The following is a 144179-nucleotide window of genomic DNA, read 5'->3' as shown; positions in this document are numbered from 1 at the left end:
GTGTGTTGGATGTTTGTGAACTAAACAGTACGGCAATCATGCTAATGAATACAATAACTTTTTCAGCAGATGTCTTACTTACAACACGTTGGAGTTAGCAAAGCAGTTTTGTGTTTATATGTGCGAGCGGGATTTATTCAGTTTGATAAATCCCACGGTAAATTGGCTGGTTTACTAAACAGGGAGGGACTAGAAATCCTGTCTGTTTTTTTTGTATTTCAAGAGCGAATTGCTCCACAATATGAATACAGATTGATCACTTATTTTGTTGGTAACCGTTGTTGTATAATCACAGTATTACACTTGAGGAGGCCTATACTTCAGTGATGCGCCTTTCGGACCTCGAAATTAAACCCTCTCATGTAATATGGCTTAAACAAACGTCAACGTTAAACGCTGATGCAGTTTTAAATGTTTTATTACCACGAGTTTACAGACGTCTCTGCTGATTGAGAATCACCTGTGACCTGAGCCGAGACACAGCCACCAAACGAGAGAAAACATATCTCAAACATAGACTTAATATTTACAGTCTATGCAGTTGCTCTCTCTCTCTCTCTCTCTCTCTCTCTCTCTCTCTCTCTCTCTCTCTCTCTCTCTCTCTCTCCCTCTCTCCCCCGTGGGGTCGAAAATCAAGCTGTTCCACTAGCTGCTCCCTCTAGAGGTCTGGAGAACTTCCGTTGTGTAATCTGGATGCTGCGTTTTTTTTGTTGCATTTGTTTTCTGGGTTTGTGTGCTTTTCTTTTTTGCATCGTTTCATATTTGCAGCGCGTTTATGTATTTGGTTGTGTTGTGTGTATTTGCAGTGCGTTTATGTATTTGGTTGTGTTGTGTGTATTTGCAGTGCGTTTGCTGAATGCTGCACGTGTTGTCAAATTAATGAAGTTGTTTTTTCTTTTTGCATCGCTTCTTTTTTTCGGGGTTTGCGTGCTTTTCTTTTTGCATCGTTTTTTATTTGCAGTGCGTTTATGTATTTGGTTGTGTTGTGTGTATTTGCAGCGCGTTTGCTGAATGCTGCACATGTGTTGTCAAATTAATGAAGTTGTTTTCTTAATTTGCTTGTGTTTTGTCTATTTGCGTGTGTTTTCTTAAGTTGCAGGGCGTTTGCCCCTGTCGGCCACCGTAAGCGAGACTATATTTAGTAATGCAAAGGTTTCTGTTGAGATCATTGACTGTAAATATTAATGGACAATGCATCCGTTTCGGCGAAGTGCTGCAAATGCAGCGCGAGCTGTAGTTCCAATGAGACAACCTGTAGGGGGACCGAAGAGGGAAAAGTTAAATAGTATGCCTTTAAACCTGCATTCTATCTGAATTCCAGCAGAGGGCGACACGTGCGGTTGCAAAAAGAGTTCGGTTTCTGTAGAAGTCTAAGAGAAAGTGACCCACTTCTCACTTGATTTATTCAAGGGGGTAAGCTTCTTCTCGGACCGCGTAGCTTCTATGGCGCCATTTTGATGCTACCAAGCCATCACCTCCCGTTAGCATTCCATTGACTGCCATTCAGTTTGGCGCCATTTTGACAGCGAATAACTTTACATCTGAAGCGTTTAAAGACTCTATTTGTCCATTGTTTATTTCTAAAGAAACACGACAATGTATAAAAGGCTCCATTACCTTGTATCTCACGTTATGGCTCCGTAGCAGGCGGATTGTGAACGATTGTGTCATAACCACGCGACTTACTGTCGCACAGTAGAGAAATTACCGTACAGTACAGGAGAAGCGCGCAGGCAGTTTCGTCTCACATTAGCTGTTTAAGTGTAATTACTAATGTTAACTAGCATTTTAGTTAGCAATAATTAGCCTGTGCCTATGTTATCTCCTTACATATACCTACGCTCTCCGTCTCTGCAAATTGGGAATGATTGAGATTTCTCTTGGCACAGCTACCAGAAGACTTACAACTTTCAGACAGGTTGCTCACGGCACATTTACGTCGTCTCTCTCAGTTGGAGGCTGCGCAGTAACGCTCAGCCATCACCGGAAAAGTGCTTCTAATATCCTTCACTGGTCTCCGTCCAGAGCAACGGGATCTGTTGGTCCATTATATATATTATATAATATATGTATTACCTCAGTAAACATTTTCATAATGAGTTTATGGTCTCAATCACTAGTTTTAAGTTTTCTGAACACAGAATGATGTTCATGTTTTGAATTATTATTGATTTTAAAATCGGCGATAAAGCAGGGGCTGTTTTAGGGCGTGGCTATGACGTGATTGCTAGTGAAAGTGTGTAACGTAACATAGAGTGTAAGGGCTCCTCCCTCACTCCTCGCTCTCGTCTAAAATCGTCACATCCGTAACCAGGATGGCTGCGCCCGTAACGGCAAACTCGACGACTCATAGCAGATCTCCACAAACCAATGGGTGACGTCACACATGCTCTGCCCATTAATAATAACAGTCTATGGTTGAGATACAGCTCATCGCCTTCAGCTACTTTGTAGCAACACCTCTAAAGGGGAGCTGCCTTAAAGCTGCAGTAGGTAGAAAGCAAAAGAAATGCCAGAGATCTTCTTCCTGCTCCATCTCTCCTATCTGCAGGCAAGTGTAGAGCAGCCAATGAGAAGTCTCCCGTCACAGGCTAGATTTTCTGAAGCCTGAAAACAGATCCAAGCTGAGGTGCAGAAGTCTTGTTTTCTCTCAGATCACTTGAATTACAATATCCTGATTAAGATAATTCATGGGGAGTAATAGTTAGTAATATTTTAATTCTTTTGTGAAACACTCACTATTAGTAGGTCAGTACATTTAATCCATCGTGAACTCTAGTACATTTATTTTTGAATTTGAATTTGAATGTAAATCTATTTTTCCCCTCAATTTATGGCTGTAAATTTGAACAGTGGAGCGAACTTGCATTTTTTTTTTGTATCTACCACTTCTTGATTTTGATTTTTACTGATTTTTCAAATACATTTTACCACTAATACCTAACATTTGCTTTTATCCTAACCCCAACAAAGACAATTTCTTTTGTTTACCGTGCTAAATACAAGCGCAGTGCAAACATGTCTCCAGCTACACTTTCCCCAAACAGTGGTTTAGAGTCCAAAATTGGTCCTTAAATATGACACACACACACACACACACACACACACACACACACACACACACACACACACACACACACACACACACACACACACACACACACACACCGTAGCTCTCCTGTCTGTCCTGGTGACACTCCATTTAAACAACTGGAGGGCCTATTTTGTTCAATGTACAGCTTGAAATAAATGTTAATTTGTACATTAAAAGGCAGCTAGTAGTTTTTCAGCGGGGCATCACTGAGGCAAATATTATCCTCAATATCAATCCTAATGATATAAACTATCTGGCTGCTTGAATGTAAGAAAGGATTAATTACAGGATGAACGAGGATCCATAGACATTCCCATTTTTCAATTTAACTGGATTATCATCATTTTCTTCAGCTCCATGAAATTATCTAAGCTGCCCAGACTGATACATATTTGCCCATAGACTCTTATGTGCCCTTCGGTGAGCAATAGAGGAGAGAGCAGAGTGGAGCCATTATCCTACATAAGGAGATCCCACATCCATTTTCCCTTCCTTCCTTCCTTCTGTCTCACTTTTTAATCGTCCTCTGCCGCCTACCTGTTTTCACTCTCTCTTTCTGTTTCTTTCTCCCATGAGCCTGCCCTCCTCTCTTGCTATTTCTCTTCATTGTTCTTTTTCTCTGTTCCTCTCTTCCTCTACGGTCTCTTTACTCTCCCACACAGCTGTCTGTCATTCTCTTTGCCTATGTCATCCTCCCTCTCCCTCTTTGCTGTCATGGATTCAGTCCCCTCTCCCTTCATCCATCCATTTATGTTCATCCAATCTCTCAAATGAATCTGTGTAATGGGCCTAGCCTTTGTGCAACCGAGCAGAGCAAGTGCCACAAATATGTTTATGTTTATGAGCTGCAAACAAAGAGAAGCACAAATGTGCACCTTTGCACTAACACATGCTTGATTGTACACTTTGCAGATATAAACGTTATTGTACTGAAGCACACTCCCAGGAACATTCAAACACATGTAAGTAACCAAGCACTTTACTGAAAAGTGGCTCTGATGATATTGCAGGCATCCCATAGGAAAAAGAAAAGGTCTTTGATTTATGTGTCCAGTGATTTGATTGGGTAACCCTCTCATAGCACTTCATTAATTAGCAGCTGGATACAAGTAAATGGAAGGGTGGAGCTTACCAGAAAGGACTAGTGGGGGGTTGGGGCTTTTTCCTTAATTGCCCCACTAACTCCTGTGTCTGAGGAGACAGGAGGGACATCAAAGAGCATGTGTAATAAAAGTCCTTAACCGACACAACCCAAGCAGCAAACTGAGAATTTCTCCATCATTTGTATCTTTTCTGCAGCTACTGTATCACTCAGTGTTGCAGAGGCTCCTGTAAGTTAACTCAGTTTACATGTGTATCCTAGAACTCAGTAGACAAATCATCAAATGGGAAAATTATAGTGAGTTACTTTTGAACTTATAACAGAAGTAGGGTTGGGTACCGAAACCTGGTTCCAATATGGTGAAAGGATTCCAACAATGGGACATACAACAGTCTGCAGCTAAAGACACAGTGTAGACTAGCTGCACTTTAAGACACCATGGCCACTGCTGCTGTCGTAGGACTTAAGGGTGTGCTCAATTGCAACTCGTAAGCTCATCGTGCATTCAATGTTGTTGTAAAGTACCCTTCTGCCATCTAGTGGTTAGTCTTTTTGTCATTTAACAGCAACTGCCTGGGGAAATAAGTTATAAATAAATTGTTTAAATTTGACCACATGGTCGTAGCAATAAACAAGCTATTCTTTAATGTCACCGACTGTCGTTTTGGGCTCTTCTTTTTTTCAGGGACCATTTAGGCTCTGGCACTGTTTTAAAATGTTTGTTTTAGCACTGGTATCGGAAAAAACCCAAACGATACCCAAAACGACTAGTTAAGATTAGGAAAAAGATCGTGGTTTGGATTAAAACACTCCTAAGGAACACGCATTTCCTGGGTGAAAGGCTTTAGTATTCCACGGGAAGTGAACTCCGCTCTCTGGCTTGAAAGTCATATATGTTAACGCCTAACGCCCACCCATTCACCCCGACATCCTCCCTATGCGGCCAGTGTAGTGTATACAGCAAAAAAAAAAAAACGTGGAATGCTTACAAATTACAGTGCTTAACTTTTCGTAGCTTTTTGAATGAATGGTTCATGAGTCAACAGGCTGACCCAACAGTAACTTTTTTTCAGTAATTTCCCTCTGTAATAAGAAAACATAATTTCAGTTGTGAAAAATAAGTCCAAACCTATTTATTCTAAACATTTTGTTGTTATTTATTAAGAGCATTTTACACTCCACACAAAATAAAACCTCTTTCTTTCCCCTCCCAAACCTATCCCTACAACCTATTAAATCAAATAATTATTCATGTTTTACAATGGAACTTGTATTCTTATCTTATTCTATTTTAGCCTGTGTTTATTATCTATCTCTTTTTAACTGCTCTTTAATGTTTAATGTAAAGCCTTTTGAATTGCCTTTTTGTTCTATGTAAAATAAAGTTGCCTTGCCTTACAACCTCCAGTCTGTCTGTCAGTCAACAGGGCATAAAGAAAACTGTTGTGCCTGCCTGTCAGAGGAAGTGTTACTGCACTGCTACCACTTTCGGCTCTCCATTATATTATATTGCAGTGAACGCTGTCCGTGTAGAGTCTTGAAAACTGTAACCACACTTGTAACCGCTTTACCGGCATTGCCATGACTCAATGTGACTAAAATAAACTGCAGAGGCGTATTAGCTTCGCTCCATCTGAACCTCTGCGTGTGTGTCAGAGCACCGCCCGCTGTCATCATTGGTCAACATGCAGAGAGGTCAGATATGCTGACACTTACACGCTCTCAGGTACCGAAATCTGGCACCGTTTGATTTAACGTGAATTGGTCCTCGGTAGTACCAACGTAATTTGGTTGGTATCCAAAAAAGTACAGAGTTCGGTACCCAACCCAATACAAAATTCAACTTTAATTAATCTTGTTAATTTCGTGGTGTAACAAGCAGAGGTTAAGATTAGGTAAGCAGTATAAAAATGGCAGCCAAAAATTTCCCTCAACATATGTACTGTAAGTTTACATGGCATTAATAAATTATCTGAATATCTTCTTGCATCCCCTTGTAGCATCCGGCATGTGTGTTTCTGTTTGCCTTGGTTTGTTTATTACATGGCAACAAAATCAAACAAAAGGATTATATCACAATTTTTACAATTTACAAATGCTACACATTGATCATTCATCTTAAAACTAAAATGTGTCTCTGCTGGAAAAACAGCATTTTTACAATTTTACAAACAATCCCACACAGATTTGGAGATTTGCGCGACCAGAAGATTATTCTTGGCATGTGACAAATCAAGACACTGTCTCTGCAAACAGCTACATCTGTTTATATCCTTCCCTCTCAGTCTGTGTTATGGTTATGGTTGAGAAGCTGTTTGGCATCCATACTGCCTGACTGAAAGTCAGATCACAACTGAAATTGTATCCCCAGTCTTTGTATGATCTCTGTCTAATGAGCCTAAAAACAGCTGCTCACACATATATTTTTGAATAATAGATGGGATTGGCCGGTGGCTCCACAACTAGTCTAGCATCACTGGTCGTGGGTGGAATGGCTCTGACATACAATACCAACTCTATGATGCAACTGCTGAGAACTAAAGCAGAGAAGAAGAGCCATCGTGTTTCCACAGATGCTCGAAGGATCTATAGATTCAGATCTTAAGGTGAGGCTATGTTGCATGCACACACTTAACAACCTTCGATTCCTTAAGCCCTTAATCCTGAGATGAGTTGTAGTTTGGTTCACTGGACAAGCAACTTGATTTGTTGTTGTTGATTGTTTGATGTGTCCCCTATTACCGTGACTGTATCTGGAAGTAAGCAAGCTCATGATTGCATCCGTGCCTTTCCCTCAGAAGGATCAGTTGCCGCCAGGCTCTAAGAGGAATACATCATCCTTTATCCCGTTGCCTGGTGCTGGCTCTGCTGGCAGCACACAGAGTCACTCCATATTCCACTGATCCTGTGATTAAGTGTCTTTTTGTACACTGCTTACAGGAGTTCTTTTTCCAGCTGAGGGCAACAATGAAAATCCGTCACCAGTGGGGAGTTGTTAAATTAAGCCATGTCAATGATGTACCTCTGGAGAAAAATACATTTCTTTGTAATAATTGTCTCATGTGTGGGGATTTGGTGTTGCTGTGCTGCACACGTTCAATTGGCAGAACAGAGGAGCACTCAAACGCTTCGTTGTCGTGTGAATGTGAATTTTTCAAAGCATATGTCAGAGAGTTGTCAACGTGTTCTCCTGCTTAAATTTATCACACTAATTTGGCTTTTTATTGATTCATTGATTTATTTCCCAGGAAATTGGTGTTATGATGAGCAGTATAATGTTAATATAATCTCACTTAAAATCTCAGAGACTTATGATTCATTCTGTCTTCATGACATTATTTGAGCCAGAATATGTATGTGAGAATGAACATCACACAGAAATAACCCAAGTTCTCATATGTAAACGTCCCATATGACCACAAACTATTCACAAGTGTTTTCTGATCTGCCACATCTATGGTTTAAGGACAACTACTACAGTTAATTACAATTTGTGTTTATATATTTATATATATATATATATATATATATAATATATACTCAACAGAAATACACCTACACACAAATACACATACAGAGCTGGTCTATTTGTTTACTGTAACTGGAGTCATATTGTCATCTCTCACAGGCCATTACCATGGAATAGCAGCTCTCTGTCTGAGCTATGGTATAGGTCCTAAATCTAAACCCACAAGCATCAGTAAATTCCAACCAGCAACAAGCTCCGCACATCCTGCTGCTCTTTTTTACAACCAAATCACCATGAATGTCAACATACAGCATTTCTAAATCAACCAATAGCCACACAAACTCTCACAGCCCCACATAAAGCAGCCGTGCCTTTATACTGCTATTAATGAACCCATCCATCTGTAACTCAATGCCAGCCTCAGTGGGGATCTAGCTAAACAATGTATGAGTTTCACTTCGATGGCAATAAACATGGAACGCTCATTCGCCTATTTCATTTTCTAAAATGCATCGACCCCTTGATTCCCATGAGCCCATGTGAGCAATCCATCAAAGTTGAGGTTATTCAGCCCAAATTACAATTGATCTTTTAAAAGTTGACCGCAGGACACCAGGGAGAAAAGGACATCTTTTTTTCCAGCTCAAGGAGAGATGCTGCTTAAGTGAGTAATATAGGAGGGACTCATGCTCTGTCAAGTGAGCACCTCCTCAATTAGAGTTAAGCTGAGACATCAATGGGATCAGAGGAAAGGATTTGACTGCTCTTGTGCCTTCCCTCCATTCTTACGGGAGGCTCTCGTGGCAGCAGACTTCTGCATGCAGCCCTGTTTCACAGAGCAGATAAGAGCTATTGTAGTAGAGGCTATTCATTGGTCTTATGCATCTGCAAGGACATTCCAAGGGCTATCAGTCTAAAGATGCACATATCTCTCTGCATTAAAACTAAGGTATTACTCTCCGCCCTAGGCTTTGCACTTAAGATTCTACTATTTAAGAGACACCACATGCTTTAATTGAGGCACGGTTCTTAAAGCAAACTCTTTCCTGTTCTCATTAAACCAGCTTTTAACTCAAGTGGAATTACAAAAAGAACATATTCTCAGCGCACTGTTAAGATCAGTGAACACATGATTGAAATGCAGATCGATTCATACGAAGGTTTGTGATTCGTTCATTATCTTTTGATTACATTTCCATTTAGAATTGGAAATGATTATACCCCTTTTGCCTGCCGGCAACCACGACAGACAGATCTGGGGTTGTTCCAGGCACCATAATGAATCCTGTTCTACTGATACTGATGTATGGTTAACACGCACTTTCGATTTTTGTGGTAAAAAAAATGTTTTTTGTGTCGCAACAACTGTTAGATGTATTGCCATGAAATTCTCTTTGAAAAACTCTTAGCTTTGTGAGTCACAAAGACCTCTCTTCACACGCTCAGTCATTTACTGAGATGACCGTGGAGTATGGAAGTCATAGCTGAAACGGTCAAAGAAATCAGGGAGCCCAAGGGGACACCAGCTTTTGAGTGTTAAGGCTCCATCTGGGTCCCTTGAGGTCCCTGTAGACGGAAGGATAGCAAGAGCAAGAGCAAGAGTGGGGACCATGGAGTAAGGATAAAAAGAAAAGATGAGATGGGGAGCATGAGGAGGAGGAATAGAGAATTCATGATGGAGACATAATAAGGAGTAGAGAATGAAGAAAAAAAGCAGGACATTTACATATTTTACTGTGACCTTTTAAATATCAGTTGTAAAATGATTATCTCATCCTCCAATGAATGTATAAGACATCTATGATGTATTATGTATTCATTTTTGCATTTTCAATACATCAACTTCCCTTCCAATCTTACTATTAGTCACACCATATGAAGTAGTAGGCTCACTGTCTCTGGTGCTTAGAGATGATAAAGGATGCTTTCCTTTATCCTTATCACACATGTTCAGTTAGGTAAAGTGAGCAGAAATGAAGTGTTATGGGAAAGATTTTATTTTTTTTCATTTAATCATTGTCCAAAAAGTACTGACCTCAGATGACTTGATGAGGAATATTATTCTTTAACAACACACTCCCTGGCAGTATTTTGATTCTGAAAATAGCTTTAAAAATATGAATCATGACATCTCCAAATTTTCATTCCATGGTCTTATCACAACTTGAACTTTAGAGTTGAATCAAGATCTGTCATTATGTCCCATAACTTAATTTGTCATCACTATTCTCCTTTTCATTTCCGTCCACTGACTCTATATTCTCTAGCTGTGTTACTGTGTGTGTTTCTGTGTTTTAGAAAATGATATTAGCATAATGTTGGTCTTGTTTCTTTGATTGGATTTATTGAAAATAAAAAAAACAGAATATCGCCAAACTTGTCTATTAAAATCTCCAGTTGAATCTCTGTCCACCTAATATACAGTCTCAAATTTCGACAATTAATGCAAGACCCCTAAACATCTTGTCAATATGATTCAGCTACAATCTGATCCATTACTATGCCTTTGCACGCTATGCTACAGATAAAATGAGTTTTTTTCTCACGCTGCCCAGCGATTTCTTTAACTCTAATCATTTGCTTATCTCCCACATGTAGTGGAACTCCCTCCTAGCAGACTTCTTGAACTCCATTCAGCCCCTTCCATTCCTCATGACCACTGCAGCATGTCAGTCTCTTATACCCACTCATGTAACTTACTACTGCATCCTCTCTCCACTGGCTGCTTGTCTCAAGTTTAGACCTCAGGTGCTGGCAAGCATTTCCAAACCTCTTCTGCTACTATCAGCCAGTTGTCTGCCTCTTCTCTGCGACGTTCTTCCTCTTTTCTCACCTATAGAGAGGTGACCTTTTCACTCTATACACAGCAGCACAATCACTCCTCGTTTAATCTTGTGAGCTGAATTTTTAAGTTTTCACATTTGACTCTTTTCTATACTGAATCAAACTCTTTTTTCAATAATGTTATAGCTGTAAAACGTCCATCTGTAGCTTATTTAATTTAACCTGTACGTCTCACATCTTTCAATTCAATTTCAATTCAAAGGGGCTTTAGTGGCATGAAAGTTTCAATAACAATGTTGCCAATGCATCAACATAAAATTTGTCCAAATATTCAGACAGAACACATTCAACAGTTATATGAACACAAACCCAATATTAGGATGGATTTATATTAATTATATAAATCACAGTGCAAATCTTTCTATGATTGTGACGATTTATCTACCATAAGATAATACAATGTTGGTATTCTATCAGTTTAAACGTATTCCTCTCATTTAAAGTTGCTGGACAATAAAGAGAGATATGTATAAAGGTGTAGGTTATGAGTCTGTAGTGTGTAGTCTGCTGCACAGCTGCACAGCAATTACGTTCTGAAATGCTGAAAACCTGTACAACAACAATCCAAAATGAATTATGTAATACAGCTAAGAGCAATCCATCACACTGTTTTGGAGGGTATCTGTTCCAAATCTTATGAGGGATGTCATTCAAGTCATTAGTCAGTAAGGAATTAAATAATTAAGGGTTTCTTTGACAGACCAAATGTCCTCTGTGAGTTTAACACAAATTAGGAACATCAGGTTTGAGAACAGAAAAAGCCCATGGCACTGGCATCAATTATCCTAACAGAGAGAGGGGGGGATAGATAGAGAGAGAGGGGGGGGAGATAGATAGAGAGAGAGAGGGGGGAGATAGAAGGAGAAAGAGAGAGCGAGAGAGAGGGGGGGTAGAGAGCAAGAGAGATAAAGAGAGAGAGAGAGAGAGAGAGAGAGAGAGAGAGAGAGAGAGAGAGAGAGAGAGAGAGAGAGACGTGTTTTCAAAGCCTTTCTTTGTTTAGCAATTAACTATGAATTAAATAACATCCATACCACCTGAAACACATACTATAAAACTGTGGTTTTGGGAGAGGACCAAGATGACAATTCATCCCAGATTAAAGTTTTATGATTCTTTGTCTGGGTCTGTCTGGTGGTCGATCCAAATGGCTGCGCAGGCTCGATCAGGCTGGCAAAATAAAATACCCCGGGGATGGTAGAAAGGGATCAGCCAAGAGTAACAGGACAGCGGGTCATTACACACAACAATTGTCCTGTGGGCTGTGGAACTACAGTGGAGGAGTGGTATCAGAGAGGAAAGTGTGTGTGTGTGTGTGTGTGTGTGTGTGTGTGTGTGTGTGTGTGTGTGTGTGTGTGTGTGTGTGTGTGTGCAGCATGGTCACTTTTTAGCAAAAAGGTGTTGATAGTAGCTGTTAGCATGTGTATCTTTGCGATTTTCCATACTTAATGAACTTTCCATGAACTGTACTCATAAATCAAACTGCTAATAACATAAATTGCATATACACTCAACATTAACAATATGTCTAAAAAAGCAAGTAAAAAAGACTAACTTGGGTATGTAATGTTAAACTCAGACCACACATAAACTTTTATACATAAGCCTCAAGTACATTTATATTTTAACACTTGTGTAAAGGGAGAAAAAAAAATATACCATGTGTGCTTGTTTACCTGTATTTAAATTGTTAAATTAGTAGTTAACCGCTGAGCTGTATCAGCTCTCACGCAGCGAGTAATTAGTCATTAGGTTCAGATGGGGCAGCACACATGGAGCTAGATGAGCATCAAAATAGTGTTAATACTAAGCCATGGGGCTTCTTTGCTGCTTTGCATACAGATAACTCTGGGAGGGACACACAGAGGCAAAAGCCTACAGAAGACGCACTGGGCATGACTCACAACAACAGCATATCACAATGAATCTATCAATCAATATGAATTTGATTAAGAGGCATAAGAAATTGAAAGTTTAATTTATAGATTAGCAAATGTATGACTTTATCGATTGATTTATTATATATGCGATGATTTAAAGGGGCTGTACTCGACATTCCGAACATTAATTTAGCAGCAAAAACATATTTTCTATGTTAAAATATAGTGGAGCAATGGCGTCCTGAGCAGCGGCTCGGAGGCAATTCCAGCAATTCAACATTCCTAGAACAGCCTCTAAAGAACTGCATATACAGTTTTCAGGGTAGATGATATTTGTCTTGTGTAACATTGATGATTCCCCACTCAATTCGATGTAGACATAATCTCAGTCAGTGAATAAAAACACATGCAAGTCATAGACCCTTACCTCATTCGAACTCAGGAAGCACGTACGGGTTAACTTCATCATCCCAGTCTGACCCGCTGACCCTCAGACAGTCTGCGCTGTGAGCTTATGGCCTTCCGCATGTTTAACAAGGAACATGAGCTGTTTCCTTTGGTCTGGCTTTCTAATTAAGCACTGACGCGGCTGTTATAACTCTCAGTGGTTCTGTCTGCTGGGGACCACAGCTGGTCGCAGAAAGCCTTCCCTTGTTGTGGGACGCTGATTTTCAGCTCACCTATCTCAGTCACTGACACCACAGTGCTGACGATTTATCAAAAAGAGCTATCACAACCATAATATTTTAATAGTGAATACCACAGTGTATTTATACAATATCAATATAAAAGGGAGTGCAGCAGGGGAACGGGTCAATGCAGCTGTCATCAGATTGAAAAGGAAAAACGTACTCTGTGTAGAAAACACAGAGGGGCTAAGTGTCACAGCTCTGTTATTGCTTTGCTGCTACGTAGGTGGTAGAGGTTAAGCTGGTATAGACACACACATGGCTGGTTTGCTCAAAAGTCAGATCAAATTCAGGTTATACTATTAAGAGGAAACCCAGCATGTCCATCATGCCTGCCAGTCAGAATGAAGCTCAGACAGGTTGCAACCTCACTCTTTGTTGAGTGTGGAGAGGCTGGCGTGTAATATCACTACAAGCAGGAGACCTCTGCTGCTCTGCTGGGAAAAAAAGAAGCCAATGAAGTAGAGAGGATGAAATTGTGTTGCAAGGAAGAGAAAAGGTTGATGTTTCACTTTAATCGTTTGTCGGTCAAAAAGAAAGTCTATAGGATGATGCAATGTTTAGGGTCAGAGGTCAATAGAAGACATGGTACCCTTAATGTTCCCTGTGGAGTTTTAGCGCCCCTAATTAAAAGGCATTCCCCACCCACCACTCCAACAAGTTTGAGCTGAATAGCACTCCCTGGAGAGGGAAGCAACCTCTCTTCTTTTATTAGGAGATATTAGATGTGACTGGGCTGTTCCACTGACTGGAAGCTCATTATAAAAAAAACTGCATTACCTCAGCAGGCTGTCATTAGCCACGTCTATTCATGGAGAGAGGAGAGAAATAGAAAAGGAATATCAAAAAGTCTTTAATAAATTGTAAAAAAGAAAAAAGATTTTCATGAGCCTTCCAAGAGAGGTAGTTAGGATTAGGGTTGGGTACCGAAACCCGGTTCCACTATGGAACCGGTTCCTACGCAAATGGTAGCATTCGGACAGATCGCGGATCAGTGAATAGGAGTACAGCCTTTATATCGAATGCAAATCAGGCAAGACCAAAGGATAGGATGTGCACTATAGGAATGACCTGCTCTACCAAATGAATATTCTCACAGCAAATCCTCACATGCGAGCAGACATGCACAGACAATGCCAAAATGGTCCCATCCAAAGCCTTCAGAGGAGAAAGACAATACAAACTCCCAGGCTTCAGGCTTGGTGGCCCACGGTCAGGCATTCAGCCTCACTCATTAGAGGACTTTTTCAATTACAGTGAAGCTGTCCGCACATCCAGCGTCACGGTTATTCAGGGGCCATTGTTTAGACAGCCCGGCCCACGTTCCAGAGTTTGGAGCCTAAGAGGATGGATGAGAAGGAGTTTATGTTTTAGGGAAACAATGGCTGCTCTAAACTGAGTGGGGTCCAGAGAAGCAGGGCTGTTTGTTCTGTGAGAGCCAGCCAAGAGACTGCAACACACATCAGGAGAGGATAGAAGTGGGCTAAAAACAGGAACTGTACCGTTGTTGCTGCTGCTGCTGGTGTCCTCAAAGTCAGGCAAAAGCCCAAGTGTACCTCCCCCCTGTGTTCTCCCACAGTTTGACTGGATTTCTTGTATGGGAACAGAAATAGAAGATGGAGAAATACAACAAAAGCCCCCCAAAAATAGGCTACATAGCTAGATCAAATCTAGCTGAAATTGTTAAGGAAAGTGCTCTCAGATAAAAAAATTAAAATAAAAACCACACACACTGTAGCTATCCAGAATCACATTTAGATTGATTGGGCTACATATTCCTTTAGACCACAAAACAGTGAAGACACAAACAGAGAGAATGATGAAACCGGGAAATACAAAGTGGACAAAGTGTCACAGAGAGACAAATAGTCAAAACGACAAGAAAGTTAGAAAAAGAACTTGTTAAGAAAGATAAACATTCATTCATAATGAGCGTTAAAAGAAGTGTGTGATGGACTAAAACGAATAGCTATCCAAGTACTACCCTCTGTGTGTACAGAGTTCACAAGTTTGGTAAGTGGTTTTAACATCACCAGGGAAGACGTCTCCCTGCTGTGTGGCTCCACTAAGAGGAGTGAAACAATTCAAGCATGCACTTTAAGGCACTTAAGCTGGCTGTAAAGTAGAAAGAAGGAAAAGGGAATCAAAAAGATAGAGTTCAGCGCTGTCCATAGCTGCACTTTCATAAATAAGTGTATCAGGTTGTACATGATTTGCAACATGTGTGTCTATGTTTAGTACATTGTATGACTCATTCAGTACATTGCCCCATGAGGATTTAATGCACAATGACCAGTAGTCAACGGCCAAAAGCCCAGCAGTTTAGGTTTACACCATATACAGGTTCCACAGGATCCCAAATGAGGTTAAAATAACAATTAAAAACATGATTATACAGTAGAAAATCATATTTAAACCTTGCCAACATATTATATATCATCACATTATTTCAAACTGACTTAACATTGATTTTAACACTGTCGTATATTTACACAGAACTCTGTTTTTTTCTGCAGGCAGCTGTGTCAACACCTTTTCAACATCAATATGTAAGCTGGGATTTCTTAGTAGTAGTAGTTTGGCAAACATGGAGGAGTGGGAATAGAGCCAAGGTGTTTCAGATACAGGGCAGGTAAAGGTGACAAGCCTTGGCAAGGGTGTAAGGCAAGAGAAGGGCAGGTGAGCCAGATGTCCTGACAGCTTTACACATGCCCTTACTGTATACCTGCGGGGAGACAGTGCAAACCTGGATATAGAACAAGTCCTCGTACCTAAACCTATGACCTAAACAACAGTTGCTTTTTTGTGGCCATCTAAAATACCCTTAATGACTCATTTAAGCATTTTGTGATCTGGTTAAGTTTAGGCAACTAAACGGCTTGAGTAAGGATAGGAAAAGATCACCTCCATGGTAAAAATATACCCATGTGTTTGATAGAAGACAGGACTTCCTGGAGCCGGTTGCCTGGCAACCTCCCTGTGACGACAACACTCTAGGAAGTTGTTCTCTCTCTCTTGTACTGAATTGCATGATATTGTAAGGTATTATTGTGTCCACCACACAAGAAATAGCCCTGCTCCTTTCTCCCTGGAAGCCTATAGTGCAGCACAAGCCTCACAGTCAATGCCACTGGAGCAGTGGCATCAAGACAAATTCCTGTACATTAAGCTGATTCTGACTAATGAGGTACAGTATAAGCCTAATGTAACACTAATGGGCGGTATATTTTCTTAATGTCTGTCTTTCTCCCATATCTAGTACATTGATCTTGTCTTGTGTCTATTATACATCCCCCCCCACACTCTCTCTCTCTCTCTCTCTCTCTCTCTCGCTCTCTCTCTCTCTCGCTCTCTCTCTCTCTCTCTTTTCCCCTTCTCTTTCTGTTTTTTTCTCTCTCCTCATCTTTACTTGTGACTAAAGAAAAGGAAATCAATGCCAAACACGAAATTAGGTGCTACTCTGCATAGCAATCAGCACTCCCTTCTGAAATCAGGGCTGAAATTGGTACGGGAATGCAGCTTGCACACTCTATTATTCTGTTGAAACGATTGTTGTCTGCATGTATAATAATGAATAAAAATGTGTGCATGTGTGATTGGTGGTTCCCACTATAGAAATCATGTTTTCTGTGGAGACTACTGAGGCATTTAACAAGTAACTGTCTGTTTAGTGAAACTGGAGGTCTGTCTGATTCATTATGTGTCTGTTGGAAGAGTGACATCAGCTCCTCCATTTGAAAAAATTGAAACAAATATCTATGCTGTACATGACTGATGCAAACATGTATGTTGCATACAGTATATATATATATATATTAGGGCTGTCAAACGATTACATTTTTCTTAATCGTGATTAATCGTTGAATGTCTATAGTTAATCGCGATTAATCGCATGTTTTATCACATGATTAAAATTCTATTATTTTGCATTTCAGAACAGTTTTTAAGTACATATTAACAATGGAAAGCCATTCTTACCAGTTTATCTTGATTGGGAATCAAATTAATGCAAAGAAAGTTACTTTATGAACATGATTTTAAGATTTGTATTTGTTTATTATATATTTAATCTAGTCACACATTTGAACAAACAATTTTGAATGCACCACAGGGCTGTAAATTACCAGTTTCATTGAATGCACTGTCTGTATTTTTCCGACAACAGCAGCTGCAGATTGTTACATCCAGGTGTCAGAATCCTCTACAGTGAAACACAGTCAAACTTTACACCGTTTAGCATTAGCTGTCAGCATTGTAACCGTGTTTAATCCAGCTACTAGCTAGCGGTAGGCTAACGTTAGCTGCTGTTGAGTATACTGTTAACTAGCGTCACGTGCAGCAATGCCTGTAACGTCTGTTTCAGAGCATCAGAGAGAAGCGCAGACATATCAGTGGCACCGGAATGAGGCACCGAAATCCGCGTTGCTATTCCTGCAGCAGCAGGATGTGTTACGAGGAAGTACGGCAAAATAGTAGCCTGTTAGGCACGACGCAAAGCCGAGTGAAGTGAAAATAAATTAATAAATGGCGGCATGTGATTAATACGATAAAAAAATTAGCGCATTGCTCGGCCCTTAATCGCATCGCGATTAACGCGTTAATGCTGACAGCCCTAATATATATATAAATGCATTGTTCCCAACCTTTTTGCCTGGTTGGAGTTCTTTGTCATTTTTTAGTTGTCTATAAGGTGTTACCAGTTCCAACAAGTTCCCCTCTAAAGACTGAAGAAGAAAAAAATTGTGTAGCAACACTTCTTTCCTCTCCCAACAATCGTCTCACGATCGCTAAGATTCAACATGTGATCTTTTGAGGGGTCCTGACACCCTAGGTCAAGAACCACTGGACTAAACTAGCTAACGGTATATAAAGTTGTTAAAAATTAGCTCGACCAGCTACAACAGTAAAATGCTGCTTACTTACACATGGATGCATCATGTAATCTAATAATATCATAACAAGTAATTAGTCACAGGGGACAATTTACTGCAGACCAAGTACATATAATACTATAGGTACATTTTGATGACGATGCTCCTTCACTTTTACTTAAGTAGGATTTTGAATTCAGAACGTTACCTACAATAAAGTATTTTTACATTGTTGTATTGGTACTTTACTTAAATGAAGGATCTGAACCTGTGTCTTACACAAAACAAACAGTAGGGGTACCAGACATATAAGCATATTGTTGCGATTTGCATGTTGTTCATATTACAGCATACTTTACAGCATTGTTCCTACCGATTTTCGATATATGGAACACCACAAAAAGGAAAACTTAGAAAAGACTAGAACCTTAATAAATTGCTTGTGTGGATATGACAAAATCCATACCGTCCTTTCATTAAATCACAGCAAGAAAATAAGAACCTTAAAGCTCATACTATGCGCTGTATTGTGCTATCCTGAGCTCCCAAACAGTAGTCTGCTATATATTCATTGACAGCTTCCAACAACAGCAACTCTCAGCAGTGAAAAGAAGACTACCCTTCATCTTCTCCCTACAAGCATCATTACCAACGTCAAACCTCCACGGTAAACACTATTATTCTTTCGGACTTCTGTGTCAGTGTCTTTCAGCAGCAAATGGCGCTGAAATTCTTTTTGATATCTCTCTATCAGTTCAATTATTTCTGCGGCAGATGGGGATTGAGTGTTGGTCAGCAGACAGCAGCTGTCTGCTTTGTAGCTTTGAATTTCCTCACATATGGCCAGTGTTGGGGAAGTTACTTTTAAAAAGTAGTGTTTGCTCGTTATTTCTTAAAAAAGTAATCCGTTACTTTACTTAGTTACCCCCTATGGAAAGTAACTTTTTACGTTACTCGTTACTTTTACGTTACTTTTAAAAGCAGGCGTCTCTGGCAGAGACTGAAGTTAATTATGCAAAAACTATCTTTGTCCATAAAGCCAATTTATGGTTTATCAGTGAATTGTCTGAACTACACTGCAGACTGGATTATCTGCTCACAGAGTGACAGCTGATTCATTATGAACGAGTCAAGCGCGGGTTGAATGCAGGTCATCGGCGTTACACGGTGCGGTCCGCTTGCGTGTAGCCTACGTATGAGGCCATCTCCACCGCATCCATCTGTGAGGTTGTCAGCTTTGTGTCTGCCTAGCATGCTCCGTGCTCCTGCCATGATTACTCTGCTACCAGCCTCTGTCACGTACCGTGTGGAGCTTAGGAGTCGCTGTCAAATCTGCCCCTGGGAAAAGTAACATTGCGCCGAATTGAAAAAGGAACTACGTTTCGTTACTAAATTTTCAGTAGTAGCGACTTACACTACTTTTTACCTGAAAAAGTAGTTACGTTAACGCGTTACACACAACACTGCATATGGCCTGGACGATGTCTGAAAATGATACTTCTTGGCAGACTTAAATTAAATCACAATAGGTCAAACACCGGCTGAACAAAATTAATCCTCTGCTTGCTTGTCAATAAAATGTGGGCAAAGACCAGAAAAAGCAAATCTCCAGTGTCCCTCCTGCTCATCAACTCTGAACACTGTCTTACCTCTCTGAAACTAGGACCTCTGCCAAACCCATTGAAATGTAAATTTGGCCCAGAAAAACAATAAAGCTGTTGACCGACTCGGACCTTTTCGAAAATTCAGTTCACTGAAAGTCAGATTTTTCATTACTCTCTTTTCTCTTTCAGACTCACACTGTGACCCAGAGTGGAACTGGCTCCGTAACACTGCTACTGACTCAGCTACACTGCTCAGCTTTGGTAAGAAATGGAAACAGCTTTTTAGTATAACTACAGGATTGTTACATGGTTACTAGGACTAATTGTAGGATTACTAAAAACTCTATAGATAGATGACAAAACAATCTCATTTCAAGATCAATTTGGTCAGGCCGTTCTTATGGACCGTTCGTACATATAGCTACGAAAAGTAATGCACTGTTGTGTATGTATTCCACATATTTATTAGTGTATGCACCACATTGACTGCTGCTTTACAAGACCACGAAGATCCGCATCAGGGCTTTCAAGCGGGGGTTTGGTCCCTAAAATGAACTCTAAAGAGTGCTAAACTCATGGGACCAGACGGCGGTTGCCGTAATTTTGTGGGATATCGTATGAATTGTTGTGCTACAACAACGATATCATATGCACCCATTCATGAGAATGCGTTGATTTAGTAGCTGTTCTGGAGCTTTTAAAAAGAATGCTTAAAATGTATAATCTCTTACTGTCCCTCCACCATAGTCCAGATGAGAGAAGATCTGAGGTGATAGAAACGTCAATCATTCAAGTCGCCTTCAATTAATACTGTATGCTTTCAGCAATGAGAGTAATGAGTAGCAGTAAGCGGTACAACAAGGGCTTTATTCAGGGACTTGTTTTTGCCTTAGGTTTAGTTGTCTTTAAAGGTTGTTGGGGATGTAAGCAACCTGAAGTAAATACCTGCATTACTTAGGGACATAAAAAGAAATTGTCAACTTATTTTTTCATATACAGTATATTATACATATTCACGGTTAATATTCTCCTCAAAAGACGCCAGGATTGGTAAACAGTAACGCAGTAAACAAAGATCTCTTCGTAGCAATGCTACAAATATAACATCATCCATCATAAAGTACCAGTCTAAACTAAAACAGATTTTAAGTAGGGCTAGTGCATCAATGCATTACATATTTTTGTTATACTACCTTCATGAAAAGCACAATAACATATTTTAAAGTACGTCATTCGCTACCAATACATCAGAATTTGAGCTAGCAGCCTAAACCTGGATGATAATATGTGGTTGGGTCAGCTCCAGTTTGCATTCAACCTGCTGTGAAGACAGACAAGTGAGTTGTAATGATAACAGTTGTCACTGCGGACAATAGCTGCTAACTGTATAGCACCACTGGAGCCAAGATTAAATCACAGGGTTCACAGGACACGATTCAAGTTATAGTAATTACGCGGTACAATCAAGTACATCAGTGATGACAGTCCTCCAAATCCCGAATTGAAAGATAAGAATAGTTTTGGACTTAGATTCTTGGCAAACACTAATTTTTTTCTACATGCATCTATTTTCTGATTCTTCCATCTGAAAAAAAAATGCTGTTGATTTCATATCCGAGGGGCTATTATTCTGCTGTTGTTGTTGCAGGGAGACAGGGATGTGATATGACTACATATAATGGAGTGACGACAGGTGTGTTGGTGAATAGTGTGCTGTATGTTACATTGCTGTTATCCAAGTACATAATCTATTCAATAACCTTCACAGAAACAAGAATACTCTACAATACCACAAATCTGTGGTTTGGACTTAAAGCGTAACTCTCGCCAAAATGCAACCTAGGGTCTTTTTGTGAATGTACCTGAGTCAAACTTTTGTTTAAAAGCATATTTAGGACGGAATTGCCACTTTTAAGATTTACCGTATTTTCGTTTTTCGGTCAAATGGCCTTTTGAATGGGAGTGCTAGGGGCACTTTTATGCTAGCCTCAAAATAGCTATTTTTAAAACACTGAAGGCTCGACACAACATGAAACTTTGCTCGAAGTATCGCCAGGGGCTCTACACCTTAACGAAAGCATTGACAACATTGTTTGTGTACACAGAGTTAACTAAACAGAAAGGTTTTGAGCAACTCACTGTAGCTGTTGTTCTTCCGGTCGCCGTCTATCGAGCCAGTCATAAATAGTTGAGGGAGGAGAGTAAAGATGGAAAGCTCCAAAAGCTTAGTTCCATATAAATGCACGGATAATTTGTTGTTTTGTCGTTAGTGAAACACAATATTGACCTTGTAGTTGAAAAAGGAGCCTCATATAGGAATGACATTTCCTCCTATGGAGTCCATTCATTCGCATTCGGAGATCGCCTATTTTTGACTGGGAAAATGGCGGATAGTGTAAACAACAACTGCTAATGTGAGTTGCTCAAAACCTTTTTTAGTAAACTCTGGGTACACAAACAATGTTCTCAATGCTTTCGAAAACGAAAGTTTGACTCGGGTACATTCACAAAAAGACCCTAGGTTGCATTTTGGCGAGAGTTACGCTTTAACGCCCAAGAGTTGGTGGGTAATGGGCCTTTTGCTTTGGGTCCCAAAGCAAAGCTAAACTGTGGGTCAGAAACTCTGGCTGGGGAAAGCAGAATGCAATCCCTCTCTATCACAACAAACCACCATTTACTCTGGAGCCTTTCTCTTTCAATAGCTTCCTTCCACAGAGGTGTCCTGGCAGCAGTCAGGTGTGGTGAATGTGTCATATTGCACTGATGTTGATTTTTTTTTTAGTCACAATTTTAATTTAGAGGGATACTGAGTAGCCCTCTGTCATTATATGGTTTTAAACACCATGGCCAGAGAAACAATTTTTGGGTTTCTAAGCAGAATAAGACCCCCTTACACCCACCCCTTTTTTGTGCATTCTTCTAAAATATTGGTGATAACAAGGCAAATGTGATGTAACTCAAAGTTACACAACACACCACCCTAACAAGACATGCTAAGGCTTTTTTTCATGTCATAAGCTTTTTTTTTTAGAAATATTAGACATTCCTGGTGAAAATAGTGTAATAAATGTGTTTATTTCAGCCCCTTCATCCCAGTGTAATGCAATAGCAATGTAATGTGCAATTAGCATGCTGTGCTGTTTAGACGTTTGTGCAACATTGTTATTTTGGATTCTAGCACCTACCATAGTCAGAAATGTTATTCACAAAATATTTTAAATTTCAAAAATGTACTTTGCAATGTGCAAAGAACAACAGATAACATAAAGTGTATCTCGCTGAATCCGTTTCATTGGTCAACTACATTTTAAGACGTAGGAGAAAAAACAGATTTCAGACAGGTAGTGGACATGCGACTGTTTTAGGCCAAAAACCTAAAAATGATAAGGTACTCTACCTGAAGCCATGGTCCATATCACGATGTCGATAGTGATTTACACCTTGACACCAGAACCGTCGCACACCGAAGAAGCAGTGAAGAACACGGGGTAGCACATTACAAGCATGTGTATCTGCTATCTGTGTTTGTTTGCAGTGTATATTTTGGTTCAGGTGTGATCTTTCTGTCTGTATTCCTCCTCACACACAAATAACAATTGCTACCTAATAGAAAAAAATGAGTGAGAAATGAGTGAGAGGAAGACAGAGAAAGAAAACCTGAGCGCTAGCAAGAGGCCACACGAGAGAGAGAGTGTAGGTGAGTAAACAAACAAAGCTATAAACTATAAATGAAAGTGAAACTGGCAGGCAGAGGAATTACACCAAAACTCTAGCAGTCAGTGTCCAATCTCATTGGTGGCATGGATGCCAAAAGGAAGCGAGGTGCTTTCTGCAAGCATTATGATTATTGTAACTTCTGAACACATTTCAGCTTTCAGCTGTGCTACTCCATCCTTTTCACAGGTTGGTGTGAAGCCATGTACAAGCACAGGCACTGTAGACTACAAATTACCTTCAGCTCAAAAAAGTTTACAATTAGGACATATTAAAATCCTCAGAAGAGATACGTCTCAAAAGCCATTCCCACTCCCTATTGTACATTCAGTCAACCTGAACAAACTGGAACTTTCCTGCATATGGTCTGGCAGTGTGAACAGGTACATGAGGTTTGGAATAAAGCAACATCAATACTATCTGATGTGATAGGATATCTAATCCCTACTGACCCGATTGTTTTGTTACTTAATGATGACTCTAAATTACACCTGCTTGAGAGACAGAGGAAGATTTGGCTAGCCGGCTCAACTGCAACTAAGAAAATGATAGCTCAGCGCTGGATCCCGCCCCCCCTTCCCCTACTCGCTTTGTATAAAACAGTGGTTAGCGTATTTTCTAGACATAGTTATGCTTGAGCTCTCTACAGCGAGAATTAATAAAGCCAAGTCAACAACTATCAACCTATGGAAAAGCACAGCAGCACAAATATCAGACCTGATGACCTCAGCACCACAAGAACTAGAGGAGAGTGACTAGATAAGGTGTGATTTCTGTGGGGTTTTTGTTTTTGTTCTTGTTCAATTTGTGTTTATCTGTTCTATGCACCACTTGACATTACCTGGCACATATTGTGGAATTTGTTCTGGATGATAAATGGTGCTAAAAAATAATGAAAATATCCAGTGCACCAGGGCTGAATGCATGAAGAGCATTATGACAGTAAACACATTAACTTGGTCTGACGGGAAGGCCATGAAGCAGATTGTCTCCTCTGTTCAGTGTGAGTAGGACTGACTTTAAGCCACCAACTATAGCGACTGCATTAAGTGAAGACTGAGGGCACGCCCGCCGATAGGGGGGGACAAACGGGTCTGTTGTCCCGGGCCCAGGGTAGGGGGTGGGCCCATTAAATTATGGAATAATAAAAGAAGAAAAAATTAAAATAGGCCTATTTGTGGAAAAAATATGTAATATTTGAGTTACATAAAAGCTTGTATTTCTTTTCTTCCTAATTGTCCTTGAAATAGTGGTCAAGAACCCCCCACCCCCAACACAAAAATGGTTTGGCCACTGATCAAAATTTGATGTTGTCATTTGTTTTGAAGTTCAGTACGCTTAAAATGTCCGGTCAGCACAAGTCCGGTGCTCAGAAAAGGAAAGAAAAGAGAAGAAGAGAAGAATAAAATAGAGGCCTTAGAGATTTTCTAAACAAATATTTAAAAAAAAGGTGGTGACGGTGAAGCTGGAACTAGTAAAGTCAACGTAGAGGTAAGGTAAGAAACAGCGCAGCCAACATTTACGGGCCTTGTATCGTAACCTAACAGGCCAGCTCTAATGTTAACGTCCATTAGCTTGTCTAAAAGCCGAAGCTACCCCAAAATGTTCCTAAGCTACCCCAAATAATAATATAATGTTTTATTTATATTTCACGAACTGTCAGCTGGAAAAGGCAGAGACAGAGGCTCAACAAGCGCCCGCGTGCACACCTAATGATTGTGGACGAGCGAGGTAGAGAGTGACTGGCGGCATTAAAACAAAGCAGTAAATCAGAGAAATAAAACGTTTTCACAGATTTCTCACTTGAAACGCAACTCTAGCAAGCATCTCACTATCGCTCACGTTATCCACATTCATGTTTAGAAACAACACAAAAGTCGAAAGTTAGACAGCTAAGTACAAAGAGTCGATGAATATGAAGATGATATACCGTCTTGTCTCGTCTCATTGGTGTAAACAGCGTTGCAAGTAGCTGCAGGATTCATCACATCGGGAATCTTTGGTCTGAACTTGCTACTGCACACACAGTGAGTGATACAGAGTGAACAGGAGAGGAGAGGAAGAGCAGAGTAGAGGAACAGGAGAGGAAGAGCAGAGGAGAGGAACAGGAGAGGAGAGGAAGAGCAGAGGAGAGGAAGAGCAAGGGAAAAGGAGAGATCTGGGCGCGGGGGGGGGGGGCATCTAAGATTATCTCGTCCCTGTCAGACTGTCAACTGGCCTGACTGAGGGCACCTTTGTCAGAGACAAAGACACCGTGGTTAATGGCTAATTAAGACCAGTGGCGACAAGGCAGAGAGGAATGTAAAGAAGTCTCAGACTCTGGGTCTCACCAGTGGTGAACAGAGTGTATAGGATCAGACAGAGGGTTTATGAGACAGACAGACAGACAGACAGACAGACAGACAGGGGAAATCTCTACATCTGTCTCATCTTAGACTCTGTTTACCACGGGGACTTCTGCCAGTCGGCTCTCTTCCTTCTTGCCACATTTCTTAATTAGACCACTGTGTCTCTGTCTGAGTCTGTGGCCAAGGTGCCCTCACTCCATGTGCAGTAGGTCCTCTAGTTAGCGGTCAGACCACATCTGTCAAAGCCCATTCAGCGCCCCTCGGAATGTATTAGAGTCCTTAACCATGCTTATACTAAAGGTACAGCAGTACTTCTAAAGCCACACACTGGAAATCATAAGGTAGATCAACATCATGTCACATCCTATCATGGTTCTGTCACTTGAGTTAGATCAGTCGACTTTGCAGTATAAGCTCAATACTTCCCCACATGAAGGTTAGACTGAGGATTCAATCATCTTAATGTTCGGATATAAAGTCATGAATATAGAGTATTGTTTTTTTTAATAAACATCAATTGCATTTCAGAATGGATCGCTTCATCTTCAACACAAACTTCATTTATCTCCCCCCCGCCATCTCGTCAGATGTCTCACTGAATTACGATGCATTCAGGTCCCGTAAAACAAACAAATCACTCCCCTGCCCTCATGTTTCTCTCTAACTACTTGCCTTTCCCCCTGCCCTGCACGCTCTTCCGCTCTGCTTTCAGTATCTTACTCACTCACAAACACGCACACGCACGCACACACACACACACACACACACACACACACACACACACACACACACACACACACACACACACACACACACACACACACACACACTCGCTCTCTCTCTCTCTCCCTGCCAGGGTAAGTTAATGAAATTGCAAATGCCAGGCAGCAATTTAGTCTAGAATCAATCAGTGCAGATGTGATGAGCTTGATTTCATTACATATAAATTGTGATTTAATGTTTGGTTGGGGCATTGTGGTTATTATAGTCAACATTGACGGGGTATGAACATGATCGAAAACGTCAGAGTGTATTACACCGTGCTAAATAAAGAAGCTCTATTTAAAACGTCATCATTAAAAAAAAAATGTAATCATTGTTTTTTGGCCACTTGGGGGCAGCGCAACAAGCTGTATACACAACATTGACTTCCTTATCCAGCAGGCACCATTAGTATTCATCTGGAGTTGCGTTTGTGGCCACCTGATGTATGCAAGTCCAACATTCACTCTCCTTCTAGCTCTGCTTTCTGGTTTTCCACTAACAGAATAACTGGCTGTTTAGCAGCTAAATGTTGTACTATGCTCACCAGCTATTTGCAAACTTTGTCTTTCCTCCATTAGGTAGGTTTGTAAGAGCTTTTAGCTGAAAACACGGTGCTTACTGCGGATAAATGGAAAGGATGCCATTGAGAAAGGTGAAAGTGAATCAAAGCAGTACAAGAAACCACAACAATGAGTGGAAAGATGGTTAAACAGTTGATCATTATCTGTGGGTCCATCCTACAAGCAACCACTTTCCATTGTTATGAAAAAAAAATCAAACAACCATTTTAAAGTGGTCATAGCAGTAGTCCTTTTTCCCAGTTAGGATTAGGTTAATTGCTAGCAAATACTGTTGCTATGGATACCTGCAGTTAAACAGTTGCCCTGAACTACAAGATGTAGATGAGAAAAGTCCTGGGACACCTACCATCTGAAATGATACGTATCAAACTTTACTCCTCATGTCATGAAGTAGACTCCTCAAGTCGTACTCTTGACCATTGACACTTCTTATTTCCCTTGTTCTCTTATCATCTCTTCACTCTAATAAGATGGGCTAAAAATGACTAACAGACGTGTGCCAGTATATGACAATTAACACGACAAGCATGTTTTAACCTTGTAGGCCATTACCCCTGATTTATAGCAACCATTTGCCAACTATGATGCTAAACATGGGAAATGAGTAAGGGCTGAGGCAAACAGTGGTCTACTGTATCGACAGCCTTTCCCTCATCTCCTTTTGACATTTGGAATAGGACCAAAAGAGCTGAACGTTACACAAACTTCATACGTGCTTAAAAGAAGTGTAAGAGTAAGTTGGTAATAAAGGGATACAGGCTCATCCCGTATATAAATCTTTCTCACTAGCCTCTGTTTGACTCATAATTATCTATTCCTCAGTGGTAGCGCACAATTACCCGTTGAAAAATGCTGCATAAGGCATCACTCGCCTGCCTTATCAAAGCCACTGCAGCTGTACAGACAGATAAAGGACAAAAAATAATAAAATAAGTGTTTTTTCACACACGCTGGATTGGCCAGATGAACTACTTGCTGAATTGTTGACCCATGCATCACACAGTATCAAGGCAAGATACTTGCTGATAGAAATAAGGAATGCCAAAACCATGTGGTTTTTTTTATTTATCAGTTCATAAACTTATCATGGAGGGTTTCCTCATCTAACAGATTTGTACACCGAAAGATGGATTAATATTTTAAAGCAGCTTTGGAGAACCCACTCATCCATGTAGTCAAAATAAAACTCAACACGAAAGATGCTTCATCATTTCCACTGACGGTAGGGAGTCCCAGGCTCCAGACACCACGATGTCACATAACATTTGGTGGAAATCTATGTGGCTGTTGCCTTTATTGTTGCAATTAGAGCAAACTTAGCAAGCAAAAACACAATGCATGCCGTCCATGTGACCTGTCTACCTTCCCCAAGCTGTACAGTTGAGACTTGACTAACCTCAGACAATGTGTTTGGCATATAAATGAATCCAATAATGAATACTTATTCATGTGCTCGTTCCTCATTTATGTTATTTGCAGAGCTGTTTCTCTTTCCTGTTAAATATTTAAGATTATGATTGATTCCTTCTTATTATTCTACCAGGAACGATAAGAAACTGTATTATTCATGGTCTTTGGCCAAATGTGCTAAAATTATCAATCTGTAATAATGCAAGCAAACCCTTAAACAATAAAGTACCACATGAACCAAAAGTGATGCCATAGGGTCCCCTTTAAGAAATAAAACTTTGCACGGAACGTGACGTCAGCCTATCTGTCTTCAGAGAACACTTCATTAAGTGTGATAAAGAGTAAGGACAAGCCACATGAAATCACATACAGCAGGAAACTGTTGCTGCACGTTCTCTACTTAAACTTTAAAAGCTTTAGTGCGTAACTTTTTGATATTAATTAACGGCCGTTACATTCAAACCATTGCCAAATGAGTTGATACAAAGCTAATTAAGACTATCAGCTCCACACAACTCTCTCTGTATTTCTCAGTATGACTATGTTCAGAAGATTGTGTCGTCCGGTGACTCTCCCGCACAGAAACTCGAGTGAAGATAATTACCTCTTCTGAAGAGTCCATCATGTTTTTTGGTGGAAAACACCTGCTTATGAAATAAATTTAAGAACTCAATACAAAGCAGTCTTTGATTAAAAAATAAACATTTGGATAGGCTAAAGGTTCTTTGCAGTGCTTTAAAACAATCACCTTCTGTGGCATCACTATGAAAGACCACTTAAGAAACAGCGCAGAAAGTTAAGAAAGTGTGAATGATAGACACACAACCTGCTGTTTGTTTATTAGGTCTGCTATCTAGTGCGGTCGCATTAAGAAAATCAATGAGCTAAATAAAATGATTCAGTAGTGATTGAAGATTCACTAGTTTTCTTCTGGTTTTATAGTCAGCATGTTTTAGCAATTATGCTGCTATCTTTGCTTTACTGATGTTGGATAAACTTACAGGTTTATTTTATCTGTCAGGCAGGTGACTGGAGGCAGATAGGGACAGTTCAATGATTTAATGACCAGTCAAAGATACAAATACGCTTACTTACTTATACAAATAAGCAAAGAAACATGGAAACAAAGAAACTACAAGGATCTGACAACTGAAAAAAGGCAGAACAAGGGGCTGGTATAGACCCAATCACAGGTAAGGAATAACAGTGAGGGCGTCTTGAAAAGTGGAAATGTGTCTGAGGAGAGGGACAGAGAGGCAGAATGGGCAGGGATCCACACAACAACATTAGCAGCCATGCCTGCATTCGCAATTTTGCAGTCGTTGCATATGTGATGCAACTACTGTGTCATTGTGTTTAAAATGATTATCGCCCTGACGTTATGGGTACATAGTACCTAATACATGCATTTATTCTGGGATCTTTCATCTCTGCATGACAGGGCCTTAGACTTGATTTGTGACTTGCTCTCAAGGACTTGTAACCTGACTTGAGACTTATTCTGTACTTCACTGACGTCGATGACTTGGACCTGTTTCAAATGACTTGAGAGTTCCCTTGGACCTCCTCTGAAATATAGCTTTGCCGTTACTCAACAGCTAGTGTGGAATCAATAAAGAACCTTTCAGCTTGCCCTGAAGAACCCTTGTGCAAAGAAAAGGTGCTGGCAAATGTACTGCAAGACAATTGATGGCTTCAAACCACCACCTTTTCTATAAGATGTCTATCTCTTACCCTCCAAAGTAAAGTGAAGGCTCTGAGATTACCAGCAGAACTTGCAGCTTTAAAGTGTTCAGGTTTGCTGTTACCTAAAGTGTTGCTCTATCTGTCTGATAGAGTGACCCTGCCTCAGTGGGTCAGGCACAGCACTACACAACATGACACCCAGCCTTCAGGGGCTGTTGCCTGGTGGGAGGCACAAATCTCTGCTTCATCATTGCATTTCCAACAAGCTGTGTGTGTGTGTTTGTGTGTGTGTGTGTGTGTGTGTGTGTGTGTGTGTGTGTGTGTGTGTGTGTGTGTGTGTGTGTGTGTGTGTTTTTACTGAATGTGAGTAAAGGTTTCGGTCTCAACCATAGCGATCAGTGGGTGTATTGTAAGGATCACAGTGGCGCTGTTGGCTGTCACATTCACATCATCACCATAACATAACATATAAAAATCAGTTACGCAATTGGATACATTTTATAAGCAGAGGTCTGATTTCCTTCAAATCCATTTCTGCCCATAAACATTTTAGTTGCAAATGTTCATGATTTTAATTATTGAACTCCATTGAATGAATCAGAATGAATTAAGAGACAATGATTGCTGTCAACCTTTTGCAATACTAATAATAACTACTATTTTGACCAGTGCAGAATTGCATTGGCAGGCTAAACCGAAGTTTTACAGCAACTTTTCCTGATAACCCTTGGAGGTTCGACCGGAGGTACTGCCATCCGTCGCATGCTACGGCGAGTGCCAACCAATGACGTTGTAAAACCGTGACCCTGCGGAGCAGAAAGGCAAAGAAGGCCTTCCAGGACCTGACAATCTGCAGAGTTATAACAGGCAGGTGTTATTTTATTGTTCACATCATTATGCTTAGCTTGGCTGATAAGAGGTTTTAAGGTAGGTTTTTTTTGCTTCATTTTGACTTCTACTCTAGCGGCCTCCCAGAAAAACTTCCCCGCGCTGACTGCAGCAGATGTGGAGGACCCCACAGTGCCCCCCCCTCACAATATCCTAACAGCCCAGTGTCAAAGGTGGACTCATTCAAGTTTCTGGGCTTTGTGAGATTCACAAAGAGTGGACTGCAGCTGGAGTCATGCTTCAAGAACCACCACGCACAGACGTAAGCAAGACATGGGTTTCAGCTGTCGCATTCCTTGTGTCAAGCCACTCTTGAACAAGACACAGCGTCAGAAGCGTCTCTCCTGGGCTAAAGACAAAAAGGACTGGACTGCTGCTGAGTGGTCCAAAGTTATGTTCTCTGATGAAAGTAAATTTTGCATTTCCTTTGGAAATCAAGGTCCCAGAGTCTGGAGGAAGAGAGGAGAGGCACAGAATCCACGTTGCTTGAAGTCCAGTGTAAAGTTTCCACAGTCAGTGATGGTTTGGGGTGCCATGTCATCTGCTGGTGTTGGTCCACTGTGTTTTCTGAGGTCCAGGGTCAACGCAGCCGTCTACCAGGAAGTTTTAGAGCACTTCATACTTCTTGCTGCTGACCAACTTATGGAGATGCAGATTTCATTTTCCAACAGGACTTGGCACCTGCACACAGTGCCAAAGCTACCAGTACCTGGTTTAAGGACCATGGTATCCCTGTTCTTAATTGGCCAGCAAACTCGCCTGACCTTTACCCTATAGAAAATATCTATGGGGTATTGCGAAGAGGATGATGCGATGCGCCAGACCCAACAATGCAGAAGAGCTGAAGGCCACTATCAGAGCAACCTGGGCTCTCATAACACCTGAGCAGTGCCACAGACTGATCGATCCATGCCACGCCGCATTGCTGCAGTAATTCAGGCAAAAGGAGCCCCAACTAAGTATTGAGTGCTGTACATGCTCATACTTTTCATGTTCATACTTTTCAGTTGGCCAACATTTCTAAAAATCCTTTTTTGTATTGGTCTTAAGTAATATTCTAATTTCCGGCGATACTGAATTTGGGATTTTCATTAGTTGTCAGTTATAATCATCACAATTAAAAGAAATGAACATTTGAAATATATCACTCTGTGTGTGATGAATGAATATAATATACACATTTCACTTTTTGAATGGAATTACTGACATAAATCAACTTTTTCATGATATTCTAATTATATGACCAGCACCTGTATAATAATTCATTCCTGCTCATGCACAGACACTTTAAACTAATAATAAAATTGGTACCACAGTCAAAGGTTAGGGGAATGTAAAAAATAACATTAGGGGAACGTTCTCTAAAGGTTACAACGGTAGGGGAACGTTCTCTAAAGGTTACAACAGTAGGGGAACGTTCCCTAAAGGTTACACCGTTAGGGGGACGTTAGGGGAACGTTCTCTAAAGGTTACAACGTTCTGGGAACAGATGTAACCAAAAACTAACATTCCCTAAACGCCAGGAAAACTTTCCATGGGAACCAAAAACTAACCTTCAGGGAACGTTCTCGCAACCAAAAACGAACGTTCCCAGAACGTTCTGGGAACCAAAAATTGTTACCTGGGCGTTTATATTTCGGCTCCTATGTTAACAGGTTAGAGTTTACACACTGCCTGTGTGACACGTGCATGCTAGATATAGAACCTAGGCCTATTTTTCACGTGTGTTGGAAGCGTTTCCAGGCAAAATAGAATAGGAAAAGATGTTTATATGTCGTTTAGACACGAATACATATTAATAAATGACATGTTGATGTTTGAAAGTCTCTAGCTTTGATATAAATGCAGATATAGGCTAAATGTAATAAAAAATCGATTTTCTAATTTGCACCTGTCAATAGGAACGAAATATTCTGTAGCCTATTTTGCCGTCAATACTGCCAACGTTGTCTTTGCTGTAATCAAATCAGTATATATTTATGTTTAACATGGTATTTAATTTTATCAATGGGAAACATACATGTGTCCAGACAAGGCTAGCAGCAGCAGCAGCGCCGCGTCAGACACATTTCTGGTGTGTAAAGACATAGAAAAATCCACGCAACAGAAACGCCACGCCGCGGCCTTAACCTCCTAGGTTACCACCTTGTGGCCACGCACGCACTAACACTTCAGTCTGATCACTGTAAAAGGGAGCAAACGTAGGGCTGTTACTAGTAGAAATGATTTTTGGAGCGTTTAGGAGTGTACAATGTAGTGCAGTACTGCTATATATATATAAGTCACAAGTACAAATCCGTCTGCTACTTCAGCACCACAGACTCTAACTTGCACAAACCTCAGGCAGATAAAGAATCAATGAGTCAGGCAGACTAACATATTCAACTAAACAACCCCTCTGCCCTTGAACTCTCTCTGGATGGAGAGAGGGGATGGCAGGTTAATAAGGGGCATGCATTGTGCAAACGAGGACTGCATCCCCCCCTCAAATCGCTTACTGAATATAGTGTGGGAAAAATAATAATGTGGAAACAAAACAAAAAGAAGCCAACTGTGTTTGTGTCAGCTGTTTATGTTTGTCAGGAGAGCATATTCAGCATTCTCATGGCAGGAGGCTTGAAGCAGCTCTTTACTTTGTTGGTGCGGTTCTTAATGTTCATGTAAAGTTTCTCTGATGATGAAGGGGAGAACTGACTATTGCTGTAGTGGGAGGTTTGAACTACCCTCTGTAAAGCCTTCTGGGTCAGCGGAGCAGTTGGGATGCTTTTGATGTTGCACATGTAAAAAAAAGGTGTTGAGGGCAGGAGCACATTGCCTTTAGGGTGAGTAGTTGGTGCGCCTTCTTTGCCATTTTCAGTTTCAGTTAATACGTGAGGCAGACCCTGAGCAACTCAAGGCCATGAATACTATCACCGCAGCTCCTCGGAGGTGAAGACTGTTGTGAATGATAGACTGACAATGAATAAGAGTTGTTTAAGTGAAATGTTTATTTGGAAGACATCCTGGGCAAATATGTGTGTGAAAAATATTATTCACTTTGTACCAAAAGTTGGGTGAGTAAGTCTATAGAAGCCCAGTAGCAATGATAGATGATGTATTGACCTATCATTAGGCCCGACAGTGGGTATCACTGACCTAATGTACCTAATGTGAACTTGGATTGGGGAGAGACGATTAAGTCTCAGACCTTCCTCCACAGCGGTGCGGAGGAGGGTCTGGCTAGTTCACCCAGCATCCCGGGATGGGAGAAAAACATGCTCTGCTTTATTGGCATTTCTTCAAACCAATCACAATCGTCATGGACGGCGCCAAGCGCCAGACAGAGCCACGGTGCCGCTGCAAAATAGCCTCGGGAAGGAACTTGTTTTGGTGGAACGTGTACTTTCAAAAGTTGTTTTAGTCGTGCAACAGAAAACTCAGATTGGACAGATAGTCTAGCTAGCTGTCTGGATTTACCCTGCAGAGATCTGAGGAGCAGTTAACCATAATCCTCAAGGCTCTGGATGGCCCTGAAAGGGCTATCTTTCAAAACATGTAATCCCTCATGAGCTTGTACTAGTCTACAAAATATTTCTGTAATCTGGTTTGACTGCCAGGATACAGAAATTGGTTTAAAGGCCATCTCAGCTGCAGCAGACTACCGAAGGATATCGGCCGATCAGCAGTTACGTTTGTCGGGTTTATCAGCAATGTTGCTGCGACGGTAAACTCAGTACAGTCAATGTAGGTGAAGGTTTGGGGGCAGTAAACATTCTTCCGTCTTATCAGTGTATCCCAGATAATGGTGAATAGGAGAACTGGGAGCTGAGTCTGTTGCTCTAAAGAGAGTTTCAACTATTTAACAACTTGTGTTTTTGCACACATAGATCCAAAAGGGTATAAAGGAAAGAAGTCAGAGCCACAAGTAAATCATAATTGAAACTTTATTGACAGTTTGGATTACAAAGTTGTTCTGCATTAAATTCCATTATAGTACAAACCAGGAACAGAAGTAAAAGACCACGCACTAGAGCTGAGGGACAGGGTAGAAAATGAAAAGGGCTACTCAAGCAGACGTGTGACGTGCCGGAGAGCAAAGACAGCTGGGGGCGGAAATAAGAGGGAAAACAACAGCAGAGAATAGTAGATGAGGGAGGAGAGAATTGAATTTATCAAAACAACACAACCCTTCATAGAAGGAGAGAGAATACAGACCTCCAGCAGCTTTACGTAATGCTGCAAAGAATGACTGTCACCATGTGGGAGAGAAGTAGAGTTTTAAAACAGGATGCAACATAACGTATGAATTTATTTCCACATTTGCACCGAAACATGCCAGCTGCTGACATGGTCTCCGAACTGATGAGCTCTTTTCTCAGTTCAGGTGTGACACCAGATATTTCAGCTTAATGAGTGCCTTTACATCACTCTTACAACACTGCAGAAGACACAACGTAGCCCAACTGAATCTGACAACGCTCAAATCAAGACGCTATCATAAATCGAGGATGAACAAAGAATGGCCAAAGAAATCTCCAGGAAATCGGAGAATGATGCACGCTGATTGGCCGAGGTTGCCGTGGCCAGTAGGAAGCCATGCCCTATCTTTAGGAATTGGGAGATTGGAAGGTCTTGGAGGTGGCAAGCATGGCTCGCACTCTGGCCATCAGATCCTGAAAACAGAGAAGACAAAAAGAGAAAGAGGGGGATGAGTTTAACGTGCTACAGATCTCACATATTTATGGGTCTTTGGATAACTAAATATTAACTTAAAGCGAGATCTATAACAACACCGTTGAATGGGGTGTTACAGCAACCGGCAGCATGATGAGGGCTTGAAGGACATTTATATCAGACTGTGTGTGTTGTTGAAGCTAGCAGTGGCTCTAAATCCTGCACCAATACATTTACTCTGCTTTGGTTGGACTTAAACCCATCTCTCCAACTCCAATAAAGAACTGCTATGAAAATTCCAATTGATCTACAATAAACAACTAACCTGGGGACCAAAACATTGGATGAAATGCAGTGAGCAAATTATCTTATTTTGAAGTAATTGATGAAGAAACATTCATTGTATTATTACTATTAAATTAAATTACTCCCTGTAGTGTGAAAGAGCTTCTAGTAATGCTGTTCCAACTGGGAATCAACTCCCCACTCTGCAGCTTTCAGATGCTTTTAGCTTATTGTTTTGGTTTTACCACCATGAGCCACCCCCGAGGGTTTATATCCTGTTCAAAACTTGTTTTGGAGTGTGCGTCCTGCCCTCGAGCTGTCAGGAATTCCTTAATACATTTTATATGTATATATGATTTATGTTATGTACAGGGTGATACCTGTAAGTGGTGAGAATCAGATGCGTCACCTCCGCCTCATATCGTCAAAATATCTAGTCACCTGACCCTCTACCTCAGCAGCTGACCTACTCAGTGGTCAAAACTAAATGTATAATGTTAACAGGTTAATAGGAAAAACATTTTTTTTTTTTTTGTAGATAAAAGGGTCTAAACAGAGGAATATATAAAGTAGATTGTAGCAAGTAGGGCGCTGCCAACATGGCAATTTCCATTCCTTCCCTCTTCAGGTAGAAATGTTAATTTTACTGACTAGGGGGCAAATCCTTGCATTGCTGAATAGGAAGTGTTAATTTGCATCCCAAGTGTGATCCATACACGCATGGACAAATATCCACTCTTGAGCTCTTCTGACAGACAAGACAAATTAACAGCTGTAACCACAGAGGGACGGAGCTGTCATATCAAATCCCTTAAAAGGCTGTGGCTCTCTAAACCCTGGTGTATCTGAATATACACAATCAAAGAAGTGTTCCACGGATGTGACAAACAAACAATGCTCCAAATTATTAACAACTGAATGGAAAGTTGTTCAAACGACAGTTGCGTTTTTGTCTTGGCAAATGAAAGTGCAGTATAAATTGCATTACATCAATAGATCAGCACAAGTCACATTACAGTACAGCTGTCACACACGGGGAAAAGCCAGCTCTGGTTACATAATACATTTTTTTAGATTATTTTTGGGGCTTTTTCCACCTTTATTTGACAGGACAGCTAGGTGAGAAAGGGGGGAGAGAGAGGGGAAAGACATGCAGGAAATTGTCACAGGTCGGATTTGAACACTGGACCTCTGCGTCGAGGCATAAACCTCTCAGTATATGTGCGCCTTCTCTACCAGTGAACCAACCCGGCCACAAGAAACAACATACAGCTTCTATTGCATCACTGCAAGTTAGCAGTAAAATATTTAAGTGTGATGGAAACTCTTACTGAGAACTTAACTAGCCTTAGTCCAGGCTCAAATTACAGAACTTTTAGAATATTTTAAAGCAGATTGCATCACATACACAAGACGATTTGCTGCACACAGATTTGCGTCTAACTGCAAACATACCCACACTGCAAAGGTAAACAACACTATAATATACTGTAATATCTCGAGGGAGCTATGCAACGTCTTCAGTTTTGTCTTCATCTCACACAGCAATTCACACACCTCCCTGTGTTCTCCACAACTTTTTGCTTTATCTGCTATCATGCTTGAAGACAGCTTACAGTAGATTGGACCTAGCCTTTCCGTTATCTTAACTTTTAAAAAGAAAGTAAAAACACACAATGTTCTACATCAAAAATGAATTTCAAAAACAAAATACTACAATGTTAAAAAAAAGACCCAACGCAGGTCTAAAAGCTACTCTCAAACGGAGTAACACACAGCAAATGTAAAGCAGAGGAGAGGAGACAGAAGATGGAGGAACAAAGGCAAACAGGAGGAGAGACGGGTTTGACGGGTTGAGGCGAATAGCAACCAGGCACCCTCAGGGAAGAGGAGACCATTAGGCAGATGAGAATGTGCTGAATTATTCAATATGGGTTTGTAAAACATCACAGATGGGGTATAAGTAGTTAGTGGTTGTGAATCTGTGCATGTTGCAGCAGCAGCAAACAGCATGTTTTCACGAGTTTGCTTGTGTGCGTATGTTGAGATGAAGGCAGGACAAGAAGTTGCGTTTGATTATGTGAGAAAGAAATACAATGTTTTTGTTGAAGCATCAAGAGATGTGAAATGTGTTGTTTTGGATCTGTGGTGCATGTGGGGATTAAACACCAGACACACACACACCCACACAAACACACACGACCATGGCCAGAGGAGAGAAAACGTTCAAAATTCTGTGCAAGTATTACCAGTGTCCACAGAATAGTCACTGTTGCCTCTCCAGTCACACCCTATTGACCCCCATTAATTCGAGTCCCAATGCTTCTTGGATTCTGGCCTAGACTCTACATTCAACACAGGTTTTTATACGTCCAGTGCTGAATAAGAAAGTTACTAAATATCTCAGAGGCTACAGTTCACATTTAAGGTCTATACATACACACCGGGCCCTGCTCTCTACCTTTAACGCATGTAGTTGCACACAGGTGGCATGAGAATCAATACTCAACAAATATTGCATTAGATTATGCAAGCAGAAATGAAACTGAAATTTCAGCATCATTTATCAAAGATGGTGATCTAAGATGAAAATGTAAATAAGCACATATGATTTAAGAGGTGAGACAGTTACTGGGATGTCTTTCATCTTGGAAGTGATTTAAGGCTTTTGACAAATCAAGGGTAATTTATTTTGAAATTAGTCTGCGGGGATGCTTCCACAGCAGTCAAAATCAACTGAATGAACTGTATACACCATATTGCTCTGAAGTGTTGGTGGAGAGAGGCAAATAATAAAAAAAATAAAAAAGTAAATTGAAGAGAAAACAGCGTGTGACCGTTTTGTCTTGATGATAACTGATTGGAGTTCAAATTGGCTTGTACAAACAGCACTTTGGAGCCTTTTTGCTCATTTAGGAGAAAGCAGTGACACAGAGTTCCTATTTCTTTTTTTCTTTTTTTAAATCAATCTAGTGATATGCACACTTTTCTTCCTGTCATCTATTCAGCTTATAGCTTTACGCCTATCATTCAACACATTTTTCCCTTCAGAACTGGTGTGTGTGTGCATGCATTTGATTAAGGTGCACTTCTGAAAGCAGCATGATCAACAGCCATAAATTGGACATTGTCATTTTAAACAGGGTGGAACAGGGAGAATGTGCCCTAGGGTCCGGCCCATCCCTTAGCTACATTTAATATTTCACAGATGTGGCACGTACAATACACGATGCATTGTCCTTCTGACAGTTGGTCCAACTGTGAGAAAGTGGCTGCATGCAGAGCCTGGAGTTTGATTGCTGCAATGTTATGGATGGAAGTGGCTATGCTTTCCTTAAAGGCCCGGACACACAGAGCCGATAATCGGCCGTTGGACAGTCTGGCGAGGTCAGTGACTCGAGTCTGTTTGGTGTGTTCCGTGCCGTCGTCCGTCCGAGGGGCCGTCGGCCTTCATTTTGGCTGATTTGACATGTATAATCGGCGGGGCGGGCACTGCTGGCAGTCGGACTCAAATGAGCCATCTGATTGGTAGAGTGCTAACCCGGAAACGGGGAGCGGAGGAGCGTGACTAGAGTCTCTCAAAATCTGACGAAAATCTTTTAAACTGACCTTTGTTGATCTGAAATGAAGACAGATTCAGCAACTGCATGGCCTATTTCTCGATTAACATGTTTTCAGAAACACGTTTCAGTGAACAATTTTAGTACAATATGAGATCGTGAACAAGCCGCCATGACAGTCTGTCTTTGAATTTTCCGGATAAACCAGACCCACGTGACGTGTTCATCCAATCAGCTGCCGTTTTTCATTTTTGGACGACAATACAGATTAGCACCGCCTGCTGTTATTACGTCTCGTCGCTTTGGTGTGTTCCGAGGCAGTTTTTTGACCAACTCGGGGAGACTGATCAGTCCAACTGCCTTTTCTGCCGAGGGTTGGCCGTCTGGTCTGTGTGTCTGCAGCTTTACACTCAACGGGAGACCGTGGCTTCTGTGAGCTGCTGACGACAATGGTAGTTATCAAGTCAATAACATCATCCCTTTAGTGTTTTTCTTAAACCTGCAATAACTGATTTTATGGCCACTTGGGGGCAGCAGAAACAAGTTGTGAACACAACGCTGACATATATCCCCTTTTGAGTAGATATGGCGAACATGTTAGCAAACAGTTGCTTATTTACACATCCTGCAGTTACAGAGCAACTTTAGCATTCAATTGGAATTGCGTTTCTGGCCACCTGACGTATGAAAGTCCAACATTCACTCACTTTTAGCTCTGTTTTTGGTGTTTACCAATTTGAGAAGAATATCTGGCTGTGTAGCCGCTAAGTGCTCCACTTTGTTCACCGGCTAGTCGCTAACTGTGGCTGTCTGCCGTTTTGGTGATTGCAGTAGACATACAATAAAAAAATAAAAATAAATAAAAGAAAATTAGATTTTTGGAATTATTTGAATCGATTTTGAATCGGTAGAGCTTGAATCGCGATTCAAATGTGAATCGATTTTTTTTGCACACCCCTACTAAGCAGGTACAAGCAGATTGAGGTGATAATTCTCTGTAGGTTCATCAATACGAGTGACCTCCTTCACACTGTCATTTGATATTTGTTTTTATATGAAAATTCATATCGGGTTGACAACTGTGGTTTCAAAAGGTCAATGATTAACTGCCAAGCTCAAATTTACTAAGGATGTTTTACTGCAGGTGCAATGTGTTCCTCATATTGACATACAAGCTATAGCTTTAGCACCTGTGTGGCAGAAAATGACTTTCACAGTCACAGTTTGGCTAATCTACAAGATGCAGATCAGAAATATGTACCGCTAGACCAATTCTTAATCTAAAGATAAGACAGATAGTTCTTCAAGGTTCAAACAAATTAAGCTTAATAAAATATAAGGCATGGATGTGTTGTACAAACATATGATGAAGCGGAATGTGTAGATAGAATACATGCACAATACAATAAATTCAAGTAACATTTCCTTCCAAGAAGGCCCTAGTCAAAAACCAGGCAGCACTTTCCGTCCCTCTTTGCATGATGGAAAAACACTCAGTACTTGTATTTGGTAGGCTGTAAAGTTCAGCAAAGGACATATTTGGGATAAAAGCAATGAACAATACCTGTGTTATTTTGGACTGAACAGAGGATACTATGGATGAGGCCACTGCCTTGTCTTTCTCCAGAGAACCACCCCTGTAGAGAGAATGGAGGGAGAGAGACAAAGAAGAGAGAAAGATGGAGAAAAAAGAGAGAAAACCAATCATGTTAACAGCAGAAGCTATACAATATTCATATCATCTTCTAAAATGTTCAAAGTTGGACAGACATCAAGGGCTGTAGAAGAGGGAAGAGAAAGAGGAATGGTATGTGACCTGAAAAAAATAAATAAAAATAATTCCACCCTGAGCCAAAACTACACATGGACAACGTCAGACAGCAAAAGTGCCAAAATCGGAGGCCTCAGATTCAGCTTAAAGCCAAAGCTTTCAATCTCTCTACTGTCTAACATTTCATAATTCATCAAGAGATTTTTAAAATAGAAAAAGTAATGTGCATCAAGTTGATTCAACATGGGTGACAAGAAACTGCAGAACAGACTGCTGCTGCTGATGTTATGGAGTTTTACAACTTTGGTCCAGTGAAAATGTTTGGACAATTTGATAATCTGTGTATGCCAGTAAATCTTGGGTATTACACCCTTTTAAATACACAATTTGGGATTAAGATGGTACACTGCTCTAGATCCATCCAACAAGAAAAACAAGCCAATGACCTTCTGGAATGATTCTGCTTATGTGACCTCTCTAATAATTGTGCTCTCTGAAAATTCCAAAGAATAAAAGAAATAAAAGCATTCTGGCCTTGACAAAGGGCATCGCCTGGCTGATATGCTGGTGGTGTCAGACAAAAAAAAGCTTTTAAAAGCATGAAACTGTGGTTAAGGAAATACCTTAGCTATAAGCAAACTGTCCCTGCACAAAAAGATGCTTTTATGTTTGTACAAGCAAAACAAGTTTCCATTTTTATGGCATGTCATCATTCAGAAATGTATTTGGGGAAAACATCAGTTATTTAAAAGTTCTAGGTTCCACAAATGGAAGATTCACAAACACACCTTCTGCTACCTAGTTGCTAAACATTTCCTTGAATGAGTTCCACAAATGAACATTAAAAAAATGCATTGGTATTGATTTACCAACCACATAAAATGGCTCCTCAAAATCTAACAGCTTGTATTTGGAAACTTCGGGAGAGAATAATGGATAAACAGAGAAAGGATGATGCATATCATTCATCCGTAAATTACGGAGGTAAATGAAGATCTTTCATCTTTCATAACATCTGACAACTGCCATTGCAGTTTCTTTCACATTCTTGTGAGCTTTTAGTTAATGATCCTTCCAGAATTATTTCCCTCTTACAGGGAATGAAAAGTAATATATATGAGAATGATGACCAAAACCATGGAAACTATGAAAGTCCCTGGTGGTTAACGAACAGAATTTTCATTGTATAAGATGCGGCAGGGCTATTGGATTGCATTGCATTTGGCCTACAGGTGTTTCCATTTTTGTGGTCACTCAGTGTGTGTAAGTGATTTACAAAAGCTAATGCATAACATTAAGATGAGATCTGGTGCACACGGTCTATAGTAAGAGCTTTTAATAAGGTGCAGCAACTGACGTTGTTTGGAGGCATTATACACTGTATGACTGGCATGGACCAAAAAAAGAGATATGCATCAAGACAGAAGTTACCTATGGCCAGTTAATAGAAAATGATTTGGCAAATGTTTGGCTACTCCTGTCGAGATGAACTTGAAAAAAGAAAAGATGTGGTCCTTCGCTCTACTGATAAAGGAGGGTCTAATGTTATTATGCCACCTTAATATGATAATGGTATCAACAGCCTTTTGTCTGACACCTGACATCAATACATAAATCCCTCCAAATTCCTCCTTTGAGCACTATATTATTAGCCTATATTAATGGAACCTCACTCACTTGTATCCCTCCCGCTTGTTTTTTTTAAAGATTATTTTTTGGGCATTTTCGGCCTTTATTTTTGACAGGACAGCTGAAGACATGAAAGGAGAGAGAGAGGGGGAATGACATGCAGCAAAGAGCTGCAGGTCGGAGTCGAACCCGGGCCCGCTGCGTCAAGGAGTAAACCTCTATATATGGGCGCCTGCTCTACCAACTGAGTTATATGGGCGCCCTCATCACATCATCTTTATAAACCCCTGGCTAATACTCCCAAGGATCTTTGGTCAACCTTGACTGAGATTATTCTCTCCATGTAATTCCTCTTCAGGAAATATTTCTTGCAGTCATGACACACAGCCATGTGAAGTTCCTTTGCCACCTCATACTCTTGCCTTGTAATGGGTTTGTGGGGAGAAACATTCATTTTCAATCCTGCATATCCATTCCTGTCTACAAATTGCTTTAAGAGATAGTCAGGTTTTGGGTGTCAGTACTTGTTTGTTTTTTTTTCAGACTGAAAACCAACATCTTTCGAAAAACCAAGCAGCAAAAACACGCTCCTCAGAGTCTACAGTAATCACTCACGGAACCTCATTCAAAACATTCCTATAGGACAATTTCTCGGGCTACGCTGACACTGTAGTGAGGATGATGATGAACTAAAGGAATGCTATTACATATATAGAGTCAGCCTATCAGAGAGCAATGAGCACAGATAGACATTCCCTGTTTTGACAAAAAGCTCAAACTTCCAGCATCTGTGCAGATAAAACAAACAATACTTAGACATTGGCACGTCCTACAAAAAGGTTCCTTTTACGAGGGATATCTTTTCCGAACCCCCAGTAACTTCACTCAGACGTGCACCCAACCTCTGTTGTCCCCTTGGATATCATTTCCTCCTGTTGGCTTTTATCGTGTGCTCACTGCACTTACTCCACTGATTCAAAGGGGCTTGCGCACCCACGCACTGGGAAGAAATTTTAAATCCAGTCGTTAAGCGGCAGTAGCACTCATGTTATCTATACACTGAAATGTCCCTGCAGTATGGTGTATACCGGCCAAACTAAACAAGCTCTAAAACTGAGGACTGCCAAATGTAATGTAAGAATTTTGAGAATGTGAATATGAATGTTCTGAGACTCTTTCACCTAATGCATGACATATCAGTGACATTTAGGCACCTACAAATCGATTGTACTGAAATGCATTTCCAATAGAACATCTGACACTGCTGCTCTGGCGAAGTTAATTGCTTCAATATGTGAAAAGATTTTAGAGCTGCATGAATTTACATTGACATTTGCTTGCAGTGATTTGACCCAATGCAATATGAAGGGCAGTGTGTCTATGTTCCTTTGCAGCAGCCTGTTAACTTTCAAGCTTTCTTATGATCTTTGCTGGAGTGATGACGAGCTCTACTTCAGTCCCCTACTCATCACCTCCTCGGTTCGCTCACCATTCAACATTGTACAAAAAGTCTCTGCACACAGCTCCTTTCTTTAAAGTGTGCTGCTGGATTAGGTAAAATAAAATAAAATAATGATGCAAAATGAATGAATTACACCAACCACTTTCAGTAAACTGGGTACCGTTTCAGTTGTCATGTTTAACACATGACTCATTTCTTTGTTGGTGCATACAAAAGGAATGATTCGCTCGTGCTGCAAATGGCTTGCCCTACTTCAGCTCCCACTGTACACTGGACATATGTTCTGTTTGGGAACAGAGAGGGAGGGGAAGGTAGGGAGTGATTTAACTGCAAGTTCATTTAGCATTTTGTCCATGTAGCCCTACATTTTGTCCTCTAATATTCAGAAGTTAATGTATGCCGCTTTAATTGTTTCTTTGTTGGACATATTTTAAAACAGCAAACAAACAACCCCAAGACCTTAGAAGGGATTGTGTCCGTTGCCAAGAAGGCCTTTGTGCCTTACATCCTCGAAGCTGAAAGATGTTGGGCTCTAAGCCTTTATATTACTGGCTCTTTAGATTTAATACTTAAGTCTCTCCCATTCATATCGGATTTAGAATTTCTTGGACACCACGAACAAGGCCCGAGTTTTGTTTTACCCACTGGAGTTTCATTTTCACAAAGCTAGTATTACAGTAGTAATCAACACATCTTTTTGGATGATACTACTGTCTAATGATGGCATTTAATTAAAGGACTACATAAATGGATTTCATTCTAAAGCAGTATCCGGAATTCTGGATGGGAAAGCAGCGCATTAATGATCCAGCGTATACAATAATTGACTGGTTGCTAAGCTCCAATACTCCTTAGTTACGGCTGCTACACCTGACAACCATTCCATTTTGGCAAACAGCAAATATGCAGTGTTCAAAGGCGGTAACAGATTTAGCCCTCAGAATTCTTTTTTATTTCTCTTGTCATTTCTTGAAACAATGGGTGCTTGATTTCAGACGGGGGTAGATAATAGTAGGGTTCTCATTGCTAGCCGGCGACTATCCGACAATTGGGATGACAACTTTCGCTGGCAGATCTTTTTAGCTGTAGCTAACTATTCATATTCATATTTAACACTATGTTTCACTTGAATTCTTTTAGGTTGAGGACAAATATTTGATAATGTATCTCTATCACGGGTAACAAGTTTGGCTGGAGTTGTGGAGAAATCCAAAGCTTGACAGGCCTGCTGTGCCTAGTTAAGGTTGGTAAACATGATAGGACAATCATTGTTCAGGGGAGGGGTTAACGAAAGGTCAATTCTTTAGACTCAATTACAGAAATAACAGAATGAACTATTAGAAGCGCTGTTTGTTTCATGAGACACGGAAGCTTCACAGACCTGAAGGCAACAATTTACTGGTCTATATAAGACACATTTAAAGGCAAAAGGAGTATAATTATATATATCATCTAAGTCGTCGGCTTTAAGTCCTCCCAAACAACCTTTTATTTCTTTAAGGTAGTTACACACCAACCAGACGGCCGACCGTCGGCAGAAAAGGCAGTCGGACTGATCAGTCGGGTCCCTGAGGTCCAAAAAGTGCCTCAGAACACACTGAATAGACGCCGACTTGAGCATACGCTCTGCGCGAAACGTAATACGTCTCCATAGCAGCAGGCGGCGCTGCTCTGTATTGTTTCCATTAACAGTCCGATTGTTTCGCAGAAAATGAAAACCGGCAGCTGATAGGACGAACGCGTCACGTGGGTCTTTTTTCTCCGGAAATTCACAGCCAGACTGTCATGGCGGCTTGTTCAGAATACGATCTCATATTGTACTAAAATACTTCGCCGAAACGTGTTTCTGAAAACATTTTAAGCGAGAAATAGGCCATGCAGTTGCTGAATCTGTCTTCATTTCAGATTGACAAAGGTTAGTTTAAAAGATTTTCGTCAGATTTTGAGAGGCTCATCCGCTCGCCATTTCCGGGTGAGTCCCGACTGCCCCGTCTCCGACTGAACATGTCGGGTCGGCCTAAAATGAAGGCCGACGGCTCCTCGGACGGATGACGGCACGGAACACACCAAACAGACTCGAGTCACCGACCTCGCCAAACGGTCCGATGGCCAATAATCGGCTCTGTGCGTCACCGCCCTTAGTGAACAGACTTTCAGTAATAACTGGGAAAGCAATCTAAGTGCTTAGCTGTTTGATTGACAGGCTTGTAGGGGGTTACCTGGAGTGAGCCAGGCTGGAGGCGGGGCTAGCTGATGGGGACAAAACTCTGCTGGGTGAGGAATATGGGGAGAAAGAGGAACCCACAATTTGCAGCTGTCCTGAGGATGACAAGGAGCTCCTCCTTTTGTCAGGAGGGGACCTGGGAGACAAAAGTAAAAAGAGAAGAGCAGGAACTAAAACATTTCAGATTCAGGCAGTAACACAACACAATACACAATATATCAAGGGAGTGGGATACTGTCTGAAGGCAGCCCTTGTGTATTCAGCAACGCCCTACTTTAAATTCATGCAAGTGCAAGCTGTCCGTTGCAGTTTCCATCAGTGGTTGTTTGGGAATTAAGTGTCTGTCTTGTAGGTATGTTGGCTAAATCTACTCTTAAAGACACAATCTAAAACATTGCTCAGTGTATAGCAGATATACACACCGTATTATCAAGACCGAACACCTTATTGTGGAAGTGTCTGTCTTGACAGGTGTAATAAGTATTGTTTTCAGTGATAAAATAAACACAGCTGTACGTGGAGACGCGATTCTTCGTCCCAACACAGACTAATGACACATGCTGTTAGGTCTACCTGGATCGGGAATGCCCCCTGGGCAGGCTGCAGCTGCTGCTGGGATGATGGCGCTCCCGCTCTCTCTCTTCACGTCTCCTCTCCGATGAGGGGCCCCTCCTGTCCCTTCTCCCCGGGGAGTGTGAGCGGGATCTGGCCAGACAGGAGGACAAAGAAAGTGTAAGATGGGGAGAAGCCATTCAATCACACAAGACGGAGCATGGTAGATGAGGTGATGCATTTGAAATGAAGAGCAAGAACAGAGGAGTGTGAAAAGAGAGTGATAAGACAGTCAGCCGGCTAATTTTCCAGCTATAGTCCTTTGGCCAGATGATTTTAGACCAGAGCAGCAGGAAGCAGCAAGATATTAGTGCAGCCTAATCTATACAGACAAAAGTCAAAAAGACACCATACAGACAGCTAAAACAACAGAAAAGCTTTCTCAGTTTGCCATGCAGTGCCACAGGAAGCATCCAAACCCCAGAACAGCTACACATCAAACAGTATCCACCTTCAGTATAAGAAGCCATGCAAACATCAGAACACATTCAAGTAACATAGACCTAACCCATCTTCTAACACCTATTACATATTATATCACATGGACTCTAAATATGTAAATACTGTTTTTCTAAACTAGTCTGAAAAGAAATCAGTATTAAATATTCATGGATAATATAAGATTAATTCACTTTTTGCATACAGAGTAGGACTAGATTAACTCTCTGCACTGGCTAGTATGCAGAGCATGCATGTCATTTACAGACATGAAATAGCAAGGTTAGAGAAGGAAATTATACCCCTTATCTGAAAACACAGCCAGAAAGGAAAGGACAGCCAAGTTAACTTCAGCCTGTGCTGGGGTGGCTAAACAAAGCTGCCTGGTCAATATTTGCCTCTTTGACGGATAAACAGCACAAAAAAAGCAGCTCAACTCTGCCAATGATCACTTCCTCTCAACCCCTCACTCTTGAGTTAATTCTTTAAATGTTCTTGCTCATACATTCTTTTATTTCTCCCTTTTTCTTCATTCTTCATCTTTTGCCCCTGCAACTGTTTCTTTCATTCACTTCACATTTACCCTTTTTTTATCCTCTTAAAAAAAGTATGAAAAGAGAAAGAAGGGATAACAGGAAATAGAGAGACAATAGTATACATTATTTTCTGTTCATGTGAATGTGGGTGCAGTGTGCCAAGCACTAAAGGTTCAGCTGAAGTGTTCTCAGCCGGTCACATACATGTCTGATACCTTTAACAGTAGCTGTACCAATCACAGCTTCTCCAACTGGGTAAGTATCTAGCCAGAATAACATTGTTTCTTGACTCATCATGGTCTTTTCCCAGTTACAAAACAAGTTCAAAGAAGGCAGATCAGTTCAGATCTTTATTGTCCCACAAAAGGAATTTCTTTCTGCAGCAAAAGCAGCATACAACAATGCAATAGAAGACATTAAAAGTGCTCCTACAGAGGTGCCGTGTCTGTAGTGAGCGGCAGCAGAGGCCAATAATGATCTGAGCTGGACAACTACACTGAGCACTCTTTCATCCTAAAAGACTCAATGCTCTTGCTGAATCAGAAAAGTTAACATGACATATTCATACAGTGAGAAAATGCATGTGTAATCCCATCGCAGCACCTTGAATCAAGATCAAATTGATTTGTTGGATATTTAAGAGATTCCCAGCCCAGCCACTGACAATGTTGAATGACTGCACGGCCAAGGTGTCTTACCGAGACCTGCCAGCTCTCCTGTAGGCACTGGGGAGGGAGTGTTTGCTCTTCGACCTGGACCTCGACTTCGATCTTGACCTCCTCTTGTGTTTTTTCTTCTTTTTGTCTTTGTCCCTCCCTTTGTTCCTGTCTCTTTCTCTATCCCTGTCTCGGTCTCTCTCTCTGTCTCTGTCTCTATCTCTATCTCTGTCTCGGTCTCGATCTCTTGCTGCTCCTCTGGAGGTAGTGTGGGAGGATGAGGAGGATGGGGCCTCCCTGCTGCGATAGGCTCCTTTGTTCTCCGCGGCGTGTCTTTGATCCTTAAGATACGCAGGTGCTGCAGAGGACACTTGAGGAGGGGCAGGGTCAGACAGGACAGAAAGGGCTTCTTGCATCTAGAAAAAAAGGTAGCAAGAATAGAACAGAGCAAAAATATCAGTGAAGGCATTGTTTCGACAGACACATTTGGACACTTTTTAATTGGTTGAAAGATAAAAAGAAAAAAGAAAACAACATATTGATTATATTATACTATATAATAATAGGCAGTCTCCATCATTGACATTGGGGACATTGAATGAATTCCCAAATGCTCAATCTCTCTGTACATCTGTGGAAAATCAATATGGGGGCCCGTCTACTTCCTGAGATGCAGGTGATGCACAAGGTTGGCTGTGTATAAAGATTATTTATGCAATTTCCCGTGTCCATCCTTGTCAATGTTACAGGATAATACAACTCAGATGGTTTTGGAAGAATTAAAAAATAATTAACATTGATTTGACTCGATATGAGTAAGGATAACCAGCGTTCACAGAGAAGATGGGGAATACTTACAGTTCTCTGGTAGAGAATATGACTGTTTGCTTTTCTTATCCCCTTATGGGATTTTTTATGAATTTTGGTGCTCCTTCTAATCCTGTATTTGTGAAATATAAATATGTATTTACATACTGGTTAATATGTTTAACAGAATAAATTATAAAAACATTATTATATGTGCTTCATTTTTTCTCAATATCGAGCAGTATAGATGTAGCTACAACGAAGGAAGGTGGTGGAAAAAATGTACATCAGGAGATTTTTTTTAAAGAGGGTAAATATGTGCACTAAAGGGTGCATGGGATCAGAACTGGCTGGCCAGGCAATGTCTTGGGAAATTATTACTCATATTCTTACTTCAAAAAAAGAAAATCCTTACTCAGCTGATTAAAAAGTGTGGGTTGCACAACACAGTGAGGCCCTCTGGCTTCATGCTGAGTTACAACTGTCAGCAGCAAAGTGCCTCTAATTACACCAGTGTGGGTCTGTCTGCTCATGTTAGATTGGCCTGCTGTTGGATTCACACTGAAAAGGCAGCTTCAGGCCATCAGTGGATTAAACATGAACACTAAATCTTCCAAGGTCAGATTTTATCTGCCAGGGTTAGGTCTGAGATTGCTCCTGTAGTCTAAGCAGTCCACCCATGTTACATATTTATGCATTCGTGGTACTAAAAGGGCATTTAGATAAAGAAAGACATCAAACGGCATACTTTATATGCTAACATTAACATAAATGATGTGACTGCCGGAGTGATGAGTGATGAACAAGAAAGACAGAAAGGATATGAATGTGGGCCGTGACTTCAATCTCTCCAATTCAATCACCCCACCTCTGACACCATCTGCTAAAATTGGTAGGAAATGGGTGGAGCATAAAAAGAGAGATGGGGGGGGGGACAGAAATAAGTAGCGGTAAAGGATGATGATGAAAGAAGATGAAAGTAGGAAGCAAATGTAAAGAAGTACAGGGAGGAAAAAAGAGAGAGCGAGAGAGAGTGCTCACGACAGAAGACAATCAATAAGTGTCTAAAAACAGGCAGGGAAGAAGAGAGAGAGGAAGAATATTCATTACACCTTTCTGTTTGCACACTATCTAGTGTCTGGGCTAAGGGAGAGATAATGAAATGATAGAAAGTGAGGTTTGGTTTAAAATTAGGACTGACATATGGGAAGCTTATCCCAACACCAGGATGAGAAAATGTCTGCTCTCTCACACCTGCTCTGGCAAGATACAGAAGTTTGGACAGTAAGAGGAGGGGAGAGGAGAAACTGAGGAAAGGAGGAACACACAGAAGTAACATTCTCTCAATATAGAAGAACATAATAATAATAAAAGTAATACTACTATATAAGAAGTAATTTAAATTAACTACTAATAACTTCAGCTCCTACTTCTACCCGAGTCCCTTTTACCTAAAAGTCAGGACGGCATTCTTACTAGGTCGGACTTGGCCACATTTCTGTATCATTTTCAACACAGATTAAACAGCACAGGCCACACAGCACCACAGGGTGAAAAATTCATAGAGAGAGATTGAACGCACATATATTTTGGCTTGATTAAAAACACAGTTATAAAATGTATCACTTAATTATTATCCCACATGCTCAAAGAAAAACAAAATCCGTTTAATAACTATGAAACAGAGAATTTCACATTGTGAGGGGGGGGGATTCTCTCTCATATTAAATCTAACAAACAACCACAGCTCATACAGTCACACTTATAATTAAACCGGCACTTCCTCTATATTTTCAGTTTACATACAGCACATGAATAAATAGGAATAAACAACTTAACTTTACTATTTATTTATTTTTATTCGATGCTTGTCCACTGTCTGACATCCTTGAATAGACTAGGCAGCATAAAATCTCTATCTAGTTAATAAGGAAATTGATGAGAAAATGTATTAAGAGATTTACTGTGAGAAGCAGGCTAGCCTTCTACATGCTCACAATGGCAATTAATTAAGGCTTTGACTGCAAAATACGTTTTAAAACCCATCACTGAAGGCAGCCTGTGAGGGAGCTGAGAACACTCATATTCCTTCATATCATTATTCTCCAATTCATTGCTGTTCTCAGCACTGCCACCGCTTCCATACCGAGTACTGGGGCTCTTTCCGTAACTGTCCTGTCATGTCTGATTCTGAATGAACACTTCAGAAACATTTGTGTGAAAGTCACCTATGCCTGACTGACCAACGGGTATACAGTACATTTAAAGGTCCAATATGTAATATATTTACTGTAATAAATCCAAAAATGACCCCAATGCGTCATCAGATATTAAGGAAACATGCTAAGTTGAAATACTATCTTTTCTGACAACAATGTCAAAACCTGACGCCTTCATTATCCATAATGCAAGAGATCCAGGTGTGCTCGCAGTGGGTAATGTAGCCTGTAGCCTCAAGCAGAGATGAGGAGAGTTCTTTCAAACTTCACACCCCCAAATTTGTGATTCATTGCAAACTTCTTCAGCCCCAACAGATGTTGACTCAACTGACATCACTTGAGGCAATTTATCAGATTTCACTCAGCTCCCTCTGGAGCCACAAAAGGCATTAAACAACTTTTCCTTTACATATGCAGTTGGACCCAATGCCTGTAAGCATTCCCATTTAAGACTGCCAAACGTACACCGTATTGGTCTGTTGGAAACCCTGTAGGGGTAAACAGTAGTTGCGCCACCTTTAACAGATCATGATGAGCCAAAATGTACCAAGACACAGCAAAGTCACAGAATCACATCACTAAAAGAGTTACTTACAAATGCAAAAAGGTCTAGGCCTGTAAAGCATATTCTCTGGGTTCTGTTCACTCATGACAGCTTACTCTACCACAGTGCTGTCGCATAAACAACATGATGAGCACTAAGGGGGACATGGCGAGCTTACATCAACTGATCCAAGTCAGCGCATTTTGGCAACTCTATAAAGACATGGCATCAGCATTCACATTCGTCCTCAAACCTACAGTATTGAAAACCCGGGCATACTACACGACTGAACCATCCGGTTTTGGGACCTTCCAAAATACAGCATCAACTTACAAAATGCTGTCCATCGACTCGTGCCATCTGACTGAATCAAGGAGTAAAAACAACAACAAACAACATTGTACTCCAAGAAATTGCTTAAATCTGTTAATGTTATTGTCCATGTTACTGTCCATTTCACATACATATGCACTCCCATCTGTCCTGATGGAAAATCTCTTTTTAATTACAAATGTTGATTAGATCAAAATTGATTTTATTCCTCTGTAGGTAGTCCTTTAGGACATATAGTAGGGCTGAACTTGAAGATACAAGGTATAATATTGTACTATTCTACTAATACATTAGCTAAATAAAGACATGTTTTTCATTTCAACTCATCTCATTTCACTGGAACACAGTCTACATGAAAGAGCAGTTTTTTGGTTGACTGTCTATAATGTTGTTGGCCATATTATAGTGACGTATTGCTTGTGTATAGTGATTAACACAAAAGATAGAACACAATATTGCTAAAAACTTTTATAAAGATTATTTTCCCATATCATTCATCCCTAACATACAGTACTTTGTAGACTGCACCAACCAACACAAGTTCACAATCTCTAACTGCATTCTACATACAATTCAACTAGAACATCCATTTATTCATTGGTCAATCAATGACCTGGATGTTGGCAGTTCCTTCAGAGTACGTACGCTCTGATGGCCAATGCAGAAGTCACCGAACATCTGGAGAAGAGTGACAGAGCTGGCACAGTAGAGACAGGAGCATGCCCACTGCCACCTGGCACCAACTGGCAACAGGCCAGTTATCCATGCATCAGTTGGGCTCACATGAGGAGCTGACATGAAACATCCATCAAATGGACAGGCCATCTACACATCAAATGGCCACCACTGAGTCTTATTTACACTATAAAGTATTCTAGCATTTTTTGTCTGTGTTTAATATGACAGACAAAAGAAAGGCTTTTAAAATATGCATTAATACAGCAATACAATAAAACTCAACAGAAAATAATTTTAAAACAGAGATACCCTGCATTATCTCTGGGGCACCAAAACAGAGACCAGGGAAGTTGGTGGACGGAAGATTGATTCAATTAGTACAGTGCCCGTTCAAATTGCGATATGTTTACATTTGCCAAAGAAATCCTGGTATATGGTATTTTCTTGATAATTACTGAAACAAGTTTCAGCTAATATTAAACTATACTATAATGCCCCAAAAAATGTTTGGTTGGCACTTGATTATTTTAAAACATAATTAAACAAAAAAAACAATGGTCCAATCAGTAAAAAAAGTCACCTGTCTCAGCTAAACATTTTGTTTTATTTTACACCTACAACATTTAGGCATTATGAAAACGATGGTTACGTATGTAACTGCGGTTCTATGAGTTTCGGATGACCGCCAGAGGCTGTGCTTTCAGCACCTGGATATCCATCGCACCCATGTGCAGGTCGAGTGTTTGTATCAACAAAGTCACCTGTGACCTGGGTGACGTATGCCCTGTGCTCCGGCATAAAGGGCAGGCCCATTAGGAAGTGACCTCTTGGCAATCTTCTCGTGGAAATTCCGATTGACTGCCGAGCTCTGGCGGTCATCCGAAACTCATAGAACCGCTGTTACATACATAACCATCATTCTATTTCGTTTCTACTGACCGCCAGAGGCTGTGCTTTCAGCACCTGGATGGCTAATATCAACAAAGTCAGGAGGAATTGTTACCTGCGTGTTAGGGATGCTGCGAAGGTGTAGGAAGTACCGCTGCAGCCACTGGGTTATGTGGAACAACATTAACCCTGTAGAATCTAGCAAATGTGCAGGGTGAGGCCCATGAAGCTGCGGCACAAATGTCAGAGAGGGGCACGCCCCGCAGGACTGCCCACAATGTAGATACACTCCTAGTGGAGTGCCCCCGAACATGTGAAGGGCTTGGAAGACCACTGCTCTTGTAAGCATGGCTGATGGTCTCGGCTATCCATCTGGACATCCGCTGTCTGGACAGGGCAAGGCCCCGTCTTGGCCCTGTATGACAGACAAACAATGCGTCTGACTGCCGGATTTGGGCGGTCTCCCGAAGATAAATCCGAGTGCCCGTACGGGGCACAAAAGCTCCGTGCTCAACCCTAGTTCAGACCCCCGATCTCGGGGTTCAAAGGCTACCACCCTAAGAGGATGGTTGATGGACGAGGACGAAAAGGTCTTTGGGAGAAAAGAGGGGTTCGGCCATGAGGTTACTCCTGTACCCCCCGGATGCCAATGCAGAAACTCTCCGTTCACGGAAAAAGCATGTAGCTCTCCTACCCGCTTTGCCGATGTAATGGCCAAGAGAAAGGCCGTCTTCATGGACAGCCAGCTCAACTCTATATCCCCCAGGGGTTCAAATGGGGGTTTGCACAGTGCACTCAAAACAAGGGGCAAGTCCCAGGAGGGCACTGGGTTTCGCCGAGGAGGCCTCAATCGCTGAGCCCCCTTTAAGAAGCGGGTCACCAGAGTGTGGGACCCAATAGTCACCCCCTCCACTCTATTGTGCATAGATGAGATGGCGGCAATATACACCCTGATTGTGGAGGCTGCGAGGCCCCAATCAAGGAGTGACTGGAGAAAACTGAGTATATCTGGTATGGAGCATTGTGTTGGCTCCTGATTTTGAGCTTGGCACCACTTGGCAAAAAGCTTCCATCCATTAGCATAGAGCACATTGGTGGAGGGTGCCCGGGAACTGTGAATAGTCCGCACCACTGCTGGCTCACAGAGCCCTATCAATGTTTCAGCCGAGATGGGTTTGGGTGCCAGATTTGGCCGCCCAACTGTGAGAGGAGATCCATTCTCACCGGAAGGCACCAAGGCTCTCCCTGTAGAAGTTGGTGTAACACTGGAAACCATACTCTTCCTGGTCATCTGGGGGCTATTAGCAGTATCTCGTGTCCCACTGCAGACACCCTGTCAAGTGTTGACAATATTAATGGCAGAGGCGGGAAAGCGTACAGCAGTTGCATGGGTGAAGTCTCCATTCTCCCTGATGGGGGCACTGGCGGGACAGGAGATCTGCAACCCCGTTCTGGGCGCCTGGTAAGTACATAGCCCTCAGGCTCAGCAGGCAAGGGTGATCCCACTGCAAAAGCTGCCGAATCAATCCCATGGACTGCATGGCTTTGGTGCTCCCCTGGTGGTTGATGTGGTAGACCACCGACATATTGTCGGTTCTGACAAGTACATGCCTCCCTACCAGCACTGGGAGGAAATGCTGTAGGGCAAGCAGAACCGCGTGTAACTCCAACACATTTATGTGCTGCCCCTGCTGCCAAAGATTCCATTGGCCTCTGACTGTCCGACATGGCCATACGCATTCCCTGGGCTTGGAGTGGAGCCAGTGCCGCTGCTACACACCGGGTGAAAACCCTGGGTGCCAGTGAAATCCCAAATGGGAGCACACGGAACCGATACGCCCTTCCCTCGAACGCGAAGCGAAGAAACTGCCTGTGGTGAAGTGCAATGGGGACATGAAAATACGCATCCCTTAGATCGATGGTAGTGAACCAGTCGTTCTGTCGAATGCCCTGTAAGACCTCTATAGTACGCAACATGTGAAATCTTAGTACTCTGAGATGGTCGTTGATAGGCCTCAAGTCCAGTATGTGGCGGAGGCCCCCATCTTTTTTGGTATGACGAAGTACGTGGAATAGAAGCCACCGTTCTGTGTATGCGTGTCTAACGGCTCGATGGCTCCCTTCTCCAGGAGAGCCCAGATCTCCCGGCGTAGGGCCAGGACCTTGGTCGGATCCTTGACCACGGTCATCTTGACCCCACGGAATCCTGGCGGTCGGCGTCGGAATTGTATGGTGTAACCCTGGGACAGGGTCGTCACAACCCAGGGGTCTGATGTTAATGCTTTCCCAGCATCTGAGCTGCTGGCTGGTGAAGTGTCCGACCGCCACGACTGTGTGATCATTGTCTACCCCCCCGCCCCCTCCGATGCCTGGAGGGGCGACAGGCAGAGGTCTGGCCCCGTTGTGGAAAGCGAGGGGGCTGGTCAGGATTGGGCTGCTGAAATCATCCAGAGCGTCGTGTCACCTGCTGGACGGCTGGCTGTGGTACTGCTGTAATTCTGGATGAATAGGGCCTCTGTCCACTGGGGTATTAACGGCGCAGACTTGCAAACTGCTGTCTTGCTTGGGTAACCTGTACACTACGCTTATCTCACGCTATAGCGTCTTAACAAAGAAACAAAAGCTGAGCCTAAATGGCCAGCAGCGATAACAACTACAATAATAACAATAACTAGGAAATGATACTCACCGCGCCATTAACTTATGAGCGCGTACCAACTGAACTGAACAACTGAAAAAAAAAAAAAAAAAAAACTCTGATGACTGACCGGGAGAATTTGAACGAACGCAGTCAAAGCGAGACCACTAATGCATTCCGTTACAAGAAAAGAAAGTTTGCGGGAGGGAATCTCCCCGTATTTGCGCCCTTCTCAGGAACGGCGTGAACACCGACACAGCTGACTACAAGTCGGCCAAGCGGCATGGCCGTAACACAACGTTAACTCTTTCTCAAAAATCGGTCTGACCTTATGTAATGAGTGCAATCGTGTTAAGGTGGCTAGTCGCAGTCTATTGGAGGGCGTAAATTCACAGCTCCAACCCGTTTGGGCAACAAGACTCCCAGCGACGCCAAAACCTGTTTGAAACTCGAAAACCTGCTTACCAACGCGAGAAGATGCAAGAGGTCACTTCCTGGGTGGGCCTGCCCTTTGTGCCGGAGCACAGGCCATACGTCACCCAGGTCACAGGTGACTTTGTTGATACAAACACTCGACCTGCACATGCGTGCGATGGATATCCAGGTGCTGAAAGCACTGTCTCTGGTGGTCAGTAGAAACGAAATAGAACTCACATGAACACACTATGGGATGAAATCAAAAAGACGACATATCATAAGATGACAAAAGAAAGCTTTTAAGATTTTGGGAAAAGATTCAACCCTCTGCCTCTGAGTCAGTGTTTAAAACAGTACATACACGAAAAGATACTAGGCTTCATTATGTAAAGTGATAAACTTGTTCAGCACACAAATCCCACCTCCCTTTTTAACAATGATTGATTGAAATTGCCGTCATAGCCGCTCAATGGTGTTTTAAGCCCCCAACGTCGACTTCAAGGCAGCGCTGCAACCGTCGACTTCAAGGCACCTAACCCTAACACTAACCTTAACCATTGCCTAATCCTAGTGCCTTCCAGGCAGCGCTGCCTGGAAGACGAATTGGGGGCTTAAAACACCAAACACCGTCATAGCCCAGGCCTAAAGCTGCTCATAGATATTCCCTCAGCTACCAGACATTCATCTCTTAAGATATGATTGCATGGTTACATAAACTGAAAACTGCCATTAATACAGCCGCCCAAAGACAGGTTCCAACAGCTGTAGGTGCCTGCGACTTCATTTGCACATAATCAATAATGAATGATCATAGAAAAGACAGAACACATTATGCCATCTGGTATCAACATGTTTTAAATTCTACTTGGAGATAAAGATTAAGGCTGTTTTAGTGTGGGGTTACTGAACCAGCTGTAGTAAATATGATATTCTATTCACTGAACTTTTACTATGACCAAAGACTTGACCGCAGTTCAACAACAACAGAAATGTAATAATGTAATTGTACTGAAAACAAATTTAGCTTATGTATCCACTACGACTGGGACATTAAAGGTTGTAATCTTTCTAACTTGAATTATCCAACTACATATTACAAAAAAGCCAAATGTTCACCCAAACTATTTATATTGTTTATGTTCAAGAATTTTAGAACAAAATGTTGTGATTCTTGTGGCACAAAAATCTCAAACATATGAAAATTAAACAGCACAGAGTTTTGGCTATGCAAAATGTGCAGGGAGACATGTCAATGTGGGTTGACAAGTCTGTGAAGTCTGTATGCATGTTGGTTCAAAATATTTTTTCAGACGATGTGCTAAAATTGTATAATGAAATGTTTCTGCATATTGAGGTGAATAGTGGGCCTGCCAACCTTGACAAATAAAAATGAACCATTAATTCCAGCTGAATATCAAGTGGCAGTTTATAACTGATTAAATAAATGCAAATGTGCAATCAATGGAACCCATGTCTACATTAAGTTCAACTTCATGTCAATGGAATAACACACAACAATCTTCTATGACATATACGCTTCATTTTGCCACTTGGCCAAACAACTTGGAAAAGCAGCTCTTGTAGACAAAGAAGCTTTCCTCTAACATTACCCGCTACTCTTTTTATTCCAATGACAAATTATTGCAGTAAGTTTATTAAGTGAACTCACAACACCTAGCAGCAACGAGTCTCCCTTTACATGACATTTGTGATATTAGAGGCCTAAAATTATGTATACCTTGACATGATGTCCCACACTGCAATAAAACATGAAGCTGTTTGGTATTGTCTCAACGTCACATACATAAATGTTAGTAATGGAAATAATTACAATAGAACAATATTTTAGATAAGACTTTGCATTGGCCAGGTGTACAACAACTCTTTTAATGTGGAATTGTATATGCATATGTATATTAGTTGCTTATTGCATCAGAAGCCAAGATATTTTATCCATAGAAGGCATTTTCAACAACAGGACTGTGGTGTGTACATGTTATCATAATATACTTTAACAGAGTTAATACATACTTTCTGTACAGTGTCAAGTTACAACCTCCCTAGGCCGTGATTCATCAATGCAACTTGAGGCTTCCATGCTTATAATGGCTGAATATTGTATCTTGCTAAAAGATGTCTGTATTTTAAATGAATGCAGACATTTGGTCGAAAGAGATTAATAGGGAGCTACAGTAATGGGAAAGACATTAAATGCATACAGTCTCATTACAGCATTATTTCATTTATACTGTTTTAGCTCTGGAGATAATGCAGTATAATATGCTGTGCCTGTTCCAACATGAGACTTGACACTTCAGTGGAAGTTGGGACTTGCTTGTGATTTGGGTTCAATCCCTTTGTATTTACTCATGCTTTGAGCCAGGGTTATTTGGTTAAGCCTCTAGTTTGAAACAGACACATGAACACATGACAAATATGGATCCATCTTTATAAGCCATTCACCTACCTCAAGATGTACAGCTGTGTCTAGCTCAGCTCTCTTGGCCTCAGGCTCCCCAGTGAAGGGGCTGCGGAGGGTCTGGAGGAAGAGTGCTGCCTTCCTCTTCCTTTCCGCTTGTAGCTGTTTCTCCTTGGACTCCTTAGATGCCTGGGCCAGCTTCTCCCTGGCTGCAGCTGCTAGACGGTCCTCCAGTTTCTGCTTGGCTGAGGGCAGGGAGATGAGAGGGTAAAAACAGGTGAGAGATAGTTAGCCGAAGATGAAAACAATTATAGTTATTGTCCCTTTTCTGTTTTTACTGTTATAATGCTATGAGGGAGGAGAAAATTATTGAAAAGACAGAGAGAAGGAGGAAAAGAGTGGTTTCCTCTGCTTTTCACTCATCCAGCTTTTTCCTCCTGACCACAAGTAAATGGTCTTTGAAGGCAAAAGAACTAAAAGAGAGAAAAGAGAGGGAGAAAAAACACAAATGGAGGCATAGAGAGTGAAACATAACAATTTGAGAAGCCAAAAAACTATCAGAGACAGAGGAGACGAAAAGTGAAAGACAGACAAGAAATAAAGGATGCTGAGAGTAATTTTCCTCTCGTACTGTCACATCTAGCTAAGGTGATATGATCAGCATTTTTCTGAGTTTTCAGCTGCTGTGGATTGACAAAGTTCCTGCTCTAAATGATAAGGCCTGACTAAGTCTCCGGTGGTGGGTAATTTACCTGAAATTCAAGGTTTATACAGAAATGGCAAAGTAGGAGGGAACATGTGGGTGGAGAAGAGGAGACAGACATCTGAGTAAAATGGAAAATATGCACGGTTTTGAGAGATAAGGAGATGAAATGACAGAGACAGGTGGGGGATAGATAGGTAAGGAGAATACAACAATGAGATGGGTCACAGAGGGAAAGGATGAGTGTGGCAGACAAAACATGGCAAGGCAGTGAAGAATAAAGCAAATGCTTGCGGAAAACAAGTTGTTGAAGTTATGCAACCACTGGGGCTACGGTTATATCTTCAGGGTTAAAAATAGGCGAGCTGCCAAGGCAAATCTTATTTGACTATAGTGTGAATAATAGTCAAGTAAGGCAGACTCCAGAAGGACAATCTTGGTTGACTTTGTCCAGTATTGTCCAGTAAAAAATATATTATATGAAATAGGGATAAGTCAATTTTGATAACTAATTCATTAATCATTTAACAAATAACAATTAAGCAACTGATCAAGAAGTGATCGACAAATTGAAAATTTATATAATCATTAGTTAAACATGCAATACCAGTTATTTTTGGCCATATGGGGACAGAGGAAACAAGTTGTGAACACAACATTGCAATACCGTCACCACCAATAGTGATTCTCCATTTAGCTCTATTTTTTGGCTCCTGAGATAAATATATGGCTTTTTTGCTGCTGAATGCTCCATTATGTCCACCAGCTAGTTGCTAATTGTGTCCGCCTGCTGTCTGATGTTGAGCAGGGAGTGTATGGATGGATGGATGGGAGCCAGTTTTTTAGCTGTTGAAATGCTAAGAACTGTTTCGAGATTAGGACCCGGCTCCAAACCAGCACTCAAAATGCCTTGGTCGAAAAGGGGTATATGAGACCGGGAAGAGTGAACCCACACAGCAAAGTTGTGGGTCGGACAGCTATTCAATAAGCTGAAACTTGCTGTAAAGCTTCGTAAAGCCGAAGGGAGCTTCAGATTCAGGTGATAATTCTCTGTAAGTGCATCACTATGAGCGTCCTCTTTCACATTTTAATTGTTTTCACATTGTCATTTGCAATATCCAATGATAGTCTCTGTGAGTCCCTCTATTAATGGATTACTGAAAGTATATCTATATTGACAGTGACATCTAACATCATCCCTGAATAGAATGTCTAAATTGATTTACAGTATGCTGGTATTTGAAGTCTTCTACCACCACTATGAAACCACTGGGAAATGTCGACCTAAACGATTCATGTACTTATCACTAGAAACCGCATTTAGTGTGTGCAGCTGTTTTTCAGACCATCAATACAGATTAGCGTTCTGCTGTCTGTCTCTGATTCTCCTGCTATCTGATCAAGTTAGGCCTGCTGACTGACAGCCACTTTGCCACACAGCAAATCCAATTCAGTCAGCTATTTATTAGGCTTTTCCAGCCGCTTTCTCTGGCCATCTGTCAGCTCAGAAAGAGAACAAAACACCCAGAGATTGTTCCACTGAACCTAAACGGGACCTGTCAGGCCCCTTGATGCTGAAAAGTATTTAATAAGTCTTTCCAGGTTCTACTTTGCAGATATCCTTCTGGTCTAAGGGAGATTCCTACACTTTTGCTCTGTCCTTTAAGATCTCATGAAAGTGTTGTAGGAATTATTGTAGCACAAGCTATTACAGGTTACTCTATGGCCAGACAAAAACATAAAATACAGAAATTTCTTACAACCCAAACTGTTCTAACTTTATCTTTATTAATTACTTAATATAGTACATGATAAAGTATTAACACTACTACTACTACTACTACAACTACTAAATTCACAAAGATGATTTTGGTGGTGTACAGTTCACTAGCCTGAAATTCTTTTGACAATACAGACAAAATGAGACTATAAGAAATCCAACAGAAATGTCTGGCAAAAAAACCCAATGTATTTTAGCTTTCATGGAGAAGGCTTTGAGAAGCAGACATCTCGGCGCCTGCTCAAGTAATCATTGAGTCATTAGTATTGATCAAGTCACACAGACAGATGATGGTTATTTTGTGAGATGACAGTAGAAATCTTACTTTTCACAGGAGGCTTGTGCGGCTGGCTAACAGGTAAGGTCAAATGGATTATTGATAATCACAATTGCATTGGCATCTGCTGGTTGTCAGTTTTTGTTTGGCAGAGATGTTAAAATGTATTTTTGCAATATCATTTTAAAGTATAAAAAGACGCAATGAATCAACTTCAGTACAGTAGCTACCAGCTTCCAGTAGAGAAGCCTATTACTTTTGAAATGAATAGCCAGTGATACATTAGAACAGTGGTTCCCAACCTGGGGTCCGGGGACCCCTCAGGGGGGCGGCAAAGATCACAGGGGGTGCACAAGTCTTTATCTGGTTTGAGGTTGAGGTAAAAAAAAATTAAAAAATTATGATAATACACTAGAATGTATAATGTATACAAAAGTCTGTATAAAAACTATATATTTTTGTTCTCGCTTAAAATTGTAGGCAGGCTACTTAGTAGGCCAAACCCCCGGAACCTCTTAACCTGTGACCCCTGCTGGCATCAGGTCAGCTGCTAGCTGCTATCATCCTCGTTTTTCCTGCCGCCACGGCATCAGTATTTTATGAATGAAACATAGCGGAGAAACGTAAAAGTGCTCATAACTCCTCTGTATCAAAAAAGAAAGTAAGGCTCTATCTCGAGAGTTACCCCATCTTCGGTTTCGGGGCTCAGCTCTTCTTAGACATAAGTGGGGGGGCGGGGGGGGGCGCCAAGGAAAAAAGGTTGGGAACCACTGCATTAGAAGATATAAATATGTTAGAAATGTGACTAACCTTGAAAATAAATTGGCAACATGCATGCGGCAAGTTTTTTTCCTCAGTCCCTTAAGCGGGAACTTTCTGGCAAAATGGTTTCTCATTAGATCAGCTGAATTAGATTTGTTATTATATTTAAATGCTACAGGTCCTATAAAAATCCTGCAAGCAGAGCGCAAACCACTTGCAGGACAAAGAATGCTTTCTGTGCATGTATGTGTTGATGTATAGTAGACAAAAATGTGTTTCTGAGTGCAAAGTCACTGATGCATTTCTTCAGCTTAAGACTGAGGAGAGCCGGTATATAATATTGTATAACCATGACTGAATAAAAAGGAGAGACAAAAATAGAGAGAATATATCTCCATTAGGCCTTGGAGAGATATATGACTGTTGTTTGCTGTACCACACTGCTCGTGTCTTACTGCAGGGTACACCCTGTTGAGAGAATGTATAATTCAGACTCAATGGATTTATTCATCACCACTCTTCCCCTCTTGTTTTTCCTACAATTCCAACCCTCCCAGAAACTAACAGCATTGGGTGTAACAGAGATGTCTTTGTAAGCACCTGTACTTATATGCTGACACAAATAACTTAAGCACACACACAATAGCCATAAAGCGAAGAAAAAAAAGACATCTATCATAACCATCATTAAGATGCTTTATCAAAATTCTGTCTGTCACACAGGCAGAATGAGGCTGACGGTTGTCTGAATCATAGACAGCATATATAAAATGGACGCCGCGTCTCCACTTCCTCCCCCTGTATAAAAATAAAGCCAAAATCATTTGTCATTTCAGTAGCCGCAGTAGTAATCGGGGTGTAGAGCCGCGGTATTGAGGTCCCACCCATACACCCGCAAGACTCAATTGTGAGCACAATCACAGCTGTCAATCATGAAGTTCCACCTAATTGTTTTTATAGCATCAAAAACCTAATTAAAACCAAACTTATCGGAAAAATTAACAGTTGAACAAACGTCATGCGCATGTGTGTGTTAAGAACTACCTAAAATGACAGAAACCATCTTTGGAAAAAACGTATTTGATGTGTACTTAGATTTTTTTGTTTGGTCCATGTCCCATCCGCTAACATGGAGGGGTGGGGTTTATGACATATACTGCAGCCAGCTACCAGGTGGCGATCAAGATGTTTTGGCTCTACTTTTGTCATGTCATCATGTCATCCATCTTTATGGATCACTGAACCTATGTTTAAATACTTTTTGTCTGTCCTTTCCTTAAAATGAACAGCTACTACTGAGTATAAAGAGTAACAGTGGCTTTAGTACTGCAGGATAAATATTTCTTACAATAGTGCTTTTAAATTTCCCAACAATCATTTTAACAATGTTACCTTGTTTTGCCTCCAACTCCTCCAAACTGAGGGAGGGTCTCTTCTCTTCTGGTGCACTGAATGGAGCAGACTCCTTGACAACCATCTCAACCCCACCAATCACAGCTAGGAGACTCTGCTCTTCCACCAACTTCAGGCAAAACAAACGTATAGTCATTTATTTTTAATTTCAAGGTACTGGAAATATATTTTCAAGGATGAGTTTTCTATCCATAACACATCAACCCTAGATCTATGTGCATTGAATAGACCAAGCTGAACTAGACCTTGTCCTCGTCGGAGTCATCATCCAATCGAACTCTGTTCTTCTCCAGCGGCAGCATGTCATTTTCCTTTGCCTTGATGGCAAAACAGATGGGGGCAAAAGAGGCTGTGATGGCACAGAGAGACAAAAGGAGATATGATTTAGAGAAAACTGTTCATAACAGTGCATCCTGGCGTTAGTATGTTTGAGAAATTCATAGTAAAATGAAAAATGCATTGACTAAAGCAATTAGGCTGCTTCTTGACAATGACACATTGCAGAAACAAGTTCAGGACAAGGAAGAAAGGAGAGGCTGGAGGAAAGATTAAGAGAGGGATGACAGAGAGAGAAGAAAACGATAAAAATAAGAGGTAGAAGAGGCAAAAAGGGGAACCAAATAAAATGTGAAAAATAATACAATGTAGAAAGAGAAACAGTTGGACAGCCAGAGTTGAAAAAGCAGCTATTTAGATATTAAGCTGCAATGGTGTGTCACATTGATTTCTATTTTGTAATCAAATGTGACTGCTCTCCCAGAGATGAAAGAGTCAACAGAGTGTCTCATCCCCTGAAGAAATAATCTTAATATAGGACATTGAACCTTATTGTGGAAGGCTGGATAGTTTACTTGTGCACTACTCAGACTAGTTTTTAGTATTCCCTGGCCTCCTCCGTGACCTGTCGCCCCCGAAAAAGCCTTTGAGAATGCGTGCCTCAGCTTGAATATATGTGCATGTTTAAGGGTCCCGCCAGTGTTGTCGTAAGCAGACTCTTTCATCTTTGCAAAGCCATTTCCAGCCTGATATAACCGAGTCAGATTGCTAGCATAAATACCAACGGACTCACAGGCAGCTGTGCGTGAACACCAACATATGACACATACACACACTCACATACACACAGTAAATGTGTGCATTTGTATTGACGTATACACATATTTACCCAAAGGCTTTGCATCTCATTTACTGAACAGATGAACAAAAGAAGAGGAAGTCAAGGTAGCACTATGTTGTGTGTAATTCTTCTTGTGGTAATGTCCTACCTTTTGTCAGCTTGTCCTGGGCTGATGTGTCTAATTGAAGCTTATCATCATCATCTGTCTCACTCTGGATGAAGGAAAAGATGGTACAGAGACAGACAGAGAGAGAGAGAGGGAGAGCGAAAGAGAATAAAAATATGCACTGTAAACTTATCTGAGAACAATTTCCTAGTTCTACTGTGTTTCATTATGGGTACACCACTATGATTGTGACAAGCCAGCGATGGTGCTGAAGATGATATTCCATTGAAACCTGCTATCTTTCATTTTAATATAATGTACTTTCATGATGGGTTGGAAAAACAACAGTATTATATAGGCATAAAGTTGGTGTTTGGAAAGTTTTCAAAAGAAACTTCTGGAGGAGCTGGTTGTCTATCTGCCTTTCATTTTGTCTGTCCCAAAATCCATAATGTGAATGCTGCTTTGTTGTACTTTGTTGTTTGTGGACGGATCTGAAATGTTAGGATTAGTCACCCCTCTGCATCGGTTTTTCAATTAAACCAAAACCGTTACATTTTAATATAGTAATCACTCATCTGCATAGTTCTATTGACCGTTAAGGTTTACACCTCTGCAGTTGTCTCCCCACTGTGCAACAAATGTTGCTGTGAAGGAACCAACAGCAACTGTGGAGAACAGAATCTTCTGGCTGTGGCATAAAGGAGATCTTTCAGTACTTTGACATTTCTATTGTGAAAGCACTTGGATCACCTGAGCAGAATAGAACAATAGCACAAGACTCTTTAGAGTATGGCTGGGCAATATATCAATATTGTATCTACTTCGATATATAAGACTAGATATCGTCTTCAATTTTGGATATCGTAATATTGTGATATGACACGACGACATGACGTAAGTGTTGTCTTTTCATGGTTTTACAGGCTGCATTACAGTAAAGTAATGCATTTTTTATTTTATTTACCAGACTGTTCTAGCTGTTCTGTTATTTGCCTTTACCCACTTAGTCATTAAATCCACATCATTGATGATTATTTATCTATCTCATTGTGTAAATTTTTTGTGAAAGCACCAAAAGTCAAACCTACATAATCGCGGCAGTATCGACATTGATGCATTTGGTCAAAAATACAATTTTCTCCATATTGTCAGGCTCTACCTTAGAGTCAAGCAAATCATCGGGGATGAAAAATTTGATTTGACAAAAAAAGCAGACAATGGAAATGATTAACTTGAGTACGGCAGAAGATTCAAAGCCCCTGTTTTTGCCTTTCTAAGGGCCCTATCTTGCACCCGGTGCAGCGCAGCGCAAAGCCCAACGCAAGTGTCTTTGCTAGTTTAAGACCAGTTGCCAATTTCCCGTTCAGCGCCAACCCGCCATCATACAGTAATAGCAATGCGCCAAGGTACAAACGCGCCTAGCTTTTAAAAGGGAATGGGAGATGACTCGGATTGGTTTATTGCACGTTACGCCCAAAACACACCTATAAATTAATGAAGACACTAAGTCCAACCCTTTTGAACCATGCGCCCGGACCCTTTTTTCCACCGTCAAACTAACAAAAGTGGATTTGGACACGCCCTAAACGCACCTGCGCCATGCGCTTCACGCCGTGCGCTTAGATCGTTAAAATAGGGCCCTATGTTAGTTTAGCTGTGCAATACGTGACTTACAGATCTCTCCTCACACATCAACATTAACTCCACTTACACATGACTGTGAAAACGCACCATCCACTGGACTGTGATTGGTCTTGGAATTCAATTGGAGAGGGGAAAGAAATCCACCACATTTAAGCAAGATATAGGCCATGCATACATGGTCATGAAAAAGTTATGTAAAGTAATCAAATGTAATGCAAAAAACACCACAAAAAATGTAATTTCACAAAATACTGATTGTTGTTTTGAAAGTAAATTACTTCTAATTAGCTGTACTCATTGCAACAGGACACTTAAACGTAAACTGTGATGAACATTGTCTTATGGCAGAAAGATAACATTTGCATGAATATGGCATAAACATCTATGTGAACACTAATTTAAACCAGCCTGCTTCTTAATGGTGCTAAACCTTATATCTACGACACCTATGTTTTACAGATGTTAATGGACAGGAGTTTAGAGAGGTGGCAAGTCATGTCATCATGTTAACAATCCCATTATGTCACTGAATGGTCCTGTACACATATGATCAGGATCAACTGATTTCAGTATTATTTGTTTGCTTTTAGTTCTTCTTACTTTCCCTTTTTATCTGCCATTTAGCAGTATAACTTTGTGTGTTTTTCTTTTAAGTTATTTAATGAGCATTGTTAGAGGTGTCTGAGGCCTAAGACTTTCATTGCCAACGATTACTTCTCTTATTGTTGTGCACATGGTCAATAAAGAACCTTGAACCTTGAAAGCCCTTATAGCTGGTGTGTGCACAGGCCACATAATTAGAAACCCTCTGTAGTAATAGCTGCTATACAAAATACAAACGAATAAAAGGGAATAGTGGGGATGAAGCCAATGCCACAAGAGGAAAACAAAAAAAACCTAACCTCACGAGGTACATTACACCATGTTTGAAGAACGCTTCAAAGGCAGCTTCCTACTTCCCAGATGTAATTGAACAGCGCTTTCAACAGTCAAAGCACTTTATCGTGGCCCCAGAGAATGGTAAAAACCCCAAATCACTCACTCTAAACCATTCTAGAAAGACCTCACCAGTTGGAGTTTGCAGGAATTTGATTTTGCTGAAATACACAGCTCTAGAATCCTTGAATCATTTGGTTCACATGCTCTGCTGTAGACAGTTCAGAAGGTAATAATCCTCCACTCCGAATGGAAACGTACACCAGGGTTTCATAGCAGGGCAGCACAATCTGTGCTGGTTAGAGATCACAGGCTTTAAAGGAATTTAAAATGCTGGCTGCAAATGAAAAATGTAAATGACAAATAATCGACCCAAGAGCAGCTCCACATTTTGGTTGATGGATGGATACTTTCACATAGCCTGTGTTTGACCCATGTACAATTGAATTATACTGTTGTGCTTGAGATTTTTGCTTTGCTTCCTTGCACAGATTTGTTAAAAAAACTAATTTACTGCCAACCCAATTAAAGCGTCTCAATTCAAAAATAAGTCATTGTTACATTTTTTTTTTTTTTTTTTTATAAATGTATTTAGTGCAAAAAAAACTGTTATTATAGTAATATGTCCAGCCAAAAGAAGCTCGGTGGTGTTTTAAGCCCCCAAAGTCTCCTTCCAGGCAGCGCTGCGACTGTTGACTTCAAGGCACCTTAACCCTAACCATTGCCTAATCCTAGTGCCTTCCAGGCAGCGCTGCCTGGAAGGAGACGTTGGGGGCTTAAAACACCGATACCCAAAAGAAGAACATTGCTCTTTATATGTTAAATTAATTTGACTCATTCAGGGATAATCTGACAGCAGAGGGGATGAAAATGTCTGTGCTGCGTCCAAATGTAATTGTCTTCCTAAGACTTCATTTTGAAAGCCTTAAGTGAACATGTAAACTTGTCTCCCCGTTAAAATATTTTTATTAATTTGAGTTATTACAATCCTTTTTAGGCTTCCATTCATGAACACACCACGCCAAAGCCACATGGTTGCTGCTGAATGCTAACAAAAGAAATGAGGAGGGGTTCCAAGAAGTGGAGCAGACTGAAAGAATTGTTTTTAAATTGTTATAAGAATGTGTTTGATAATCGCAGCTGAGAATTCTTGTGGAGTATTGCATTAAACCCAGCATAACAACATGAATCAGAGACCTTCTATACACTTATTATTACACTTCAGACACGTCTTTTGATGATATGAACTATTTACAAAATGCTCCTTTTTAGATGTGTTTTATTTATCCAATCCGCAAAGATTGTCTTGATGTTTATACAAAGCAACAGCAGCCCCACATCCTGCTGCTGTCTGCTTTGACAGATTTTAGCCCTTTGCCGCTTTTTCATTAACTATGGAACTATAAATAATAGCACTGACTGAGAGCAGCGATATCTGCATCCCATTACCCACAGCACAAATCACAAACACGTGGCAGGTTTTTTGATAGAAAAGCCGAGCAGCTGCTTGTTGGAGCAGCCAGAGCTGTGTCATAATAGGCCACACTCCTCTGCGCCCTGACAAGCTAATGGATTTGATTCGTCAGAAAACAAATTGCTCCCTACAAAACTTTCTTGCTCACTTCTCACTTTTTCCTCTCTCACTCTCACACAAAGCAGACTTGACAAACCTTGAATATACGCAAGTATACGACATGCATACATGTAAGACACACTTGTCAATCCATCTACCCACCTAGCTATTTGAATGCTCAAATCAAAATCACATATAATTCCCTTGTCTGATAGGGATGATGGCTGTTCTTGTACACTTATAAACACTGTGTGAATTTAACAGATAACCAAACCACAAAGCTCAGCTATGAGACCTGAAAAAACACACACACACACACACACACACACACACACACACACACACACACACACACGAAGATTCTTGTTAGAAAAAGGCTTGCCCTCAGTAAGTGAACTGTTGAAAAGATGTATTTGAAAAGATGAGGGCCAAACTACCATTTGGCTGTTCACATAAACCAGCCAGACTTATCTCCACAGTACTGTGTCAGCGCTGGAAAATGGTCAGGCTGCACCCATTATCATTCTGGTATAGGAGACGCTCTGGCTTGTTTGTATTTCTTTTAACCAATCACAAATTGTCATAAGCGGCCCTAAGCCCAGGATGCAGCAACGGTGCCCTTGCTAAATAGATAGCGGAGATAGCGGAAGGGGAGAATTCCGTCTGAAATAGGCAGCCAATGGCAGGCGTATACCAACAGTCTCCATTCGGTGAGTCAGACCACATAAACCATGCTGGAGAAGTTTTCCAATATTATCTGCATTATCAACAATTGTATAACCCAACTACAAACCAGTTTATGTATTTAAAAAAAATCCCCTTGAAATTGTATTGGTTAATAACTCAAGCAAAACGAACTGCATTTCTAAAACGTTGAAACAACTCACATACCTGATGAATGTTACAATGCGCATAGTCCATTCATCTTCAATGGTGTCATGAGATCAGATTCTAAAAGGGACCTTGGCAGGAAAACAGGTTGTGCTTTGAAAGAGTTGAGCTCATAATTGCTTTGCAATTGTGCAATATGTAACATTTATCACCAGTCCAAAGAAGATATACGACGTATCTCTTGTCCTTGCATCTATTCATAAGTTAAATCAGTGGCCCCTTTAACAGAGTTCATTTTAAAGCAACCAAACAGGTTTTTGCATTTTTAGCTGAAGGAATATGAGGCTTTAGCAGTCTGGGTTAGTCAAATAAAGTGGCTATCTACCAAAGTTACTTTTATCTTCATGTGTGTCCGTGATAAAGTAAGTGCAGAATAATTATTCCCCTTTCATAGTTTGGTTGGTGATATGTGCAACACGGTTTCATATTACACATTACATACAGTACTGTAGGTATAAGAACCGTGTAGCACCGAAAAGCCTGGATAAGTGAATGAGCAGTCAACCAATCAATTTGTTTAAAAAAATAGGTGTTGATAGTGATGCAGCAATCTGCTTTATTACAAGAAATTTCCCGAAACAAGGGACGCTAATTGGAATTACCTCACTGGCAGAATTTTGAGCCTTAAAAGTCTAGATGGAGGAAAACAAGACTGGATATTTTAGATCAGGATACCTCTAATATTAGCATGGCAGGTCCTGGCTTATCAGCAACAAAAAGCTAATTTCAGGGTTGACTGTAAGTGCAGTGAATGCTTTAGACAACCTTTTCCCACGTCTAAACGTTGGCTGCAAATGCTGTTAAACATAATTACATGCAGGTGTGGGTGATGAGGTTGATGACAGGAGACAAATGGGAGATCAGTGTGTCCCGTAGGTGTAAAGGTCATCTGTGGGTTTTTATCTGCTCATACCGAGCACCTATGGAGCAACAGAATTAAGAAAATATAATAAAGAAATAATGAAAAGAACATTAAATTGAGAGAGAAAAAAAACAATGATTTCCCTAAAATGATTTCCTAAAATGTTGACGTTTGAAGAAAGTATCTCTTTAGGAAAGTTAGTGTAATTTTAATATTGCGTATTCTATTAGGGTTAGATTTTAAATGTGATGTTTGTCCCCACCCGAGCACTAACTAAGGCAACAAATTGCTTCTGAATATCCTACAGATTGTTTTGACGAAAGGTCAATATTAAGGTTAATATGGGGACAGGAATGTTATGGTCTATCTGATTCTGATGCACAGAAACACGCACACATACCTACACATAGGGCTGGATGATATGGAGAAAATCAATTATCACAATATTTTGGACCAAATACACCGATGCCGATAATGCGACGATATTGTAGGGTTGACTATTGGTGCTATCACAAAATTTTATAATGAGATTTTTGATAAATAAATCATCAATAATGTGAATATAATGACTCAGTGGGTAAAGGCAAATAATAGAACAGCTAGAACAGTCTGGTAAGTTTACATAACTTTACTGTAATGCAGCCTGTAAAACCAGGGAAAGGCAACACCTATGCCAAATTATGATACAACGATATCCAAAATCTAAGACGATATCTAGTCATATATATATATATATATATATATATATATATATAAAAATCTTGTAATACCTCTGGAAAGCCTTTTCCTTCCCTCTGCATGAAGTAATTCTTCTTAAACTCGTAATAGCTGTTGTACTGATTCCAAGACTGCAGAAAGTCAAACCTACATTAGACAGAGGGAAGAAGACATACTGTATTAGATACAGAGGATGATGAAGAGCTTCTGCAATATATGAAGGAAAAGTGTTACTGAGTTCCTAAAACCAAGATGTGACCGGAGCAACAGATTTATTTCTGGTAAGAACACTTACCGTGGATCATTCTTGGCACGGACACTGGCCTCAAACTTAACACCGTTCCTTGCGACGTACTCGGCTAGCTTGTCTATGACTGGCTGGGTGTCAGGTGGTGGGGGAATGATGGCTTGTGCTACTGGTGTGGAAACTTGAGCTTCGTGTTTCGAACTGTTTTCGGGGGGAAATTAAAGATGTTAAGAGAAACGTTTCAGCTATTAAAACAGGTGTGATCTGCTCTGTCAAAATGCAGTGTTTCATTTAAGTTACTATTTCCTCATACACTATGCCACTAATAAAACACACGCTAAAATGAAATGACACTTTAAATGTCACTAAAACTGGTGAAATTGGTATTACACAGGGATGTACATTAGTTCCTACCTGGTTTCTGGTACAACAACCGGAGCAGCAGAGCTGGTGACCTGAGGGGGAGCTGTAGCTGGCGGTGCCATGGCGATAGTTTCAGGAGGGGTGGGTGTAGTTCCTAGATTAGGCATAGCCTCAGAAGACGTTGGAGGAGCCATGACAGCTGAGGGCATACTGTTATAGTAGGCGCTGGCATCTATCCCTGGGGGAGGCGGGGCCAAGCAGAACGTTCCATCAGGAAGCATGTAGTACCCATAATACACTGCTGCTGCATTTGCTGAAAAGAAATGAGAAGGAAATTATCCAGACATGCTTTGATTGTACCTGACAAACTGTTATTGCAACTAACAAACTGCATAATATAATGTCACCTTTTTTCACAGCCATGCAATAAATACTAGCTTTAAAGTGCTCATATTATGCTTTTTGGCTATTTCCTTATATATATATATATATATATAATTTTTGTGCATGTAATAGGTTTACAAAATGAAAAAGCCCAAAGTCCACCCCAAAGGGACTTCCCATCTCCAACAGAAAACACTGTTAACAAACTGCTCCAAACAGCTCTATTGTAGTCCAGCCTTTACTTCCGTGACAAACGTGTGTCACTTTGTAAAACACGTTATGTTTTTTGAAAATTAAACCACGTAAACCTATTCTGATATAACCTCTAAATACAATTATGAACCTGAAAATGAGCATAATATGAGCACTTTAAGAGGATCATAATGTCCCCTGTTGTCACAGTTGTTGATCCAACTCTATAGTGAGCTCAAAGGCAATAGTTTGTGTGTTGCTGTAATGCTTTATAGTGTAGGACGTTACTCTTGGGTTGATTCCCTGTATAGATGAGTTGTGAAAAGTACAAAGAAACAATTGTTTCTGCTTTATGTGAAATTATGGTCTGTTCACAACATCTAAGAGATGATTTACTAATTCATTTCAGAGTCTTGTCATGGCAATCTTTCTGTTTTAACCTTGGTGAAGAACGTCAACAGGTCAGGGAAAAGTCCCCTGCCACTGGCAATAGAAACTGTCAAAACTAGGCTTGTTTAGTGAGCCAATAAATAACAAAAATACCACATTTGTGCTCAGTCACTGTGTTGCGGTTACATTTTCATGGCCGGAAAAGCTGGAAAAAGATATAGCCTTATATGACCGCAGCAAGGTTTCCTTTTGTATTAAGTTGACCCCAAACTCATGGGTTTTCTCTGTGTATTGTAAATATAAATGTTTCTATACACTGGCATGCAATCTGCAAATGTACATGCAACTAAGAGACAAGAAATCTGAATCAAACTGAGCTGACTAGCTGCTACTGCAGGAGCTTGCTTTAGGATTTCCTGTTGTTAGTTTTGACACAGTTGAAAGTATTCGTAAGAGTGGAGGAAAAGTGTAAACAGCTGCATACAAATAGGCCACTGGACAGCAGCCCATCAGTGTAGTGGTCGTGGTCAGACCTCAAGAGTTAAGGGGTGTAGAATTGTTAATTATGTGGCTGTGATGGGCCCTCTGCTGCTGAAGCATGCTTTGTGTTGTGGCTGTTTTATGTACTGTGCTGTCCTGTTCACTGTCAAGCTGTTTTTATTCTATGTTTAATATGTCTGTCGCAGTAATCAATTTAAATTAGCGTAGGGAAGAGGATATAAATCAAGATGTGACCTGTGTGTGAAACATAAACCTCCACTATCGGGGCTTGGCGGCACCCAGGACGATTGTGATTTTTTAAAAGAAATACAAACAAGCCAGTGTTTTTTTCCCTTATCCTGGAATAGATAGGTGGTGTAGCCAGACTGTACTCCAGCGCTGACACAGAGCTGTGGAGGTAGGTCTGGCAATGCAAGACTACAGTTGAGATAAAGCCTTAAGATGTGGAAGTGGAAGGTCAAAAAGGAAATTTAGTTGGATGGCTGGTCAGATAGATAGTTAGATGATCAGATTGCTAGATAGCATTCTCATATACATTCGGGTCAGAGAGAGTAAATCAATTCACTACGTTAAGGGAGGCAATTACGTACAAAAGAGGTAATGGAGCAACTTATTATCCACACCCTATATTACCATAAGTGGCAAAACAAAAATGTTCAACGGACAAGAGAAGGCTTTCTTATTGGACCAAGCGTATCTCCATGGATGGGCACATTAACAGCCCCCATTTTGACTAACAATGCATATCAAGAGCATTACACAGCTAGGTCATCCACAACCAATTTACTAGCATCATCAACTCTACTTCTGCAGTAAAGATTTTGTCAAAGGACAAACTCCACAACTGTCTCAGGGACGAATAAATTTGAATACATTTATTTAAGTAACCATTTCAGGAGAGGATGAACACATGAAAAAAGTCCTTAAGCAGAAGTGTGATGAATACCGTGGAGTGCATACACACGAGCCATGCATTCTTTTGAATTTCACGGAAGTGCTATTGTTTTATGTCATTCATTCTAAAAATGTCATATTAATTTAGTTCAAAAATGTCATCTTAGGTGACGTTTCATCTGAATGTTTTATATTTCATGTATGGAAATGATCAAGGCATTACATTATCCTCAATTATGTAGGTCAAATTCATATACATTTTTCTCTATCAAGTTCTGTGCCAAAGAGATTCAATATTGCAATGCACAAGTAGTTGTGGATGTAATGCACACTAGGGTACGCTGTTAGGTTCAGGAACATTTTAACTCAGACTATCTGAGGGCAGATGAATATGGTGACCATCCAAAAGGCCTGCAACATCATTTTAAATCATACCTGCAAACTCAGAAGGGCTGAAAAAGGTGACATATATATATATTTTAAAAAGGAGCACCTTGTTCAACTGTATTTATCTGTTCTGTATGTTAAAAAATATAAAACAATAAAAAGTAGATCTAAAAAAATAAAAAAAAAGGAGCACAAAACTGCAACATTAAAGAATGGCTTGTGTCTAAGGTCACAGGGTCAAAATTAAATGATTTATTAAAAATGGAATAACAATAACTTATAACACCAGTAAATTCCTGTTAAACTACAAAAACAACCACTGGATGGGAAAAGGGTATTTTTTAATAACTTTGAATGCACCACGAGGCTGGCGAGGCGACGCTGATGTGTTGTTTTTCAGACAACGGCAGCTACAGTCTGGTGTTACAATCCTCTACAGTGAAATACAGACACACTTTTACACCGTTTAGCTGTCAGCATTTTAACCATATTTACTCCAGCTGCTAGCTAACGGTAGGCGTAACGGTAGGCGTAACGTTACCCGTCCGTTTTTGGAGCATCAGAGAGAAGCGCAGGCATTTAAGTGGCACCTAAATAAGGCACCGAAATCCGCGTTGCTATTCGGTCCGGTAGATAACGATCGCTAAGGCACCGGTGCCGTATTAGCAGTGGGTCTCGGTACCCAACCCTACCTAATAACGTTAAACCAGACACCAATGGGTCTTACTCATGTGTGTGTTCGTTTTTATTTCGCTCATATCTCAGGGCTCCAGGCTAACTTTTTTCACTAGGAGCACAGTGGCCCCCCAACTGAAAATTTTAGGGGTGCAACCAAAAAATGTAGGGGCACACACCGTAAATCAACATGCTAACCAAATATTCACATTTCTACTAATTTCCACTGTATTACTAATAAATACTTTGTAATTTCTGCATCTATTATCAATGTGCTGTTTCAAATTCAGTGTCACTTTTGAAGATGCAACATAGAAGGTAACAGATACCTGAAATTCGGTTCCGTTACCCAACGGTACCTTTTCTTGGTACTTTCCCTCTATAATTACAAAACAATTATTTCAGTTGTAAAAAAATATTGTCAAACTAATTTATCCTATGTACTTAGAACATTGTTATTTTATTAATTAAACAAAATCCTCCTCCTCCTCCCAAACCCATCCCTACAACCTATTAAATTGAATGATTATTCATTTCTTACTCACTGTAACTTTTATTCTTGTATTTGTATATTCTTTTTTAGCCTGTTTTATTTTCATGACCGTTTTTAATTGCTCTTTAATGTTTCATGTAAAGCACTTTGAATTGCCTTGTTGCTGAAAGGTGCTGTAGAAATAAAGTTGCCTTGCCTTACAACCTCAGCCTGTCAGTCAGTCACCAGGGCACAGAAACCACTGTTGTGCCTGAAGTGTAACGTCAACAGCAACGCGACCCCTTTCGGCTCTACATTAATATCATATCGCAGTAAACGCTGTCTGCGTGAAGTTTTGAAAAACTGTAACCACACTTGAAACCACTTTATCGGCATTTCCGTGACTCACTGTGACTTCAACAAAACTGCAGAGCCGATGTAGTTTGCACCATACGCAGCTATGCGTGTGTGCGAGTGTGTGTGTTTGTGTCAGAGCTCCGCTCTCTGTCAATTTTCAGGGAGGACAGATAAGCTTGAGCTTACGCACTCTCAGGTACCGAAATTTCGACATTTAACGTGTAAAAAAGGGGGGCAAATTTACTGGTCGCACATGTGCAACTGGATGTAAAATTCAGTCGCACACTCTCAAATTTTGGTCGCAGTCTGGAGCCCTGTATCTTACGACAAGATATACAGTGGGGCAAAAAAGTATTTAGTCAGCCACCAATTGTGCAAGTTCTCCCACTTAAAAAGATGAGAGAGGCCTGTCATTTTCATCATAGGTACACTTCAACTATGAGAGACAAAATGAGAAAAAAAAAAAAAAAATCCAGAAAATCACATTGTAGGATTTTTAATGAATTTATTTGCAAATTCCTCGGGAAAATAAGTATTCGGTCATCTACAAACAAGCAAGATTTCTGGCTCTCACAGACCTGTAACTTCTTCTTTAAGAGGCTCCTCTGTCCTCCACTCGTTACATATATTAATGGCACCTGTTTGAACTTGTTATCAGTATAAAAGACACAGGTCCACAACCTCAAACAGTCACACTCCAAACTCCACTATGGCCAAGACCAAAGAGCTGTCAAAGGACACCAGAAACTAAATTGTAGACCTGCACCAGGCTGGGAAGACTGAATCTGCAATAGGTAAGCAGCTTGGTGTGAAGAAATCAACTGTGGGAGAAATTATAAGAAAATGGAAGACATACAAGACCACTAATAATCTCCCTCGATCCGGGGCGCCACGCAAGATCTCACCCCGTGGGGTCAAAATGATCACAAGAACGGTGAGCAAAAATCCCAGAACCACACGGGGGGACCTAGTGAATGACCTGCAGAGAGCTGGGACCAAAGTAACAAAGGCTACCATCAGTAACACACTACGCCGCCAGGGACTCAAATCCTGCAGTGCCAGACGTGTCCCCCTGCTTAAGCCAGTACATGTCCAGGCCTGTCTGGAGTTTGCTAGAGAGCATTTGGATGATCCAGAAGAGGATTGGGAGACTGTCATATGGTCAGCTGAAACCAAAATAGAACTTTTTGGTAAAAACTCAACTCGTCGTGTTTGGAGGGGAAAGAATGCTGAGTTGCATCCAAAGAACACCATACCTATTGTGAAGCATGGGGGTGGAAACATCATGCTTTGTGGCTGTTTTTCTGCAAAGGGACCAGGATGACTGATCCGTGTAAAGGAAAGAATGAACGGGGCCATGTATCGTGAGATTTTGAGTGAAAACCTCCTTCCATCAGCAAGGGCATTGAAGATGAAACGTGGCTGGGTCTTTCAGCATGACAATGATCCCAAACACACCGCCCGGGCAACGAAGGAGTGGCTTCGTAAGAAGCATTTCAAGGTCCTGGAGTGGCCTAGCCAGTCTCCAGATCTCAACCCCATAGAAAATCTTTGGAGGGAGTTGAAAGTCCGTGTTGCCCAGCGACAGCCCCAAAACATCACTGCTCTAGAGGAGATCTGCATGGAGGAATGGGCCAAAATACCAGCAACAGTGTGTGAAAATCTTGTGAAGACTTACAGAAAACGTTTGACCTCTGTCATTGCCAACAAAGGGTATATAACAAAGTATTGAGATTAACTTTTGTTATTGACCAAATACTTATTTTCCACCATAATTTGCAAATAAATTCATTAAAAATCCTACAATGTGATTTTCTGGATTTTTCTTTCTCATTTTGTCTCTCATAGTTGAAGTGTACCTATGATGAAAATTACAGGCCTCTCTCATCTTTTTAAGTGAGAGAACTTGCACAATTGGTGGCTGACTAAATACTTTTTTGCCCCACTGTACATTAAAAATCAGATAACAATACTAATGCAGTGGAGGAGATAGCCTTGCCAAAATACTTCGCATTGAACTAATATTGTAGGCTAACAACACAATTCACTGATCTTACGTTAGCTGACAAGCTGACTAGCTTGCTTTCCATTATAACGTTAAACATACTGACAACAATGTTAGAGAAAACAATTATATTATTGGCAGATAACAGCACTTACCTCAAAACTAATGTCAGTGATTGTGATTGGCCAAATGACTCGCATGACGTGTCACCAAAGATGTTTTATTGTGAAGAAGACCGCAGTAGGTTTTTGAAACTCCCGTTTATGGGAAATTATACATACCAAGGACACACATTGATTTAAGTCTGACCTGACCCAGAACCCAGGTGGACGAGAAAGTGTGGCCCTGAGAGCTGGTTCAGGTCAGGTCCTCTGGTTTTCAGGATGCGTGGAAGACCTTTAAAGTCAATATTACTTTGCTGAAAGGCATTGAAAAGCCTTTGCATCGGTTATAGTCTGTGGTCAGCATTAGGGAGTGAGGAGCTGTATTGAACCACTAGGAAGTCAAATGCCAGTTTTCTATGGCCAACAGTACTCTCAGAAAGAATGCAGTTGTAATAGCTGAAGAGTAGGGCACTGGGCTCAGTGGTAGAAAAACTACAGCAACCCTACTAAGGTAAAGATAAATGTATACCCAACATGTGATGAACACTATAAGAGTCTTCATAAATTATTTTTTCTCAAAAAAAAAAGTATACTCACGGTCAGCAGTGTACTGCGCTGGTGTGCTGGATGCAGCTGGGATTGTCACTTCCTCTGGTTTTGGAGCCTCTGTTGCTGTGCCATTCCTTTCCTGTCTGGCTTTTCGTACAAGTGCTGCCAGAGGATGGTCTGGGTCCATCACTTTGAGAGGCTGCAGCGGAAAAAGGCCAGTTTGGTAAAAACAGTCTACGATACCATGTTATTTTTTAGTAAAGAAATACTTAAACCATTACGATCACACCACATGCATAATAAAGGAGACATATTTTACAAAAATAATATAATAGATACACCAAATAGTCAACGCTCTATGATGTCAGAAACCATGAATTGCAGTGCAATATTTAAGCATTACATACAGAATGTAATAGTTAACCCCATAAAATATGAACTATGAATCCTTAGTAGAAAATTTAAGTGTCTGATTTAAAAAGAAAAGCTCTCCTGATGGGAGGCAACTATCAGACAGCTTGCTATTAAAAGGAGCTCACAATGTTTCTTTTAAAAGACGTGCTTCCATTCTTGCTGCTCTGTCAAAGACTAATGGCTGTCCTGACAAGACACATGAAAGTACCAACAAAGAACTGTAACAGCATCAATACAGGCCAACAGAATAGAGTTATTAGAGAATGCAGTAACAGACTTGGGAAAGCACTAACGGCATGTAAATGTAATTCACAAGGCACGCAGCGGTCGCCCAGCAGTTAAAATTGCAGCATACATTCACAACCCTATAATACATCTTCCATTTGACTCCTTTAGATGAGCAGCCAATGGTAACCATTCAGTGAAAACCAGGCTGTTTTTCTTGACTTATTAAAATCTGTGTTTTGGAGATACATGGTTTTCACAGGACAGGGTAGCAGGTGACCTACATTCTATTTACATACCTTCACCAGCTCCTCCAGGCGAGAGCACTTTTTCGGGGCAAACAGGCTGGGATGGAGGTAACTGCCATCTCCATCCTCATCTGAATCATCAGAATGGGATTCTAAAGCAAGAAGGCACACACAAAAAAAGTAATTAACAAACATGTTTAACATTATATTTAATGCACTAAGGTGTTAATGTTTCTTACTGCACTCTTCTGTTCAATTGTTCAGGTATTACAGATGTGATATTTCTGCATTAATTACAGCACATGACACTCCTTGATACTGCAAATGTAATGTCTGTGTGAGGAAATGACACCTATGGATTCAGTGACTGCTTTCTTGAACTCACCTTGCGGCTGCTCTTGCTTCTTGGCGGAAACAAGGTTGTATCGACCTTCCTTCATGGCCCGCAGGATGTGTTTGTAGTAAGGGTTCAAGTAATGGTCAAAACGGAGAAAATCAAACTGGGAGTTACCGGACTGCTTAGCTTTCAGGACTATCTCAAACTGTGCCCCCTGCTGAGATACAAAGTTGGCTGTCCTCTCGATGATGTTATGGGTCTTGATGGTTGCCGGCTAAAAAAACAAAAAGTAAAAAAAATTTAAGAGAACAAAAAGTTTGTAATTACCAAAAACAAGAAATATGTATTGTAGAAGCACTTTTGAAGTCAAAATAGTGAAAAATAAGGACAACCAATTTATAAATGAAATGTTACAATAAAAGAATGAATGGAAACTCTCCAATGAACATGCTCAATCAAGCTACAACCATACTTTAAATAAAAACATTCCAGACAATCAAGTTTTGCTTTTTTATGCGAATTTCCCCCCCAAATTAAGTTCACTATTAAAAAGGTACGATTTTTATATTGAAATTGGTGGATAATTCCCATAATTCCAAGCTTTTTCCAGAAATTTACCAACCCTTTAGATGGATGAGAATGAGTGAACCTGACAGCTGCACATAACATTAGGATGCAAAGCACAGTTTAATAAATGGCTTCTTCAAACCAAGGACACAAGCCCTTTAGCCTTGCATTTTCATGCAAGGCACTCTAATGTTCATTGTGATGACATTACTTCTTAAAATACACATGGGGTGGAAACCAGTGAAACAAGAAATGTTCCATTATTCATTCATTATTGTCCCCCTTGTGTGCTTTTAATGATTAATCAGTGTCATTACCTACAGAGTGCAGAGAAGTGCAGCAATCTCCAAAAGAACACACACATCTCATCAAGATGAAAGTCATAATAAATACTACCTTTCAGGACACCGGCCAAAAAGATGCCAGTGTCCAACACTAAGAGACCATTATTGTGTTCTAAGCTACCAAGGACAACCTGACATACAAGGGCCTTTTGCACTCCGATTTACGGACTTAGCCATTAGGTAAAAAGAGGGTGTGTAATACTTGTTTTATGTTGACATGATATACACAAGGTAAGCATCCTCTGACGCAACTATAACTGAGCAACGGTGTTGCCAAGCCAAAGACCCAAAGCAAAACATAACTAACGTGTAGTGGTCATAAAGCATGCCAGCAACCTGAAAGTATAACGTACAGTTTACAGCCATTTGTTATCTCATGTACGCACAGAAAGAAGAGTCATCTTGCCCCTTCAACTACGGTGCATGCCAATTAATTGTGGCCTCCTTTCCAATCTGATCTGAGACCTTTCTTGCATATCGTTCCCCTTTTGTCACATATACACACACACACATTATATATATATATATATATATATATATATATATATATATATATATATATATATATATATATATATATATATATATATATATATATATATATGTGTGTATGTGTGTATGTATGCTATAACTATCAAATATCAAAATGATATAACAAATCTAATAAGAATAGTCTTACATAATAATGACAGATGCACAACACTGAAATGTATTCAGAGAGAAGGATATTACTTCACAATCTAGGGAGTAGACATAAATATTATACAGTATGCATATCATGTACAGCAGCTACGGTTTGCTGTGTTCTGTATATATTAACAAGGGTATTTTGGCTGTTTTATACCAGCATGCTGTATACTGATTATGCAGACAGTTCATGCCAAGCTTGTCTTTCTTGTCATGCATAAGAGTGGCAGCTCTTATGCATGAGCTGAAGGATAAGAGGGATTTGATTTCGGACTAGCCTGATCCTGAGGGAAGGTTGTCTGACAAAAAAAACACCAGACGAAACAAAGCAACAGCAAGACATTTTAAAACATTTAGTCTGTTATTTCTTGTCTGCTGTTATCATTGGATATTATGTCAATGTGAAGCATTGTCTATATTTATAGAAGTACATTTCTACATACAACGAACATGTGCCATTTTGAAGCAGAGGTGTGGTCACATCATAACAATTAATACACTTTCAAACCTTTCATTTTAGGGGGAAAGAAGAAGAGGTGCCATTTCACATAGCAAACGCTTGAATTGCTATTGATTAGACTGTCATCTAATGACGGGATGTGTCAGCATCTGGGTGGCTTACCACCTCAAACAAGTTCAGGTGGAACTCATTCAGTTAACCATTTCACTGTTTTAGAGAGAAGTCACAGAAATATTTACATCCTGTTAGACATCCAACAAAATGTCCAATGACCAATCTATTCAGCTTGTACTCAGTCTCCAATACTTGTTGTCTTAAAGTGGCAATCTCTAAGATTTTTATTTTAATAAATGTCTGTTAAGTCTAGGGTTGGGTACCGAAACCCGGTTCCACTATGGATCAGGTTCCCACGCAAACGGTAGTATTCGGACCGGATTAGAACGCAAATTTCGGTTCCGACTTAAATATTTTCCCTCCGTCGCTCCGGACAGCGGCAGACTCTTTTTTCTTTCTCCCTTTTCTGCTGAGTGGCACACGTGCCCTCTCGCGGTGTTAAGCGAGTGTCCGCTAGCTATCGTAAATGTAGGCTACTTTTAAAATGCCATATTTTCCCTCTGGGCTCACCAAAACGGTCGTAAAGGCATATTAACCAGTCACTGCACGTGATCGCTAGTAAACATATTACACCCAAATTGTCTGCCCTTTCAAACTCATACCTGTGTGTCCAGGCCTCTTGGACACCATCTGAGAGAGTTTTCTCCTGTGCAGGACATGCCATTAGTCAGGAGATGTGTGTTTCTTGCCAGACAAGGCAAATATGGTCATTTTTCTGCAAAAGAACTGCTAAAGTTTGAAGCTGGTTGGCATACCAACTCAACATTTATTTAGTTGTTACTTGTTAATAGTGTAACTGTTATTTGTTAAATTATTGTAGTTATGTGTTAGGTTTACTTATTATATATTTAAGTACTTTAAAACGTTAATATATTGTTAAATTTAAATAATTTTCAATAAAGAAAAAAAAAAAAACTCCATAAAAAGAGCCTCTCTTTGATGTCATTTTTCAGTTTTTCAAGAATCGGTTTAGGAATCGGTTCGGCATCGGAATCGTAAAAAATCAAACGGTACCCAACCCTAGTTAAGTCACTATCCATCGTCGAATTAGTTAAGACTAGTATTACAGTATTAACAGTATAATGTTTGTGACAAAATTCCTGGAAAAAATGCTGTTACTGCTAATGCAAACTTTTCCTACTGCTGCAACTACACATTAAAAACATTTAACTGGCGAAACACGGGTGGATTTTTGCATGAAGTATTCACAGGAAATGCAATGGGTTTGTCAAAGAGCTTGACACTGACTGCCATCGTTCATCAAAAATCGGAATATTTTTTGACAGTGGATCAGTTTGAAATATTGCAGGGAGTAGGCTATTGGAAAAAGAAATAGCAGCTACAGTGAGCTGTTAGAAGAACTGCACACCTCCAACTTCTAAGCGAGGTAACCAACTACTTTCACTGTCTGCAGACTCATGCCGGGTGCAGCATAAAAATCAGATCACGGTTGCTCACAGAATGATGGAAAAAGGCCAATTATTGCCTGAATCTGTATTAAAACAAAAACATTTGTTTTGCTGCCCCCAGTATTCTGGGACCTGTAGCATTAAACCACATTTGCTGTCACCACCGGTTACCACCAGTAAATACGGTGTCGCCAAATCAACCAGGACTGAAATCTTAAGAATTTACACTTGAATTGTGTTAACTGTTTTAATTATGTTCTTTTGTATGACAGGGTAGCCTATTAAAACCATATATAGGCTATCTGTGATCATCACAACAGCGTTCATGGCTTTACCTCCATATTACCCAATTATTTTACATATACATTTTGATAGAATTCTGATGTAAGGCATGCCATCATATCAGTTTGTCGCTGTTTGTAAATAGGCAGTCCAGACTTCAGCAATTAAAAATATTCACAGTCAAAATACAAGGAAAGAGGAAAAGCAGAAATGCATCTGCCAGATATTTAGACTGTCAGGGCTTCACATCTGCATAGGTGTTATATTTAAGAATTTTCACATTGCAATTGTCACCAAAAGTGTGTGAGTAGGCCAAGTAATGTTTATATTGTAGACTCAAATATAAACTGCATTCGATCTATGAGATCCATCTCTAATTAGCTACTGAGAGATAAAGTGATACAATGTTGTAATCAACCACAAAAATGTATTCTGTTAACAGAAGAAACCTTCATAGTGCAAACACAGTCAAAGAAAATGAAAATCTCTTAAATAAATTGCATGGAAAATTAAGACTTATTAAAATGCCGTGTTGTTCATCAGCTCCTAGATCAGGGGAAAGCCAGGCATTTCCCATCATGCCATGATATTTTGCAGTCAGTGGAGAGCCATTGCAGCATCTGGCTCCACGTTTGCACAACATCAGAGCAAGTCGAACAGAACCGACATTCACTGTGTGCGTGGGTTAGGGTTAGGCTAATCTAAAACGATCCTTATAGTTAATTTGGGAGTGGTCACAAATTGCCAATAAGAGAATGGTTCCAACTGTTTCTGTTATTGTGTCAACTCGCTGTACGTATGCATACAAAAAGGCATCAACATTAGTAAGCCAGAGGATATGTAATGCTCACCAGTTCCACATCAGGAGGGATAGCGAGTCCTGGAGGAGCAACAAACGGTTCTTCACTCTCCTCAGGCTCTGCCTCTTCTATGCATGTGGAGAGATTTTAGAACAAAAATAATAAGATTAACTCTTGTCAGTCATCTGTTAAAAAAAAAAAATAAAAAATAATAATAATAATAATAATAATAATAATAATAATAAGTAAATACTCCCTGCTGGGTATATACCCAGTTGAGCAGTAACGTGATATTCCTTTTTGAGTGTCTTAAAATGTTTTAAAAGTGGGTGGACCACATGCCCTCAACCATTCTATCCATTGTACAATAATATACTACAATCTTTAGTCTCTATCCTTCACCTTCATCTGCACAGGTCACGTGGAAACTAGATTAACATTTTTAGTGTTGTACTGTGTAGAGTTTGCACAGTAATGAAAGAGACAGGCCCCTTAATTTAAGACATAGCCTCTATGGGGAAAAAGGCCAGCCTTCCAGCCGTTTCTATTGATGTCACTTGTCGTGAAAGGTGTGCCATAGGTATTTTTGAAATCAGTTTTTGGCAAAGCCTGAAAGCCATGCAACGTCCATGTGTTCAATCCATCTTATGTCTCAACTCCAATTTAGTGATAATATAATGGCCTTCCAAACAGTGCCCCAATTTTAAAAGAAGACGTACTCTTAATCATCACTTCAATTATATAACAGGATTATTGTCATGGTTGACTAGCTTGTCCTTGGCTGCTAATTCTAAAGTGGCATATTATGTAAAACTACATTTTTATCGCAAATTACAAAACATCAAATCAACATGGGTGTACTCTCACTTTCTAAAGGTAGTCCAGCATCATTCCTGTTAACCCTGTGACCAAGTCACAAACTGTTTCTCTATTCAAAGCTACAGTATGGCCACACATTGACTCAGCAGCGCCATACAGAAAGAAGGCAACAGAGCTGAATAGGACAACCAGTAGTCTGAAATAGGTAGAAATATGAATTCAGGTATTTCCGTGAAGGTGGGTAAATTTAAATAAATTCAGCTAATAGAAACGGGATCAGGAATTCAGCTCCATGAACACCAAAGAAGCCTTTCAAAAAATTAGAACACTCACAGGACAGGAATCAAAATCCGGCTTAACAGCAATAACCAACCCCACTTCATTTGCAGAGGACCTGAACATCACAAAATTATTTGATATTGTGATTATGTGTCTATTATGTTATCTGTCAGCCCAAACACTCCCTTTGAGGCTACAAATTTGCCATGTGGTGGGTGACTTTTTCATGACTTTGTACTGTACTGTTTTTTTGAAGCAAAGCAAAAAACATGACAACAAAGAAAAACTACAGAGGGGATTCAACTGAAACCAGCACAAAATGTTAATGACCAGTGTGACATTAGCCTTCACTTATTCCCAAAGGACAGTCATCTAGAGTTTTGGCAGATGTATTCATACACTGAAGCTCTACAATCGCCCTAGAAAGAGGCATCTAGTAGTCTGCTTAACTGTCAGGCCACTGGCTGCAGGGCCTCATAAGGGGGTTGTTCCAAATAGTTATAATAAACTTGTGTGGCGTCATTGTGTATTATAGAATTAAATATAATAAATACGTTACAATATGTGCTCTGCAGGCAAAAATTCAACTTCAGCAGCCCCCTGGAGGGTTTGTATCTCCAGATGGACGCATGGATTAGAATAGTAAAGAAAAAGAAAAAAAGGAATGGATTAGACAGACCTGCGGTGTTCTTCACAGCTGACCGCATTTAAAAGTCACACAGCTAAACATTTAGACATGGCACAGATCCCACCATAAGCATGTCAAAGACAGAAGGGGTATATTAAAGATCCCTGGCTTCCAAGCAGTACATTTTCATGCATACAGTAATGTGATTACTTGGAATAACTAAAACTTTGTTTAATTTATAAGGCACCATTCCAAAAGGTCCTGACCTTTGCCTTGTTAGCTCTACCTTTAAAAGCAGTATGCGTTTTGCTTTTCCTGGTTTTGTCACATTGTTTCTACATAAAGTGTGTATGTATTTGTATCTAAAATTGACTATCTGACTGCTTTGGCAAGTCTGTGAGTGATGTGTTCTCACCAGTTTCCCTGTTAGCCTCCTCCTCCTCAGTGGGCTGAGACGGGTCATAGTAGTCAGCACTGTATTTGAAGGCCACTGCATTGTAGGTGCCTTCATCAGCCAGAGCCTCACTCAGACGTTTGTACTCCTCCTCTGTGGAAAACAAGTAAAATACACAATGGAGAAACATTTACTACAATGTTAATGATCATTATAAATCAGAGTGCAGAAACTGACCATGACTTTCTATTCCGATGTGGCACTGGACAACTTACAATAATGTATGCATTATAATAATTAGGTTGGCACCAAATGTTTGACATTCTTATGGCATTTTCAAAGATATAGTTTGTTTCCTTTGGCCTGAATCAGTGGAGGAGTTGGTAAACATGTAGAATTTTCCCTTTGGCTCGGTATCTTTTCAAACAGAGAAAAAACAAGCATTGCTAAATGCCACGTAGGAAAAAGGTCCTGAAGAAAATCACATCTAGCCAAATATCAAGGAGGTACTATGTTCCTAGTCCTGGTCAGACCTCGATTCACGATTTCACTCATCCGCATCCCAGTATGTAAATCGCACCTGTTACAAGAGTTTTTTAGCTTAAACTTTCAGAGTACGCCTTGTAGTTGAGTCAGACCGAGGTCGGATCACATTACACACTGACGCCTTTGAGAACCCTGGATACTTGACAAAACAGGGTCTCTGTAGAAAAAACATGTTTGTACTTTCCATAGTAAGCTAAGATATTCTGCTATAGGCCTATGTCATGCAACAATTGACGACCGGAAAACCGTCTCTGAGTGGGGATACGGCTCTTCCGGTTAGCTTTTTACAATGGCGGAGCCCGATAGATACTGCTGGACCAAGTCTCTCCACAACCTGCCTGAAGTCACCTACGACGATGTGGTTCAGATTGTAAATGAACACTCTCAAAGTAAAAAACATTTTGAAAACGGCAAAAAAGGCAAAAGGTACAAGACCGTGTACAGAAACTATCATAGACTTCAATGGTAGAAGCTCGCTCTAGCTGTTCGCGGTTTCGTGGGTACGGTAAACGTTTCTATGGTAACAGCGAGTTGGATCAATCAGAGACGTTGCTGTTACGCTTAGGATTGTGGGCAATGTAGTTTTCTCCATAAGAGCGCATAAAACATGCTTTTCTTAAAACAAGGTTGATTTCATACAGACTTCTGGCTTCTACAGGAGCAGAAACTTTCGTTTCACAACCAATGTAGCTCGTGGTCAGTCTACCTCGGATGGTTTAGACATTATGGCTGATAATCTAAATCCTTATGGAGAAAGGGACTGTTGACCGGAAGTTCTGATTCCCTACTCCGCGTTCCGGAAGCAGGAAGTGTGACATAGGCCTATTGTGACAAAAACACACACACTGCACACTGATCAATAGAAAAGAAAGAGAATTACATACTGGTTGCTAGACAAATATACACCGTTATTCGGCACAGACACTAACCCTTTTCTATTGAAATTCATGGCCAACTATATCTTTATTAAAGAAAGCAAGGGCAAAATTGCCAGTAAAAATATCAATATTTCTAATGCTTTCCTGCTGTCCCTTCAGTGGACAGATGGGTAATAGCCTAAGTGAATGGGGTCAGGCCTCCAAATTCAAGGGCAAACAAGCCTGGGAGATGAACATTCTGCACTCTGTGTGTGTGTGTGTGTGTGTGTGTGTGTGTGTGTGTGTGTGTGTGTGTGTGTGTGTGTGTGTGTGTGTGTGTGACACAAATCATTAGCTGGCTCATTTTGTCCCATCAGTTTGGGCATAAGACACCATATTTCACATAAAACTGTGGCTTATTAATTCAATTAAAGTCATTAAGTCTGTCTTTCAGAAGTGTGTTTCATTATAATGTAAAAAGACTAAGATGCAAGTATCCAAGAGTTGAAAGTGATTTCCATAGAAATGGCAGCTGTTAAACTCAAGGCAAAGCCAGTATTCTTTAAACAGATAGAAAGCTGAAAGTGCCTTAGAAGTAGAGATGGTCCGATACCATTTTTTGCTTCCCGATACCGATTCCGATACCTGAACTTGCGTATCGGCCGATAACGAGTACCGATTCGATACTAGTGTGTCATATATTTTATTATGTTTGAACAAATGTATACTACTATCCCTGTATGGATGTGATATTATTTCTAATCAGTCTGGCTCAGGTTAAACTCTTTGTGAAACATGAATGCTACAGAACTTTCTTTTATTATGCAGTTTGACAGTCAGTTATAATGGAAAAAGAACATAAATAAAACTACTTTAACGTAGATTTTCTTCAGGGCTTTATTACGTGGTATCGGATCGGTGCATAAACTCCAGTACTTCTCGATACCGATACCAGCGTTTTAGGCAGTATCGGAGCCGATATCGGAACATCTCTACTTAGAAGGGGATGTAACACTGTTGGAAATTCTGGAACAATCAAGATTTTGTTAAGAAGCCTAGATTAAAGTATATAGCAATCATAACAGTTGTCGATTTTATGTATGTACAGACAGGCTTGTCATACTGGTGTTAGGTGTTAGTCTGTGGGAAAAGTGTTAAAAGAGGACACAGAGATTCAATATTTTCGGGACACTAATTCAAACACTGAGAAGAGAGTGAACATTTTAACTTTAAAAGTAGAGCCAGACATCAGTAATAAAGGCAGAAATAAACACCACAAAGTGTCCAAGATTTGAGAGCATTCCAGTTTGACAGAGGCCATGCTGCTGTGCCATGGTGGTAGTATTTGTGATTAGTTATGGTTTGCATTGCAACTTTGGCTACGACCAACTTATTAAGCCAAAATGAGAGCTGCCTGCAAGGACCATTATCTGCCAGTAAAATACAAAGGTTAGGACTGCTGCCGATGGGAATTAATATCTACCAGTGGAACGTCAAGCCATTTGTAAGTGTCATATAATTATGCCAGTACAAAAGGTAGCGACATATGCCAATGTTTACCATCATATACCACTGAAACAACACAGAGATATGTTGCAGCAATGTCATTACCACGCCATAAGATGATGCAATGAAAGATCAGTGACTGATGATTGATGGGCTCACAAACATTCCAACAGGAATACTACATTGTCTCTTAGCTAGCCGCCTTCATTAAGTGTGAACAACCATAACTCACACAAGAAATAAAAGCAGATATTCACTTCGATATCATCCGGCATGATCCACTAAGGGCAGATCACATTAACGCGCAACTCTCGCCAAAATGCAACCTAGGGTCTTTTTGTGAATGTACCTGAGTCAAACTTTCGTTTAAAAGCATATTTAGGACGGAATTGCCACTTTTAAGATTTACCGTATTTTCGTTTTTCGGTCAAATGGCCTTTTGAATGGAGTGCTAGGGGCACTTTTATGCTAGCCTCAAAATAGCTATTTTTAAAACACTGAAGGCTCGACACAACATGAAACTTTGCTCGAAGTATCGCCAGGGGCTCTACACCTTAACGAAAGCAATGACAACATTGTTTGTGTACCCAGAGTTTACTAAAAAGAAAGGTTTTGAACAACTCACTGTAGCTGTTGTTGTTTCCAGCCGCAGCCATTTTATCAGTCAAAAACAATCGATTTCCAAATGCAACGTAACAGGGAGGAGAGTAAAGATGGAAAGCTCCTAAAGCTTAGTTCCATATAAATGCACGGATTATTTCTTGTTTTGACATTATTGAAAAACAATATTGACCTCGTAGTTGAAAAAGGAGCCTCATATAGAGTCCGTTCATTCGCATTCGGATATCGACTCATCTTGACTGCCGAGGCGGTAGCGGCCGGAAACAACAAGACCTACAGTGAGTTGTTCAAAACCTTTTTTAGTAAACTCTGGGTACACAAACAATGTTCTCAATGCTTTCGTTAAGGTGTAGAGCCCCTGGTGATACTTTGAGCAAAGTTTCATGTTGTGTCGAGCCTTCTTAGTGTTTTAGAAATTTTTTAGGCTAGCATAAAAGTGCCCCTAGCACTCCCATTCAAAAGGCCATTTGACCGAAAAAACGAAAATAAGGTAAATCTTAAAAGTGGCGATTCCGTCCTAAATATGCTTTTAAACGAAAGTTTGACTCGGGTACATTCACAAAAAGACCCTAGGTTGCATTTTGGCGAGAGTTACGCTTTAAGATGTGCCATATGTGTGCTAAGTGTCAGAACTAGCACCCTGCCCACCTTGTCTGGCCTCCTCTTCCAGCAGGTCAGTGTGCAGAGCCAGGTACCTCTCCTCATCGCACAGCGCCTCAATCCTGGCCTCCTCCTCTGACAGCTGGTAGGATGTATTCCATGACCCGCTGTCATACTCTGAAAGGTCATGTAAGTGACCACGCCCATCGTATCTGTTGGATGGTAACAAGGATTAGAGAGAAGGAAGTTGACAAAGCCTTTTATACACAATATGGACCTACTTACCAAGGGAGGGGGACCTAAAACCCAAACTTTACATCAAGAAAGCGCTATCTCTCAAAGTCTGTCATGGGGGAGAATACTTGTAAAATTCTTAAAGTTGTGATAATTTCTCATTATACAGACAACACAATAATGCACTAATTAAGTCCTTGGGCTTAATTGTTGATAGTGCTCTTTAGATAGCTAGCAAGCTTTCTGTTGCTATTTTCTTCTTGGACAAGTCTTACAAACGAACAACCTTACATCAAAGGAAAAAACGAAAGGGAAACAAACAAAGCAACTCGTCTCTTACCTTACAGGGTTCAATTCCCCCCCTGTAACACTCATCATTACTTCTACATCTGCAAAGAGAGTTACATTCACACAAACCCGAGCACATAAATACCTATCCGCAAGAACCCAAATGGACGACATTTTCCAGGGTTCGTCCCTCTACGCCACTTCTCAGTTGCAGTTTCTTCATGAAGACAAAGAAATGGGGTGCTGTAGTTGGCATTCGGGGTTTGGCAGGACCCCTTAGCCTACCTTACTGGGGAAGAAACTGGGTTATGTGATAAAGACACACATTCAAAGGCTGTACAAATAAAACACAAGTTGGGCCACTGCAGGTCAAGGTGATTCAAAAGAATAAATGCAATATTTTAAGATTAGAGTGATATTTTTTTAAATGTGCTGCATCAAGGTGGCAATAAAACATGACCTCATTGCCTGCAGCAACATTGTTGTGCTGAAAGCACCTGTTAGTCAAACCCCACTGTTTCAAATTGGCATTGAGATATTTTGAATCACCTTAACTGCTGTAACTTTAGCCTTGGTTAGAATTTGCTCTGGCCTTGTGGATACCAGCACATCATAATAAAAACCCAGGTCATTTCCTTTGTGTACACATTGGCATTTTCTGCAAAACTCAATTTGAAAAGGACAGAAAGAAGGTAGTATCTTCTGTGTTATACTTCATATAGATTGCCATTTTATTCTATAAAGCATGTCGGAAGTAAATGTTTCCAGACGAAATTCTCCAAACATATCAAGATGCAAAGCCTACATAAAAGATAATCTTTGTAGTCCTAAAAGTTAAACACTGTAATACTGTTGTTTTGGTCTGTAAAACGCACGCCATTGCCATTATAGGAGGTACACAGCACAAACTAATGCAGTCAAATAAAAACAACTCTGCAACAAAACCTATCTGCATGAAGGTTACAATATTTCTTTTTTAATTAAACTGTTTTACAGTAGTATTACTTAAACCTTGTCTACGACATGTGTGTCGATGTTGTATTACACTGCAGTAGTTTTAGCTGGTGTGACTGATAAATTGGCAACTGAGTGAGCTCAGCGTTATGGCTAATGTTAGCAACGACTGGCAGGGATTTGCATCTTCACATGTTATTCTAGAAACTTCAAATACCATTTGTTGTCAGTTCAAGGCATCCAAAAACAAGTTAGCAGACAAGAAATAAAACATTCGTCGCCAGTTGCAGGTATTTCCAAGCTTCTGCAAGACAAACTCCAAGTGGTCCCCTTGAATATTGAAACAGGCTAACGGACAGGATAGATGGTTAGCATAATGTTTCGGTCTACGTTTGTTCAACCGACCTATCAATCATGATGCTTTTTTCCCCCATCCATGGGATAAGATGTTTTCCATGTTCGTGGTAAAGAGCCCTTTCGTCGTCTGGAAACAGTTTGCAGGCATATCCGAACACCAAGAGATCGGCGTATTTATCACTGTCACTCACATCCTTCTTCACCGGTTTGTTGTTGTGGTCCTTCTTTGCGGCTCCGCGACGATACATCTCCCAATTACTCGTAAAAACAGATTAACTTGTAAGACAGATAGTAATGACGGTACATTAAAGGTTTTCTGAGAACCAAGTAGTTTGCATATGGCCAAAATGTTACGATATTCCGTGATGTTATACCCCAAAATAAAATTCTACGAAGTCAGTCGCCATGTTGGAAAGCAAGTAAATGCAACTGTGTATCCGGTTCGCACTTACGACAATTTGTCTGCATTGTTAAAACTATATACATCGTACCCTTACGTGCAACATTTACATTTATAAATATATGTTATTTTTTCTGAGCCGTATTTTAAAGTAACAAGTATGTATAAGAGTCGTTTTGTTGCCAGTGTAGTCGGTTTCTCATCTGTGGAATGTGCTGGTGGTGAATAGATCTAAACGTTGCACTGCTGTTGCAGTGAAACTGAACTTATCAAGTAACCCACATTATAAATTAATGTGAGGCTACATTTAGAAATTACATCTGTTTATTAGTAGCACGAGGAGCAATATGGGTCAAAGGCAAGAGTGCTTAGGTTTAAACATATTACCCCAGATAAAGATAATATAGTAAAAGGAACTTGAGGACAGAGTGTACACATGTTATATAAATAGAGCAGGCATGTAGGCCATGTCTAACCAGCAGTGAAAAAAACACTTAGTATAGAAGGTATTAGTATGTGTACATATTGTTCTGCATGTTTAAACCTGTTTAAACCTAAGCCTACAGCTGCTGACCATATTATGATTGCCTTATTATTTGATATTTTTGTTTTATATGATTCTTCCAAACTCCCAGAACAGGCAACATTTTGGAGATAGCTAGTGTCAGTATCAAAACAATTACATTTTATTTACAGTGTCAAATCACAACACAAGTTATCTCGGGACACTTTACAGATAGAGTAGGTCTAGAAAACACACAATAATTTACAAGAACAGATAAACTCAGATTACAACACAAAGGGGGTGTTCATTCTCTGTTTAGGATGCAATTACTCCACTATATCTTTACATAGCAAATATTTGTTTGCTGCAATATTAGGCCTAAATGTTCTGAATGTCGAGTACTGAACCATCTTGAAAATGTTGATGCCCCTGCTTTTGAGGCCACGAATCTAGCATATATTTATTTATGCTCCACATAAATCGAATTGAATTATTTAGGTTGACTTGGGTAGATTATTCCAGCATTCTGGAAAAAAAAGTGATGGTGCAGTGAAGAGAGGAATTAGGTATAATTTCCTATAAATGAGATTTTTTGACCATGAATTCCAAAAATAAGTAATAAGTGTAAAACTAGTTATGAGTTGGTGTTGGTGGTGTTTATACATGGTAGTGAAAAGAAGCGTTAAACATCCAAAAAAGCACCAAAAAACATTGAATAAAGTGCCAAAAGTGTCAAAAAAAAAGAGACAAAAACATCAGAAAAAGTGTTGTTTTTCAGTTTTGACCGGGAGGAAGATGCATGGTCAAATGGAAGACAACACAAGGGTTAATGGACTTGCTGTTGTATACATTTTCACTTTTTACTTATTCCTAAAATGTTTTACATCAGCAATAGCTCCCCTGTGGGTATCGAACCTACGTACTGTCACACCGGCACTGGGATCTTCCTCAGCCACGCCCACTACACAGTCTCCTCTCAATCAGTATCATTGTTCATTATCCCCAGCCTATTAGCACTCCTCACCTGTTGCCTGTTTGAACTTGTTAACTCATCTACAAGAACCCTCTCCATGTCTCAGTTGTTGTCTGGTCTCATCACTACAGGACTCTACATGTCATATGGGCTCTCCCAGTTTTGCGGCTGTACCAGAGCTTCCTGTGTTTGTCGCCAGTGAAGTTAAGTTTATCTTCTGGCCTTTGTGCTTTTAAGTTTATTGGAACATTTTTGGCTTGAAGTTTCCAGAGTTTTCCTGTATTTTTGATTGGAAGTTTCCTGAGTTTTCCTGTATTTTTGATTGGAAGTTTCCTGAGTTTTCCTGTATTTGTGAGTTGAAGTTTCCAGAGTTTTTCTGTAATTTTGATGTTTGGTACCCTGACAAAGACCTACATTAAAGCTATTTGGATGGTATTCTGTGTCCTGAGTCTGAGTCTGAATTCGTGATATGTACAGTATCTGACTATCTACACAGCCTAAGGAGAGGTGTGAGGGAGGAAAGGTTTGAGTAAGTGCTCATATGAATAATAATCACAATAAGAGTTGACCGTAGGAATGTAATGCATATATATCCAAAACTTTTGAGAACAATTGTAATTTTGTAAGAGTGAAGTAAATTATTATTAAAAAACAAATAGAATAATGTGAATTTTTTTTCTTCTTTTTTTATAAACCTGCCACTGCAGACAAAGCACAAAAGAATCTTTAACTGACTATGGATTTGTCGCACTCTCCATTCTGCTCTGTTGTCTAAGTGACTGAGGTCAGAGACACTTACTGTACACTCAAGGTGAACGCAGATCAGTTGTCTAAACAGAGTGGCCATTCAGCTTAGCTTGCAGCCAGAGTATACAGCAGCATACAGTGCATACTAAGCATCATATGTGAAAGACTTTGATTTGCTGTAACGCTTAAAAAAAAGCACATCAGCCACAAGGAAGTCTTGTTGTACTGAATCATGCACTTTCCTTGTCTAGGTCACCACCCCACATTTACACTGTAATAACAAAACTTGTGGGAGGGAGAACAATTAAATGTTTTCCACTTCAGCGCACAAGTGGTGATACCATTGGCGTCATCTCCCAAATAATGAGCATTGCAGCAGTTTAAAAAGAATTATAGGTGTCAGTTACTGCAGAGGTGAACTGGAGAGTTACCCACTATATTTCAACGGTCATGGCTCAAGAAGACCTGAGACTTGGCCTTTTTGAGATAGTTTTAATCTAACAAAAGCATTAAACAAAGTAATTTCCGAAGAAGCACATTATGCCGATGTAAAATGATAAAGATCAAAGTTTCTTGGAATTTGATTACCTTTATGTGGCCATAAACCATGTGGTGTATGAATAATTATGTTGGACAGTAATGCATTTTTGTGATGACACTCAGATTAATATACGATTAATGGTTCATGCGTGCACACAAACAATAGTTCTAATGTCAAATTATTTAAGAGATTAAACCTGACCAGCTTTTAAGCCTAATGAAGTATACAGCTGAGCTGGAATTGGCTACTGTAGTCGCACAAAGGAGATAGAGCATATTGGCTTTCCCTTGCCACAAAGCTTTTATCTCTCCCCTCTATTATTAACAACCTTCGCTTTGTTCTGTTAAAATTTGTCCATAGGTTTAGAGTAACACTCATGAAAGCAGGAGGATGAAACGGGGTGAAAAAGTAGGACAGAGACCATCAAGTGTATTCAGACAAAGGTTTGTAATGCTGCAGTGGAAACAGTTGTGTATCTTCAAATAAATCCTGGATCTTGATGAAGGTTTTTGTTCATTAGTGAATATTCTCACCAGTATAACTAGAACACATGACACACAGTATAAGTTATTGTTATGGGTCTTACAGTTCCGGTTGCACATAATATGCAATATTTACTTGACATTAATGCAGCATCATATACTATATGCACTGAAATAAAATAAATTATACAAGTACTGTGGGTAAATTTGGTGTGTGAGAGCTGTACAGTTTTTAGCAAAAGCAGAACAGTTTTACATATGACATTTTGTTTTGCATATCTTTCCACATTAAAATAATTAAAATCTTATTGCTGCCGTACGTGTGTGCAGTGCTTGCAGTGTAATTGTGGTACTTTTTATGCACTTCCATGCACTAATTAAATTTAGCAGTCATTAATATGCAGTTGTTTATAAAAGGAGACTGACATGTTTTGTTTTGTATACTCATTAAAAGTGTGCTCGCATTTCACAGGTTTGAAACCATGGAGTTAAACAAATTTGCCTTAATAACACTGGTGACACATAGATCTTTGTTTTTAAGTGTTGTTCACCAGGTCTGGTATGTAGGCCATGCTGAGCTTCCTTATATGTTCATTGTTATAACCCATTCTTAATTACTGGGTGGTAATCATAGACGGTTAATATTAAGTCTATGGTGGTAATTAAATACTTCGAAGAGTTGTATTCACAGATGGCCCGACCAGGAGGGCGAAAGAGCCTGGAAGCTGGTATGCAGACGTTTAGCTAAGCAACAAAGCCCTCCAACACTTTTGGCATTTATGTTGGATAATTTATGCATCTCTCCTTCTGTCTCCCTCTTTCTTTGTGCTTGTATCACTATGTGTGGACTTGTGAAGAATGCCAGATGTAAACAGTTTAATGGGACTTTACAATAAAACTTTTAGTAATTTGGCAGAGGATTGCACATTTTAGTAATATTTTGATTGCATTTCATTGTAATGGTGCACATCTTAGCACATCCCCTCACCATATGTTCTCTTATTCACCTACATTTTGAGTTTAACATCCCTGCAGTGAATTGTTTGCCTGCCAGTCTGCTTTGAAGGCATGGCGACACCATTTAAGGTTTTGTTTTTTCAACTGTTGGTTTATTTAGCAAGAACAGTGTACATTAATAAACATTGCTGTAAATGCACCAGAGCTAGCCAAAATACAAATTTTTCATCAGTGGTCTCTCAACATTTAAAAGGTTATTGGATTTGTGTTATAAACATGCAGGGCAGTGATAAAAATAGGTTAGTAGAAGTAGAGGACATTAATATGCTACATTGTCAGGCTTTTAATTAAAACATGCAGCGAGTCATACTTTAACCACAAGGTTGACAGTTTGATCCCCAGCTTCTCATGTCTGCATGTCGAAGCGTCCTTGAGCAAGACATTGAACCCCAAATTGCTCCCAATGGCAGGCCAGCACCTTGCATGGCAGCTCCGCCACCATCGGTGTATGAATGTGTGTGTGTGAATGGGTGAATGAGAAGCAAATTTTAAGGCGCTTTGTTCGGTAAGGTAGAAAAGCGCTACATAAAATGCAGACCTACTTCTTAGATGGCTCTGTGGTTACAAACCATCCAGGTTAATAATTTCGACCTATATTTACGTTTATAGTGGCAGTGCCCTCTAGTGGCCATAGTCATTATGACTGGAATATTTCTATACAAACAGCCATGCTACACAGTCATATTCATGTATCTTTTCATAGTTTAGTAGGCAATGAAAGTTGGGAGGAGCAGTGCATGGTAGAATTGAGTGTATTTATCTATGCAGTTTTCCAAAGCCTCTTATTCAACCATTCAAACACACACACACACACACACACACACACACACACACACACACACACACACACACACACACACACACACACACACACACACACACACACACACATTAATACTGTCACGTCTAGTCCCTGTGTCAAATTTCTTTAGTTTAGTTAGTTTAGTTTAGTTTAGTTAGTTAGTTAGTTTAGTTTAGTTGGTTTCATGTTTTCTGTTAGTTTTCCCATTTCCTGTTTTATTTTGAAGTCTGTCTTTTCTCCCTAGTCTTGTCTGGTTTTACTTCCTGTTCCTTTTGTTTTTCCCGCCCTTGTGATTGTCTGACTGTTGCATGTGTTGCTGTTCCGGTCTTTGCTGTTCCGGTCTTTGCTGTTCCGGTCTTTGTTGGTCCGTTCTGTCGTGTATTCTGTTTTGTCGTGCTACTCTTGCCTGGTTTGGTATGTACTCGGTGTTCCAGTTTGTTCCGTGTTCCTGGTTTTTGTATCATCTGTGTTTTTTGGGATTTCTTGCCTGTTTTTCAAGGACTCTTTCTGTTATTAAATCTTTTGAACTCTACGCTGCTCCGTCTCCACTGCCTTTGGGTCCAAGCTTCGCCTCCCTTGTGACAAACGCACCAATGGCAGCAAGCTGCCGTGCAAGCACTGGCAACATGTCCACATGCTGACATACTCGCACACTCACCACTTGAATATTTAGACTTGGTTCGAAGGTAAACGATTCCTTCCTGTCTGATATCTTCTATAGTTTCCTTAGGCGGGCAAATGAACACTTCATATGACATCTGAAGTGGGTCTATAAATTCACAATGTATTAAAGCCCAATGTTACATTACAAATATCAACTCTTACCTTATCAACTAAGTAAAATAACTAAGTAAATAAAACAAAATACAGTGGAGGATCTGAGCAAGTCACTCACTCCATTCTGTCTTATTAAACCCTGTGGTAGCGTTCAAAAGGAGCCATTAAAATGAGATTTCAGGATTTAGCCAAGTGCCTCTTCTTTATAGTCGGTCTACAGAGCCTCAGTAACAAGGCTTTGCAGTGAGTCCACACTGAGAACTGGGAATAGAATAAAGCCTTTAAAAATTCTCTTTACAGGTCTTTATATTTCTCAAATGATCCAATCAAAGAATTACTGCATTGTCCATTTTATATTATATATGCCATCTGTATTTCTCACTAAAAAGAAAAACATGGTTAAGACACAGATCCATTACTCTTAAATTTTGTAGAATTTATTATGAAACTCCTTATGTCTCACAATAATATTAATTCTCATATCAATAGGTCTTGCATGGGTAGTGGGTTTAGAGAAAATGTTACTTGTTGTTAAACACTTAATACTGCTGAAGAATCTAAACAATAGTAAATGTATTTTACAACCAGATGATGATGCCTCAGTAGTCATCTCTCATAATTACGGCATTAGACTGCAGCAACAACATGAAGGAACTTTGAATGCTCTAAGTCTATTCTTTGATCTTGCTGAGTAGTCCTCTGAGAGGATTAAAGTGTCATATTAGATAGATTTGCGTCCGTGGAGAATAATATAAATCTTCCAATTCCCCACAGTGAGATCCATAACCGACTGGATGACAGCATGAATAAAAAATGCAAGCCACTCCACATTCAGACGCTTTGTTGTTTTCTTGTTATGCTTTGCACAATGTGTCAAAATACACTAAAGTGACAGGGGGAAAAAATTCTACAGCCTTGCATAAAAAGGTTGCGTATGAAAATTGAATTTATTGTTGCAGCAAAGCGCAGCCGGCGTCATATTGGGGAAATCGGTATGACTAAGTGTGGATTGTTTTACTGATACAGTGATCGTAGCCGACTGCTGGAAGCACAGTCAGCTCTTCTTCATGTTTAACAGACAGATATCAGTTAGTCTAGCATTGCCAGACCTTCCTCCACTGCACTGCGAAGGAGGGTCTGGCTAGTCCACATAACATTCCGGGATAAGAGAAAAACATGCTGTGGTTAATTGGCATTTCTTTAATCCAATCACAATCGTCTTGGGTGGTGCTAAGCACCAGACTTAATAACGGTGCCTCTGTAAAATAGCCTCGGGAAGGAACTTGTTTTGGTTGAACGTATACGTTCAAAAGTTGTTTTAGTCGTGCAACAGAAAACTCAGATTGGACAGATATTCTAGCTAGCTGTCTGGATTTACCCTGCAGAGATCTGAGGAGCAGTTAACCATAGACCTCGTAAATCCACCAGAGTTTAGAATTCCAACACAAAGAAAGCGGAAGGTGAGGGACATCCGGCTGGAAATGAGGGACATCTGGCGGAATTTCCAGCAGCACCTGAACAATCCAGTCAACACTGTTAGAAACAACCCTTGACTCTCCTGATCACCTGCTTCATGTGGTATCACACATCCAGAAGAGATCAGTATGTCTCATGCGCTCTTCACGTCAAGGTTCATGCATCAAGCCAGGTGATCCCTTCTATGACTGAAAGGTTGGACAAGACGTGAGGCGACGAGGACAAATTTCTTGGTGCTGCAGCTGTCACTTTTATTTAGGAGCAAGACGAGTCAAGTTGGATTGTACTGGGGAGGCAGGTGGATTTATTAGGATTAGTCAGAGGCTTAATGGGACCCCTGGGCTCTTATGGTTATTTCACACAGAAACAACCCTTTCAGGTGGGGTTAAACAAACTATGAAATTAATTTATGAATATTTATGGCCTACACAAATGAGGCCCTGCTAATCCATCAGGAGTTTTGTTGTGTTAATAGTGCAGATGAGGTAATTTTGAGCTTGGCACCTTTAGGGCTGTTAGATGCTTTGTTCACAATATCTGGGTGATGAATGTAGTGATTAAGTCTTACCTAACATATTTTTAGCTTTTATTTGACACTGAGGTCTGTCATAAAAGTGTTTGATTTGTTTTCAAGTGTTTCAAGATGTGCATGTGCACAGACAAAAACTCACACGTAATGAGAAAGTGAAAAACCAGATAGATGAGAAGCTCGAGAGGATGAATCAATATCTCGCACCTTAGCTTTGTAGTTTTTGTGTGTGTATGTGCAGTCAGTGTTGGGAAGGATACTTTCAAAACGTATTCCGTTACAGAATACAGAATACATGCCCAAAAATGGAATTTGTAACGTATTCCGTTACGTTACTCAATCTGAGTAACGTATTCTGAATACTTGGATTACTAAGTGTAGGAATGCGGCCATCACATACAGCTTACTAAACAGGCCTTCTGGTGTGTTCTTCTGTTCCAACTGGCTGAATGTGTACTGTTGTATATTTAGTTGCAGCACTGAGTTGCCGATATGTGGAGAAGGAACTTCGTTGACACTGTTCTTGATTATAAAAAGGTTTATTACATCAAAGATTCCAGCATCAATTTACAAGCTTCTGCAGGAGCTCGGAGAGACGACCGACCCAATCTTCAAAATTTGTTGCTCTGCCTTTTCTTTGTGTGAATTCAGTATATATCCTTTACATTGTAATAACATACGGCGTGATATGTGTAAGTATATAATTGGAGTAGGGAACTGACCAATCGATACCTTTTCTTTGGCACAACCCCAAAAACCGGACTCCTCTGTCCTGGGGGCCATCTGTTCATGTTAACAGCCTCCAAATGGCTTCAACACAAGTGGGGCAAAGTTCACGCATCCCCTCACACCAAATCTCAAGTCAAAGTGTAAATCGTCAGATACCACAGTACCTAAACAAGCAGATAGATTTTTGTATTTGTAGTCCCGAACTGCATACTACAAAAATCTAACCGCAGTCTAAGCTACCACGTGCTAACATGTCAAACAGGGCTAGTCAGTCTTTCAACGGCTCTGGGGCTAGTAAATCAGCACGTAGGAGAATGTAAAGTCGCACATCAACTATAAAATAGCAAGGTGACCAGTAAAACTACAACAGACGACTACCCTTGGCTAATTAAAAAAAAAACTTACTTTAAGATGCTTCTTCAGGTTGGAGGTGGAGTAATTTGGACGCTGAAAGGAGGTTGGTTGCTGGCAAGCAGAGGTTGCACTGCACAGTTATATTTTGTTCTCTCTTCTCTTTCTTTAATGTGAAAGGCTGTTTGAATTTACAAGATAGAAACGCATTCCTGCCCTGGCTCTGTTGTGCCAGTTCCAGCTCCATCTCTACCTCTATCAGATCACGCAAATAGCTCATTTTTTCATTTTCATATTGGGGCTTCTGGGAAATGCATGGAGTTGTGAGAGTGAATAAACTTGTGAAACAGAGAAGTATCGTCATGTAATCCATTGATTTCAACAATGTAACTGTATTCTAAATACCAACTACTATTAACAGGTATTTAATATGTTCCATATGTGATCTCTATTGTAATTGTGGCTTAAAGGGAAAAAGTGACACTGAATGACGGTCTCACTTTCAGTCACCCATCAATTGTCAAATTACACACAAGGCATGTGTTTATTTAATTCATCCGACTGTGGCTTAATCTTATATATTATAAATTGATGTGTTTCTGTTCGTGTAGGTATTTTTTTATTTTCTCATTTTCATTCCACAGTCTCTTAATCAGACTTATTTTTACGGACCATTGTTCCATTTTTCTCTTAATTTTTGTGTCTTTGTCTCTTTTGTCCAAGTTTCTGTCTTTCATCTCTAACTTTTCAACAGCTCAAAGCAGAGCCTTTTATTCAGTTTGTTTAAATAAAAAGTTCAGTCAGGAACACTCTCGTCATAGATTTAACCATTTATTGCAACAAATGAAAATACAGTTATACTTGGCGCTGATGTCTCCGCTCTTGATAATGCTCCGTGGACCAGCCAAGCAGCATGCTAAGCTGAAACAGCGAGTGCTATGCAGAAACCCCCCTGGGTATAGAAAAGTGAACTAAAAGAAAAACATTGAAAACCATTTTAAACTTTGAGTCATGTTAGGACTCCGAACTAGGAAGGTGGAGGCTGGGATGGTGGAGGGAGTCATATTTAAATGGACCCGCCTTAAAGTAAGAATGGCTGTGATTGGTGTGCGTCCAGTAATGATAAATCAATCCCGCATAAATTAACGTTAAGCTTAATTTAATAAATTGATACTTATTTAGAAGCTTCTGCATCCTCATTGGGTTCATAGTCCTGCTCCCCCTCAGTGAAGAAGATTGAGGTTATTGTTTAGACCTAAGACTAGGAATCTATTGTCATCCCTTTTTTTTTTTTTTTTTTACTTTGACCAACTTTGTCTGAGCTAGGACTCTTAAGTAATCCTAATGTGTTTTGTCCCACAATGTCACATTCACTCAAAAGAGTGAAATCACACATAAAATCAAAAGGGCCATCATGACCTTCAGGACTTCTGCGTTTTGAGTACCTGACTCTAGCTCACAATTATTGTCAAGTCTTCAGTCAAACTCAATCAGATACATCAGTTTAATCCAGATTGGCTTCTAGACAGCAGATCTTAACCATGGACTTTACAGTTTTATTTTGGGACTGATCAAAACCTATTATTGTATCAACTATTTAGAGCGAGGTAACATTTCAATAATCAGTGGAGGCTTTCTTTGAGTAAATGTACCTTTTCCTGTGGCCTTTTCCCATGAATAATTGAAATTATGTGTGACAGCATATATTTCAAAGAAAGAGAGGGCTACAGAATAGAAGAAAGAGAACAAGAAAGGAAAAGAAACATCCTGTCTCTGCTGCTTCTGCAAAAAAGCTTTTAATTTAAATAGAAAATGGCTGAAAAATAAAGAGAGAGAGGGAGGGAGGGAGACAGACATAGATAATTGAAAAAGGCGATCACCAGACTGGGACAACCAGCAGACAGATAGGCCTACTGGTGAAAACTGTGAGCTTTTCCCTGAGCAAATGACAAATAGGACAATTCAGCGGCACTGACTGGGTTGGTCAGTGCCGCTGCAAAGTGCTCATTCTTCATCTTGGCCTGGCTGGAGTCTTAAGAAATAGCAGTCCGACAGACTCTGACAGAAAGAGCACTGGAGGGCAGAGCGGTAGCATATTTCAAATTCTGGAACTCACTGAAGATAGGTCAATCATTCAGTTTACGTCTTAATCAACATACTGTAGGTAAGTAATGGCAAAGTTGGACATCACAGCCTGCCAACTTGCTCTGCTGGTCCTTGCTGTGATGGACACAAAGCCGTTGACACATTCAACACAGCCGAATGTGCTGAGTTGTGTGCTTTGTTGTTGGCATTTGCTGTACCTCTACAGGCTCCTTTCAAAAGCATTAAAGGATTTGGAAAACTGAAGACATTTTGTAAATAAGCTTGCTAGTGACTTCTTCCAAGTGATGGGTCCTACAAGAGCAGACTATCATCTGCCAAAGTATCCATCCAACCAACATTATTTTCAGTTGACGCAAAAGCTGCGGTAGTGGTTGCTAGGAACGTTTTTTGATCAAAGAGTTGAACAGCTGTGTCAATTCCTTCCACATTTCTTTCGACACTATTTTTCATGAACATAACACCAGACCTATTTGAATTTCTGAACAAATCTGTGCTCAAGGTGGCAATTCAGACGTCTGGATCCAGGATTTGTGAGGTAGCAATTGTATATTTGGAAGAGCTAGAGTTAAGTGTTTCTTCAAAAGCAACTATTTTGCAGTCATACAGACAATTCACAGAACGCCCCATGGCTAACACAAAACACTAGTAAAGGTTTTTCAGATCTCTATTCACAACTAAGGCTTGTTAATGGACTGAAGGAGTGTATGGCCACTGAAGGTAATGGCAATTGGATCCCATATAAAAGAGCACTACACTTCCCTTGAGGACACACAAAGACTGAAAGAAACAGCATCCTTCACAAACAACTCTAGATAACTACCTGTTGAAAGTGTCATGGAAAATGATTTATTGTCTTGCACCCACAGTCTATTACACTGTTTGTATAAAGTTGCCGGCATATGGTGTCTCTGCACAGCTGCTGCTGTAGGGAATATTTTGCCGGAGAATTAATTTAACACTTTGGTTTGACTCCCTGTGACATGTTTGAGAGCTTGTTTTGTACCTGAGTGTAAAAGATTCTGAAAGGTAACTATTGAATGGCTGCATTGTATCTTTGCAAATCATACATTAGATGTAACAAGGTCCCTACAGGCTGAGCATGCACGACGTGAGAGGTCGGAGAGGTTAAGGGCTCCTGGTCGCGTAGGGCTTATTTGATCTAAAAACTTGACTTTATGTACAAAAAAGTGCAAAAGTAAAGCCACATATTAAATAGCACAGTGCATCGTTAATCCCTACCAACTAAACAACGGGGATAAGGTGCAACAAACAAAAGCGCAGGTGTGCATGAATACAAGATCCCAAACTGGAAAAATGCCGCCGACAAACGCAGCTAGATTTGACGATTTGGACAGTAAACTTGATAATCTCCTGGCATTACAAACGGAGACAAACTCTCTCTATCGAAGAGAGTGGACTCAATTGATAACAAACTTGAGATGCTTAATGGAGAAATGCATGTCCACGCCACCCAATTAAGTGCACAGAAAGGACGCATTGACGAGCTACAAAAAAACCTTGATCAAGCATTGGAATACATTGACACGTTGGAGAACCGACAGCGAGAGAAAAATCTAAAACTTTTGAATGTGCCGGAGTCAGAAGAAAGCGGCAAGGAGATTGTTCCTTTTCTGGTGAACCTAATACAGGCTGAATGGGGTTTAACGCTACAGGAGACGGATATTGAGAAGGCGCATCGACTAGGCCCACGCCAGCAAAGACCACGAAATCCACGAGGCGTAATATTCCGGGTCCAGCACTTTCAAACAGAGTTACAAATCTTGAAAGCTGTTAATGCAAGCAAAGCAAACCAGGCAAATCTAACCGAGGAGACAACCAAAAACCAGTAAGTACAGAATCATATCTGACATTTCTGTACAATTAAGGAAGAAACGGGATGCATTCTGGCTAGGATGAGACATCCAGCAGTTTTGTGGGTTGTGATTGGAGATGAAGAACTAAGATTCCCCACTGTATGTGAAGCAAAACGCGAGATGTGCAAAAGATATCCATCGATTAAACTGTGAGAGAGGGCCGACTAACCAAGTAGGTCCTGAGGCAGCTGAGTGAGTGAAGAGAAGGATTTGAACTGAACTTTCTTCTTTTTCTTTTTCACCCTTCTCTCCATCTCAATTTGTGAAATTCAACGACTGGAGAACAAAAAACTAACTTCTTTTCATTGATAAATGTATTTTTTTGTTCTTCCCCTTCCACGTAACTGAGACGTTTCCGTCCTCGACAACTAATGGATAAAAAATGGACAACTAGGGTTACAGATATGTTTTGTTGCTGTTGTTGGCGGTGTTGCTGCCTGTCAAACTAACGTAGAGATATATGATACCCAAACGACGGAGCTGATGTCTGATTTAAGTTACAATAAGGGAGAGCTGTTTAAATTTGCGATACAAAGATTTATTTATTTTCTCTCCTCTCAGCTTTCTTTCCTCAGTCTTCTCATTTGAATAGGAATTCTGCTCTTTCTCTCTCTCTCTCTCTCTCTCATCCATGTAGAGACGTGTGTGTGGGGGTTGTTGTGTGTGTGTGTGTGTGTGTGTGTGTGTGTGAGTGTGTGTGTGTGTGTGTGTGTGTGTAAGAGGAGTGGTGGTGATGCTATTTGTTGGGGAGGGGTGGAGTGGGAGACGGCTTGGTCCTGCTTGTGTGTGTGTGTGTGTGTGTGTGTGTATATGTGGGTGGGAAACATGCTTACTGAGCGAGTGGGAGGTTGGGGAGGGAGGGGGAGAGGGGTTAGGGCTGAGGGGGAGCGGGAGGGTGGGTTAGGGATGGGGGGGGAATGTATGTTTGCATAAAACCAATGTGCTATTGCATAAGTAAGGTACCAGGATATTTAAATCCACACAGATGTACACCTTGTGATTTGGGACAGTGTGTGTTGAATGTATTTCTGTTCAATCAAGGTTCCAGGAAAAAAGCTTTAATTTGATTTATTAAAATGATTATGTACATTAAATTTGTTATAGAATGTATAGATCATGGCCCTACGCAAAGGAGGGGGGAATTAAACCTTAGCAAAGTATGCTCTTTAAGGAGGGATCCTTAGGAGGGAATAGGTTTAAGGGTTGTAAGGGGATGGGGGGGGGGGGCAGAGTGATAAGTGTCTGTGTGTTTGAGCATGAATGGATGTTTGAATGTGTGTCTTTTTTAGTTTTGTCTTATCAATTTATGTTGGGTTCTGTTGACAGTAGCTGGAGGAGCATTATAAGGGAGATTAGCTTATTACTCTATGGCTTATAAAAGTATTGCGCAAAACCTTCCGAATACAATACAAATTGCGACCTGGAACGTAAACGTTATACAGGAAGGTACTAAAAAGCATAAGGTCCTATACCATTTAGGGAAATTATCCTCTGACATTGTCTTTCTTCAGGAGAAAAATTTATTTTATAAATATTTTTAATATAATTTATTTAAAAAAAGGACAGATAGAGTACCTTAAGAGACAATGGGTAGGAGAAGCCTTTGAAGCAACACTTACATCTAGGAGCAGAGGGGTGGGCATTTTAATAAATAAAAGGTTATCTTTCAAACTAATTTCACAACATCCAGATAAATATGGCAGGTACTTAGTAGTTAGGTGTGAATTGTTTGGAGAGATTTTTACTCTTATAAATGTCTATAAACCTCTTATATCTGATATGTCTTTTCTAAGCAAGATACAGACAGTCTTAGACAGTGCACCAACAGGATTCATTATATTTGGCGGAGATTTGAATAATATTTTTAGTTCAAAGGACAGCTCAACAACAACAACCAGAAAGGTAAATCCACCAAATAAACTCCTCAATTTCTTATTTACTAATGACCTTCAGGATGTATGGAGGACCTTACATCCTAATATAACAGATTATACATATTTTTCACATGTGCAGAATAGCTATAGTCAAATTGATTATTTGTTTATTTCAGGGAGTGAATTAGATAGAGTTGTAACGAGTAAAATCAATGATATTGTAATATCTGATCATGCTATAGTGACATGCGTGTTGTCACCTAAAGAAAACATAACGTCTCACAGGATCTGGAGAATGAACAGGAAATATCTAATGGATACTGACTTTCTGGAATATGTCAATAGCCATATAGATCTATTTATAGAAACAAATGTGAAAAGTGGGGATCCCCAGGACAGACCGGGTATTGACATAGTTTGGGATACTTTTAAGGCATACCTAAGAGGAGTTATGATCGGATATGTGTCAAAAAAGAAAGCGGAATTTGATAAAGAATTAGATAAAGTGAGAGAAGAGATAAAATTACTCCAGAGAGCACATACGACCCAAACAAATAGCAGCAATTATAAAAAAACTACAGGAAGCTAAATTAAAACTGGACAGTCTGTTATTTAAGAAAGCAGAGGACTTTAAGTATAATTCTAACAAAATAAATTATATAGCTGCCAATAAATCAGGCAAGCACCTGACCTCTTTAATAAAGAAAGTTTTGAAAAGGAAACCTATAGTTTTAAGAGATGTAAACTCAAACAAAGTCCACACAAATAATCAGGCCATAAATAATGAATTTAGATCATTTTATGAAGAATTATATACTTCAGAAATAAGAGACCAGGACCCTCTCCCTTTCTTAAAATCAATTAACCTAAAAAGTCTTTCTCTTGAGCAAATTGAAGATCTTAGTAAGGATATAACCAACATAGAAATACAATCTGCTATAAAAAAACTTTCCCCCTAAAAAAGCTCCAGGAATGGACGGTTTTCCTAATTTTACACCACATTCTGGGCTAAAATTAATTCTTTATTCACAGAAGTGGTTAACTCGGTGCAAAAAAACAATACTTCAATAAGTCTTCCTGAAACAATGTATCAAGCGACTATATCTGTTATACCAAAACCAGGTAAGACTTGCAAAGTACCTTCTGATTATAGGCCTATAAGCTTAATAAACTGTGACAGTTTTGAATAATAGACTGGTACAAACTCTATCAAGCTTAATACATTACGACCAAGCTGGTTTTCTACAACATAGGGATTTAAGAACTAATACTAGAACTTGTAATATGCAAAGAAACATAAAATAGATTTAACATTAATGGCAGTTGATGCGGAAAAGGCTTTTGATAGACTAGAATGGTCCTACTTGTTTAAAGTTTTGGAGGTATACAATTTTCCATTAAATTTTATGAATATGATTAGAACCTTGTACAAGTCTCCTAAAGCATATATACAATCGGAATTCTATCAAAACCTTTCTCATTAACTAGAGGAACTGCCCAAGGATGTCCTCTTTCACCATCATTATTTGCATTAGCAATTGAACCCTTGGCTCAAAAAATTAGAGAGACAAAAGAGATAGGAGGTATCGAGATTGGTAAAAAACTGTTTAAATTGAGCCTATTTGCGGATGATTTATTACTTTACTTAAGTAATGCAGTTACCTCAGTTCCACATGTTATGAAAATAATTACAACCTTTTCAGGGATCTCAGGTTATAAAATGAACACTGCAAAAACGGAGCTGTTGGCAATAGAATCTTGTAAAAAGGACTTGGAGAATCTCACACAATTTCGGATACAGAAAAAAAATATAAAATACCTTGGAATCTATATTAGCCATGATAAGACCCAGTTGTATAAAGATAACTTTCTTCCATTTGTGAAAGACTTTAAGAAGGATGTTAGGCAGTGGCAAGACTTGAAGATTAATTTAATAGGAAGAGTAAACCTCTTTAAGATTATGTGGCTACCGAAATTCTTATTTCAATTTCAAACTATTCCTATAACGCCCCCTAAAACCTTTTTTAAAGAGGTAAACTCAATAATTTCTTCGTTCATTTGGTCAAATAAAGCATCTAGATTGAAAAGGAAACCTTTGTATCACTCAAGAGCAGAAGGGGGTCTAAATCTCCATAACTTAGAGTTTTATCACGTAGCAGCTCAGTCATTTTATTGATCGCATAATAAATAAAACAAACGAAGATCCATGGATAGACATAGAAAACAATCAATTACAGTGCAAAAGTTTACTGTTAGCACTTTCTAAGGGCAACATTAAATCAACAAACTTTGTTATTAATAGTACATTAAAGGCCTGGAATAAAATTAAAAAAATTCTTCATCAGGAAATAGGGCTTCCCAGGCATATACATATTTAGAGCAATCCATCAATAAATATACAGAGCACGCAGCTTTACTGGGAATTAAAAAGCAAATATAACCTAAAAGATGGAGAATTATTTAGGTAAATGCAACTGAAAAACTGGATTACCTGCAATTTTGACTTCGAAAACAACATTAGCCCTGAAATGTCTAACATTTTAAGCCAAAGCAACAAAAAAAAGGAGGCTGGTCGGCTCTATGTACAATTTACGGATAAGCATGGAATGCAGTGATGAATTATTACAAAGTATATACAATAAATGGACGGAAGACCTAGGGGTTGACGTTAAAGAAAAATGGAAAGAAAGCTTGTCACTAACATACAAATTAACTACTAACGAAAATCTGCGTCTAATACAGTTTAAGCTAATGACAAGAATATATTACAATAGAGATAACATAAACAAGAATATAGTACACTAGAGATAACATAAACAAGAATATATAACACTAGAGATAACATAAACAAGAATATATTACACTAGAGATAACATAAACAAGAATATATTACACTAGAGATAACATAAACAAGAATATATTACACTAGAGATAACATAAACAAGTTTGATAACACATCATTAAATATATGTTTAAAATGTAATCTATATGGTGACTCCCTTATGCATGCCTTTTGGTACTGCAAAGGAATTAAGAAGACTTGGGAGAGTATAGAGATTTGGTTATCTAAGTATACTAACAGAAAAATCATATTCTCTCCAAAAATGTGTATTTTTCAAGATATAGAGGGAATAAGATATTTGTTAATTTGTAACTTTTTTTCTTCACTTATCTTTAAAAAATTGATATTGCAAAATTCACCTTCAATAGAGAATTGGAAGGCCCTAATGAAGTATTATCTATGTATTGAAAGATCAATGTCAGAGGACAAAAATAAAAATAAACAATTTGATAGCCAATGGAGCCAAATTTATAATGCCCTCTAGAGCATGTCTTTAGAACCCCCTTTATTATTTTATTTTACTTATTTGTGTGTTTTGTGTGTGTGTGTGTGTGTGTGTGTGTGTGTGTGTGTGTGTGTGTGTGTGTGTGTGTGGGTGTGTGTGTGTGTGTGAGTGTGTGAGAAGATCTGTGGTGAATGAGGACCAGCAATGTGCGGGTAAATGGGGACGGGGGTGGGAGAGGTGGGTGGATGGTAGGGTGGGTTGGTAGGGGTGGGTTGATATAATCAATAATAAGTATTGAGGGAAGCATAGTATATAAAAAATAGAGATGACATTTTGACGAAATTCTGATTTTGATGAAATTTTGAAATCTGTCTATTGGTTTATTTTCTTTTTGTTTATTTTTTCTTTTATTTGTTGTTTCGTCTTTATTTGATGTAATTCCTGGAACCAAATTATGATGACCCACAGAAATTAATAAAAAAAAAAAAAAAAAAAAAGATGTAACGAGGTCCCTGTTCAGAGCCAATCAATTGAAAGCCAAGTGTTCTGTGTGCAGTGTGTCCTTATCCCCCTCCACTTCTTTTTGTTGTCATCCTATAGAGCAAATTAGAGCTTGATGTCTCTGGATAATTTATTACACAATGTTTCTTATTTAACAGATGGGGTTTATACGGTGGCCCTGAAGTGCAAATCACGACGGCAAATATGAAAACACAACGGCAAATAGGAAAACACGATGGCAAATATGAAAACACGACGGCAAATATGAAAACACGATGGCAAATATGAAAACACTTCAACAAATCAGGAAACACAATGACATTAACTTCTACCGGAAAGGGTAGGGCCTATCTAGCAGAGGACGGACCCTCCTGATTGGACAGACGGACTGTCTGTCTTTTAACAGGAAATGAGTACTCTCTCACTAGCTTGCTAGACCGCATCCCTTCATTCGGAGCCACAATTGGTAAAGGATGTTTTGCCGTTATTGTGGGAAAAAGTTGTTGGAGAACCAGCCGGATTTTTGCAGTGGTTGTGGGGAGAAACTTGGAGAAAGTCTTGAACCAACTTCTTTGGCTCAACCCACCGATGGACCAACTTCAGGTAAGTTAACGTAACCTTATTTCTAGCTAAGCCTGTCGGTCCGCAAGCTAAGGAACAAAATAATGTTCAAAATGATATACTCTGTTGCGCTGTATTAGTTCATTGCGCTGTATACATTTATAGCGGGTGTCGTGCCAAGGAAGTTTCCCCCTTATAAAGTTTGTCCCAGGCCGCGTGAGCGCGCATGCATCCAGTGAAGGCGGTGTGGCACTAGTAACAAGTGTTCATCTGCCAAAAAGTGATTTCAGTCAAATAAAAAGGTATTTCACATAAATATAAACGAGTAAATTAGATGCCGTAATCACGTAAATGTCATGCCTGATCACGCTATAAACTGCAAATTCAATTGAATTAGGTAACAAGAAACATAAGTTTCAAAAACACATATGCTGTTATCACGGACATTTATTTATGTATATTTGCATATTATGATCCTTTGCAGACAATCGCGTTGGCACCACAACACCCCTGCCTAAAATTGAAGTAACTGCTTTCTCTCGCCATTCAGATATTTAGTCAATCATTTATAATCAAGGTGATAATGAGATCAGATATCTGTCAAGGAAACCGTTTCCTCAGTATTCTATGTTCATGTGTTTTATTTTTTACTGTTACTTTTGTTTCTATGAACCTGCAATGCATGATTTGCCATTTTATAATAATGCATGTTGTGCTTCCCTGTAGTAATCACAGAAACCTCCATCCAACCCAACCCCAAGATTAAAAACCTTTCTGGAATACTGGAAGAAAAAAGCAGAGGAAAGGCAAAAGTTTTTCTTTGGTAAAATGCGGGAAAAGAAAAAGGAAAAAAGGAAAGTGCAGGTAAGCAAATGTGTTTTGATATAGCTCAGAGTGAGAGTGAATAATTACTCCAACCCAACTCTAGTGTTGACTTGCTGTTGACATCCCATCATAATTTGAACCCTATACCTAAGCCCCCTAGTAGGGTCAATTTAATGGCAAACAATATAGATCAAGTCATGTTGGGAGATAAAATATGTAAATGTTTGAAATAGGTTTCTGTATTGTAGTCAATTCACTCAGAAAACAACATAGAATTCCCTGAGTTTACCTATTGGACATACTTCTTACTTTTCAACTGGGTATAGACCAATTTTGGGTCTATGTGTAACATTTGCCAACAGAGAAATAACCACTTTTGAATTAAGCACTGTTCTTTAAACCAGATGAAAAGCCTCCCTACCAGTTCCTGTGATTTTTATTGCAGATTAATCTTGGCTTGATGACTTCTCAGACGAGTGGTTTAAAGCCAGTACGTGGGAAAACCATTACCTTATCAACCGACTCTGACATCACCGCTCAAAGTCTTCTTCATCAGAGTGTGAAAAAAATGAGGGACTTCAACCAAGACTTGGATGAAGGAGCCTTCATCCTTCTGTATCCAGATGGATCTGAAGTCATCAATACCCCTGGGACACAAATACCTTTTATTCTAGAAGAATATAAGGCAGAATTAGGCAAACCATATCAAAGGATCACAATGTTTATCTGCCCAAGGAAGGACTTTGAAAAAGGTAAGTTGTCATGTTTTGCCATAGCCATTTACTTCTGTGGCTAGATGTTTCACCTTTGAGAGATAAATAAGAAAAAAAAATAGCTCCCCATGGTGTTTTCTGCATTTATGTTAAAATTACTGCAAGCCCCTTGGAGTTGTAGATGCATGAAAAACATTCAGTGAACTTCCCCCCCATAGAGTCAGACCATGTGCCCCTAAGGGGACGTGAGCAAAAAAGTTTAGTTTCATGTGCTAACAGGAAACTTCATGTGCACACACAAAACCTTTTCATGTGCGCACATGAAAGTTTCACGTGAGCTCATGAAAGTTTCGTGGGAGCACGCAAAACTTTTGTATGAGCACATGAAAGCTGTATATTGATGTAGCCTGAGCCGTGACAGTGACAGCTAGAGAAATGACTACAGTACAGGAGTTAGTTGCACTATATTTTAATCTAGGTCTTCATTATAAGGACATTGCGGCTTTTCTTGCAAGTCGTCACCATTATATTGTTTCGATACAAAATTTTAAATGGATTTTAAAGTCTTAAGTCAGTAATCTGTTCCGATGCAAGGGATACAGCGATTTGGATCGGGCAATTACTTTCATTTATGAACAGTTACAAACATCTGGACAACTTCACGGATATAGGTGGATGTACACAACATGCAAGGAGAATGGATTAAACATAAGGAAAGAGGATGTTCGATTAATTCTACGAGAAAACGGGTGTTGAACGGGACATTCTAAAACGCTTAACGTGAAAAAGATTAACGTGGTTTAATGTACCTAAACAATGATCAATGATTACCAGATTTCTCTCTCATATTGCTCCTCATAACCACTGAAAAGTCAAAAAAATCTATCCAAACGTCCAATTATTATGGATGTTATGTGACATTAAGCGTTTCTGCTTCACATTTTCAGCAGGGCAGCTGAGCGGCTGTGGGTTGACTCTCCACAGTTCTCATGGGCTTTATAAGTTTTAGAATGGCCCTGTTGAACTCAGAGTGAGGGGGGTGGGGCATGAAATTCAAAACTCCGCACCAAAATGATTTATTTTTATTCAGGAATTCAACTGTATGTCATGTAAACCCGAAAATACAAATTAAAAAAAAATCATTAAAATCATGAACTCAAGTGTCATTATGAAACACATAAAACAAACACAAAGTGTTGGTGTGTACAGTTGTGCTGTTAGTTATATGTAGTTTGCTGCTAGCATGCAGCCTGACGTCTGACAATTAGGGCAGGATTCGGGATTCGGGACAACTGCTTGGATTTCGGAGAGTTTAACCTGGAGAGTTTAACCTGAGCCAGACCGACAACAAAGATAGAAATAATATCACATCCATACAGGGATAGTAGTATACAGTTGTTAAAACATAATAAAATATATGACACACTGGTATCGGATCGGTACTTGGTATCGGCCGATACGCAAGTTCAGGTATCGGAAGCAAAAAATGGTATCGGACCATCTCTACTTCCTACATGTGAAGACTTCTGAGGACAAGCAAACACTTGTGGAGGAATACCTCAGATGGTATATTCTACACAGAAACCAGAGTGTTATTCAAAGGTAATAGTTCTAAAGACTCATTCTCTGCCTCCATTCATCAAACATATTTCAATCTCATGTTTAACAACCACATACTTTCCAGTCCCATGATTTATCACTTGAATGCTTTAAAAGTGGCTACAGATAACACTGTGTGACATTCACAAACGGTAAAGTGGGTTCAGTTCAGTTTGAGTTTTCAGTCCCAGGAAGACTGGTAACTTAGACTCTGGTATAGTTACCATGATAACTGAAACCATCTGTTATATGATCATTGTTCCTAATAGATTCAAAGAAGGACTTGCAAGTCTACACTTTTTGACCACACTCCAGCAGCATCCGTGTGTGTTGGCCCCACTCTTGTGCCACTCTCAGAAGAACCTGACAGCTGCTGACATGGAAAGCCTGTTTAGACCATACCTCAGTCCAGCAGGAAGTAACAGTAGGCAGAAAGAAGGAAAAGCACTTGGATTTTGGGCTGATTTTCTTCTTGATTGTGAAGGTTTGTTATGGCTTTTTATATGGTGTTTGTAAAGTGAAAACCTTTCGTTTTCACAGTGTGTCAACTTAATTTACTTGTTAGATGATAAAGACACTAAAACAATGTTGACTTTTCCCTTTCAGAAAAAGCAACTGCTGTGTCCCTAGAGGATGTACTGATGTTTGCTACAGGGCTCGCATCCCTTCCACCTGCTGGAATAACACCACTACCATGCATCGAGTTCTTAACAAATTCACCATTCCCTATGTCAAACACCTGTGCAAATACGCTAAAGCTCCATCTCCTTGAAACCTACAGTGTCTTTAAGACAAACATGGAGTTTGGCTTACAGAATTCTCCAGGAATTCTCCAAACGCAGTCTGGATTTTTGTCCAGTCTTTAAACATGCAGTTTATAAAGAATGAAAGAGTGCATGCTCAGTTCGGTTCAAAGTATTTTAATGATCATTATTGCTTTTCATTACTTGGTTGAATGAAAAATCACAGAACAGATGTTAAGCACAGGTCACATTACCAGTAACAGTAAAATTGTATTCAGCTAAAATACATGTAGTTTCACATTTGAAACAGTGTATAACATGTTGTGCTTGCAAACAAGCTTGTAAACAATACCTCTTGAAAAGAACCACCTTTTAATAAATTAAGAAAATTGTTCATGGTTCTTTGGTTGTTCAGACCTACAATTAACACACAGTTAACTTGATGGTGAATCAGAAAATAAACAAATATATAGTTTGGGATATTTGATTTTAACTCTGGTATGACGCTGCATATACTGAACTGCACTTGCCAAACCTGATAATAAACGGCTAAGCCACATTTGAGAATGTTTTCCTTTAACATCTGGCCTTTAAGAGTGGGCTGCAGTAGACCCTATTTATAGACCAGCTATTTCTTTCAAGGTGACATATAGTTCTGAGGCTGACTCCCAATCATGTGGCTGCTGTAATCCATTTTGCTCAACAGTCTGTTGAAGATAATGTTGGATGTCTGGATCGCTGCATGAATGTAGAGTCTGCCTTGACTCGGGAAATGTATCCAGTTCCCTGTCTTCAACGGCCAATCCACAGTCCCTTGAACCAAACCTGCATAGTGACACAATAATTCATCATAAAGGGAAAACATGACCCTACATCCAAATATATTTCCAATAATGTGTGATGCAATTTATGCTTTAATACACATATTTTTGTAAGAATGTATATAGTCAATTAATTGTCAGTTGATATGGAGTGAACTGTGAGGCAAGAGATAGAGTTCGTCTGGAATTCCCCCAGGACATGATGCAAGTCTGGAGGGTCTAATCCTGTGCTTATTCCAGAGGTCCGTGCACTCATCCAGGTCTTTTTGCAGAACATCACTGAAGCAGAATCTCAGTAAGTCCTGATGTTCATGACTGCCATTAAAGTGTCCAGAGTCTCTCAGGTCTCCAAACAAGTCCATCCAAAATTGAGCCCTAGGAATACAATTCAAAGTTAGGCTACTTATTTTACACAAGAGGAAAAGATTATAACTATTGAATAACTACAAGTAGGCTACTACAAAAAGCATTAATGTTGCTGCTGCCAATATCAGCAAAATAAATCTGATTGTGTGAATGCATAGGTGGAAAGGCACTGCATGGCCCCTCAATAATGCATGAGTGGATATGACTGCAGCAGGAGGCAGCACCTGTCAATTAGTCTACCTGAGATCTCACAGAAACACAAGGAGAGTGCGCGCTCTCGAACAGAAAATAATTAACACATAACACGAAGATATTTCTATGCAGTCTGTTCTGCTAAAAAGTGATTTCAATCCACGGGCACAACATGTTAAAGCTACATCATCCAGTTTTATGTGGACAGCTGCTTTTATCAGGATCATAATATGCAAATAGACAACTATATATGTGGTAACAGCAAATACATGTATTTTTGAAACTTACGTTTCTTGTTACCTAATTCAATCGAATTTGCAGTTTATAGCGTGATCAGGCATGACATTTACGTGATTATGGCATCTACTTGTTTATATTTATGTTGGACAGATTACAGCCCACCCAGTCTGTTTTACCTGCTGAAATACTTTTATTTGACTGAAATCACTTTTTGGCAGATGAACACTTTTTGCTGTAACAAAATTACACTTATATGCGGCCGGAACCGTAACAGTGGATTATTTACCTTCCTTTTCTCAAAATGGACACCCACGCCTCGATACATTGATTCCCAACCGATGATCCATAATTGTGGCTTAAGGAGCCTGCATAGTAGTCTGTATGCTCGTGTCTGAGGGTACATTGTATTGCAGCCATGGTGCCATTTTCGGTTCCATGGTCTGTCCTCAGTCTCATTGGGACCACACCAACACTCTTGACACAATTTATATAAATGTGGGCGATGACCGATGGGTTGTTGTTGGTAGACCCACAAACAAGCCACATGATCCTTCTTGAAAACCCGTCTATACATCCTGACAGGGCCAAGCCAAAGGGTTTCAGCTTATCGTATCCATCTACATGCCAGATGTAGTTTGGATGTCACGCTTCACTAGGACAGGAACCCAAAAGCAGACAAGGACAAGGTAAGTTGAGTGGAAAAAAAGGTAAGTATTTATTTATTTGGTTTTGGTTCGTGGAAGCAGGGGAATCCAGCTGGTGAGGCAGTGGGTGGAATTGAGTCGGCTGACGGATTAGTGCAGACTCAGTAATAAAGGTGTTGCAGACGACCAGACGGTGATGGAGAGAATCTTCCAGGTCCCAAAACTGAAGACAGAGGAACAGGCAGATTAGCAACGGTAAAACGTCACAAAAGAGCAGAACAAACTTCTCAAACTTACTAACTGGCACTCTAGTAAACATACTGGTGAGGATAACGATCCGGCCGGGAATGGATGTCAGTTCACGGCTTAAATGGTGGAGAGGTGATAATCAGGACCAGGTGTGCAGATTGCAGATGAGATACAGGTGAGTGTGATTGCAGAGTCTCTCGCCTTGGTTCGTCGCCAGGCAATGTATGCCCTGCATCAAAATAATTCTTAATAATAGCGAAAGTATCTTCGGGATCTTTTCCGTGTTTTTCACCTCTCTTTCCTGTTAAAAGACAGACACTCCGTCTGTCCAATCAGGAGGGTCCGTCCTCTGCTAGATAGGCCCTACCCTTTCCGGTAGAAGTTAATGTTATTGTGTTTTATGATTTGTTGAAGTGTTTTCCTATTTGCCGTCGTGTTTTCATATTTGCCGTCGTGTTTTCATATTTGCTGTCGTGTTTTCATATTTGCGGTCGTGTTTTCATATTTGCTGTCGTGTTTTCATATTTGCCGTCGTGTTTTCCTATTTGCTGTCGTGTTTTCCTATTTGCTGTCGTGTTTTCATATTTGCTGTCGTGTTTTCCTATTTGCCGTCGTGTTTTATGATTTGCCGTTGTGTTTTATGCTTTGCTGTTGCGTTTTTCTATTTGCTGTTGTGATTTGCACTTCAGGGCCACCGTAGATTTAAGCAAACATATTTTGTTGTACATGATCATGTCTTTAATTGGTTGCTGTTCCCCAAGATGGATTTGATCGGGGACAGTGGATTGATCTGTCTTTGTTCATTCACTTGTTTGTCCATTAATGACATGCCTTAAACAGATATTACTGATTCGATTTTGATTAATCTAGGATGTTTGGCTGGCCCTTATACTGATTGACCAAAGGGCATAAATGAATACTAAAGGAATCTCTTCCTTTTCAAAGCTTTATTTCTTTAAATTGGCAAAAGAAAAAAAGCTGTCAGTGTTTACTCGCTGACCTCCTTTTTCTTTGCTGCCTTTCTTGGCGCGTTGCTGCACTACTTGACTTTATCACTGCATGTAGATCAGTGAAATAGTGTGATATTGTTGGCAGGAATATGTATTGTGTCATGTGCGTCCTCGTGAGACAAACAAAACGGGGATCCACTCATGAAAGCTGCTCCATAGCGCTACTAGAGGTCGACAGCGCCAAGTGGAGACTTTCATGGCAAACCAATGTGATATTTCGGTTGACTGCAGTGGGTGCTTGTCAACAGTAATGACTTGTGAAGCATTTTAATTTGCCAATGAAAAGATAAAAACACAACTGCAAGCTGATGCAAACAATGCAGGTTGAAAAAGAAAAGAAAAATGCTTTACAAATGTATTGTAAAGTAAGAATTCCATTCAACAAGCCTCAAGGAAACACATAATGTGTTTTGGTTAGAACTGTTGAATGACAACACAACTTCAATCAAAACTCCACACCTTTAAATGTGCCACATGAAATAAAACAATAACACATTGAGACCATTCAACAAAACACACTGGGTAATACCAAGTTCTGTCAATGTGGGCAGGCCCAGGCCCATCCACATTGACAGCTGGCCCACCCAATCAGAAATTCAAAGTTAAGTGCGTTGGTGTGCAGACCGCTGCAACTGTTGTGGCCAACAACTGGAAACTTTATACATTGTTCGTCTGCTATTTAATTACTAAATTCACTTCTGAGACTTTTTTATGCGAGAAATCAACTATCTAGAGCTCACACATGGGCCGTTTTACGAAAATTGATGGCTAATTGCAAATTTGGTCGGTGCCTGCCGGGGTCGCTGGCTTGCCGCCTGGCCTGTCCACCTTCACAGGCCCGCTGTGAGCTGGCTGGAGCTCTCTCAGGAGACTCGCAGACAAGAGGCGTTTATTTCCCCAATCGTTTGTTTAAATAACTCAACACACATAATCATTATAAGATTTACTGGAACCTGGGGGTTTTCGAAGTAATAAAGCTCCACAAGAGATTTTGGGGCGCAAGCTCGCTGACCGGGCTGTCACTCACACACGCGGCCACGGAGCAGGCAGAGGAGAGGGAGAGCAGCGTCTGACAGGGCAAAAAGATACCCATCTGCCTTTGACAGTCTTGTAAATAAATTATAACATGTATATTAGATCTGTCAGTCTTTCTCTATCATAGGTGGCGATTTATGTTTTCCTCCGTGGGTGCTCGTACGGGTGCATGCCCTTTAAAAAAAAAAGTAGGCTAGTCAAAAAGAAATTGCATTTCAGAACCTTAGGAAACACACCGAAAGATACGAACACACACGCCTATTAACTCGACAGTAAAGCCGTAATGTATGCTATCTTTCAACTCAGGACAGCGCCACTTCTCACAAATACAGATAGGATTGGAGATGAGAAGTTTAACTGACACGTAACCGCAATCAGCGCTCACACGCTCACACGCTCCACTTAACACCAACTGCAATGTTTCATTTTAAATGAACAAGCCACTTTGAAATGTTGCTGTTTTCATGAATACAAAAGTTGGATGACCCTCCCCACCTAAACTAAAAAACGTTGGTTGACCCTCCTCTCAACAAAGAATACAAAGACATTACCCTCCCCTATTTTCCTCCAGTGGTCCATCCATTCGTATTCATAAATACCAAACGGTCCCTTAGCTGCTGCAGCGGTGGGGAGAAAAATAACGTGGTTTGTGGGATACTACTTTCCCCAGGCTCCGTCTGGACCCACAGGCAACAGAAGCAGCATCTACTCAGGGCTACAGGAGATGGAGCGAGCAGCTAGATTTCCCTGCATCATCTATTTCCTATAGTAGGGATTATGAAATATACATTACTGTATACTTAAAGAAGTAGCTAACTAATTAGCACCGCATTGGCATTTTTGAAACTCCAGTGACTAAGTAAAATATCTTATTTCTCTTTGTCCACATGGAGTTACCTTTAATTTATACTTTTGTTTTAGTTTCACTTTGATAAACTGTTAGGAGGTGAGGTATGCACATGTAATGAGTGAGCAAACAGTGGAAATACTGTAATCACTACTGCCTACAGGAAGACAATCAGTCAGCAAATGCTGAGCCTAGCATAAGCAGCAAATGGTGGAATTAATCACCTGGAATGAAGTAAGTCTGCATTTTCCATTTTTCATTCATCAAAATGACATGGAGAAAACAAGACTAGCAGTGATGATTAAGCACACTGTATTTGACACCTAATAAGTCTGAGATCTGATAGATGGCCCAGAAAGAGGGCAGAAAGAGAAAATGTTTCTGGACATATTTTGTGGATGTAGGTTAAGATTAAGTCTAGACAGTTATGCCATCTCAAGCTCCAGACTGACCTTCTAATGTTGTTTGCCTGTTGCTTTTCACTGTCAATTCTCTAACAACATGATGACATATGACATGACAAATATATTACTGACATCTGTTGTGCTGATATTATTATTATTATTATTATTATTATTATTATTATTATTATATACTGTTGTATTTTTACTATCTAGCCTGCAACTAGGCATGGCAGCAGCCCCCCACAGAAGCTGATTTATGAGTCAATTTGTTCCTTCTGTTTTTAAGGTGTAATTAAGTCTTATAAATAGCTCAATCTTGCCATGCAATATGGAAATGTGATATACAGCTACTTATTTTATATTAGTGTAGAGGGAAATAAAGTCAAAAGATACAGAATGACAGACATACAGTTTAATGATGTACTGTTTCACTTCTAAATGGGAGCCACAGCGTTAATTAATTTCTATCTCAGCTTTGTTGCTCTCATGAAACATTTATGAAGTAGGCTTTGCACAACAAACAAACAAACAAAAACAAACAAACTCCTCATTATCCATTGCTAAGATTACAAGAACAAACTGCTAAATGCTCCAAACGTGAAAATATGTGAAACACATCTGTACAACCACAGATATTGTATCTGATTAGAACTGTGTTAAGCTTTTTTTGGTTACTTGTTGGAAAAGTGTGTTGTTTACTTGAAAAAGAGCCTCTAACCATGCTGAAACTAAGTACATAGCATGAACACAAAGTAAGTGTGATTATCTGTTATTGTAGTATACATAAACTATCTCACACACACACACACACACACACTTCACAGCAGTAATATATTTGGACTTACCTTGCTTCAACCACACAGCACAAACACAAAAACCCATACATGGGGGCGAGCTTTGTCTGAACATTGTCTCACAACAATTGTGTCTTCCTACTTTTCTTGCTTTATTACTTTGTGCCATTTCTTCTCCATAACCCTCTCTTCTCTGCCCCTCCATTCTCCTGTCTTTGTGTGTGTTCTGTATCCAAGCAGTAGTCAGAGCGTTTATGAAAGCTAATATGGGATGGCCATTTTAAGGGAATGTGAAGGAAAGGTGAGCGTGACATTTTATCTCTGAAGCAGTGCTCTGACAAAATTGCTTTGCTTCAAGGAAATTTACATTTGTCATCTTTGTGTGTTGCACCGTTGACAAGAGGAGTTCTTCCATCACTACATCTCCCGTTTGCTGAGTTGTCGCTTAACAACAAGGATACATGCATTATTTATTATACCTATGCATGTTTAATTCCACCTTTACATATGCCTCTTACATTTGTAACAAAATGTGGTATGTGTGTGCACAGGAGTGCAGCAACCGCAGAGGAATTGAACGCCTTTATTGTTCTTTTGCGAAAAAGTGTTCACAATAGATTGGATGGACAAGGAGACTTTCATAAGCTTTTACAACCATGTTTTGCTACTTCAATTGTTGTTAAGCTGGAACATGTAGGCACACAAGAAAGAGAAATAGAAAGAGTGAGCAGTGATTCTGGCAACATTTTGTGATTTTGCTGCTCTCTGCAACTCATGAGCTATTGTAGTAACTGACCCCACACAAAGCTCCCATCTTCTAGCTCATTTGGCTGATTAGCATGCTCTCACCCACTGCCTACCCAAAGCCTATGGGTGGGTAACCAGTCAACTGGACCCAGGTATGTTCAGGTGTATGTTCCCATAAAGTAGAACATGTGGACATTATCTCCCATTAGTACATGGGCTAAACCTGTACCATGTTGCTGTCCCTGGTGCTACACATCTTGTGCACTATAGTTTAAATGGAGCTGACTGATTGGCCAGTTGCAAATTGTAACCTGCATGTGGAATCCACAGATGTTTAAACAAACAATTTTGATCTTAACTCGTGCATACACAAACATTAAGAACTTGAGCGGGATTCATTTTTCATATTTTCTTTATTTCCGAAATGTTTACTCCCAAGCAATGTTGTTTTCAGCTTAATCAGGTGAACACAGTTTGTGGGTGGGAAGCTGGTGAGAGATAATATTTGGCTCTTATGGCTAAGCCCCCCCGTCTACTGCAGCGACAGTGTACAATTTGAAATTACTCATTTGAATCGTCCAATTCCCTTGTTAATAGAGAACTGTATAAGGCGATCACATGTAATCACACAGTTGGAGAGCCAGGTTTCACATGTACACATTGGTATTCCGTGACATCAAATGTGGCTGGTATGAATGTTCAGTCACCCAAATCACATGCAGGGTTTATACTGTATATAAAAAGGGTATATAACTTTAACTAACTAACTTTTTTTTAACACATTGTGATTCACTCTGAGCATGATTAGATAACCGTGTCCCACAATGTGACTCACTTAAGAGCACAGCATGAGCAACCTTCCTAAAATGCAAACGTACACGTGAGCTTGTGCAGCACATACCCATGTGTGTGTGAGTTTCCATGGTGACAGCCTCGCTGAAGTTTCTGACATTTCAATCCTGCAGCAGGATGATTGATGTTACTTCAGTTTAGCTAGCATATCTGATGTACTGGCTAGGTAGCTTTTTGGTAGCATTTATCATTTAGGTAGCATTTTGAATTAATATTTACTAGTTCAATTAAAACCATAGATCATTTACCTCAGTATATAATCAAAACTTACTTGCCTGGATGTAGTCCTTAGGGCTCAAATGCAGTACTGTCTTCAATCTGTCTTCAATCAGCTTCAATCTGCTGTAGAATGTTGGATTCTAGAAATGATCTGTGCAGTGGGTGTTGCCTCAATAGCCCTGCAGTAGGCTAAGTAGTAGCCCAAAACATTGACATTTAGGTTAACATATGAAGGTAGCTAGCATGCTGCCTTTGATTTACTATGGTTATGGTTATATGCGTGCTAAGCTAACCATCAGCGCTGTCTATTGTTTCCAGCCTATCAAGCACAAGTGGGCTATACAATTAACACACAGGTTAATAGCAATGGGTTATGTTTTAACCCCCCCCCCCAAAAAAAAGAAAAAAAACGTGGCAAGTATGTAGTAGCCTATGCAGATTACTGCGTGCGTGCGTGTCATTGACGAATATAGGAAGGACATTCAACTGAAGTTGCATTAAATCAGGTTGTTTTAACCAAGATTATACTACAAGATGTTTTTTTCCAACTACATTTAAGTTCCCTGTTATATAAACAGTATTATAACAAGAAATATAAAAAATATCCAGTTTATTCCCATTAATTCCCATTAATTCCCATATATTCCAATTAATTCCCATGGAAAGTTTCCAATTTTGAAAATTCCTGGAATTTTGCAACCCTAATCCTGCCACTCTTAATCTAGCAAAGACGTGTGGACATGCTTTCATTTATGATGCAAATTCAGCATGTTCTACAGTCAGTTTCTGGCTATAATATTTTATGATTTTGGGGCATTTAGATTTTTTTGTAAAGTTTGTACACACATTCAAAACAATCTGTTTGATATCATGTTAAAGAAGGTTCTTCTGAGGTTCTTCTTTGCTAATTAGCTCACTTTTAAGCTCTCATTTTTAAGATAGTTAAAGCTTTCACATTTTGATGCTCGGATGATGCCTCAAGACATGATTTGTCTGTATGTTAAAAATGCAAAGGCACCCTTCTGCACTAAAGGTAGCTTCTGACCAAAAATATGGCCAGTCTGCTATACTGCCTATGAAGTTTAGAATAGTCAATAGACATAGGGAGCAGCCATTACTATTGGTTATCATCCTCCGGTTGCCTTGGCTGCACACTTTAACTCACTAGTTCCAATGAATGAGCAGAAAGCTGTCTTTAGACAGAATATGAAATATGATGGCTGTCAGCTGATAAAAAGGTCTGACTTGAAGCCACAGTATAAAACAGTGGGCACGTCCATGCAGTTTCCACTCTCTCCTGGCACCCTGCTAATGGAGGGGCACTATGCCAACCGTAATGCATCAACAGGGCATGAAATACCAGCCCTGTCAAAACCATCAAAACCAACTGCTCATCTTCCAGAGCATCTCTTTAATGAGCTTTAATGAGCTTTCTGTAAAAGACACAGTTGCAACAAGCAGCGATACATCCTCGCTTTACTACTACATTGCATTAAAAGCTTTGGGTGAATGTAAAATTTAATTGTGAGAGCAAAATATGTGGTATGGTGTTACCTTCTTTTTGAGATAAAGGGTTCTAGATACCTCAATGTCTCATGCATACAAAATGTGTGCAAAAAGTTTTTTAAGCATGCAAAAATCAAGCTTAAAGCAGCAGCTGAAAGTAGTTATTGATTGTGTGTGCACTCGTCCGTGCTAAAAATGAAACAAAGAAAAGAAGGCCTGGGGAAATGTGTGCAGCATGGGTTGTCTGTTTTGCAGAGAGAGAGAGTTGGAGGTAAAGTATTAAGCTGTGATGATGTGGTTTCCAGCTGTTCCGTCTTCCTTGTAATTTTCTGCTGGTATAATCAAACATTTATAACTGGAGGCCTGAGATGGCTCAAAAACTTGGTCAGACTGGCTCTCTCAGAGAAAGTACTGAAGTTATATTGTCAGTTACATGACGATGGGTTACTTGTTTCTGAGTGGCTGACAGGTTTTGGTCTAAAGTCAATATCAGGATATCTTTAAACATAGTTCCACACAAACATTGCCAACACCTCTCTACTGTATAGATTGCAAGATATTTCTACAGTGTAACAGCTCCAGTTTTGACTGAGAGTTAAATCAACAAATCTCTTACAAAATGTCAACAAAAGCTAAGCATTGCAGGCTTCACGGAGATCTTGCAGAGTTATTGCAATACATCACATTGGGCTGTATACTGTAGGTGTATCTAATAAACTGGTAACTCTGTAAATGTTTTTGCATGGGGTGTGCCTGTAATTACCACTGGTTGTATCTGCTGTTCGAAAGGAATCCAGGTGTCATTTCAATGTCCAAATGAAAGTTTTATGGTAGAATTTAAAGGAGGTAGATGATGAATTTAGCATTTCCTAATCTGTCTTTCAATCTTTCATGGTATCAACCTTTGAAAAATGAACCTTCCTACTTATATCATAGCTAAATTTACAGGTTATCCAATGAGCTGTGTCTTTGTTTTACATTGAATTTCTCAAGAGCCACAGCCTTGCTCTGTTTCACATGAAAAGCCCCATCACTAGGATACAGATTTGTCTACCTGTGCCTTTCTCAAATGGCTGCTCACAGACACATTTCGAAATATTCATGTTACTTGCAGCCTCGTATAAACGAACACCGCTAACTCTACGCTCTGCGCTACCTCTAAACCCCTTAACACTCTTTGCACAACTTCTAAATCCCATAACCCCCACCAATCTATACTTGATGGTAAAATGTAAACAGCTACGACCCATCACTGTGAGATTAAGAGGCGCAGCTGGAGAGCGGCACCCGCTAGGCTCACCTCCCTAGGAAGCCAGAAAACAAAATAAGCATCTTATTTTATGGTACATGGTATTAAAGCAGAACTCCCTCTGCGACAAGGGCTGATGTCAGCCCCAAGTGAGATGGCTCACAGAATCAGAGGTCTGCTCCAGCGAGCAGCAATTACAGCTAGTTTTGGAATAAAAAAACACTGTTAAGACTTGTAGGTGGTAAAATGTTTATGTGTCTTTGACTGGGATTTAATGATCAGAAGTAGTGGTATTACTGTACTCAGTAATGACATGAACAAATATGGAATATTTCCATCAGATGTTTAGTATATAATTAAGTCATTAGGCAATGAAAAGTTCATATGGTCCAGTCCATATGGGTTGGAGTTGTGGTATTTAAAGAAATCTGCGTTATATATTGAAGAAATGTGGAAATGGAGGGTTTTTTTGTCGAACATACAAGATTCAGACCTTGAAGCACTGCATTGTGGTGAAGTCTCACAGGAGTTAACTTCATTGCTACTCAAGCAAATCCATATAAAGCTCTGAAAATAGGTAACTGGTAAGTAACTGGCAAGGTTCCCATAGGGTTACAGGATTTCCACACCATATTTCAGTTCCAGTTTTTAATCAATGCAGTGGTCTACAGTCCATGTAACGGCTGATATTTAACTTATACACATAGTTGAGACCTTAAACTGACATTTGGGTGCATGTAAATAAACAGCAACAGATGGAACATAGGGTTAATTCAGGCAGAGCACTAATGGCGTACTTTAATTAGCTGTTAGGAACAGTTGCTTCATTCATGCTTTACAATCACTGGCTCATTCACCAGCTGTTCACCCCTGTCTCCTAAAATATTTGTTTCCATACAACTAAACTGCATTCTCAATTAAGTTTTATAGGGAACATATTTTCTGCCGGATTACGTTTGCTTCAACATGTCCTCGTACCAGTGACAGGCAAACGTGAAATGGCTGCAGTTTTAGCAGTCTCCTGGCGGAAGGTCCCGTGTTTGTTTGACCCATCTATCCACCCGACCTCTTCTCTACGTGGACTTAGATTAGACATGTAAACTTTACATTGTTTTTGTGTTTGGTAGATTATTTCTCTGTGGTAATAATGCTTTTTGGCAATACATCTTATACCATTGGAAAGCCTGTTCATTTCCCTTTCAAATGGCGCCCCATTTGTAAGGAACATGCATTTGTGGGATGAGCAGCAGCGCTGAGTATGTGGGTTGCGCCCATGAAAAATTTGCCAAATCTTCTCTGCCATTGCCAAACAGGTTATTTTGCTGTTGCTATTGACACTTGTTTTGAGCTTCTGGTACCCCCAAGTGCCTGATTGGCACCTGATTGGCAGCACCTGTGAGCATGGGCCCTACTACTGTAAGTACAGCTACAGTCAGTAAGTGTCTGCTCCAAGAATCGGCATGCCGCGTTTGACTAATCTGGATAGGGCCCTTGCGATAGGGCAACTGGTGTTCCGCAAAACCAAGTTGCGGCATTATTTGGAGTGAGCCCTAGTACCATCTCCAAACTGAAGGCCAAGTTCTATATAACGGGGGATATCAAAGACAGGCTGTGAAGTGGGCATCCCAAGAAGACAACACCCCACGAAGACCTTTTGCTCACCCTGTCAGCACTTAGGTGCCGTAGGCTGTCTTCTACAGATTTGCAGTCAAGGTTTGCAGGACGATATGGCCGACCGCACTCTGCCCAGACAATCTAGAACAGACTACACGCAGCCAATCTCCAGTCTCATAGGGCCTGCCAGGAGTCCTGCCCCTCAACGCCAGGCCCGTTTGTGCTGTTGTCGGCAACCATCAGTGATGAGTCCAGATTCTGCCTACGGCAGTTGGATCATAGGGTCAAAGTGTGGAGAAGACGCGGAGAACGCTATGCTGATTGCTGCACCGATAGAGTAACACCTTTTGGTGGAGGCAGTGGGATGGTGTGGGGCGGCATCTCCCTCACTGGAAAAACTAGGCTTGTCATGATTGGAGGTAATCTTAATGCAGAGACCTAGAGAGATGAGATTCTGCAACCAGTGGCAATCCCATATCTCCACAGTCTGGGACCGTACTCTATCCTCGCTCACCCCCCACAGGGCGGGGTTTATCAGAGACTACCTCCAGAATGTGGGAGTGGAGAGGATGGAATGGCCTGCCAGCAGTCCTGACCTCAACCCCATTGAACACTTGTGGGATCAGCTTGGGCGTGCTGTTCATGCCAGAGTGACCAACACAACCACGTTGGCTGACTTGCGACAAATGCTGGTTGAAGAATGGGACACAGCAGTGTGTGACCAGGCTGATGACCAGCATGAGGAGGAGGTGCCAGGCTGTTGTGGCTGTGTATGGTTTTCCACACGCTACTGAGGCTCCTGTTTGTGAAATGAATAGATTGTTAAATTGCCAATATGTCTTGTTTCTTCAAACTGCAATCATCCAATCCACCAAACACCAAACGAGTCAATGGCAGAATAAGCTGTTTGGCATTGGCAGAGAAGATTTGGCAAATTTTTCATGGGTGCAACCCAGCGCTGCTCATCCCACAAATGCATATTCCTTACAAATGGGGCACCATTTGAAAGGGAACTAAACAGTCTTTCCAACGGTATAAGTTTATTGCCAAAAAGCATTGTTACCACAGAGAAATAATCTACCAAACACAAATGTCCTTACTTTTTGTGCTGAGTTTATTTGTGATACGTTAGAAACAAACGTAACCCGGGAGAAAATATGTTTCACTCAACATAATTGAGAAAGCAATTTAGTTGTAGTTGAGCTAAGCTGACCTGTTAGCTACCAGCAGACTTGCAGCATCCAATTGTTGTCATGCAGGTGTACAGCACAGCTATTACAATGTGACACACGCTATTACTCTGCTAATACAATCAAGCCAATGTTGTTTGCTACTGCAGCCTCCTCCACCACCGCACTCTCCTCCATATTTAGTATTGTTGACTATCGTTGGTTTTGTTTTTTTATGTTATTTGTATGGCTGTCAAAATAATCGTTAATTTCGATTAATTAATCTGAGAACAAATAACGCGTTAAAAAAAATAACGCAGATTAATTCATTCCATATTGACGTTTGAGCCATTCTAGCCACCATTGGACTGTAAAATGAAGGAGGGAGATGAGAATGTTCTGCCTGGATTATTAATTGGAACATTTACTTGTAAAAATCTTCTTCCTGCCAACCCTGGCTACCGAAATCTGGTGCCACTGATATGTCTGCACTTCTCTCTGATGCTCTGAAACGCAAACACTGCTGCACATGATGCTAGTTAACACTATACTCAACAGCAGCTAACGTTAGCCTACCGCTAGCTAGTTAACACTATACTCGACAGCAGCTAACGTTAGCCTACCGCTAGCTAGTAACTGGATTAAACATGGTTAAAATGCTGACAGCTAACGCTAAATGGTGTAAAGTTTGACTGTGTTTTACTGTAAAGGATTCAACACCGGTATGTAACAATTTGCAGTTGCTGTTGGAGAAACAGCCTACGGGTGCATTTGAAGTTATTGTAAATGTCCTTTTCCCATCTGATGGTTCAACAGCAATTTACAACTGAAATTAGTTATTGTTATTGTTATACATTATTATTAAATCATTTCATTTTGACCATATGGCCTTAGCAATAAACAAGCCGTTCTTTAATGCCACCAACTGCTGTTTAGTACTCTTTTTTTTTTCTTTTCTTTTTTTACTTTCTTAAAAAGTATCGGTTCAGGCACCGTTAATTATGTATGTACGATTAATTTTGATTAATTAATCACAGAGTATGTAATTAATTAGATTACATTTTTTAATCGATTGACAGCCCTAGTTATTTGTTCTCCCAGCAGAATTCTTGGATAACCATTTACTATAAATGTCAATGTGAATTCCTTTCTTCAATCCCTGATAGCCATCTGTGTAGCTTTGTGAAATCAAAATACTGATGTTTTCACTTTTGTAAGTTCACATGGAACCCACAGTGAGGAGGAACTGTTCAACCAAAAGCTCTGATCTTGTCTGGAGATGGACATAGTCACACTGTATAATAACCAGTAGGCATAAAAGAACAGGAGAAGCAGCACTTTTTTTCCCAACCCATGAATGTTGTGCTGAACGAGCTGTTCAATAATGCTTAAACTGCAAGGTCTTTGTTGTGTTGTCATAAGCTGTTTCATATGGTACAAGGTGTTTGTATACAGCTTGGCAGTACAGGATGTTTGTTAGCACATACTGGAAATTGTTTTTAAATCATTTTTAGTTCCTCCTAGCAATACCTGCAGTAATAAGAAAAAAAGCTCATGTCAAATACTCTTGATATAAGTAGTCCAATTATAGTGTTATCTTTATTTTTGCATTAATAGTTTGAGCCGTCACTTTTCTTCTGAAGTATATTCAGAAGTTACAGTGTTTGATGTTTACAAGGTGGTGCTCTACCTGGAACTCTTAATGTATAGTTAGAAATACAAACTTTAGCCGTCATCTGTCAATGGGCTGCAAGCCAGTTGTGGGTTAGATCCAGTAGTATTGACGTCCTTCCCCACAGGGGATGTAAGTGTATTAACTTGAAGAAAACTGCAATAGTCTCAACATTCAAACATGGTTTACTTGCTTTCTGGAGGATTTCAAAAAAGGCTCCAATGGCCACTCTGGGCACTAAAAGTCAATACTTGTACAAGAAGGAGCCAACATAGTTTCAATTTGAAGTTTCAAAATGAGACAGCAGTTTCATTAAAAATACAGACCACAAACTTTCCCTTGGTAAACACATTGGGAGCTAAACCGGTATCTTGCCTGCTAAATGCAAACTATGGTTTGCACAGCATAAACCACAGCTTCTTCTATTGTTCCAGTCATGTTTTTATGAAGTTAAATGTAAGAGCCATTGTTTTCCTTAACCCTGCTTCTTAAATGTCCCCAACTACTGAAGCTGTTTGCTTGGCTTGTCAGCCTTTTAGCCACATGCAGTAATCTACCTTGCTACCTAGCTGCTGTAAATATCTAATGATCGTCTGCAGTGTGACAGTGAAGAAGACACGGTTTTAAGGCTAAAATTACCTGCTTAGTTGTGGTTTTCCCTTTATAGAAAAGCCTGTCTGGAACCCACAAAAGCAGTTTTGCTTAAGTTTATTTTGTGTACTGTTGACGTCACTGCTGTTAGATAAAACCAACAGTCTCAATGAAATTAACCTAGCCTGTCAGATGCCAACACTTTTTGACATAGATGACATTTATTAGAAAAAATTTATTTCAAATGCTGTTGTCTTGTGACAGCCCGTCAGCAAGACGTGATATACTTTGCATAGTTATTTTTTTTACTCTTCTGTAAAAAACACCAATCATCTTGATTTTATAATCATGAATTAATTAAATGAGAATCATAGATGGTAGACGTAAAATCATAATACATGTAAAAAAACTAAAAACACGACACGTGACATTAACACAATTTTGCTCTTCCTTAGCGCTACCTTTTCCCACATTGAGCAGCTACTCTATTTAAAGTTCTTATTGTGCACATTCATTGATGCAGCCAGTGTCAGTAAAGGGCAGGAGAGGACAAAAGCTCAGGTTCAGTATACGGACAGCCTCTGAAACAAAGCTGAGCCTCCAACAAACAATCCGAGGCAGGAAAGAGCTATTTAAAGGCTGTGTGCAGCATGGGGGGCTAGCCTTTTTAACTGTTTGTAGTTTGTTTACCTTAACCTTCCAGACATTAACAAAATGTAAATAATTAACCCTTGTTTAAAAAAAATAAAAAAATAAAAATAGAATATGCCACGTGTCCTATTGGCTAAATTCTTTCTTCTTTGATTTTTGAATCCAAGTGAAAAATGTGATTTATTAGGGGCTGTTGTTTCCGGTTGGTCTTTTGCAGCTGGTAAATGCACCTGTCTTGTATTTGAGATGCTTTGTGTGTCACTTTGTTTGGCTACATTTTTACTGTGTTGCACTTTTCCGCCTGTCCTGTTCTTTTAATGTTTCCCTTAGCTATTTTCTTTGTTTGATTTTACAGATTTGTTTGATTTTACAGATTCTATCTTTTTCACATTTTTCTTTTTCATTCTATTTGCTGGGGGCTCAGTGTTTACATGTGTGGTATAGCCTCAACCCTGTATATAAAGGGATACTTTAGCAATTTTAAACCAGCTCTGTGTCATCTTAGTGTGGGAAGTGTGTGCAGGTAAAGGGTGGGCGAAACAACGTGTTTCGCTTAATCCTGCGGATCTCGGCGGCTTTGCGGATCTCGGCGCCTTTGCTGCTCCGCTCTGCGAGAGCTCTCTGCACATTTGCCACGGAGGGAAGCCAAAGACCGTTCATCTGCATACACTGCCCACACTGCCATGACAAAGAGCTGGATTTAAATCAGCAAAGTATCCCTTTAATTATTTGCACAAAAAGGAAAGTATAAGGAAAAGTCAAGCCTACCACCTGTCAGAACTGCATGTAACGTAAGTATAATGTTTATATTCTAATTGTTGACACTGGCAAGTATCTAAATCTACACTGAATAGGTGATGTTTCACAGTTTTACATTTTAATGTATGGAAAGCTAATATATGGAAAACAAATGGGGCATACAGCTAAGGCTTGTGGCACCACCATCAATCACAACTGGCAATGCTGACGGGATGGGAAGCTGGTGAGGGATCATGTCCTTGTCACAGCACTAGCAACTCCCACTGGTTGGTTACAGTATGATGGTGGGATCTGTTGAGGATAGGGTAGGTAGGTAGCAACAAAAAGTACTGTAGTATATACTAAATTAATCTTTTATTTAATGCACCACTCTGCAGGCATGCTAGTGACGCAAATCTACAATGTAATTCCACAGCCAACAGATGCATGTGAGCTCTAGCTAAAATTTTCTTCATGGATCATCAAGTGGTGACTTCTACCTTAAGTGAGCTGCACACAGCCTGTCTGCTATTTTTGAAGGTCCTTTAGACCACTATGACTGCTGATTGCTCATTCTCTAAGCTAAAAAATATATTTGAGCGCAATAAGAGACTTAGTGGATTGGTCATATTATCCATTAAGAATGATAAAGCAAACAAGTTGTACTAAAAGCAGATGGTTGATGAAATTGCAGGGCACACAGAATGCTGTTCAAATTGATGAGTAGTCAAAAATGGGTTACTCAAGACTACCAACCCACAAGGCAAATTATTACCTGTGTGCACATCGTGGTTTGCAAAAAATGTGCAGTTTCTTTGCTTTATGTGTGTTTGTGCTGCAGCCGCTGTGGTGTTCATGCCTTGGGAATGCACAATTTTGCAATTTCATTTACATAGTTATGTATAATACGCACATAACCTTGTCCAACACCTTTATAAAATTATTGATGGCAGCTTTTGGTAGTTTGGGGATCTTTTAGGATGAATTCCAGTAGGACAATACTGAGGAAGGTGGTTGCATTTTATAATTGGTAGTCTGTTGTATGCATGGACCACAAAGTGCCCATCTATAAAAAGGGAATTACATGGTTTGGACAAAGGGCTCAGTGGAATGGTTTGCACCTGGGCCTGGCAGGGTCTGGCTCCACTACTAATTTTTGCTGTAATATGGCAAATTCTCCACAACAGTTAGTGATCTAATAACATGATGGCATGCAGCGAAGCTAAATCATTGTATCCTGAGCCCCCACTGTAGGTTTTTACTGTCTCCAGGCACAGTACGACACAACACAGGATAGCCAGCATAGCCTCACTCAGCCCATCACAGGATCCCGTTGGCTTACAAGAAGACATGGATATGGGCAAGGCAGAGAAACAGAACAATGGCCCAAAACAACAAAAAAGACAAAAACAGCCAGGGAGATCACCTGCAGACACGATGAAATAATTAGCTTAGGCTAATTTTTAAATTACCTTTGGCTGGCATGTAACCATCGGGCCTACCATCAAGCAAACTATAAAAGTGTTAAAAATCCCTTCCACGACTAAAGTATGAGTCACCACTTCAGAGGACCAATCTTGGAATCTGTAATGCATGGCGGTATTGTGTGCCAGTAAAGGTCTGGCACGGATTTGCTGGTTATTTGTGTGTAGAGGGACATGAAGCAACAGTTAATCCCCAAGGTATGTTAAATTGTGAAAACCAAGCAATGGCTCTTAGTACTATTAACAAACATGTAACCTCTAATCGTGTTACCTCTAGTTCTTCTGCAGAAATTGCTTTGATAAAAAGAAAAGAAAACATGGACTATGGGGAATTGAAAATAAGAATAATTGTACAGAGAAAAGGGTTAGGACTAAAGAAACAATAACAAAACAAACCAGAGCAATTATTAAGAACATTAATGAACAATTATTCTCGCTTTGCCAGACCTACCTCCACCATGGCGCTGAGGAGGAGAGTCTGGCTAGTCCACACAGCCATCTGGGATGGGAGAAAAACGTGCTCGGGTTTATTGGCATTTCTTTAAACCATTGACCATCGTCTTGGGTGGTGCTAAACCCCGGGAAAAGCAGCAGTGCCGCTGCAAAATAGCCTCTGGAAGGAACTTGTTTTGGTGGAACATGTGTACGTTAAAAGATGTTTTAGTCGTGCAACAGAAAACTCAGATTGGACAGATAGTCTAGCTAGTTGTGTGAATTTACCCTGCAGAGATTTGAGAAAAGGTTAACCATAGTCCTCATAAATCGACCAGAGTTTACAATGCCAACACAAAGGAAGCCCAAGACAACGGATCTCTGGCCTAAATGACTGAAATCCAGCGGAATTTCCTTTGGCAACGGAGCGATCCTGGAAGTGGAATGTCGAGGCTATAGACTCAACAGTCATTAAATAGCATCAAGGATTTTGAATAAAAGTGGGTTTTAAGCCAAGACTTAGCCAAGATATCATCGGAGGTGAAGACCATTCCATAAAGTGGGGCTACATCATATTAGGTTTTGACTTTGGACCTTCGTATGGTGAGCAGTTCTGAGCAGAGGTTTGGCCTTTAAAAAGTTCAAAAGTACCCGACAGGGCCAAACCAATGAGCCAAAATACGATCAATGAGATGTACTTTCCCTGTTTTAGTTCAGTGCCTGGCTGCTGCATTTTAAAGTAGGAGCTGGCCTTCTTGTTGAGAGAGGAGGACAGAGATCTGAAGAAAAACTGTCCAGAGATGATAAAGACATGAATAACTTAACTTAAGATGCATGAACCTTTGTGACCTCTGTTACTTGTTTACTAGACATCCAAATTGGAAGGATTTGGAGGTAAAGTTGTGTGTCATCAGCATAAGTGTGGAAGTACACTTTATCAATCCTAACTGTACTGTATGGCCCAGGAGGAGCACAGACAGATACAGTAATTAGGGGGCAGGATTGGGCCTTGGGGATTATCACAAGTCAGAATTGTTGGACCTGCAGTCTTCCATTTTATCTGAAAACTATCTGCACAAAAATTAAAAAGGACAGTATTCCCACATATAAAGGCAATTCGGGGTACATCTTGTCAGTATTAGTATTGATGAATTGCAAATGGTTTATCACACAAGAAACTACTTTAAAAACACAACGCTGGACATTACACTGTACTTACCAAATGGGCCAATTAGTTTGATAACTATAGTTGTGATTTCTGATGGGCCCCTTAACATCAAGGACCTGATGTGGTAACATCTTTACACAGGCAATTGTGTTATCCATGGACATTAGCTCTTTTCACATCACTGGTGTGTCAGAATCATTTTAAATGCCAAACACTGCAACTGAGACATGAAGGAGTTCCATGTTAGTTAAGTCTCAGACAGCAAGACTTCCGAGAGTGGCCTCATACTCTTTGTGTAATGATTTCTTGATGAAGTCTGTCAGCTTAGAAAAGTTCTTCAAAAGAGACTCCTTTAAAATCTATTTTTTCCATAACTACTGATAGTATTTTTTTGATCTGTGGAGAGTATCTTCTCTCGTCTTTTCCTCTCTGTATGGATAGGGTCTTTGAAGCCTAGGGTTCCAAGCTACAGTAGGGCTATAGATCACTCTAATTTAGTTCTGGTTAGAATGCAAATTACTGAGTTGATGGCTTCGAGTGTAACTTTGTCAACATATATTTTGTCACATTCAGCGTTTTGACTCAAGTAAACATAAAATGGCTCCAAATCAAGGAGCGGGGGACAATTCAATGGAGCACCATGCCCACCTGCGCAGGAATAGATTATGTTACATAGGTCTGGTGACAAGTGTGTGTTACACCGCTGCGCTCAAGTGTCTCTGACAATATCGAATAAGGGGCAAGAAATGGCTTCGGCATAGACTTAATACATTTGAAATTTGTGTGCTAATTCTCCAAGGGAGCCATGAAGGGAAGACTGGCAAAGAAACAGGAAGAACAGAGCTGAGAGTGCAACTGGAAGACAGCGTTTTCACCGTAAATGTATGTACCCTTTGTCTGAATGTGAATGTTGTTGAAAACACACAGTCAAAAGTTCAAACACAGTCATACTTTCTATTAGGCTATGTTAAGGCCGTTACTGATCAACCAGATGGCCGACCGTTGGTAGAAAAGGCAGTTGGACTGATCAGTCTCCTCCTCGAACACACCAAAGCGACGAGACGTAATACGTCTCCATAACAGCAGGTGGCGCTAATCTGTATTGTCGCCCAAAAAATGAAAACCGACAGCTGATTGGATGAACGCGTCATGTGGGTCTGGCTGCTGCTTCCGGATTTTGGATTTTTCAACCGGCCATTAATGGCGACTCATTCAGAATACGATCTCTTATTGTACTAAAATAGTTCACCAAAACGTGTTTCTGAAAACATTTTAAGCGAGAAATAGGCCGTGCAGTTGCTGAATCTGTCTTCGACAAAAAAACGACAAAGTTTACAGTTTAAAATATTTTTCTTATTTTTCGTCAGATTTTGAGAGGCTTAGTCACGGTCATCCCGCTTGCCATCTGAGCATGTCAGGTCGGTCAAAATGAAGGCCGACAGCTCCTCCAATGGACGACGGCACGGAGCACACCGAACAGACTCGAGTCACTGACCTCGCCAGACTGTCCAATGGCCGATTATCGGCCCGGTGTGTAGCTGCCTTTAGTTGCACAACTCCCCTGAAACCTTGGGTAACATCAATTTCAACGCATCTCGTAACTCCTTTGTGTGTGCCTATTTATGTTGCAGCTCAATGCAGGACCTTGAGAATAATATTGTGCCACTCAAGGTAAAAAAAAAAAAAAAAGAGCGCTTAAAAAGATAAAAATGTGCATCCATGTGAGTTTAATTCTAAAATAAAAACTCTGATAGTACATTGTAATCTGTAATCCGTAATATGTTAGTGAGACCATGTTAATCTGGTGTTCCCAAATACTTAGGAACCAAAGGCCGGGGCTGCTGGACATTTATCATTCTGGCTGTTATCTTTTTCTTTCTATTGTTCCAATCTCTTCGTCTCTCTCTTCTTTCAATCTCCACATGCAATCTTGGACCTCTTAATCAGGTTACCAGTCACAGCTGTTTATGCCCCCGGGAGGACGGATTCTTGTCGACTGTCAGGACACATTGTTCCACCAGTGAAGAAGAGGAGATGGAGAGATTAGAGGATGCTGAGACCTCTGAATAGACATAGTGATAATCGGGAAAGTGAAGATGGAGAAAGACAGAGAAGTGTGAATGGGAAAATGTGCGTCAAAGCCCACTTGTTTAGCTACCATTATGATCTCAAAGCGTTTGAAAATGTGACTCTCAGGTTGTGGTTTTTACATCTCCTGTTTAAGTGGACGCTCCCCTGATGACACACTAGTCGATCTCAGTTGTGCTGTTTTCGAAGCATTAGTCTTTTAACAACGCACTGTGGTCCCTCAAGTGGATCATTAATGATTTTTTTTGTTCCTAATAAACAACATTAGTATATTGGTATGCTAGTGAGATGGAACAATCTGTGTACTCACTTTGTGACTCACTCCTTTTGTTTTCTACCCGCCCCCCAAATACAGTTTTTAATCGTAGAGGACTGAAACAATTGGTATTATTGTTAGTTTTTGTCTGATAGTTATTAATACAAGTCTTTCAGCCTTATGAGGAACATGGTACTGCAGAGATTTTTGGTGATGTTGTTGAAAAGTCGTTGTTGCTGACTCTCTTTGTTTGTGTCACTTGTCCCAACACCTGGGGCTTGTCTTATCTTTGCAATATCTGGCTTCACAAAACCAAACAGCGTCAATCATGGTAAACTGGTTTCACGAAGATGGTAATCAATTTGCTGTCAACCTTACCTTTTCCAATCCAAGTATAAGCATGACTGTGACAAATTGACTATCACATGTCACAGCGGAGATATTACTACTGCTGGACTCAGAAAACAAAGTTGTTACAAGTAAGAGTCCAAAAAAGTTTTTTCAATCATGCAAAACTGTTCAAATATATCGAGATGGAAATACATGTTGTGTTGTGGAAGTATGAATGAATTTCAAATAGTTGATCCAAATTTCCGCATGCAAGGTAAGGTCTGTAGTTATGCATAATGTTTTAGGTGTTGAAGGAGTGTTAAGGATACTTGAAAGAGAACAGGCAAAAATATGCAGAGCATTACAACATGTGCAAAAATGTTACATGCACTGTTGTGTTGTTGTTGACTTATGATGGAATTTAGTAACTGTGATGCTGAGACAACATTAGTTCCCACCAAATGAGAGCAAAAGACCATTTCAAATTCTTACAATAATACATTAATCCTCCGATAACTCATTTGAACATACTATTGTGATTGATTGAATGTTCCATTCAGCATGCAGAGTTTTATTTTTAATTATAGGCCAAGCAAGTGTCAACATTATTTTCTCCTCTTGTCCACAAGAAATGTACTTGACAATTTCTGTTTCATTCTTTTATTCTCAGCAGCAGTCAGTCAGTTTGACCTTTCTGCCCTTTCATCATGCTTGATTATAATGATACAGAAATGTCAAACAGGTGTTTTAATAATGTAGAAACACATTTTACATGCTGGCAAATATAGTGCAGGAAATGGGATTTGAATTCATTAAAAAGCTCCTGAAAGTCTTTCAAAAATAAATCTACTGTGTCACTCTGCCCTACAAAGCCAGAGAACAGAACTGTGTGCAGCAAAAGAGAGAAAAGAATTCTGAGTTTGTGACCTCTCAATGTACTTTTTGTAGCATTTCTAATGGCAACAAAAGGTTAATTGACAATAGAAAAGTGAAAGGGCACAAAAACAGAGAAACAAACAAGCAAAATAAAAAATAAAAAATTGACATGGTTTGATTGAAACTTTTAACAATAGGTCTTTTCTGAAATGCCCTCTCTTCCCTCTCTCTTTTGTACCTTGCAACCATCATCCAGCTATTGGGCTTGGTCTCAGCAGGTTAAACCTCCATTTTCCAAAAGATCCGTTATTCTGAGGGTGTAGGAAAAGGTTAAGGTTGACAGTTAAAAAGGCAAAGCCGGCACTATCCAGACAGTTCATTTGAAACTCAGCTGTTGTGCTTCATCCATTTAATGGTATTCCACTACAGCAGATTGCATTTGTATTGTAAATTCACCTGAGCTGAGAGTACTGACGGAAGTTTAATAACGCCTCACATTGTACAGTAACTCCACTGATATGACAGTCTGGTGAGCATTAAATAAAAGTCATCATGAGAATAAAAGGAGGGCAAGGAATAAAGGCAGGACTGAGAAGGAAATTAAATTCAGATGCAATGACTACTGCTGAGTTGAAATTTATTCTTTAATGCTGATTCTCCGTTGGTTATGATAATAGGTTTTGTGATGTTCATGTAAGCAAGGTGATAGTGTTTTTTGTAATGGTAATTTGAAACGGATGATTACATTTTCTGGTATGTTGATTTGAGATGCTCTGGTATTGGAGCTATTTGTTATTTGATCCTGCTCTGCATGACATAAAATATCACCAGTAAATCTTTAAAGAGCTAAGTAAATGTGATACTGTAGTGGCCCAAAGGCTCTGCTGAATATATATTTAAAAGGGTCCGGGGTGTGCTTGATTTATTTAAAATGTAGACATTTTAAATAGTTGTCTTTGTTGCCTTGTATCCCCTAAGAAAAGAATCAATGGAGATGTAATTGAAACCAGAGGAGGATGTCACCCATTATACAAATGCGAATTATTTATTAAGTATAAACTGAACTGAGTGCTGATGAGAGTTCAATTACATCTAAAGTTTGCAGGGGTGGAGGAGGGGGAGGGTTTGTGGTGGGGTAGTTACACAGTCAGAGGAAACAAAGACAATAAATAAGGAGAAATAAATATGAGGCAGAGCGAGTGGGTTGGGAGACAGATAGAAAGAGCAGTAGGAGTAAAGGGAGTTGAGATGGGGTTTCAATAATAAATAAAACACATCTGTGTAGGAATTGATTATATTGCTTTTTGATTTGCACAGGGGAGAACAACTAAATAATTGATAAAAATGTGAGGGGGGCTTTCGATTCGTATTCTCTCTCATTGTTTCGATATTCCACAGTGTAAAATATGTGTGTATCATTATCACAGAGTTAACTGAACATCCCAGACCTTTCTGAGGAACTTGAATGACCAGGTCGGCTACATTTTTCATAGCAAATACTAATGATTTCTTTCTACTTTCTTAGTGAGAGATCCTAACTCACAAGAGAGATCATAAAATCCAGTCCACAGATTCAGCAGAAGAGGTGGTGTGTGTGTATGTGTGTGTGTGTGTGTGTGTGTGTGTGTGTGTGTGTGTGTGTGTGTGTGTGTGTGTGTGTGTCTCAATGATTTACTTGCAAGTGTTATATGTGTCTCAATGATTTACTTGCAAGTGTTATATGTGTCTGGGGTTCAGTGTCTTACTGTAGAATTGGCCATTTTCTGTTGATTATGTGGCTTCATTCACAGAGTGACTGAGTGACAGGACTGGGTGGGAACCAGCGCAGTGTTTGTGAGAAATTACTTGGAATAGGCTATTACTGAACAAGAGCCCCTCATCTCCAGCAGTCTGCCTCTGTGATCTTTACTGCCACTGAAGGGAGGGAATACAATATAGAGAGAGAGGAAGAGAGAGAGAGAGAGAGAGAGAGAGAGAGAGAGAGAGAGAGAGACTGATAGGCTGGCTGAAAGAGGCAAAGATGCTGGGAGGAAATCAAAGGTGGTAAGGAAGGCTCCAGAGAGATGAAACGACATAGAGAGGAATCACTTCACCTTTGAAATCGGACAAACATAGAGGAAATAAACATTTGGTCGGCAGATGTTAGTTTGTATGATATGTGTTTTAAAGGCACGATCCGTGATCCAAATGTAAAAAAAAAAAATGTTGAGTCTGTCACTTGGTTAGACCCTTAAAGAAAACAAATTAATCAATCTACATTATATCCATTACACAATGTAATTCAGTGGCTTACATCTTTGACTGTTTAAATTGCTTACGTGATTGTTTGTATGATGTTGTATATACATTGTGTTTGCCTGTTACAGTCATTGGGAAATAAAATCAGGTGTCACACTGAATACAAAGAATGCACTGACAAGAGACTACTCATTATTAGTAACTACCACTTTTGATACGAAATGATTAGTTTGATGCTATTTTTCCTCTGTAGTATTGCCCTGCTGTACTGTCGTAATATCGCCATATCTGAATCAAAAG

At 40.0% G+C, this 144179-nt stretch overlaps 1 protein-coding gene across 2 annotated transcripts; it reads right to left on the bottom strand.

The window, feature by feature from the left end:
- Positions 1-34847: 34847 nt before the first annotated feature.
- On the bottom strand, positions 34848-94403 carry sfswap (splicing factor SWAP). 2 transcript variants are annotated; one of them, XM_078271114.1, is made up of 19 exons: positions 94034-94403; positions 92201-92364; positions 88044-88175; positions 85954-86030; positions 81288-81513; positions 80954-81054; positions 80064-80214; positions 73157-73418; positions 72791-72943; positions 72549-72642; positions 65912-65975; positions 64892-64995; positions 64626-64755; positions 59760-59956; positions 48811-49184; positions 47100-47231; positions 46522-46662; positions 41005-41077; positions 34848-35594 (listed from the first exon to the last, which is right to left on the bottom strand). In XM_078271114.1, the coding sequence occupies exons 1-19, from the start codon at positions 94231-94233 to the stop codon at positions 35529-35531; spliced, it is 2841 nt and encodes a 946-aa protein (XP_078127240.1). In that variant the 5' UTR covers positions 94234-94403; the 3' UTR covers positions 34848-35528. The 2 variants fall into 2 exon arrangements, with proteins under 2 accessions (XP_078127240.1, XP_078127241.1); XM_078271115.1 differs by lacking the exon at positions 94034-94403 and adding an exon at positions 92820-94027.
- Positions 94404-144179: the final 49776 nt, after the last annotated feature.

This window comes from Sander vitreus, chromosome 16, assembly GCF_031162955.1.
Source record: "Sander vitreus isolate 19-12246 chromosome 16, sanVit1, whole genome shotgun sequence".
In the NCBI taxonomy this organism is placed as follows: Eukaryota; Metazoa; Chordata; class Actinopteri; order Perciformes; family Percidae; genus Sander; species Sander vitreus.
Note: the sequence above shows the minus strand (reverse complement) of the source record. Positions and strands in the feature narration are given on the sequence as shown.

Excerpts from the sequence above, each read along its gene's own strand:
- sfswap (XM_078271114.1), bottom strand. The coding sequence starts at position 94,233 with ATGTATCGTCGCGGAGCCGCAAAGAAGGACCACAACAACAAACCGGTG. Across the intron at positions 46,663-47,099 it reads AGGGGGCATTCCCGATCCAG|GTCCCCTCCTGACAAAAGGA; the intron begins GTAGACCTAACA and ends TTTGTCTCCCAG. Across the intron at positions 35,595-41,004 it reads TTCAGTCCAAAATAACACAG|GATCTGATGGCCAGAGTGCG; the intron begins GTATTGTTCATT and ends CTCTGTTTTCAG.